At 38.0% G+C, this 144,179-nt stretch overlaps 1 protein-coding gene across 1 annotated transcript; it reads left to right on the forward strand.

The window, feature by feature from the left end:
- The first annotated feature begins 20,017 nt into the window (after positions 1 to 20,017).
- Positions 20,018 to 97,119, forward strand: TECTA (tectorin alpha). Its single transcript, XM_031960170.1, has 23 exons — positions 20,018 to 20,081; positions 23,832 to 23,965; positions 26,759 to 27,046; positions 31,398 to 31,535; positions 31,902 to 32,067; positions 37,297 to 37,709; positions 42,598 to 43,168; positions 45,901 to 46,493; positions 48,046 to 48,619; positions 53,966 to 54,567; positions 62,526 to 63,087; positions 71,602 to 71,801; positions 75,774 to 76,157; positions 78,610 to 78,896; positions 81,293 to 81,573; positions 85,257 to 85,367; positions 87,289 to 87,491; positions 88,501 to 88,664; positions 88,879 to 89,127; positions 93,894 to 94,056; positions 95,587 to 95,674; positions 95,995 to 96,111; positions 96,999 to 97,119. Exons 1-23 carry the CDS (start codon positions 20,018 to 20,020, stop codon positions 97,097 to 97,099), a joined length of 6,453 nt encoding a protein of 2,150 aa, XP_031816030.1. The 3' UTR covers positions 97,100 to 97,119.
- The last annotated feature ends 47,060 nt before the right edge of the window (positions 97,120 to 144,179 follow it).

The raw sequence follows: 144,179 nt of genomic DNA on the forward strand, positions 1-144,179 counted from the left end.
ATAATGTTACACTTTATGAATTTTAGCAAAAGTTCAGTCTTGCTTACTTCAAAAAGCTTATTTTGCTCTTGAGATATTCAGCATCCTTTCTTTGGATAAATTTGAAAGTTTCATCTTTTTGCATTTCTCATGCAAGATTTGTTACACCATTTCTTTGAGATAATGTTACCTGTAACATACTACATTCTAGGGCCTAATACAGGGCCCTAGAAGTAGTTTTGAGCTAAGTAAATGTACCAATAACTTACTGTATCACTTGTTCATTTAGTATCTAAACTTTATATCATGAAAAAAAGGAACTATCAAGATCCCAGAGTTTTGTTTGGCATTTACTAAAACTGGAATTTAAGTAAAATTTATGACTTTAACACCATTCATTCCCTTTGACTTTTTGGAATGGAAAGATAAAATTATGTATCCAGTTCTTGTGTAAATTGAAGATTGCTTCCTGTTCAGTTTTCCATACCATAATTCTAACACTGTTTATCTTGATCCCAATACTTGCTAGGCAAACATGCATTAAGACACCCAGTACTCAAATCTGTAGTAAGAAAGTTGTGATATATGGTGAGTAGCCCAAAGCTTGCCATTAAAGTGAAGGAGAGAACAAGTTAAGGCATGATATTCTTTCCCATTCTTCTCTGGCTAGAACTTTTTTTATATATTCACCAGCTCCTAACTCTTAAGGTTTATTAGTCATGTCTCATTTATATGGCACTTGAATAAAAATAAGCATTTTTAATGTGTTAGGACAAAATGTAAGCTCCAACTTGATTTTTACTAAGCCATTGAGGACCATCTCCAGTCCTCCTGATCTTTTATCCTGCTACTGGGCTCCAGAGGAGAAAGGGGGTCTGGTGATACCAAACAGCCCTCCCTCATCTCAACTCACTTGCTTGTCACAATATCACCTCCCTGACGCCAAGATCCTCTTTGAGAATGGAGAAACAGCAGCAAATAAACCAGTAGTGAAAGGATACCTTTCGTGAGTTGATTAATGAGAGGCTAAGACCCAATAAGTATTGTTTAAAATAATTCTGTTGTCATACCTTTAAAGAGTAAAATTAGAATCTTGGCCTTAAAAATCGGGGAGGACTTGGAGGAGCATAGCTAAGGTGACAGAGTTAAGACTCAGCTTAGCCCTCCCAACATTCTCTTCCACTTTAAAATTACACTTCAGATCAAATTCTGGAGTGGCAGAGCTGACAAGAGGAAAGAGGGAGATGGTCTTCCAGCCCAGGACAACACAGATCAGAACGATCTATAAGAAGGGGGAGGAGGGTGTGCAGAGCTCTCCTGGAAGAAACCAGGATTAGGTAGTGGTGCAGAAGCAGCAGCAGCAGGAGCTGTCAGGCCAGAGACAGGTGAGGGATCTGATGACTGTGCTAGCACCGGATGCAAAACCAGGCTGACTATCCACTTCTGGAGCAGTTGTGGTCAAGAAGGAGAGAGAAGCCAGAGGGGCAGTTGTTTTGACAACTTAATTGCCTTTACCCACTGCTGAATCATAGGTCAAGGGCAGGGAAGAGCACTTTCAGTCAAAGAGTGAAAGACCTGAGAGACACCATCACTTCTAGCCTTAAGGAAACAGGCCCTGAGGAGCAATATCAATCTTTATGGGTAAAGACCAAAGTGCAGAGGAGGAGAGACAGGATCAATTACACCTCTCCCCAGATCACAGCAACTGGGAGGCACCAAAACTTCCAACTCCCCAGAGCTAACTGAAGACAGCAGGGCAGGAAAAATCCTAAGCTTGAAAGTGTCCATCCCCCCGCCCCATGCTGACTGCAGACCAACATTAACATATAAAATTCCAAATCAAGAAATAGGGTGGGGAAAAGACACAAACAAGAAAAAGAAAGACAATTGTAAAAAGCAACTGTGGTGATGGAAAAGACCAGGATACAAACTCAAAAAAAGACAATGACGTTAAAACAGCTATCAGTCTTGGAGAGAAGAAAACTGCGAACTGGACACAGTCCAACAAGAATTCCTGGAAGATTTAAATTCATTTCAAAATCAGAGTGGTGGAGGAAAAAATGGATAAAGAAATAAGAGCAAAGGAGCAGTTAGATAGAGTTCAGTGGATAGAGCAACGGCCTGGAAGTCAGGAAGACCTGAGTTCAAATCTAACCTCAGATACTTGCCACTTACTAGCTGTGTGTCTCTGAGCAAGTCACTTAATTCCAGTTTGCCTCATCAAAAAAGAAGGAAAGAAAATGAAAGCACAGGAAGAAAACTATGAAAATACAATTAACAACTTGGTTAAAAGAGTTATACACACACAAAAAAAATGAATTTACTTTAAAATCCAGAATTGATCAAAAGGAGAGAAAAAAGTTTAAGAGCTCACTGAAGGAAAATAATTCCTTAAAAATTAGAATTGAGCAAATGGAAACTAATGATTCCATGAGATATCAATAATAATAAAACAAAGTTTAAAAATGAAAAAGTAGCAGAAAATGTTGAATATCTCATTGGAAAAACAATTCACCTGAAAAACAGATCAAGTAGAGATAATTTAAGAATTAATGGATTACTTGAACATCAGTATTAAACAAAGAGCCTAGATGCCATATTTCAAGAATTTGTCAAGAAAAACTGTCCCAATATCCTTGAAACACGTTAAAAAATAGAAATTAAAAAAATGAAAATTCCAAGGAATATTATAGCCAAATACCAGAGCTTCTAAGTCAAAGACAAAATACTTGAAGCATCCTGAAAGAAACTCTTCAAATCACACAAGATTTAGCAGGTTGGCACATTAAAAGAGTGGAGAGCCTATAGGAAGGTATTCCAGATGGCAAAAGAACTAGGTTTACAACCAGGAATAACCTATCCAGTAAAATGAACATAATCATTCAAGGAGGAAAATGGATATTTAATGAAATAAAAGACTTAAAAGCATTCTTGATGCAAAGACCAGAGCTGAATAGAAAATTTGACTTTGAAATACAAGACTTAAAGAAACACAAAAAAAACATGAAAGACAAATCATAAGAGACAATATAAAACTGTTTTCCTATAGAAAGATGAGGCATGTATCTTCAAAGAATTTATCATTATTAGGGCAGTTTGAAGGATTTCATATAGAGAGGGCAGGAGTCAATTATGTTGAAATAATGTTAAAAAGAAAATGGAAAGACTAGAAAGAGGGATGCCATAGGAGAAAGGAAAAGGAAGAGGAAAATGAGAAAATTATTTCATAAAAGAAATGTGCAAAGAAGAGCTTTTATGATGGAGGCGGGGAGCAACTAGGGGGTGAGAAAGGGAGGAGAGTTGGACAACACTTGAACCTCATTCACATTTAAAGTGGTTCAAAGATGGAAAAGATAGGGAGAAAGAGATGCATACTTAATTCATAATCCAAACATATCTTACCCAACAAGGAAGTAGAAGGGAAAGGAGATAAGAGAAAAGGGAAGGAGTGATAAAGGAAGAGGCAGGTAAGGCAGTGTTCAGAACCAAAATACACTACAGAAAGGACTGGAAAAAAAGAGAGAAAGATAAATAGAGGAAAACCAAATGGAGGAAAGTACACAGTAATTATAACTGTGAAAGTGAATGAATTGAACTCACCCATAAAATGGAAGCCGATAACAGGATGGATTAGAAACCAGAATCCAACAGTATGTTGTTTCAAAGAAATACATTTGCAACAGAGAGGATGTACACAAAATAAGGCCTATAGCAGAATTTATTATGCATCAGCTGAAGTAAAAAGAGCAGGGGTAGCATTTATTATCTCAGAAAAAGCAAGAACTTTGGATAAGTAAAGGATAAGCAAAAAACTTATATTTTGCTAAAAGGAACCATAAACAATGAAGTGATATCAAAACGTGCATCAAATATCATAGCATCTAAATTCTTCAAAGGAAAATGGATTACAGGAGGAAGTAATAAAATTATATAGTGGGGTACCTCAAACTTCCCCTATTAGAACTAGAAAAATGTAACCATAAAAATAAAGAATTCAAGAAAATTAATAAAAGTTTTTAAAAGTTAGATATGATAAATCTCTGGAGAAAACTGAATTGGAATAGAAATGCATGTTTTTCTCAGCTGTGCATAGCACCTTCACAAAAAATGACCATGTATTACAGCATGTAAGCCTCACAACCAAATACAGGACTATTAAATATACTTTTCAGATCATAATACATTAAAAATTACATTTTATAAAGGGCCTTGGAGACAGTTATTAAAATTAAATGAAAACTAAATAATCTAATCCTAAAGAATGAACGATAAAAAACAAATCATAAAAACAATGACTTCATTAAAGAGAATGACAAAAATTAACATTCTAAAATTTGTAGGATGCAGACAGAGATATAAAATTCTCTAAATGTGTACATTAATAAAAGAGAGAAAAACAGATCAGTGGATTGGGATGAAACAAACAAAAAGCTGCAAAAAGAAATTAAAAACTGCAATTAAACACCAAAATGAAAATCTTGAAGATTAAAATAAACACTAATAAAATTGAAAGTTAAAAAATTAGCTAATAAAACCAGGATCTGGCTTATTAAGGGGGGGGGGGGGGGGGGGGGAGGGAGAGACAAAAATAGATAAACCATTAGTTAATTTGATTTTTTTTAAAAGAAGGAAACAGATTATTACTGTCAAAACTGAAGAAACTGGTTGTGCCACCAATAAAGATGAAATTAAATATTTAGAGTTATTTTGCCCAATTACATGTCAGTAAAACTGATAATGTAAATGAAATTGATGCATAGTTAAATATATATGACTCAAATAGAAGAGGAATAGGCTACCTAAATAATTCTATTTTAGAAAATAAATCATCTATGAGCTGCCTAGGAAAAAGTCCCCAAGAGCAGATGAATTTTCTTTTTTTTTTTTTTTTTTTTTTTAAATTTAATAGCCTTTTATTTACAGGATATATACATGGATACATGGGTAACTTTACAGCATTAACAATTGCCAAACCTCTTGTTCCAATTTTTCACCTCTTACCCCCCCCACCCCCTCCCCTAAATGGCAGGATGACCAGTAGATGTTAAATATATTAAAATATAACTTAGATACACAATAAGTATACATGACCAAAACATTATTTTGCTGTACAAAAAGAATCAGACTCTGAATTATTGTACAATTAGCTTGTGAAGGAAATCAAAAATGCAGGTGTGCATGAATATAGGGATTGGGAATTCAATGTAATGGTTTTTAGTCATCTCCCAGAGTTCTTTTTCTGGGTATAGCTAGTTCAGTTCATTACTGCTCCATTAGAAATGATTTGGTTGATCTCGTTGCTGAGGATGGCCAGGACCATCAGAACTGGTCATCATCTAGTATTGTTGTTGAAGTATATAATGATCTCCTGGTCCTGCTCATTTCACTCAGCATCAGTTCGTGTAAGTCTCTCCAGGCCTTTCGAGCAGATGAATTTTCTACCCAACATTTAAGGAAAACTTAATCCAATACTATATAAGCTCTTTGAAAAAATAGCTGAAGAACAAATCCTACCAAATTCTTTTATGATGTATACTTTGGTACCTAAATAAGGGAGATAAAAAAACAAAAAACCATAAACCAATTTTCTTAATGAAAAAAAAAACTTTTGGAAGTTTCTAACAAGGATGTTACAGTAATATATCGCAAAGATCATACATTCTGACCAAATGGAATTTATATCAGGAATGCAGAGTTGGTTTAATATTGGGGAAAATATCAACATAACTTACCATATTAATAGCAAAAACAAAAATCCTCTAATATCAATAGGTGCAGGAAAAGTCTTTGAGAAAACATAACAGCCATCCCTATTAAAATCACTAAAAAATATAGGGGTCAACTAATGGGACATTTCTTAAAATGATAAATGTTTTCTATTTAAAACCAAAAGCAAATAGAACACCAGCTTTAGAGTCAGGAGTTCAAATGTGCCCTTAGACACCAGCTGTACAACTTAATCCTGATAATTTCCAAAGCAAAACCAAAACAAAAGCAAGAATTATCTCTAATGGGAATAAATTTGGTTTCCCAATAATATCAGGGATGAAGCCAGGATCTCCATTGATCACTCATATTTATATTGTGATATTAAAAATAGTAATAAAATTCATTTGGAAAAACTAAAGATATCAAAGGAATCAATGAAAATAAAAATGTGAAGGTAACCTAACCATACCAAATCTCAAACTATATTACAAAGCAGTAATCATCAAAATGATCTGGTACTAAGAAACAAAATGGTGGATTGATGGACAGATTAGGTACACAATACACAGTAGTAAATGACTGTAATAATCAAGCTTTTGGGGTAAAAATTCAAAATTTGACAGAAGCTTCTAGGAGAATTGGAAAGAAGTTTAGCAGAAACTAAAAATAGATCAACATCTCACGTTTGTGTAGCAAGATAAGGTCAAAATGAATAAATGATTTAGACATAAGGGGTGATATTATAAGTAAATTAGAGGAACTTGGGGAAATGTACTTGTCAGATCAATGGATAAGGGAAGAGAGTTTGTGACCAAATAAGAGATAGAGAGGATTACAAGAAGTAAAAGAGATAATTTTAACTACATGAAATTAAAATATATTTTCTACAAACAAAACCAATACAGCCAAAATTATAAGGAAAACAGGAAAATGGGAGATGGGATTTTGATTTACAGCCAGTTGTTTTTTTTTTGATAAAGGCTTCATTTCTCAAATATAGAGGGACCTGAACCAAATTTATAAAAAATAAGAACCATTCCCCAGTTCATTAGTGGAAAGGATATGAATAGTTAGTTTTCAGAAGAAGAAATCAAAACTAACAATAGTCACATTTTTTAAAAGCTCAATCATTATTGATTAGAGAAAGGCAAATTAAAGCCACTCTGAGATACACTTCACATTTATAAGATTGGCTAACATAGCAGAAGAAAATGACAAAAGCTGGAGGGGATGTGAAAAAATTCGGACATTGATGCATAATCATTGTGAAAAACAATTTGGAACTATGCCCAAAGGACTATAAAATTGTGCATATAAAAATTTGATTCAGCAATACCAGTACTAATATCACTGTTAATACTTTGCTGCCTAAGGGGTTCAACTTTTACAACTTGAATTAAGCTTCTTGAAAACTATATGACTTGTTTTTCAAATTATTCATAAAATAGCATTTCATCCCTCTATACTCCCAATCACTATTACTACTTCCCTCTTTACTTCTCTCACTAGGTTTGTATCCAAAAGAGATCAAAGAAAAAGGAAAAGAATCAATTTAAACAAAAATATTTATAACAGCTCTTTGTGACAGCACAAAATTGGAAATTGAAGAGCTGCACATCAATTGAAGGATAGCTGAATAAGATTTAGTATATGATTGTGAAAGAATACTATTATACTGTAAGATATGAGAAATCAGAATGGTTTCAGATGGTTCTTCAGATAGGAAGACTTATGTGAATTCATGCAAAGTAAGAACTAGGAAAACATTATGCAAAGTAACTGCAATATTATAAAGATAATCAATTGTAAAAGATTTAACTATTCTGATCAAGACAATGATCCAAGAGAATTTCAAAGGACTTGTGATAAAAAATGCTATCCACCTCCAAAGAGAAAATTGATGAATTCAGAATTCAAATTGAAGTATACTTTTAAAAACTTTTTAATTTTTATTGTTTTATCTTGCTTGTGTTTTCTTTTGCATTATAGCTAATCAGAAAATATGTTTTGCATGACTTCACACGTGTAATTGATAACAAACAAATATTTTGCCTTCTCACATATAAGAGAAGGAAGAAGATAATTTGCAATTCAAAGAAATTTTAAACAATTGTTAACATTTTTACATGTAATTGGGAAATATTTAATAAAATAAATACAAATAATTTAAAAAAATAAAAAAAATCTACATGGAATTTCCCTTCAAGCACTAGGGTTGTTAACATGAACTCCATATTTGTGAGGAAGATGGTATGTCCTAGGTTCCTACCTTATTCTGAGTCTTTTCACATACCCCCAACTGTACATACAATATTGATATTCTATCAATCATTTTTTATGAAGTTTAATCAGCTGAGTCAAGTAGAGATCTTGACCCTTAAGCATTATTACAGCATATTTAGAAACAGCCAAAATTACTTATCCAGAGTAATTACCCTAAAAGGTAGGACAAATTTATGTATCCTTGTGTCTTTTTGTCCATGGTATAATTCATTTATTGTAATAATTGTTGCTTTTATTTTTTTTCAGGCCAGCAATGCCAGCGGTATAGAAGATAGAGAAGTTTTTTTGAAGTTTTTTTGGGTGGAGTTCCTACTCTTTTCTGATTCATCTTCTTAATACAAAAATACTTCTTTTTTTTTTTTTTTAGTATAAAGAACATTCTGATTGAAATCTGATCTAATTTGTATCTAAAAATAACTTGACTCTCTAAGCTCTGTAAATGCAAGATGAGCCTAGATTTAAAGAAAATGACTATAATATCAAGGCAAGGAAAATGCAAATGCATAGAAATGTTTGAGATTTTGCTTTGGTTTAAGACATTTAAAGAGCAGAACTTAAATTCTTTAACATCTTAAAAATCTATTTTATAGTTTCTCTAATTAAGAAGATCTCTATCAAAATAATTATTATTTAGTTAGAATAAGCAAAATTGGCGAGGTTATTTGCTTGATTGTGAGTGAAATTCTTAATTTTCAGACTGCTCTTGGTTGCTTACTCTCCCACACATTGTAACACTCCTGTCATAATTAACAATCTATAATTGAAATACTAGAATAATTTTCTGATTGACAATAAACCAAATTTATTCCTTGTATGGAAAAAAAAGCACCTGGCATGAGTAATGGCTTTGAATCAAATAATGAGTAAGCTGAATTCATTTCCCAAAGTGGTTAGCATTCCTCCCCTGTGCCAGTTCCACAAGTTTGAAAATGGGTAGTTCACCTGTTTATTTCTCTTTTCCTATTGGTTTTCTGTAATGGCCAAATATCAGATGCAGTTTGCTACATACAACTAAAAACCCATGAGCTAATACCATAAACCTAATATCAGCATGTTTTATTTTTAACTGATGGACGCTGATGTTCCAAGCCTTCCAGAAAAACTTGTTTCCAATAGGTAGTCAAGAAAAGCATAAGAATTTCCTCAATTCCCACTTAGTTGTTGTTGTTATCACAGGTACACCAATAGTCCGATTGAATTTGTAGAGAGGAGAAATAAGTTTATAATCCAATGCATTTTCCATCAGAGGGGGAAAAGATGAGGCTGTCATTGCTCTTGTTCCTTTTAAAATTCAACAAAGAACTTTGTGGAGAATATAAATATTGTTCACAAAACAAAGGAGACAGGCTATCTATTATGGACTATAAGATCTAAATCTGCCAAAAAATTACAATGCAATTTCAGTTTTTTGAGTCTTTTATATACACTGCATCCCTGAATGCTTTGGTATTGCCATAAGTAATACAATTATGGCATTAAATATTAAATAACAGGATAAGCAGAGGAAGATGCTAATGAATACAGACTCAGGAGCAGCTATTTCCAGGAATACACTGTAATGGATGTATTTTGAATGGAAATCTGTATACTTTGCTGCCTAAGGGGTTCAACTTTTACAACTTGAATTAAGCTTCTTGAAAACTATGACTTGTTTTTCAAATTGTTCATAAAATAGCATTTTATCCCTCTATCCTCTCAATCACTATTATCACTTCCCTATTTACTTCTCACCTATTTCGGAAAGTAGAAGAAGGCAGATGAGAATAATTTGTTCCAGAGACCAAGAAGGCAGCTGAAGTAGGCTTTGTGGAGCACCTAGATTGGTCAGATATTGAAAATACCAAATTTTTTACTGCATTCCAGGTCATTGCCAGTTCCTGAGTTTTGTCATGCACCTGACTTTGAAGACTGTGAAAGAAAAAGTGTGGCTAACAATTTTGTGCAGCTCTGCCTCACTTGAATTCAATTCACCCATGAGTTAAAACATTACCCTATGATGTCCTCTTCAGAAACAAAGGAAAACAATAAAAACTGTAAAGTAAGGAGCTTAGAGATCTTTGATATGAAATATTCCTCTTTTTGTAAAGTTATGTTCTTTCCCACTTAAGTATATGTACAAATCTACATACTCATCTGATTCAAAGTATAGGTTTGGTAAGTCAAGCACGATTATATTTTATGAAGCATCTTGCTTACCTCCATTATCTGTAATATTTAACCATCAGTCAATGAAATTTCACCTCTGCAGAAGAAGGCATATTCAACAATATACAAACTCTTGTTTCAACTAAATACCCTTGAAAAGTGATGGATTGATGATCCTGAAACCACTGTTTATTGTCTGGAGAAAATTTTAATCTTAGCTGACTCCTGCCTATGTATGAAGCTTCTTCTTGAGAAACTACTTGGAAGTATGTAGACCCCAATTCATTTGGAGTTTTACTAGCAACATTTTTTGACTAGGATGTTAGAATTTTTGTCTAGAATGTTAGATGTGGGCTGATTGTGAATCATTTGTATGTCTCTTCCCATAGAAATGTCCAATCTAAACTCCTTGGCTTAGTAACTTTCCAGTCAATAGCTTTCAAAAAATACTGCCTTTGAAATCTTAAATCACATTTTAGAGATGAAATCATTTTCTTGTTATTGATCTACTAGAGTTATTCAGTCTCCTGTGTTGATTAATAAGCACTTACATGGCATTTAATGTTCTTTTCAAGGAAGTACTTGATAATTTTTCTTAGACTTCATCCATATAGCACCAGTCCACAACTCTGAATCAAAAAATAAAGTGTTGTCAATAATGCAAAAGAAATCTGAATAATAAGCAGATAATTTTACTTAATGAAAATATATGTATCTTGTAACTTTAGTTTTAAAGTTCCAGCTATTGGTGATTGCCTGCCCCACCCTACCTACCAGTGCCTCCCTCAAATTACCTTGTATAATCTCATATATGTACATAGAAGCATAGATTATAAAACTGAAAGGGACCTCAGATGTCATCTAAAGTCCTAATTTTGCAGATGAAAAAACTGGGTCCATGGAGTTGAGACTTCCCCAAAGCTTCAGAGGTACTAAACAGTAGAAGAATTGAACCCAGATTCTCTGACTTTTAAGTTAGTGCTTGTCCTATTGTGCTATGATGTCCCTCTACCCTCTTGTCTTCTCTTTCTATTTCCCCATCCCCCAAAACATAAGCTCTTTAAAGAACTTAGATTGCAACACTGACCTGCTTGCAAGTTCTTTGAACATGACCCTTCATCTCCACTCTCCATGCCTAAATTGCTCTGGCATCTCACCGCTGCTTCTTCAGCTCCTTCAGAAATTCAGCTCAAGTTATACCAATCCAAGAGTCCTTTCTTAGTTCCTCCCCCTGCCTCCAGCTGTTCCACTCAGAGTACTTTCCATCAACCTTGAAGGGGGTGTTCAGGAGGACTAGGACCACTGATGGGGGGGGCTCGCTAAGCCCTCTTCAGGGATGCTTAACTATCTGTGGTGTTCACCTTCCCCCACCCCTTACCTGTGACTCCAAGAAGTGGTAGCCTATGCAGCAGTCACAGCCCAGTAAGCTGTCTTAGCAGGTGGGCTAAAGCAAGTTAAAGGTAACCAACAAGCCTCAAAATTGTTGGTGAGTTGGGTGGAAGTTTTCTACCCTAATCACGGGCAGACTTCCTTCCATGTAATGATGGATGAGAACAGTGTGTTCCAATGACCATGGCAGCTGAAGAAGACACCATGGAGCACTTAAAGCTTGGTCAGACACTAAAGACTCCAAGGTCATCCACTGCACTCCGGGGCATCACCAGCCATCCTGACTTTTGTCCTGACACTGGACTTGATGACTCTGGAAGAAAGAGTAAGGCTGGTGCCTTTGTACAATTCTGCCTCACTTTAAATCCAATTCACCCACAGGTCAATCCTCATAATAGCATTGGTCCTTTATAAAAATGAAGGATAAACCACAACATACACCTAATTGTTTACATGTCATCTCCCCAAGTGGATGGCAAGCTTCTTGATGGCCAGAGTCAGCTATTTAAAAAAAACAAACTTTCTTTTTATCCTCAGCACCTAGCACAGAGTAAATGCTTTTGGCCTTGATTGATTAGCAACATGTGTAGCTCATCTGAAAACTCAAATTTGAGTTAATAAATACCTACTATGTGCAAGACACTTTGCTAGGTATTAATGAGACAAAAATTTAAAATAACATGCAATAACTTCCTTAAAAGTATTGTAGGTTGACCTTTTCCTTCTTTTGACCAATTTGCAAGTCTACAGAACTTGAAAGCCAAGGCTGTTTTTATGCCCACTTTTCAGATGAGCATTAAGGCATAAATTCTCCAGGTTATAGGGTAGGTATGAATTAGGAGCCCATGGGAATCTTTTTTCTCATCTATCTCATCTACTGGCATCTCTGTTCTGATTCTGCTATCTCTCAGCATGTTTCATGGGTCACTTCCCAGTCCAGTTAGGTGCCACAGTGGAAAGAGGCCTGGCCTTAGAGTTGGGAAGGCTCATCTTCATGAGTTCAAATCTGTCCTCAGACATATTAGCTGTGTGGCCCTGGGAGAGTCACTTACCCTTGTTTCCTCATCTGTAAAATGAGATGGAACAGGAAATGGCAAATCACTTCAATATCTTTGCCAAAAAAAATCCCAAATGGGGTCATGAAGAGCTGAACACAACTGAAAGATGACTGAAAAGCAACATCAAAGAGTAAAGTTTATTGTTCTTTAGTCATTTTAGGTATGTCCAGGGCCACCCAGCTAGTAAGTGTCTGAGGCTAGATTTGAACTCATGAAGCTGAGTCCTCCTGACTCCAGGCCCAGCCCTCTGTGCTCTAGGGTGCCACTAGCTGCCCAAATAGTAGAGTAGTATCATACTTTTCTTTAGGAAATGTGTAAAATAAATCTAACTTGATTATTTTCAAGTTCCATTCACTTATTTCCAGTGTGATTTCAGGAAAGTCATTTGCCATCTCTGAATTTCAGTTTACTTATTTGTAAAATGAGTTGAACTAAATAATCTGATCTCTAGGATCCTGAGATTTGGGCAATGATTCAGTGGATAAAAGGCAAAAATTACTACATCATTAAAAATATTTGGATTGGCATTATAGGTTACACAATAAAACAAATTAATGGATGTCAGAGGTGGAGCATGGAGTTATATGGGAGAAGCAAACTGTGGTTTAGAGGAAGGGTTTAGAAAATAGCTAGTCTTCATTTTACAGGTAATTAAACAGGTACATCCAGAGAACAGGAACAATCACACAGCTAGTGACATGTGGAGCTGGGGTTCAATGCTGGGTTTTTCCTGACATCAAACGCAAGCTGCTTTCCTCCACACTGAGCTAGTAAATTTCTCCTAAGACATTCTTTGTTTTGGGTAGTTTCATACATAGCATTTGTAATCACCTCTTTTACTAGATTTGGTGTTTTGGTATACAACTTTAGCAGAGGTATGTAAAATTAAGAAACCCAAATATGGGAGGGTGTTCACTTTTAGCATTTACTCCATTTCCATTTAGAAAATTTTGTTGTCTTCCTAAGAAACAGAAGCAGCCTTTCCCATCCATATGCAGCACTAATCAATCAATGAATAAGCGTTTACTAAGCCTTACTATGTGGTAAGTACTGGGGCTAATTAAAAGCCAAAAATAGTCCCTGTTCTCAAAGAGGTCAGGTTACATTCTAATCTTGGAAGACAACATACAAATAAATAGGTACATACAAGATACAGAATGGATAGAATCAGGATGGGACAGAGGGAGGAAAGGAAGGAGGGAGGGGGAAAAACCAATAAAACCATCCTGTAGAAGCTGGCATTTGAGTTGACTCAAAGAAAGCCCAGAATTCTAAGAGGCAGAAATAATAATAGCATCAAGAGAGCGATTTAAAATTTGCAAATCACTTTACGTAAGTTGTCTAATTTATTCCTCACAACAACCTTGTGAGATAGTGTTGTGAAGGAGATGCTATTACTATCCATTTTTTACAGATGAACAAACTGAGGCTGAGAGGTTAAGTCACTTGTCCCTGATCTCATAACTATTATGTGCCTGAAATAAATAGAATTCAAACTTAGTTCCTTCTCACACCAAACCACAGCCCTAAATATAGCTGTCTCCAGCCAGGTAAAATGAAAGAACATTCCAGGCAAGGTGTTTGCCAGTAGAAAGCCATGAAGATGGGATCTTGAATGTAAGAAACAGCAAATAAGTCAATATAACTTAACTGCAAAGATAACTGCAGAAGTGAGTAATGTGTAAGAATATTGGAAAGATAGAAAGGAACCAGGTTGTGAAGAGCTTTAAAAGCCAAACAAAACAGTTTATTTGATTCCGCAGGGAGTAGGGAGCCACAGCAGTTTTTTGAGAGGAGGGTGTGGGGCACTGGTAAGTCCTTAGCTTTAGGAAAATAATTTCACACAGTGGAGGTACGGATTGGAGTGGGGAGAGATTTGAGGCAGGGACTACTTAAAGAATTATTAACAATAGTCCAGGTAAGATTGGACCTGATGAGGGCCTGAACTAGAGTAGGGGCTATGAATAGAGAGAAAGGGAAATATCTAAGATATGGAAATTAGTGTGAGGAGATTTGGCAATTGATTAGATATATAGATAGTGTGGAATGAAGGATGACACAAAGGATGTGATTTCCATAGCCATGGGGATGTTCTAGAGAAGGGTGGGTTGAAGGTAAAAATAATGAGGACACCTTAAGACAAGTTGAGTTTAAGTTGCCTAGAGGATATTCAGGTTGAAATGTCTGCTATTTACCTAGTGGTATGAGACTGGAGCTCAGGAGAGAGATTAGCTTTACTCCTGTGTTTCTGCCACTTTTTCCCCCTTGTAAATGCTACCAGAAATCTTTGCATACCTTACATCCCCACCATTCAAATAAGATGAGAGATTTTATCACTTGACCTGGACACAGATGGTTTTATCTGAACCAGGATAATTATGAGATGTTTTTCAGTCAACAAATATAGCAACCTAGTCTTTGACAAACCCAAAGATCCCAGCTTTTGGGATAAGAACTTACTGTTTGATAAAAATTGCTGGGAAAATTGGAAACTAATATGGCAGAAACTAGACATTGATCCATACTTAACGCCGTACACCAAGATAAGGTCAAAATGGGTTCATGACCTAGGCATAAAGAATGAAATTATTAATAAATTAGAGGAACATAGGATAGTTTACCTCTCAGACCTGTGGAAGGGGAAGGTCTTTATGACCAAAGCAGAACTAGAGATCATTACTGATCACAAAATAGAAAATTTCAATTATACCAAACTGAAAAGTTTTTGTACAAACAAAACTAATGCAGACAAGATTAGAAGGGAAGCAATAAACTGGGAAAATATTTTTACAGTCAAAGGTTCTGATAAAGGCCTCATTTCCAAAATATATAGAGAATTAACTCTAATTTATAAAAAATCAAGCCATTCTCCAATTGAAAAATGGTCAAAGGATATGAACAGACAATTCTCAGATGAAGAAATTGAAACAATTTCTAGTCATATGAAAAGATGCTCCAAGTCATTATTAATCAGAGAAATGCAAATTAAGACAACTCTAAGATACCACTACACACCTGTCAGATTGGCTAAGATGACAGGAAAAAATAATGATGATTGTTGGAGGGGATGCGGGAAAACTGGGACATTGATGCATTGTTGGTGGAGTTGTGAACGAATCCAACCATTTTGGAGAATAGTTTGGAACTATGCTCAAAAAGTTATCAAGCTGTGCATACCCTTTGATCCAGCAGTGTTACTACTGGGATTATATCCCAAAGAGATTATAAAGAAGGGAAAGGGACCTGTATGTGCACGAATGTTTGTGGCAGCCCTTTTGTAGTGGCTAAAACTGGAAACTGAATGGATGTCCATCAGTTGGAGAATGGTTGAATAAATTGTGTTATATGAAAATTATGGAATATTACTGTTCTGTAAGAAATGACCAACAGGATAATTTCAGAAAGGCCTGGAGAGACTTACATGAAGTGATGCTGAGTGAAATGAGCAGGACCAGGAGATCATTATATACTTCAACAACAATACTATATGATGACCAGTTCTGATGGATCAGGCCATCCTCAGCAACAAGATCAACCAAATCATTTCTAATGGAGCAGTAATGAACTGAACTAGCTATGCCCAGAAAAAGAACTCTGGGAGATGACTAAAAACCATTACATTGAATTCCCAATCCCTATATTTATGCACACCTGCATTTTTGATTTCCTTCACAAGCTAATTGTACAATATTTCAGAGTCCGATTCTTTTTCTACAGCAAAATAACGTTTTGGTCAGGTATACTTATTGTGTATCTAATTTATATTTTAATATATTTAACATCTACTGGTCATCCTGCCATCTAGGGGAGGGGGTGTGGGGGGGTAAGAGGTGAAAAATTGGAACAAGAGGTTTGGCAGTTGTTAATGCTGTAAAGTTACCCATGTATATATCCTGTAAATAAAAGGCTATTAAATAAAATAAAATAAAAAAATAAAAAAAAAACCAACTGAACAACAATTGTTCATAGAAAGGGTTAAAAAAAAGACTGAGAAATAAACAATGAGAAGACAGTCCATAAAGAAAAAAAAAATTATGAGATGTTTTTGAAAAGTCATTTACAAGATGTATACAATTTTTCATTTTGCGGATGTGTGTGTGTGTTTTTTTCCCCTTTTGATCTGTCTTTCACAACATGACTAAAGCAAAAATGTGTTTTGCCTGATTGCACATGTATAACCTATATCAAATTGCATACCATCTCAAGGGGGATGCAGGGAGAAAATTTGGAACTCAAAAAAATTTTAAATGAATGTTAAAAACTAGTCTTTACATGTTTTGGGGGAAAATAAAATATTATTTAAAATTTAAGAAAAAAGTTAAATAAAGTCTAGGACATGATAAGTTAGATCAGTCTCTTTTCAAACTCACTGCTCATATTGATCCCCAAAGAAATTCTGATTTGTGATTTCCATCTAATTTATTTCTCTTAATGATGATGACATATCTCCATGATTCATAAACCAACTCAATCGTTTAAAATTTTTTTTAAGGTTTTAGAAAGCATTTCCCTCACAACTCTAAGAGATAGATAGTATTATACCTATTGTATTTATGAAGAAATTGAGGCTCAGAAATTTGTTGACTTGTCTCTGGTCTTAAGATTAGTAAGTGACAATACCAAATTTAAAGCTCATATCTCTTAGATATGATTGCATGCTGTTGTGTCCACATGATATTTAGCTTAGTAGCAGTGGCATAGCATACAAAGTGCTGGTCTGGAGTTAGGAAGACTTCCCTTAATGATTTCAAATTTGACCTCAGATAACTTTTTACTTGTATGATGCTGGACAGGTCATTTCTCCTTTTTTCTCAGTTTCCAAATCTGTAAAATGAGCTAGAGAAGGAAATGACAAACCATTCCAGTATATTTGCCAAGAAAGCCCCAAATGTGGTCACAAAGAGTCAGATACAGCTGAAAAGACTGAATGACCATAAGTTGAGTTTCCTAAAAGTCAAGACTTTAATCTACTCTGGAAAAATAAAACTATAGCAATAACTAGGCTACTCGGTGCTGCTGATGTTGTTTTTAATGGAACCAATTATTTTGTAGCAAGATGCTTCTGTTAACTACAAGCCTGAAAGTTAAAGGTGAAATATGAATAAATCTAATATAAATAAAACCCTAGATGCCTAGTGAATGAACCACTTTTCAAATCTGAATTTATACATTGTCAGAAATGCCCACACTCACATTTGCTAATTTTAAACATGATTCTTTCATTCCAATAATCATTCATTAAGCACCTACTATGTGGCTAGAATGTAAACCCTTTGTCATGTGTCTCCAATTAGTTAATAGCAAAAAGAACCCAGTACACTTTTTGGATGTGAAAACTGCAGTCAATGGCTGCTCTATCTTTGCCTTGCTTGTAAACTATTGTTCTCTCTTACCAGAGCTGGTGGATCAGGGAAAAGGTAAGAAATCAAACCTAGAAAAGTTTGGTAAAGAACCATATTGATTTCTTTAACTACTTTATATATACCTGTGGAAAACAGCATAATCTTTACATGGCAATTGTTCAGAGAAACAGAAAAAAAAAAGACTCAAAAATAAACTTCTTTTAAATTTTGGGGGCAGCAACTAAGTTTTGTGTTTTCCTCCCATGCTCATTGATGCTAATTCTGTAACTCTATCTAGTTGCCTTTTTTTTGGGTACAAAGGTCTAGGGGCTGGGGAAGGAGGGGGTCCTTTGTGTTTTCCAGTGCAAAGTGATTCTGATCAAAAAAGGCCAAGGTTTCAGCTCCAAGTACCTGACATTTCCATCTGAATCTACTTAAAAAAAAAAAAGGTTTAGTTTTTCAGGAAAAGAACCCCTTTACGCAATCCTGAAACTGATCTTTAGATTTACTTTTCCTTAATCAATAGAAAAAAACGTGATTGCAATTCAACACTTATCTGCCTCTAGCACAAGACAAACTGAATTTTTGGTTTCGTGAGCAAGTCAGAGATTCAGACATCATTTCAGTAATCAGAAATAATTGGCATCAAGTAGGGGAGAGCTGACATGAATTCCTGTTTTACCTAATTTTTTCCTGGTTTACCAAGATTTGGTTTAATATTTCTGACTCAATTCCTCCAGCCTCTTCAGAACAGGTCAGTGCCACTTTTTCCGTCTTGTTAACAATTTTACTCAGAAATGTGAATATGAACATGAATCGTGATTGATATTCTCTAAGTCTATGCCTCATCTCCCTTTGTTTCGGGCTTGTGTGTGCTGTCTGTTCAAGTCCTGGTACCAGTACCAGCCAAAGTGACTGTCTAAGATATGCTTGCATTAGGAATGTGTATGCTTGGTAGCTTTGGAAAATAGACCACAGAAACTTTTCTCATAGATTGAACCCATTTTTCTCATATATCAGACCCACTGCTTGCCTATGAAAATTAGGCTTGACCAGCACTATGAACTGCATGCTATAATGCATCCAAATCATAGTTTTCTTGGAAGGTTGTTTTGAACAGATTCCACTACATATGCATGTACTTTAATTCTTCAAAATATGTATACATACAACTAAGGGTGGGCATCTGTGCTAGCACCACGATGTAATGCTAACTCCCATAAGCTCATTTCACTATAACATAAAGAAAATTTCTTGGCATTAAATGAATGGGAGCAAAAGCAAAAACAAATGGGTTTGTTTTTCATTGATCATCCTTGGATTCATTTAGTAGTATTACATATATTACAATAAAATATAATTTAGACCACACTCCACTTTTTCTTATAAGTATTAAGACAAAGTCCTGATGTTCCCTGCACATATGTCTCACCCCCATGCATACACACACACACACACACACACACACACACACACACACTATCACAATATAACATTGATTTTTCAATAGAAGAGAAATAGACACAGATGTGTACTGCCTTTGTACCTGGACAAAAATTCTAAATGAAGTTTTGCTGCAGAGGAATTGAATGATAAACATTACAGTCTTTCAAATCAAAGAAATCCATCTCATTTTGATTGTCTTTTAGTCTATCACAATGGAAAACCATTCATCTAAAAACTGTGACTCACAGGGGATCAGTAGAAAGTTTTTATTTTTGGGATTAAAGAAGGAGCTCCCTCATCAGATGCTATTTATTAATAATGTATTTGCATTGAAGATTCTTTTTCTGCCTTTCTTGGAGTGTTCGTTGATTCCATAATCTACTTGACAATTTACACTTAGGACTAGAATGTTCTTATTACACTTTCAAATTAGCTTCTTGTCATTGGGGGAAGGGGGAGTTCTAATTCATTAGTAAAGTGTTGAACTTACAGGGACCTGCCACCTTTCCTGAAATTTTAACCTGATTCAAAATGGTAGCTGTGGTTATGTGAAGCTTTTACATGGTGGTTTTGATGTGCCTAGGGATTTGCCACTAAAGCGCATCTGGTACTCTATTTACTGGGGCCCGATGGGTATTTTTTTCTTTTTCTTTTTAAAATTCCAGGATGAATTATTCATCATTACTTAGAATTTGGGTCTCTTTCATCTTCACACTTGTACGGCACCAAGGTGAGTACTCCTGACTTTCTTAGCACTCTTGATTTACATTTGCTTAGACTCATAATAATAATGAAGCTCTTGAAGGAACCATATGTTTAAAGGCAGGAATATTTTCATGTGCTTACAGATATAACGAGGATACATTGACGTTCATTCTAAAAAAATATATCATGGTATAAATTCTTTTTAGTATATCTAGCACCTAGTATTGTGCCTGGTACTTAGTAGGTGTTTAATAAATGCTTGTTGATTGGTTGGTTGATAAGTGAATTAATTATAACTTATTAACTTTTCCACTTTAAAAAAAAAGCCAACATAATATATATTACTAGCTCAGGTTTCCCTAAGGCATATCATAGAGTACACATTTGACATAGTTCAAAGGGAAATAGTAGGTCCCCCTTCACTAGAAGTCTTTGAACTATGATTAGATGACTGTTCATTGAAATTGCTATAGAAGGGATTCTGCTTTAGATAGATTTTGGACTAGATGATTGTTTTAGTATTTTGATCTCTGAGATTCAATACTTTGTTTTTCTAAGTACAGAGTAACTATGTGTGTTGTTACAAAGTAGCATATAATACTACAGATATTCAACTTCTTTCATTGGATTTCTGGCATAAAAAATTTGAAGGTTATCCTTCAAAGTACTTTGCAAGTTTCATAAATTCCTATGTTATAGACCACAGATAGGAAATTCCAGGAGGAAGAGAAAAGTTTTGCATTTTAATGATCCCCATCTTTTCTCTTCTGAAACTGTCCATTAGATGGAAAGTCATATCTATTTTTCCCTTTTGCTATATGCTCCATGACATTTCTTTAAATTTTTAGTTGAAATCAAGAAAAAAAAACTCTACAGAAATTAACAGATCAATCTTATGTCTTTTTTCTGATCCCTTATCTATAAAACATCTTTATAGTAAATCTGAGTGTTTAAGAAGTCCGGACACATATATAATCCCATCATTTTTCCTGTTTAAAAAAATTCAAACAATATCGATGTTGTGACCAAAAAAAGTGAAATGATATTCAAATGTAGGCTTTCTCCCTGCCTTTCTATAGCTTTTTCTTTGGGAAGGCAGGCCCCTAGGAAATGTAATTTTTGCAGTGAAATATTCAGTCTTAATTTCAGAGACCTGATGGTAGCCCAGAGAATTCTCATGCTGGTTCTTCCATTAACTTCAGTGTCACTGATTTGCAGTGCTGCAAATTCCATTTTTTTTCATAACCTGAAGAAAAGACAGAGTTAATTTCACATCTCTGAAGTGGCAATGATTGTGTTTTAAGCCTGACCCATTTTGGAGCACTATTAATTCAACAAGTGCCCAGATCATGGCTAACTTTTCCAGATGTTCTTGTTAATATTGCCATTAGATTTGACATTGACTGATTGTCCAATCACATGGAATATTTCTCTTGTCCTTATGGCAGAAAGCCTCATTTTGAGTGGTTAGAACCAAAAGATCTTTCCATGTATGAAGGAAAATTGTTAGCAGGCTTTAGAGATAGATATAAATATTGGGAATGGAGATGTAGAAAATCTCCATGGTCACAGTCTGTTATTTTTTTTTTCAAGCAGAGATTAGGAACACGATGGGGGATAACATCCATCCCCACCCCCACCCTCATATAATGTCTGAGCACTTTGTACTGTCTGAGGCAGTGATCTCCTACCTGACTATCAAAGTACTCATTTTCCATGTTAACTGAGCATGGGAACTTACTGGGGACTTAGTTCCCAAGGAATTTACCTGAAAGGATAAATTTGCAAAATGGTTCTAAAGATTTGTTTTGAAGAGCTCCTTTATCATTGGAAGAATTTTCCCTTCTATAAAACAGAGACAACAATGCTGGTTGTGTTTACTTCACAGAGTTGTTATGAGGAAAGTGTTTTGTAAGTTGTAAAACACTATATAAATGTAATTTGTTACTTGTTACACTTTTGGTGGGTATATTGGGCACTATGGATAGATTGAACCCTGTTCTTCAGGAGATTTAGGGAATTACTTCACCTAATCATTTAGCCTCTTAAACACGTTTTAAAAAAAAAAAAACCTTAGAGGAACTCAATTATTTCCCAAACAGTAGAAGTTGGAAAATCTTCCTATATTAAAGTACTCCTATATTTGAATATTAGATTGAGTCCCCCAAAGTTTACAATTCTAATTAACTTCCCAGAAATACCTAGGGTGAGAGAAAAGGTAGGTCTTGCTTTCTCTCCCTGTCTAACCACTATTGGTCCATTCAAAGAGATTAGCCAACTATCTAGTCAGTTCCAGAATCGGAGAAAACAGAGTTTCCAAGAAGCAGACCATTTAATTTCTGGCCTTTCTACTAGGCTCTATTATATGAGCTGTTGTTCTTCTCAGCTTTAAGGTTCCCAGAGGAGCCAAGATAGTTCTGGCCAAATGTGACCGAACCTATCAGCTCCATCCAGTGTGGAGCCAGGGACCTTTCTCAAAAAGAGGGAAACAGCATAAGAACAGGTTGCCAGCCTCAACAGCATAGCCAGGAAATGTCTCAAGATTAGTGGCTAAAAGCTTAAAATAGATTTGCGCCCTAAAATGAATAAGATAACTTTTTTTTGGTTACAATTTAAGAGAAATAAGGAGGAAGGCTAAAGCAGGCAGAAGTTTAGGGAGGTGACTTCAAAGGAACATATTGTTCAGGCTTGGTGCTGTTAATTCATCAGTATTCCCTCAGGGGAATTGTTCTCATTTCCCAAGGTAAATAAGGCCACACCTGACTAGGATTTAGATGGGAGGCTTCCAAGAGAGATGCCAGATTGTCATAAAAGGTGCCATTACGTTTCAGGAGAGGTGACTTTTTTGTAATGACTCTCACCTCTTGGCCAGAGGGACGAGCAGAGGCTGGGTGCCACAGCCTGTTTTCCAGTGAGCTCTAAAGTAAGTGACCAGCATCCTTTGACCTCTGCAGGATTCGATGTCTGCTTGTTGAAAGAGATGGGCAGAGAGCCCTCTTTTAGGATTAATTCTCAATCAGGGTCATTCACATTTCAAGTCCTTTTTATAAACTCTCCATTTCTTTACTATTTCTGCTTAGATTCCAGCTGACATTTATTTCTTGCTTTAATCTGCTCCGGGATTTTTTTATGAAGGAGGTGGAAGTCTTCTCTCTAAAATATGTACATAATCATACATATTCTTGGTTTAAAAGTGTCTCCCAGACCTAGAGGTCATGGGATCCAGTCCCCAGCCCCCAGACTGCTAGCTCCTAAACCATCTTATACTGACAATTCCATTCAATTCCCACAAACATTTGTGCCAGGCACTGTCCTATGTACTGGGGAAACAACATCTATCCAAAAGGACACATTCTTTACTGAAGGAAAAAAATCATATATACAAATAAATATGTACAAAACATATTTGGAGTAAATCCAAAATAATATTGAAGCCAGAAAAAAGAGAACTGACTTTCTTATCTTCAAGATTTCTAAAAAGACATAATTTCATAATGATCTAACAGTTAACATCTGTATTCTCAAATCATACTGACCATCTAAGAAACATATATCTTTCCCCTTAGAAGCTGACATCCCAAGGTGAAAAGATCCCTTTCACTCTCCATTTCTCAAAATTAAGAGAGAGAGAGATGGATTACTTTTACTAGGATGGTTAGGAAAATCGGTCTGATTTCTGTTGAGTAAACAAGACTTCCTGAAAGAAGCTGACTTTGGCATATGGGAGGGGTGTAGTCTGCCAGAACCATTATCTAACTACTTCCTTTTTTGACAGTACAACCCAGGGAGCTCATGTACCCATTTTGGCAGAATGACACCAAGACCCCCAAAGTAGATGATGGAAGCTCATCAGAGATTAAGTTGGCCATTCCAGTTTTCTTCTTTGGAGTTCCTTATCGGACTGTCTATGTAAGTGAAAAAACAGCTTAGCTATTATACTGTTCCTCTTCTCTATCACACTGACATTAAAGAGAGTAGTTTAAACATACTCTTCTGGAGCATCTTCTGATGGTCCAGAGAACCAAAGGATTTATTAACAGCCAGATGACAACTTCTGAAATTTCATGAGCTGATAGGTTTTATGATTAAGAAAGTCAAAGGTATATTTAATGGCTAATGTTCATAGTGGAGGAGTATACAGGGCAATAAATTGCTTTTGTGGGTGATTAAACACAGAAGGAAAGAAGCATCCCCAATCCAGTGAACAATATTTCTGCTACATGACAAAGAGGGAAAAGAAACAGTGAACCACAACAGGAGTAATATCACTTTTCCTCTTCTTCTGGGTGTGAGAAAACTCTGGACAGCTGTTATTCTCGAACAATTTCAGAGAGACACTGCTATTGTGAGATTTGTAACTACTGAATAGAAGGGGCTGCTCTGGTATACTTACAAAGAAGCTCCAAACCTAGATGTTTGCACAGGCAAATGATGCCATTTATTGTCAAGGGACCACTGGACACCCTTTTTTCAGGCTATTTGCTTAGTATGAAAACTTTTGTTTTCTTGCAGCCAGGATGGTGTGGTATATGGTGAGGTGAGTACAGGTCAAAGCAATCCTTTTTCTGTATGTTCCCAGATGAATGGTTTTAGCCTTTGTGGCTTTGGGATAGAGGATATGCAAAATCATATTGTACCTTTTTAACTTTTCCTGCCTACTACCTCTCAAGGAAAATGGAGTCATCTGAAGGGGAGAAACAACTTAGAATTAAAATATGTCCTCAGACTTTTACCTAGATATGTAACCCTGAATAAATCACTTAATCTTTGTTTCCATTTCCTCAGTGGTACAATGAGGATAATAATAGCTCCTCCCTCCCAGTGTTTTTAGGAAAAATACTATTTGTAAAGGATTTAGCATATTGCCTGGTACTTGGTAGTCACTTAATAAAATGACTTAAAAATCATCAAGGATTCCAAAGAGTTTTTGTTTATGTTAATTATTGCTATTAATATTCACCATGTTAGAAATTAAAACCAGTAAAGTTTTAAAATATTTAATTCATTTAAAGATGATAATAATACACCTAATATAAGTTAAAATGAATCAATTTTAATAAAAAAAAACTATATTTTCCAAAACAAAAGTATTAGAGAAGAGTGACAATGTCTTTAATATTTTTGCAAATCTTTTTAATGTCTGGCTTAATAGAAGACAGCTAGATTTTCATATCTATTTCTATATTTGTTGTTTTGGTTGGTGTCTATGAAGAAAATCCAGCCTCACACAGATATGAAAAAGGAAAGGATATTTTAACATCTTAGAACTATTATGAAAATAGTTTTGACCTCTTTACTCTTGAAAGGATCTTGGACATCCCTATAGATCAAAGGACTACAATTATGAAAATTACTGGATTAGATGATTTCTAGATTCTAAATCTTGGATCCTGTGATTTCTAGATCTCATTTTCATTGTCTGCAAAGTAAAGGCATTTACCTAGAAAAGGTCCATTACAGCTTCAAATTTATGAGTCTTGTTTTAAGTAGTCAGTGACTTTTCCTTAAGAAGATATGTACTTTACTTCCCCTTCAAATGAGTTTAGCACATACTTGGCCTAGCTCTTTAGTAATTGCCATTAGAATCTTTCTGGGGTGTTCATGCCAATATGATAATGGATAAGAATCATTCAGTAAATCAATATGTGATTATTAAGTGCCTACTATGTGCCAAGTACTGTGTTAAGCACTAAGGAAACAAGGACAAAGAATTAACAGCAAACCTTATCCATAAGGAACTCCAATAATATTGATTGATTCATAATAAGGGAGTGAGAAGGCTAATAATTATATGCTCTCATGTGAGGGATCTCTCCAAGTTCCTAGAACAGGAAATTTCTCTAAGTAAAATTATACAAGCCACATGGTAACCATAAGGCTTTCCCCCCATAAACATTTATATTAGCAAATGCCCGAAAAGATTGAGTTATTTATGGCTTCTATGTAAAATGAATTTACTTATTGTCTTGAGTATTTGTAGCAAGATTTGATAATGTAATAAATTGCCTATTTGCAAATCATGAAGAAATCAATGTAGATAGTCATTTACATAAACTGTTCATGGCTCAATGTTCTTGTTGTGACTGTAGAAAGGAGGCATCAGACCAAAAGAACAATTCTAGAATCAGGCACCTGTGGATTTCAACTTTGCCCTCAGTATGAATACAGAACTCATTTTTGACATCAATAGGAGATGCCTCAATGGCTCATTTACAATGGCTCATTCTGCGGGGTGAGGATTTGAGGAAAGCTGACATCTCTGATTTATTTTTGACTGACAGTCCTCTCGTAGCAGAATGAGAATCCAGTCTTATAGAGAGCTTCTCACTTTTCCCTCTCATTTTCCCCTTCACTTTGCTTCTCTGTTTTTGTCTCTGTCTGTCTCTCTCTCTCTCTCTCTTATGCACATACACAAGCTCAGTGATGTATGACGGGTTTAAACAAAGATGGGAAAGGGAACATAAAAATGAAACTGATTATTAATGAGAAATGAAATTGACTATAAATTGAAAGTGAAATGGAGCCTTTGGAATTGCCTGAAAGTAAACACACTGCCTGATGTGAATGGTGGGAATTGGTGTTTTAGGGTGCCAAGTCTGTGATTTGAAAGCTACCTTTCATTCAGTGACTAAGAAGATGTCTATCATAATGAGTGACTGCAATTTTAGTTCCCTCATAGGAAATTCTTCTTCTATTTTGTAGGTCAATAATAATGGGGTTGTTTCCTTCAATGTGCTGGTGAGCCAGTTTACTCCAGAATCCTTTCCTCTAACAGATGGTCGGGCCTTCATCGCCCCGTTTTGGGCAGATGTTCACAATGGAATTCGAGGAGAAATCTATTACAGAGAGACCATGGACCCTGTGATCTTGAGAAGAGCCACCAAAGATATCAGAAAATACTTCAAAGACATGGCCACCTTCTCTGCCATTTGGGTGTTCATTGTGACATGGGAGGAGGTTACATTTTATGGAGGGAGCAGCACCACACCTGTAATAATCCAAATTCTCTTTTTTTGTTTTTTATTCATGTTCTAATAGCCAATTCATGCCCATTTTTAACAACAATCAAAAGGAGTTTTATTGTTGGAACATAGAAATTCAGTAAGGGCCTTAGATTACATGTGTAATAAGCATTATGTTGCTAACTACCCCTTTTTTGGAGCAGAGAAGGAAATAGCATGCTTAGTCAGTCCATCTTACTGAGATATGTAAGATGTGTTATCCCAAACCTAAAATATTATGTAAGTCTAGATTAAGGTTTTCAGTTGTCTTCTTCTCTTAGAAGAAAAATTCCTTTTTGCAGAATTATAAACTGAGGCCCAGAGAACTAGCCTGGATCATATATTGATTAGTAACCAACCCAGGAACTTCAGAATCTCTTTCTTTCATAGCTAAATTATAAGTGCTTTTTTCTAATGCTAAAACTAATCTATTTAATTTTCATCTTTCGCAAGACTTAATAGGAGGCAGAGAAGAGACTGCTAGATATGGAACACAAATAACCTAACTCATTTTCTGTCCTGCCTTTTTACTTTTTATTGTGACCCAGACAGAAATTACTCCTATTTGATGTTAATTTGAGTGGGCAGGTAGAGTGTTTCAAGAATAAGGGCTGAACATCTGCTCCAAAATCCCAAATGAGCAGTTAGATAAAAGTTTAAATAAAATAGATTATCTCCAGCATTATCCCAGAGATAATCAACTTTACCCATAAAGAAATGATGAAGCATAGTTTGTCAGGGGGATCTGATACTTATTTGGTTGTCTTGGATATGGGTATGTTTGAAGGACTGGAAGAACCTTTAACTTTGCAATAAATCATCTAGTGAGCAAAGGCACTCAAGAACCTGGCCCTTGCTTTCCTAGGAATATTTCCAATTCCATCTGTGTTCCAGTTCCCTTAGTATTGCATTCAGTTGTTTGGGGGTGAGGAATGGTAAGCAGTGAGTTCGATTCAGGGTGAGAAACTGCTGGGCTTGCAAGTCACACCCACAACACAGTAAGCACACAATACATTTTAGCACCTTCCCTTTTGAGTATCAAGAAGCTCTTTATTGCTAAGAGGTTCTGTAGAACAGAAAGACACAAGTTTAAGAGTGGGATGCATTGGCTAGAAATAACCTCTAAAGAAGTATACATTTCCCTTTGTCAGGTTATAGATTGCTAATGATTCTGTGGGTGATGTTTTATGTCTTTTATGCCTTATACCTTACAGCGTTAGACTCTAGGATGCCAGCAATCGATAAATTTTAGTGTCAGAGGCAGGGAAAAAAAAGGAAAAAATGCCCATCAAATGCTGACCACTGTTCTTTAAAAAAAAATTCCTTCAGCAATAAAAAATGGCAATATAATTTAGATCCTTTCTATTTTGTGCTTTGGAGTAAATTTCCTGACTAGGAAAGGACCCTTTCTAAAAGGATGAATGAAGTAATATTCTAAGTGTTTTAAGCTCATTGGAGAAAAGGCTAGTTAAATCTTCAATTCTGCCAAAAAAAAATTCATCAATACCAAAAACCTTTAAGCCAGTTTCACCCAAATTAACTGCTAATTCCTTTACTTTTCCTACTGAGAGGGTTTTCCTCCTATAGTACCTCTCTATATCTTTAAGGAAACAGAACCAAGTCCTTTGCTCAAGACATAAAAACTCAGAGCTCTGCAAAGAGAATTTCATGGAGAAATAATAAAAAGTTAAAGAGAAGAGTATTCAGAGTTTTCTGAATCTTCTAGGCTTTGGATATAAATATATATAATATATGTGTATATATATAATATATATACACACACACACAGACAGACCTGCTATATACATACAGACAGACAGACCTGCTTTCCCCAAGTGTGATTGGAACTCTCTTGAAGTATAAAGAAGCTCATTTGAACTCAATTCCCTTTCCTTCACCAGACTTAGAAGGTCCAGGGGGAGAGGAGGATTATCCCTCTCACACGTTGGGAGGAGTAAGTTTGTGCATTATTATCTTTGAGTCATTTCAGTCATGTCCAACTTTTCATGGCCCCACGTAGGGTTTTCTTGGCAAGGATATTTGAGTGGGTTTGCCATTTCCTTCGCACCTTATTCTATAGATGAAGAAATAGGGTCATATAACTAGTAAGTGTATGAGGCTGAATTTGAACTCAGGTATTCTTGATTCCAGGCCCAGTGCTTTACCTACTGTACCACTTAGCTGCCCTACATTTGTATAATTGTGATTATCTATTGAACTAAATATTCCTTTTATAAAAAGTCCAGAGTTACAAAAATGAAATTGAATTTTAAAAAATTGGGACTTAGAGGATCTAAAAATCATAGTTTTAAGGAATATAACCAAGCTAATGTGAACATCCCTCCCTTTTCCTACTCCCCTAGTCAGTGTGAAGCTAGTTTCATCTCTCTTTTCCTGAGTTCAGAAAAATTAAATTAAAAGGTCTGTTGATCACCCTCAGGAGCATTGCTGATAAATTAGTCCAAGCAGGTTGGTTTTGAGCTGTCTCCTGTGATCAACAATGAATCATTCTTGCAGTCTAGTTTGGTAAAAATATTTTAGATTTGATTTCAAAGAAAGAAATTTGTTTCTTGGTAGGGAATCCTAGCACAGGTGGTGAGAGGGCAGCTTATTGAGACTTTGTGTGGCCTTAATTGAGAAATCAATCTTGAGTCTAATGCTTAGTTCACCCCACTCCTGGACCGCAGTGTAATCTGGAGCGGATGATGCCCCTCCTCTGTGTTCCGCTTTTCCCACTGGTTGAACAGGGGCAATGAAGGAAGACAGATGGATATCGTGTGGCGTTATCAGGAATGGCAAGGACAGGTCTTTTGGAGAAGAGTTCTTTCCCTTCACTCATATGACGATTCCTTCCTTCCAGGCCTTCCTGAGTGGCCAAGATGAAACTGACAGTTTCAATATTTTCTATCGGTTCCATGGGAGATAGATTTGGATTTCTCAATAGTTATAGCAGAATGGTGACCTGGAAAATACAAGTGTTACTGTGAAAAGAGTTTATGAGCATGGAAGGGGCTAAAAAGATATACATGCTACATCTCCTTTCAACATGGTTTTTAATTGATTTTTTTGAAAATTTGTCTGGAAAGTAGAGGTATGAGAAGTGGTCATGACTAAGCCGAAAGTCATTTGAAAGGAACATTGGCCTTCCTGCAGTGTTCCTTTTCCCAGGAGTTTGAAATTGAGACAAAGGGTCTACAAAGATGGCCCTAGAGGTGAACTGAAATCATGTCCTATCCCTTGCCAGTGGAGCACGAGGGAAGAACTCTCAGAAAGTTTTTGGCCTTCCCTCTGCCTCCCCCCACCCCTTTCTTTCTTCTAATTCTCTGGGTTATTCTGAAGATCACAGGAGATTAAAAAATTGTAAAATGCTTTACAAATTTCAAAGGATTAGATATTGTGTCCCAAAAGTCTTGGTGCAATTTGAAGCTATTAATTTAAGTCATTAAAATTTAAAAATTATCAATTATTGTTGATGTTGTTGCTGTTGTTACCTAGGAGGTAGGCCTGGCCAGGGTAGCTCCCCTTTCACAGCTGGTTTGAGAAACATGAGTATAAAGAACTGAGCAAATATATATAGTGATGCTCAATAACAGTAGCAATCTTCTCCTACAAAGTGCTTTTTAAGCATCACTTTCCAAATTCCATTTTAAGGAGGCAAGAAATCTAAAGATTAGCTCCCTGTTCCTGAAAGGGAAAAGGCAAACCCTACATCATTATCCCTTTAGTCGTGATGAATTTATTTTTAAGAATAATTTTTTTTTTGGTCAAATTGCAGCTATGGGGAAACAAGGTACTGTTCATTTAGGTTCCCCATTGGGCAATTGTTTCTTATACATTATTCTCATGGTGCCATCTATAGGTGGTCTGACATATCACAAGCTGAGTTCCTGCTTAGGCCTTTTCTGTCTTGTAGAATTCAGACATATAAGATGGGCACTGAGTCAGCCCCTGGGTAATGCTCAGTCATATTCCCTTTCAGACAGAAAGGCATAGATCATTCCTAGTCCCTTTTGGAGTCAGTTAATTCAGAGAAGTGGAAGAGAGAGCCTCCTAGAAAAAAAGGCTATTCAAACAACTGAGTAACTAGTGAGATAAAGGACAGAATATAAAAGGGACATAGAATTCATAGTCGTTTTATATTTAAAGTTAGAAGGAACTTTAGAGGCCAGATAGTCTAATCCCCTCATTTTACAGATAAGAAAACGGGCTTATACAATTGAAGTAGCTGGTCCAGAGTCACACAGCTTGTTAAGTCAGAGAGCATTTAGAACTGGGTCTTCCTGATGCTATATATGTACTGTATTGTCTCCTGGGTCATGGATGTGCATTCCCTTCTCTAGGTAAATACCTTCCAGGCTGTGCTGATCTCTGATGGTGCATCCACATTTACCCTCTTCAATTATCATGAAATTAACTGGACCACTGGAACAGCAAGTGGAGGGGACCCCCTGACAGGTCTTGGAGGAGTGATGGCCCAGGTAGGTTTCCTGCCTCCATTTGTGGCCCTCTTAAATCTCCTTACATCATTGGAGTTACACTGCTCAGGTCCTTTTCAAGTATCCCCCAGGCTTCTAACTGCCAAGTAAAGGACCAGCTTTTACTGCTCTCATAGGAGCATAGGTATTCTCGTCCCCTACTTTGTTTTTCTTTGACTCTGTTCCTGGGATGGACTAGGACAAGGACTGTTCAGGTCCTGGACCTTTTTACCTGGAACACTGATAATCTGTAAAGGGACATATCTTAATAGTAGATATAGCTTGTCCTCAAATTTAGATTTCTGAATATGTTGGCTAAAGTTGTGTGGTCTACATGCTCATTGAATATCTTGTGCTTCTGTTTTCTAGGCAGGATTTAATGGGGGAAACCTCACCAACTTCTTCAGCCTCCCAGGTTCAAGAACCCCTGATATTGTGAACATCCAGGAAACCACAAATGTGAATGTACCAGGTCGCTGGGCCTTTAAAGTCGATGGGAAGGAGATTGACCCAGCAAATGGTTGCACCTCCAGAGGTAAAAAGACTTTTCCCTTCTCTGGAAAAGCGAGTCTGTTTAGTCTAGAGTGACAGCCAGGCTTTTAGGCTGTGGGGGAGGACTTGTTCCTGATGCTTTGCTCTTTTGACATATCTCAGCTGGGTAAAAGAGATCAAGGTAATTTTAGCATGCACAAGTCATCATGCAGGGAGCTGAAACCCTGTACTTGCTGCTCTGAGTTGCTAAGTCTTAGCCTGGACCTCAACCAGGTGCCTTCCTCTGCATGGCTTCCCAGAGAAAACCAATTTCCTGAAGGATTTCTCGAACAGAGGGACAGAAAGCAGTGTTCCTCCTCATCCACATCATTTCTGTATTTTTGACCATTTATCCTTTTAAAAACTTGTTCCTTAATCCTTAATTACTCCTCCTGCTCTGCCATCTGCTTTTTGTGGTTTAGTATCCCCAGACAAGTTTGAAATGTTGCCAGGACCTATTGAAGGTAAATTAGGCTCCTCAGTACAACTAGAAAAAGAAATCAGTATCACAGTCTTTGGGATTACTTTCCTCCTAAATCCTCCTAGCAGCAACTTGAACATCCAGGAATTTGGAGAAAATCAAAGCCAGCTTCAGAGCTTGCTGAATGAGCCAGAGAACAAATCTCAGTGGGTCTCCTTCAGGCCAGCATCAGAAGTTTGGATCCTTCTCTGAACTATGAGAGAACTCTTTGGATGTGCAAAAAAGCCCAGGACATTCAAACAAGCATTCAAGACCTTGCTTCTGGTCTGTCTAGTCATGCTTGGGAAACAGAATTCTCTGTGTCCTGCTTACAAGCTAAAAGAGGATTGCTGAAGCTATTGGGAAGTGGTCCCATCATCTCCAAGTTGCCTACTTTGCGGGAGGAATAAAGGCTTCATGTTCTTTTCCTAGATCCAGCCTCCTCTGGTCTCCCTGTGTTCCAGGTAGCCTGAGAGGGCCCCCCTTTTCTCTCTTTAGCCCTCAATTATGCCATCTATCACATATACAGAAAAGTCAAATTCAGATGGTCTAAGGGAGAGGGGTCAAACATGCAGCCCACGGGCCATGACACTCCCAAAGTGCTGTTTGAACCAGATATAAATGTAGTTCCTTCCTGATTTCAATGTGGTGATACATTAATTTTAAAAAGAGAAATATATAAATGTGTGGCTTCTCAAATCAATATATAACCCACAGGAATTTTACATATAATTTTGGGGTCCCCATTTCTATTTAATTTTACATAACTGATATAAGAGACCCATGCTATGATGCCTTGCTTTCCCACCTCCCTCCCTCTAATATCTTACCACAGCTTTTATGTTTTCAAATGGGTTTCTAATAGTTCACAGGAAGCTCCAAACTTCTGAAGCTGGCCTAAAAGAAACCTATTGAGGTTTGTTCTCCTGCTTGTTCAGCAAGGTTTAAAGCTAGCTTTGATTTTCTCCAAATCCTGGTTACTCGAGCTGCCACTGGAGGGATTCAGGCTGAGACCATTTCCTGGCCCTGAGAGAGAAGGGCTCTCTGGTGGCATCCTTTATGGACTCTGTAAACAGCAAGGTGTTAAGAATAGCAAATATGTATTTTGGAGGCAGGCCAGAATTAAGCTAGATTGAAAAGAATTTAGTCCCAAAGCTCACCAGGATTTCAAAGACTGTTGGCTCCATCCAGTGTAGTTCTCACATCACTTGCGATCATCCATGGATGGAAGGTACCAACCAATGCCAAGTCATTCTTCCCTTTTGTTGACTAAAATAGTGTCAAACGCAAATAGAAATATAGGCCACTTAACTGTACATAAGCATCCCTGTAGACCACATATTGATCTAGAAAACCATGTATTAACATTATCTATGTTCTACTGTATATTTAAATATTTCCCAATAACATCTTAACTTGGTAAAGGCAGTGTTTGAAACCTCCAGCCTAGACTAAGTACCTACTAAATTGCAGAATTTTAACCTAGCCATCCCTCCCCACTTTCTCTAAGAGTTACAGAAACAATAGAAAGTAAAAACCCAGTATTAAATCTCTGATCTTTGGACATTAAGACTGAAATGCTATAATAATAGAAATCAGGAGCCTGCAGAGCAGTAGACTGGACAGACCCCATTAGTGTGCAAAGCTCCAACTCTGACTTCATTCCCCAACTCCTGAATTATGGATTTGAGTTTTATATACAGGACAAATTCAATATCCCCATACAAATGGCTACACATTCTTTTGTTGTCACCGGGTGTAAATCAGCCTAATGGGATTGGGATTGGATCTGGGTAATGCACAGGGAATGCTGCTGCATAGAATCAGCTTATTATGTTATCATTTTACAAATCAGAATATCTTGAAATCCTACCTTTGAGTCCAGAACTCTGGCCAAACAAAGAGAGTTTTCTCTCTTTTATTGAAAACTTGAAAAATCATAGACTTGAAATTATCCCAAGTTGAACCCTTGGTAATATATTTAGCATTGGACCAGTGCCAGAAATTGACAGGGAACAGAGAGACCAGTTTTGAGGTCGATCTTTTATGAGCCACTAGGGATTAGATTAAATCTCTTATCCCATTTTGAGGTCTCTCTACTTGAAAGGCAAGGAACATAATTGCTAATTTGCATTTTTTTTCCCTATAGGACAGGTATAGAAAGGAGTTAGAGAGGTAATCCCGCCTGCTGAGTATATCTGGCCAACCTATTCCCTTTCCACTATTTCCAAAAAAAAAAAAAAATTAAGGCTTTTAGAACTTCAACAAACCTTACCTTGAAACTTGAAATTACTCTCCACAGAAAGCACTGCTACTTTATTATGCTGACATTAATAAATTTCATTTACTTGTAAGGCCACAAACCTTGTAGCAGAGATCCTCTCATGGAAGAAGAATACAGATCTACCCTGGAATTTCTCCTCACTCTCTTGGATCTAGACCTCAAGCAGGAAACTTGGGAAGATGAATGCCCAATCCTCTCTCCACGCCCCCCCTCAACACACACACCAATTCAATTGGCTGATTCCCTACTTGTAGACAGACTAACCTGAAATTACAGAATCAAATTGTATTGAGAGGGAACCACAAAAATCCCTATTAAGCTATACTTGGATCCAAAGATCCATATAAATTCCCAGGGTCACTTACAATATTTACTATGTCAAGTGTCTTAGCAGAAATAGCAAAAGTCTTTTCTGAGACCATGATTTCTTATTAGAATTATAAAATTTAGGGATTTGAAGGAACCCCAGTGACCAGTTATAACTTATATATAGCTCTAATTGTTAGGGAGTTATCATGGACGTGAAACCTAAATATGACTCTCTTGAAATTTTTCATCTATTGAGCTAAATAAATGCAGCCCCTCCTACATGCTATCACCTCCTTACTCCCACCTTCCTAGTCTCTTTTCCAGGCTAAATGTGCTCACTTCCTTCAACTAACCATCATCTGCCATGGATTCAAAACGGTTGTTTATTCTTTTACTCCATTCCATTTCTTTCTCCTTCACTCTCTTTCACTCTTCCTTTCATCCATCCCCCCTCCTCTCCTTCATTTTTCCCTTCCCCTCTCTTTTTCTTCATTGCTTCATAGCACACAACTCTATCATTTTTAGGAAATACTCTGTGAAGCTCTTCTGGCCTTCAATGACTTCTAATTCAAGATGAGGGCAACAAAACCCCCAGTTTTTTTCCTTTTCTCCTGACTTCTTTTGATCCTCTCACACCGCCAATTTCTCTTCTCACCTCCCTTCTATTCTTGCTCCTATGTTATCAGTCTCACCCATCACTGTCATAGGTCCATAAATTGGAAAATTTAATTTTTCCAAAATAGAAAATTAAGAGAAAAGGGGAAAGTATCGTAGGACTGACTCAGTACTTATTACCTTTATCTTTAATATGCTTTCATCCCTATTGCAATAATCCAGTTAATAGACAATGAGAGTATATATCAGGACATCCTGTAAGGTGAATAGGAAGAGGAGAATTAGGAAAGGACCACTGAGAAAAAGGCATCATGTTATAGTGGAAAGAACACTGGATCCTGAGGACATGAGTTCAAATCTTCACTCTGGTCCTTAATACCTGCTTGACATCAGGCAAATCATTTCAATTTTCTCCTCTATAAAATTAATAAGTGGTACTGGACATTTTCTGAGAGCTCTTCTAGCTCTAAACTTGATGCTCTGATCTCATTTAACCTTCTCAACATACTTGTTCCCCAAGGGATAGGAAAGGGCAAATCTAGTGTGTATATCTTTTTTATATAAATAAAAGGAAAGTAAGCCCCAAGGCATTCTCAGGCCTTCTTCAGAACAAAGTAAATCAAAGTCAGATGTGGGAACTCACCTCAGAGCTCTTGATTTCTAGTCCAGTATTTTTAAGCACTGGGTCACGTTCCCCAGGTACATTGCCACTTAATGAGGTTACTTAGAGCCATTAAGCTCTATTAGTATTTTTAAAGATTTTGAAGAAAGGAAATTTTATTTATGAACTTGTACATTGGAAAGAAATAGCACATCCTTCATGAAAACTATAGTTCCTGTGTTCACCTACATTTGTATAGATTTTATTCCCAATGGATTAAGAAGAAATGAGTAATCTTTAAGGATTGACTATCTTTTGGTCTATGTAAAGCTATTTCATAAGAAACTAATGCAGTCCTTAGGGGTTTTATAAAAGGAGGAAGCTTCTAGTCTATAACAAGAAAATAATATTTGAAGCATTTATTTGATGACAAATACAGAAACTTTACAACATTTTGATTGTGGGCCTAGATCAGAGGATTTTAACCTTTTCCTGAGTCTTGCAGACCTTGAGCAGTCTAGTGAAGTCTATGGGACCCTTCTCAGAAGAATGTTTTTAAATACATAAAATAAATTAAGATTACAAAGGAGAGCAATTATGGAAATAAAAATTTCCTATTTCTCATCCAAGTCTATGGATACTTTGAAATTAAGACTACAACGGAGACCAATTATTGAAATAAAGATTTCATATTTTTCATCCAAGTCTATAGACACCTTGAAATTTATCTATGGATACCTTGGGCCCTGGTTCCACAGTTAAGAATCCCTGACCTAGAGAATAAACTCATACCACTAACTCTTATATTTCATTTTGTTAACCTGATTAGGTCATTTCATTGGTCTATATTTCATCTTTTCCCTGCTGATTAAATGGAGACAATGACCCTTCCAATGACTGCCTCCTGACAGATGAAGAAAAGATACATTTCAACTAATGGGGTATGGACTTTTTTTTTTTTCAGGGCAATTCCTTCGACGAGGAGAGGTCTTCTGGGATGATATGAACTGTACCATCAAATGCCGCTGCCTCGACTTTAACAATGAGATTTTCTGCCAGGATGCCTCTTGCAGCCCCTACGAGGTGTGTGAGCCCAAAGGCAAATTCTTCCATTGTAACCCACTGGAGAGCAGCACTTGTGTAGTATTTGGGGAGCCTCACTACCATACCTTCGATGGCTTCCTTTTCCACTTCCAAGGATCCTGTGCTTATCTGCTGGCTCGACAATGCTTACATGTGTCCAGCCTCCCCTTTTTCAGTGTGGAGGCCAAGAATGAACACCGAGGGGGCTCAGCTGTCTCATGGGTGAAGGAACTATCTGTGGAAGTATATGGCCACAAAATTCTCATCCCCAAAGGAAGCTATGGACGGGTCAAGGTGAGATTCTTTTTTTTATAATAACTGTAGACTTAAAGAACCTTAGGAGTAGAAGTTATCTCTGCAAACCATCTAGTCTAGTCTCTGGTCTTTGAGGAAGACAGAATCTAAGCCAGGCCAAAGGACTAAGTTCAGTTTAGTCATGCATATGTATGTATGTATGTTTGTAGTCACTTGGTTTGTTGACATTTAAAAAATTATTAATTAAGCTCTTCTCCCTCCCCCCCTCCCCAAATTTAAAGGGGGAAAAACACTTTGGAAAAATATATGGAGTCGGTAAAACAAATTCTTACATTATTCATGTCTAAATGTCATTAGACAAATCTCATTTCACTATCAGTTCTCTGGAAACACTGTTGCCTATTACATTGATTAGTTATTAAGTATTTCAAGGTTTGTTTGTTTTTTTTTTTTGTCTTTACTATGCTGTCATTATTGAATAAATTGTTCTGTTGACTTCATTCTACATAATTTTATACAAGTCTCCCCAGATTTCCCTTTAGCCATTTCTTACAGTACAATAGTGTTCCATTACATTGATATAATTTATTTGGGCATTCCCCAATTGATGGGCACTTCTTCCCTCCCTCTTTCAGTTCTTTATTTTCAAGAGTTTTCAATTCTTTATTACTATAAAAAAAATTTGCTGAAATATTTCTGGTCCTTCTCTTTTCATACCTTTGGAATATGGGCCTAGTAGAAGTATTGCAGGGTCAAAAAGTGTATAGTGACTTTAAGGACAAAAGTATATACCAAAAATTATCAGGCTATGAATATTATATTGACTCATAAAGTTTGCTTTGGGTATCTATACCCACCCTATCTTTTACATCCTCAGTTTACACCCTCCATTTCCTTAACACCACCAACAACTAACTCCTTCTTTCACTAGACTAAGAGGACATTTATTTCCCCATGAAGTCATATACTGAGCTCTATCAAAACATAGATTCCTGCAAAAATAAAAGCAGAGAGAAATGAAGAAAAAGAAAGGAGAGGAAGAGGGGAGACAGACAGACAGAAGAGAGACAGGGAAAGAGAGAAGAGAGGAGAAGAGAAGAGAAGGGAAAGAAAGGCAGAATGGGGAGGGGAAAGGAGAGAGAGGGAATTGAAAGGAAAAGCAAAAAATCTTACATTTTTCTTACACGTGTTTGATAGTTTTTCAGCATATAGATGTATGTAGTAGTCAATAAAATCACAAAGTACAAACCATAAATTAGATCCTATCTCCTTCTTCCTGTTTGGTATAGTTACAAAGCAACCTCCTTGCACTGAACTATCTCCTGCTTTTATACCGAAAACTATTGCCTTATTTTAAGAAAAATCTTCAGTGATTCATAATTCATGCCTTTCAAGATGCAACTTTGTAAGTCTTTACTTACTTACTCTTTACCGAGGTTGGCAATAGACTTTTGATACTTTTGCCTAAACATTCCTGAATTGGTGTTGCCCATAAAGGTCTATAAAGAATGAGAAATTCTGAAATCTGAAGGGCCTGCTTAGCATAAGCAAATTATTCCAGTTGCTGTCCAACTTAGTTTTGAGTGGGAGCACCAACAAAGGAAAGAAAGCTAAGAGCCATTCACAATTAGTGAATTCACAGGAGTACCAATTTTCATAATGTTAATGCAGATCTTGTCACAACCAGGTATTTATTCCGGCAATAATAACAGAGACCATGAAAGGTTGATTGCCTGAACTCAGCTCAAACATTAATCCCCAAACACAGAGGTCATTACAGTGATTACAAACCCAAAATGAAGCTGAAGGGAGGGTTTCCTTCTGTTGTTGGTTGTTGGGGTTTTTTCCCTTTAACATGCATTGTAGTTTTAATTGGTATAAAATGTCCAGAAACAAGAAAGGGCTGTGGAGCAATTTAATTTCTTAATTTCTTCAGCTCCTTGAGCCACTGTGCTCAGATGGTTTCTTAGTTTCAAAAGCAGGGAAAGGAGTCACTGTTTGTTCCTGCTACTTGGTACATCTATCCAATCAAAGCCAAGAATTAAGGTACAGAAGTTCTGAGCTTTTCTTTCTTCTGGAGTTTACAAAACCCTTTTTTAGTACTGCACTTATCTCATCCTTCCAGATAGATGCAAAACTTTCAAGCCAGAAAAAGATTCACCCGCCTTTCCAATACTTACCAGTGTGTTGAGAGGGTGATGCATTTCATAGCTACAGTCTGGAGAAGGAAGCAGAGTTCTTTTAGTTCTATTTTTGGTTTTTATAAACATTCTTTTTCTCATAGTCTATTTTTTTTTTCTTGGCAGTCCAAGATTTGGGAGGGGGGGATGGATGGGGTGGACAGGGGGCAGGAAAGGAAAGGGAGAATGTTGCAACCTCATTTCTTTCAGGTCCAGTGTCTATGCTAATTTTGCATGGCTCTGATCCATTATAGGCCGCAAGGGGCAAATCCACAATTTTCCACAGAGACTGTGATATGTGGATGTGAATGTAAATGTTATGGGAAAAGAATGTTATAGGAATCTACCCCCAACCTAACAAAGTTCCCCTTTTTGCTTTGGGCAAGTGGTTTCCCATGTAACTAGGTGCACCTGCTGGGGAGTTTGGCAGGATGGTGGTGGGGTAAAAACCTAGGGTAAAACAGGGTCACAACAATGGGTGGGGTGATTGAACTGGGAAACAGAAAGGAGATGGGAATTCTTGCTAGGCTAGACTTCTAGACACACTTTCTGCTGCTAGCATTGGAACAGCTGTGGTGATTTGCTCTCCAAAAGCTGCTTCAGTTAGCTGCCCTGTCTCCAGTCAAGGGGTTGGAGATAGGCAAAGGCTTAGAAAGCCTGAGTTCTGTGTGTGTGTATGTGTGTGTGTGTGTGTGTGTGTGTGTGTATGAAAGCCCAAATAACTGAAATCAATAGATGCTCCAAATCTCATTTTAGCCCAATAATTTCATCCTTCTCCACCAGACCCTTTGCCACAGATATGGAAAACAGAAAGCCACAGATAAAAATCCAGACTGAGATTCATTTCACTTCCTCTCTGGACAGATGTTAAGGAATATGGCAGTAACCAGAAGCATGGAAACAGAGGAAAAACAGAGGCTTGGATCATTCACAAAGTGGCTTTTCCAACCTTGAGTAATGAATTGTATTAATAAAGGGCTGAGAAAGAATGTTGCAGAAAAGATATGATGAGTTAGGAGTACTTTGGGGGAGCTCCTTACTATCTATTTGAATATCTTTTTGTTTATATGTAGAGAAACTAATATTTTTCAGCCTATCAACTCATCCATGTTTCATATATAACCCTTGCCCACTTATTGATCCTAAAGGAGAAAATAGAGAACTTTATACTCTGTAAGTAAAGATTCTATTGCTTAAGGAAGTTGCTGTACTTGGCATGTGGGGGGAAAAGTTGGGGTTTTTTTTTTTTTGGTTAAATCTTAAAAGGTTGATGTTCACCATAATATGTATTTACTTTCTAGGATTTATGCTTTTGCTTGAGATAAGCTTCTCCCCTAGCAGCTCCTGCCTCCTTCACCTATTTGCCTGTAGTGAAGAGGGCAAATGAATCAACTCCTTGCCTTTTTTCTTGTTCTAACTTTTCTATGATATGACCCTTTTTTCTGCTATCTCTTCCATGCACACCTCTGTGAAGGTACACATCTGAAGCTGTGATCTGCCCAGACCTCATTATTAGGAAAACACCTGGATTCAAGCAATGGGAGGGTGGTTTGTGATGGGGTGAGGATCAGATCTGTGCTTTTGGAAAATTACTTTGATAGCTGAGTGAAGGACGGATCAGAGTGAGAAGAAATTCAAGACAGAAATCTATTAGAAGGCTATTGCCATAGTCTAGGCAAGAGAGCCTATGCAAAGATAGCAGAAGAGTGAATAGAGAAAAAGGCATATATATGAAAGATAATATACACTAGGTACTCCCTCAATCCACTCTGAATACATGCCTCATATCATGTTAGTAGCATTTCCTATAGAACACTGCCATAGCCTGCAAGAAACTTGCTGCCTATTTGGGGAAATTAGAATGAGAAGCAAGAAAAAACATCAAAGCCCAATATATAAAGAAATGTGCTTTAAAATTGTGTTAAATTGTGCAGTGTAAACTGGAAGTGATGTAAAAGGCAAAGTATTAGGGGAGGGAGGGAGGGAGAGAGAGAGAGAGAGAGAGAGAGAGAGAGAGAGAGAGAGAAGGAAAGAAAGAATAAAGTAGAGGGAGGAAGGAGAGAGAAAAAAGGAAGAGAAAGAAAAAAGGAGTAGGGAAATCAGGTGAAGTAAACAGGGAGGATGGTTTGCTGGAGATGGGTGAAATTCAAATAACTTATTTGACTTTTCTGGTCTCAGTTTCTTCATTTGTAAAATGAAGGTTACATTAGGTAACTCCATACATAGTCCATTCTAAGAATCTATTCTGAGCTGACTTGTAAAGAAAAGGTAGAATTTCAATAAGTGAAAGAAAGAATAAATTCTAGGTGAAAAGAAAAACAGAAGGAAGATTTTTGAATATAGTTCCAAGGTTTGACGCAGGTGATCTGAAGCAAGCCCGGGGTGTCCTCTAGGCCAGGAAGAATTCTACCCCAGTCTAATCAAGCAAAGCCAAGGCTATGTCAAAACAAAACGAAAGCACCACAGTTTGAACCCTGGAATATTTTTGTTGGATATCAATCAAATTAGGCTTTTTTGCCTCTGGTAGCAGACAGGACATTGGACCTGGATTCGAAAGGACTTGGATTCACATGCTGTCTTGGATATGTACTAGTATCACTTAATAGTTCTGTGCCTTGGTTTACTCATCTGTAAAGGGAGGGAGATAGACTTAATGGCGCAGAAGTTCCTTCTAGCTCCTCCTTTGATTGCAAACACTGTCCCTGGCTCCTGTTGACCTGCCTCTAATTGTTGATGTCCTTCGGCAGGTTAATGACCTGGTGGCTTCTTTGCCTGTCAGCATAGACTTGGGGGCTGTGAAAATCTACCAGAGTGGTATGTCAACTGCCGTTGAAACTGATTTTGGGCTCTTAGTGACGTTTGATGGCCAGCACTATGCCTCCATTTCCGTCCCAGGCTCTTACATAAACTCTACCTGTGGGCTGTGTGGAAACTACAACAAAAATCCCCTGGACGACTTTCTCCGGCCAGACGGGAAGCCAGCCACGTCAGTTCTGGATCTGGGAGAAAGTTGGCGCGTGTACCATCCCGACTGGAAATGTACCTCTGGTTGCATAGACAACTGTACCCAGTGCGACGCCGTCACAGAAGCCCTCTACTTTGGGACTGACTACTGCGGTTTCCTCAATAAGTCAGATGGCCCCCTCTGGGAGTGTGGGGCTATTGTGGACCCCACGGTTTTTATCCACAGCTGTGTCTATGACCTGTGCAGTGTCCGGGACAATGGCACCCTCCTCTGCCAAGCTATCCAGGCCTATGCCCTCGTGTGCCAAGCCCTTGGCATTCCAATCGGGGACTGGCGAACCCAGACCGGTTGTGGTAAGCTGGCATCCCTATCCAAGTGAAAGAATGCCCTTGTCTAGGTGGGGAAGTACAGGGATAGAGTTTCAGGGCCCTTCAAGAACATTTTTGTTGAGGACAAATTGCCCAGGAATGAGGCTGGGATTGAAGTATTCCACATGATAAAGGCCAGTCTGTAAGCGGATCCTTCCAGTCTTTCCCCCAATCTGGCCTCCTAACCTGAGAACAAGGGAATGCTTGATCAAATTAAGCAGCTTGAAACATAGAGTAAAGGGAAGGAGCTGCACAAAAAACATTGAGTTGGGGGACCATAGCGGTCATGGAGCTTGTGTGACATTGATAGAGTTTTCAGAGAGAAAATAGCTAACTCCCCTGACTGGTGTGTATCTCTAGAATAGACCTAAAGTGAATGAACACTTGCGAATGGGAGCTAATTTCTCAGTGAAAATTTGAAGTATTTATTCCATTACTTTATTCCCCCCCCCCCACCATATCCTGTTATTTTAGAAAGTTTTTATTTTTTACTTTCATGTTAAAGAACATTAGATCTTGGCCACTGCTAGAGAAGGCAGAAGATTAGATGAGCCAGTTGGGGAGGGTAAATAAGGTACTTTGGTCTCTTAATCAGTATTTTGGGATCTGATTCCTCCCACTTATTTACTAAAATAGTGTTTAGTCAACAAAACTCATGAGAAACCCCATATTCTTTTCAGATATCCTTTAAGAACAGATGCATAGGCAGACAGATAGAGCATTTACTAAGTGTTTACTATGTGTGGAGGCCTGGTTCCAGCAAGATAAGGCAAAAGGTCAGCCAAGACCACAAATCTAAGGGTGGAGACCAAGGTTCTGATTTAGCACTTTGACTTCTCTACATCTTCTCCTTCTGCTCTGCCCTATAATTGCCTAGTCTTTCCTAGAGCTATGCACAATGTCAACAAAAGGTTTTGTCAAAACATTTCCTTCTCCAGGCCTTGGTATTCTCTGCTAAGCAATATTTACTATTAATGTTATGATGTTAAAAAGTCATTTTGAGCTCTTTTAGCAAAAGTATCTGGATGAATATTAAGCTTTGAGATTTTTCTTCCTTGTATTATTTTAGGTTATGGTTTCTAAAAGTGTCTTATTCGTTGAGGTTCAGATTTGTGTCAGCTCCTAGAATATCAGTCAAACCAACAAGGGACGATTTGTTTTTCCAGCTCTATTACTGTAGTTTCAATTTAGTTTCAATTCCATCTTAGACCTTTCCCAAGACATCAATTATCTTTGAGGGGAAGACTTGTTGGTTTGATCCAAGCTGGAATCTACTTAACTTCTTTAGTCTCACCCCCTCCCAAATGAGTGAAATTGTAATCAAGTTTCTAATCAAAATTTCCAACTAGTATTTCTCCTATTTGACAAGCTCAAGAAACTTTTATGTAACATCTATTATGGGTAAGGAAGTATGCTAGTCTCTGCAGAGTTCCTGACCTGAAGAAGTTTACATTCTGCTGGGAGATACTACATGAACTACATACTACACAGACAAATAAGCAAATGCAAAGAATGTACAAAATGATGCAAAGTAATTTCAAGAGGAAATAGTGCTAATGATGAGGAGATTTTTTAAAGCCTGTGTGTGGGAGGTGGTATCTGAACACTGCTTTGAAGAAAATTAGATGTTCAGTAAAACAGGGGTAAGGAAAAGAGTTCATTCCAGGGATGGGGGACCACATGTTCATTGAAGCAAAACATAGAATGTCATCTACAGGCAACAGACCAGTTTGACTAAAAGAGAGAATGATTGAAGATAAATAAGGTCCTCACCACTCTGCTTCTCACCATCTACTTTTCCAGATCATCAATTAACCCCTTCTCATTGTAAAGAGCTTTAGAGTATCTCTGAAATAACTTAGGCCTTCAAAGGATTCTGTTTATACTTCCAACCAAGAATATCTGAAATGTTCAATTGGAGATATCCAAAAATTAAAATCACAGATTCCTAAGTCTACAAAGGTCTTACAGATTCCACTTCACCTGTAGGTAGGATGAACACCCAAACCAGATACATAGAAATCTTTATTACTTTTAACATCTCCAGTGAAGTAGATTCGTGTCTTCCTTGGCCACCATTTCAGTGTATTAAGAATGTCCCCATTAGGAATTTCTTGCATTTCACCCAACGTCTGCTTCTATAGTTAAAATTTTCTTCCATCCTGGTTAATGGATTCAGCTCAATTCAACAAACATTTACTAAATCCTTTTGCCAGGCACTGAAGATGGGGTGGGGGAGTGGGGAATGAATTGATCCCAGTCTTCAAGTAGGTTAAAATCTACTAGAAGGAATTAATTTCCATCCAGATTTTAATTAAAGGCTTGATCATTGTGGATAATCATGGTGACTCTTGTCAGGGTTTATTTTAGACTTAGGCTCTCCATAACAATTGTTCACCAAGTAGTCAATTGACTTAATCAGTTAGTTCTGGTAGTAAATGGGCCCATTTTCTGAAGGTGATAAGATCAAAATGAGTTCAAAATCTAATCATTTGTTCAGCATTTGGTCTGCAAACAGTTGATTAAGTACCTATGGTATGATTTCAGGTTTATTTTCTCTAGGCAAGTAGCATTTGCTTTCTCTTTCCCTCAATGGACCTATATATACGTTACAGACATGACTTTTCCCCCCAAGTCTAATTCTCTGTTCAAACCTGGCTTTGGAACTGGGTCATATTCACGTGTTAACCTGGTGTCTTCCTTCTCTCCCCTATCAGTGTCGACCGTACAGTGCCCTAGCTTCAGTCATTACTCTGTGTGTACTAGTAGTTGCCCAGATACATGTTCTGACCTGACTGCCTCCCTTTCCTGCCTCACACCTTGCACGGAGGGCTGTGAATGTAACGAAGGCTTCGTCCTCAGCACGAGCCAGTGCGTCCCACTGCATAAGTGTGGCTGTGACTTTGACGGCCACTACTATACCATGGGGGAGTTCTTCTGGGCCACCGCCAACTGCACAGTGCAATGCTTGTGCGAGGAGGGCGGGGACATCTATTGCTTTAATAAGACCTGCCGTGAGGGGGAGGTCTGCTCCGTGGAGGATGGCTACCAGGGCTGCTTCCCCAAGAGGGAGACTGTGTGCCTTGTGAGTCAAAACCAGGTGCTACACACCTTTGATGGGGTTGCCTATGCCTTCCCCATGGAGTTCTCCTATACCCTCCTGAAGACATGCCCCGAGAGACCTGAGTACTTGGAAATTGACATCAATAAGAAGAAGCCAGATGCAGGTCCAACCTGGTTAAGAAGCATTCGGATCCAGGTAGCCGATCAGGAGATCAAGATTGGAGGGATTGGTGCATCTGAAATCAGGGTAAGACTCTTACCTCCGAGAGAGCTTAAATAGGCTTACTGTGGTGCCACCCGAGACAGAAGGGCTTGCCAGTCTCTGAAGGTTAATCCAGGGGCACAGAATGAGTGATGAAAAGAATCTGGGTTTGAATCTGGTTTTTTCTTAGTGGTGTGAACTTAGACAAATCAGAATTTTTTGACCCTCAGCTTTCCCATATGAAAAAAGGAGACATTTATATCATCCAAATTTCAAAGCATTATATAAATGAAAGATATTGTATTATATTATATAATGTTATTGTGATATTATATCATATCACATATGATATGATATGATATGATATTATGTTATTTAGTGGTTTCCTGTCTCTGACCATGATTGCCTACACAGGTACCTCCTAGGGAAAAAAAACTGCCCTTTTCAACTTCCAGCCCCTAGTAGACTGCTATCAGGCTGAACTTTCTCAGATGAGGCAGATGGAGGCTGGTCCAACAATAGACATAGGTGGAATTACCTATACCAAAAGATGTGACAACAACTAATAGACTCCACCAGCCTAAAAGTATCTTTTCCAGCAACTTGTCTTGGTATTTCCAGCTTCTTTCTTCTCCTACTTGGTCTGAATTCTCACCATTAAAAACAAGCTTTTGGGTGAACTAAAAGGACCAGAGAATAGCTCTAAGAGAAAACCAATACACTTTTGGCTTTGGACAAATTATATAGCCTCCCCGGGCCTCGGTTTCCTTATCCACAAAATGAGCAGATTAAATTTACTGGTTTCCAAGGATCTTTCTAGAATTAAGATTCTTGTACATAATATTCACAGCTGGTCAGAAGCACACATTACCTGGAAGGAGAGGACCAGGATGTAATTAATGCCTTCCTATGTTCCCTATGTTCCCTAATTGAATTATAGACAATTATCACATGGTAAGGAAGAGAGATCTATGAGGTAATGGAGGATTAGAAAGGTAAGTTTTGTTGAACAAAGTCAAAGCCAAGAAGATGGTGAAAGAAAATGAGGCCCCATCCAAAGGAATGCATCCTGCCTTTGATGGCCGGAAACACCCCCCTAAAGGACCCGAGCGTCTGAGAAGAGCTGGGGGGAAGGCATATGTCTGTTTATAGCTTTTCAGAGGCAGGCCCTTGGTCTAAGGAGGTGGATGATCCAATGCCCTTTCAAAACACCCCACACACCGGGGAAAGTTAGGGGAAGTAGATGTGGCCTCCCGAGAACGGCATCTCCTGGAAAAACAACAGGGTCAAGCTCCCTTCCCTTGAGTTAGCAGCCGGGTGTCTGGAGCAGCCCTAGCACTTAGTAGCCCTGTGACTATAAGTAAATAGCACTTAAGCCTTCTCGGAGCCTCCATTTCCTGCTACGAAAGGGAGATGCTTGCACTCCGTACCCCACGAAGTGGCGGGAGGATGCTCTGTAGAGGCCAAAGAGGCGAGCTCCGGCTGCGGCGCACGTGAGAGGAGGCGGCCGCCGTTTATTATGCGGTATATTGCTGGTATATTGCTTAGTGAATGTCTTTGCGGTGACAGGGATACTTTGTTTCGTTTTTGTTTTCAGTTGAATGGCCAGGAAGTAGAATTACCTTTTTACCATTCTTCGGGGAAGCTGGAGATTTTCCGGAACAAGAACAGCACCACGGTGGAGTCCAAGGGCGTCGTCACCGTCCAGTACTCGGATGTGGGCATGCTGCACATCCGGCTGTCCACCATCTACTTCAACTGCACGGGGGGCCTGTGCGGCTTCTACAACGCCAACGCCACCGACGAGCTCTGCTTCCCCAACGGCAAGTGCACGGACAACGTGGCCGTGTTCCTGGAGAGCTGGACCACCTTCGAGGAGATCTGCAACGGCGAGTGCGGGGACCTGCTCAAGGCCTGCAACAACGACTCGGAGCTGCTGAAATTCTACCGCAGCCGCGCCCGCTGCGGCATCATCAACGACCCGTCCAACAGCTCCTTCCTGGAGTGCCACGGCGTGGTCAACGTCACCGCCTACTACCGGACCTGCCTTTTCCGCCTGTGCCAGAGTGGGGGCAACGAGTCCGAGCTCTGCGACGCGGTGGCCCGCTACGCCGGCGCCTGTAAGAACGCCGAGGTGGAGGTGGGCCCCTGGCGGACCTACGACTTCTGCCGTAAGTCTGGGGAGGGCTGGGAGAGCGTGAGGAGGCAGACAGCAGCCCGGCTGCTCGGCGCTCGCCTCCGCGGAGCCCTCGGCCCTCAGCGGCAGCCTGGTGCTCTGCAGAATAATGTAATGCCATTGGTATTTTTCAATTTACAAAAGCCCCGTGCTCGCATCCTTGGGAGTTATAGATAGGGCAAACATGGTTATTCCTATTTTACAGATGAAACCACTGAGTTCAGAAAAATAATTAAAAACTTTACTGGTTACTTAGCTGGTAGGAACGGAAACCTAGATACATAGATGGATGGAGAGAGGGAGATAGATGGAATTATAGCTAGAAATATGAATATGTCTATAGCTTGTTGTTCAGTTCATGTCTAACTCTTTGTGACCACATTTGGAGTTTTCTTGGCTGAGAGAATGGATTATCTTTGCCATTTCCTTTGCCAGCTCATTTTACAGATGAGGAAACTGAGGCAAAGAGGATTAAGGGACTTGCCCAAGACCACACAGCTAGGATGTGTTGGAGGCCAGGGTGTTCTTGACTTCAGGCTCAGCCCTTTTAATCACCTAGCTGCCATATGTGTAGGTATCTATGTATATGTCACACATGTGTGTATAAATACACATAGACACACACTCAAGAAGTTCCCTCTTGTAGTTTCCCTAAGTCACAGTCTCTCACCCTCTCCATTCACTTGAACATCTCACCTGTTGGGGATCAAGAGAGAGGTGAGATTCTGCAGAGTTGAGAATAGCAAAGGATGTTCACCACAGCTCTAGTGGCCCTGAACCCATTGAGGAAATGAATATGAATCTTCGTTCTAGCTTAGAAGATGTCTCCACTCCTGACAAACACAGAACAAACAAGTCTCCTTTGTTTTACTAGGTGGTGACCAGTCAAGGTGCATCCTGCTTCAGAAAGATAGTGTTGGTCCCCAGGGCAAACAGGAGAGTCGTCATTAAGAGAGCTGTGATTTTTGGCGGGGTTTTTGGTCCCTTGGCTCCTCTTTCCAAAGCTACAGTTGTACCAACAGTAATCAGAGTAAATGTTTAGAAGACAACACCCCAGATTATCTGTAAGGCTGCAGGGAGGAGCAAGGTCCAGAGGGAAGCAAACAGTAGCTGAAGTGCTAATGTACCTAAGCAGGGCCAAGAGGGCAGCAGGAGAGCATGCTATCTGGGCTTTGGCATAATTTGGAATTACTTTTCTTCTCCAAGAGGAGTGTCTCTAAGAGAATGTGGGAGAGAAAGGAAGAGGGAGAGAGAGAAAGAGAAGGAAAGGGAGGGAGGGAGGGAGGGAAAAGGAGGGGGGAGAGAGAAAAAGAGAGTGAGAGAGACAGAAAGAGAGAAACAGTCACAGAGACAAATAGGGGGAGGCTGAAAGGAGGGAAAGAGATTTTTACAGAGCAAATGATAGTTAACTTGGGTCTTGAAAGAAGCCAGGACCTTCAATAGATGAAGAATGGATTAATCGTACTTGCAAAGACAGAAAATCAGGGCAAAACAATAAAAATGAGAGCATAGAAGGAAATTCCATTTGGCCAGGCCACAGGCCATATGTGGTAAAACAATATGAAATGAGACCAGAAAGATAGGGTAGAGGCAAAATGTAGACAGCCTTGAATTCCACAATTAAGAGTTACACTTTGTTAGACAATTGGGAACTACTGAAAAGTTTTGAGTGGAGGAGTGACATCCAAACAGCATGCTATAAAAATGTGTCAAGTAGTAGTATGAAGAATGGATTGGAGAGAATATAAACTAGACACAAGATGACTGCTTAGGAGTCTGTTATATTAACTTAATTGGCTTTGGCAAGGGGAGGGAAAGAATGCTGTAGAAGTTCAGAGGAGGTAAAGGACAGTTAAATGGCTCAATATATAAATGGCTCAGACTTAGAGTCAGGACTACTTGAGTTTGGCTTCAGACTGTGTGACTCCATTTTCCTCAGTTTCCTCATCTGTAAAAAAAAGTAACTCAGAGAAGGAAATGGCAGACCACTCCAATATCTTTGCCAAGTAAACCTCAAATGGGATTATGAAGAATCAGACTTAACTAATCAAACAAAACAACAGAAAAATTGCTTAAGACTTGGCAATTGTTTGAATGTAGGGGATTGCAAGAAAAGGAAAAGTCAAAAGAGACTCTATAGTTATGAGTTTCTGAGATAATTCTTTTAGCAGTTTCTATAGGAAAAGACAACCCAACCCACTTTGACCAGAGTTTCCCTTGTCTCATGTCACTGTCCCAAGTTCCCTTCTACTTACCCTCTAGAATTCTCTTTTGTACCATAGCCCATTGAATTTAGTTCTCATATATTCTATCCACTCCTACATTTCCAACTTTACTTCATTATCTGAATCCAGTTGCCTAATTTCCATGACACATTGAGCCATTCCATTGCATTATTTGTCCTTTGCTTGTTCAATTGTTAGCTCCTAGTGAATGGAGAATGTTTATGACATTGCATGGTACCAAGCAGAGGACTACATATTTTTGCATGTTCTATAAATACTAAACATTACTGACAATTTCCTATTTCTCTCTGTGGTATAGATGCCAAGAATAGCTTTTTACCATCTTGCTTCTATGCAATTTGTAGCAGGATATGGATAGAAACAAACACATTGAACGTGATTCCCTTGGAAGGAAGCTTCAAATTGAGACTATGTTGTGAGGTGTTTAATCTATTCCATGTATATATAGGCAGCCTAGAAAGTACACCAGGATCCAAGGAGTTAATTCCAATCCACTCCTGGAGAGCAAGGATCTAAGAGATTCAGAATGGGCAGCAGCTGCGTATCAGCAACCTAATCGTGTTTGATGATAGAGAGACACAACCATTGTCTTTGTGTTTAGATATTTTTAACCATCGCCGTTGCTGGCACAGACAGGCTGCCCAATTAAGTAATTTCAAAGAGGCATTTTGGGAGCTAGGGGAAGTTTTATTACCCCACGTCTGTGTGTTCCAGACTTGCAGACGGATTCAGACAACACAATAAGTCATAAACTGAGAGTCATTTAAATAAGTCATGTTATTTGCTATCACCATAAACCTGCAGTTGATGTTATAACATTCATAATTCAGACAAATGTGAAAATCCCTCTGTACAGATGTACTTAATCAGCACTGAACTAGCCTTCAACTCAAAAGCCACATGCTATTGGAAGTCAATGGAGGGAAAGCAATGAAGTAGAGATACTCTTCCAGCTAGTAGAAAGGGAACTGCTTCCAGTTCACGGTACAAAGCTATGGCATTGGGACTTGTGGACAAAACTATTATTGCTGTAAAATTTATATCTCTGTAGTGTCCTTCATGTCCTTGGGTTGTAAAACACTTTTAAAAAGAGGCAATAACTATAAGAGTTCAGGAAGGCTTTTTAAAAACATGATCTCACCACCTCTGAAGCAGGGAGGAAACAAGTGTAGAGTCTCAGAGTACAGAGCCACCATGACTTGTAATTCCAGATTTACTCTTGGTGCAACAAGCACTAAGCACATTGGGATAAACAACTAAAAATTCTGCTCAAAATCCACATGAGAGGGAAAGGAAATTCTTTATTATAGTGAGTTCTAGGAAAACAGCTTGGTATAATGGTGGTCAGAGTTCTAGACTTGGAATCAGAATCATGAAGAATTGAATTTGAAATCTACCTGAGACACTTCCTAGAAGTATGATCCCAGGCAAATCATTTAACCACTGCCTGCCTCAGTTTCCACAGTTGTAAAGTGGAGATGATAATAATAGTACCTTTTTTCTAGGATTGTTGTGAAGGTATTTTTTTTTTTGCTTTGCAAACTTTGAAAAGTTATGTAAATGTTAGTTGTTATTATTATTATTAGGCTGAATTTTTGTGCCTTTTAAAATTTGGTATCCTTGTGAAAAAGTCAGATTATTCCATCTAAGATGTAGTCCTTAGTGACAGAAAAAGAGAGAGAGCAACTAATTATAGATAGATGAGTGATTGGTAGATGGAGAAATGTATAATTGATGGATGGAAGAAAGAAAGAGAAAAAAAGAGAAAAGGAAGAAAGGAAGGAAGGAAAGAAGGGAGGAAGGAAGGGAGGGAGGAAGGGAGGAAGGAAGGAAGGGAAGAAGGAAGGAACGAAGGAAGGAAAGAAGGGAGGGAGGGAGGGAGGAAGGAAGGGAGGGAGGGAGGAAGGAAGGAAGGAAGGAAGGAAGGAAGGAAGGAAGGAAGGATTACTAGGTTACTCTGGGGTGAGTCCTTGTTGTGATTACAAGAACTAGAAAAGTCAAAACTTATTTTTTATGACATACTATTCTAGTCTTTGTAAAATCATTTAGACAAATAGGATTCCTGTACTGTAGTATACAGACTAAGATAAAAAATACTTTTATTGATAAAAATATAAAAGGCAAATAACCAATCACTAAGTATATAGTAAGTGCTTGCTTTTTTCTTAGCACTATGCTAGGCACTGAAAACCCCCCAAAGAATCATACCAAAGGGTTTTTGTACCCAGACTGAAACCTAAAAGTTAGAATCTAATTAAGGGAAAAGACAAATACCATCCCAAAAAAGAACAAACAATCCCAGAGAGTACACAATTAAATACAGTAGTATATTGATCATAGGACCATAGACTTAGAGCTGGAAGGGACCTTAAAGCTTATCTAGTCCAACAATCTCATTTTGCAGATGAGCAAACAAAAGGCTCAAAGAGTTCAAATAACTTGCCCACAGTCACCTAAGGGCTAAATGTCAGAGACAGAATATAAGTTCTGAGTTGCTTGCTCTCTGTCACTATATTATGCTGCTGCTCAAGGACTCAAAGGCTTTAAGAAAGCAAAGAGATATCTCTGTTGGGGCTGGAATACATAGAAAGTCTTCATAGAAAAGATCAGATGGGAAAGGGGCATCTGGAATATCAAGCTGAGTGAAGGAATAGAAAAAAATGAATATTAGAAGGTAAGAGCATATGAGCATGGATCCAGTACATCAGAGGGAGTGGTGGGGAGTAAGGGAAGATTAAAATTGTCCATGTATGTGGGGCCAGATTGTGGGGAGAGCGGAGAAATTCCAGGAATTTTAACTTGATATAGTAGACAATAGGGAGTTACTACAGATTCTTGAACATGGGAATGATAGATATGATGAAAGAGATGTAGAAGATGACATGAAAAGATGTTGCACAAATGTCTATAGTGAAATCTTTAAAAAAAAAAAAAAAAAAAAAAAAAAGGAAGAAAAAGCATTCACAATAGGTCCCTTCCCCGATGACTGATTGAGCACTCATATGTTTATTTTGCTATACAAATCAGGCTTTAAAAAAACATGTTTCTGATCCCTGTTCTTTTCTTGAGTCTTCCTTCTCCTTGGTTGCCTTCAGCTCTCGACTGCCCTGAGAACAGCCACTTTGAGGAGTGCATGACATGTACTGAGACCTGTGAGACCCTGGCCATCGGCCCCATTTGTGTGGACAGCTGTGTTGAGGGGTGCCAGTGTGATGAGGGCTATGCCTTTGGGGGTACCCAGTGTGTTCCCCGGAGTGAATGTGGCTGTAACTTTGAGGGGCACCAGCTCTCCACGAATGAGACCTTCTGGGTAGACCTGGACTGTCAGCTCTTCTGCTATTGTAATGGCACAGACAACAGTGTCCACTGTGAGAGCATCCCCTGCAAAGATGATGAATACTGCATGGAGGAGAGTGGCCTCTACTATTGCCAGGCTCGCACAGATGCCTCCTGCATTGTTTCAGGATATGGGCACTATCTGACCTTTGATGGCTACCCCTTTGACTTCCAGAGCAGCTGCCCACTCATCTTGTGCACCACCATAAGTAGACAAAGCACGGACCTGTTTCCTAAATTCACAGTCACAGCCAAGAATGAAGATCGGGACCCATCACTAGCCTTGTGGGTCAAACAGGTGGATGTGACTGTTTTGGGCTACAGTATTGTGATTCACCGGGCCTACAAGCATACAGTGCTGGTAAGTTGATGGTAAGCTAGACCCAAGGAGAGGAGACACAGGAATAAGGGAAGGCTCAACAAACCTGGGAATTATCTTGTCCAATCACCTAATTTTACAAATGACCAAATTGAGGCTTAGGTCTGAGTGAATCAGAAAAAAAGAAAAGAAAAAGTGTATATTGGAGACTGATGAAGAAGTGAGTTAGTTGGATATGAAGGATGGACTATATCATAGTGTCTCTAACACTTGGCAAAAGAATTTGGATTTGATATACTAAGCAATAAAAGGCCAGGGATGGCCTCATTTTGTTGAATTGAATTGAGAAAAATTGAGTAACCTGCCTATTGTACAGTTAGCTAGGGACAAAACGGAATCTGGAACCCAGACTTTCTGAATCATTCCATTACAATATACTGCCGTTGGGGCTGAACTCTACTCAGGCTTGTATGTGTTAAGAATCATTGAATTTCAGAGTTAGATATCTCCGAACATCACTAGTACGACATGTACTGAATAGAAATATCCCTCCTACAGCATTTCTGACAAATGATCAAGTCTAAAAACTTTAAAGAACTTCTATGAAGGGTAACCCATGACTTTCTAAGGCAGCCCATCTGACTTGGAAATAGCTCTGGATGTTAGGATTTTTTCCCCTTGCATTTACAACTGAACACTTACATCTATTTCTTCTCCTCTGGGATAAGAAAGAAATCTAATCCCTTTTCTACACAGCAGTTTAGCAAGTATTTGAAAGCATTGTTTGGGCTCCCTGGAAGCCTTCTCTTATAGTTAAATGTCTTAAAGCATCACACTAGTTCAATTCTAATCCATGTTCTGTTTTATTATTTCCATCCTCTTGTGCTTTCCTCTCCTCCTCCTAGCCAGTCCCCCTCTGCAGATGGGTCATTTTTGCTTCCTCAGCCCCCACAGCATCTTATTCCTTAATTCACTCATTTACCTCCAGTTCATGTGGATTCATTCAGGTGGATAAAAGCTAGTTGTTATTTGTGGCTTAATAGTACAGTATCTCAGAATGTATAATACTCATTAATAAGTAACATGGTATTAATGATGACAGTGAATCTCATCTTCTCTGATGGGAACAGTTTGCTTCTTTAATAGGAACTTCAGTAACTGTATTCATGAAGGTTATATAAGGAAATCACTCATTATCTCTCTTAAAACCTTATTATTTTTATTTAAATATATATTTAGGAAGGTAAAGGAATAAGACATAGCCTCTTTAAATCTAATTTGTAAGCCACAGAGAAGTCTGAGAAGTAGTAGTAGTAGTAGTAGCAGCAGCAGCAGTAGTAGTAGTAATAGTGATAGTAGTACTAGTAATAAGTAATAATAGTGGTAATAGCAATGGGTGTGATGATAATGGTAGTGGTAGTAACCTGGTTTGGTCCACACCTTTGGTTTCACTGGTGTTGGTAGCCACTTGTGAATAGACTCCTTCTGCCTTTTGCAAGTCAGCAACAATCTACAATGTGTAGACTTGAGGAATCTCATAAAGCACTAAAAGGGGGTAAGTGACCCAGACAGTGAGTCAGAGGTAGGACTCAGACTTTCCCGGCTCTCAGGCCAGCCATCTGCCACACCACACTGTTTATTGATGCTGTTGCTGATAGTCACAGATGCTACTATCCAAAGCATATTACATTCATGACCTCACTTAGGAGCATTATACTTCTGAGAAATGCAAACAAGAAGGAATATAATGTTGTGTCTAGAGAGCTAGCTTCAGGATAAGGAAAACCTCGATTCACGGCTAGCCTGGGACACCTACTAAGTGTGTAATTCTGAACGAGTCCAGGAAGAACTTCCCTGGATGTTTCCTACTTCAATAAAACCATGGTTCTGGGGCAAACGAATACAGACCATGAATTGTATATTAATGCAAAAGCTGACTTCAGAAACCCAAACATCCAGGCAGGAGTATTTCCTCATTAGGGTAAGTGTACAGTAGGTATAAAAAGGGCTTTCTCTCACATGGAATAAAAGTCTTTCTCTCTTGAGCAAAGAAATTAAGCCCTGGGTAATTAGACAGAGAGCACCTAGCACCGCCTAACCAAAAGCAGAAATCTGTTGTTGCCCAGTTGTATCTGACTTCTCATGACCCCATTTGGCATTTTATTGGAAAAGATACCAGTGGTCAGCTATTTCCTTCCCCAGCTCATTTGACAAATGAGAAAACTGAGACAAACTGGGTTAAGGGATTTGCCCAGGGTCACACAGCTAGTAAGTGACTGAGACTCAATGTGAATTCAGGTTTTCCTAACTCTAAGCCCAGCAGTCTATCCAAGGTGCTGTCTAGTTTCCCAGAAAGGTCAAGATTAAATAAGATAAGATTATAGAAAAGACCATTGGTTTTTAGCAATTGAGAGATCTTAATAACTTTGGAAAAAGCAGGATCATTCGAGTGATAAAGTTAGGAGCCAGATTGTAAGGAGTTGAGAAGTGCATGAAAAGAAAGAAAATGGAGAAAATTATTATAGACAGGTTTTTTTCATTTTCCAATTGAAAATTATTTATATTTTGTTCCTTTCACTTCTTCCAATTAAACAACAACAAAAGAAACCCCTCAAAACAGGTTATGTGCAAAAAAATGTGTGTCTCATCCTGCATTTTATGCCTATCTTCTGTCTGGAAGAAATGGGTCACCTGACTGATTTTTGGTCCTCTAAAAGTATGACTGATCCTTAAATGTATTAGAGTTCTAAATTTATTCAAATATAATAAACAAATTAGGAAAACATGGAAAAAATTACCTATCAGATATATGGATTATAGAAAAAGAGTTCATATCCAAACCAAAGAAAAAGAGGATCACAGTAGGTAAAAATGGATAATTTTGACTACATAAAATTAAGTTTTTGCACAGACAAAATGAATGCAACAAAATTAAAAGGAAAACAGGAAACTTAAGCGGTGGGGGAGGAATTTTTATACAATTTTCTCCAATAAAAGTCTCACTTTTCAGATTATAGGGGATTGAGAAGGAAAAAAAAAGATTCAGGGACAACCAGGTGGTGCCATGGATAGAGCACCAGCCCTTAAGTCAGGAAGACCTGAGTAACCCCAATTGCCTCAGCAAAAAAAAAAAAAAAAAAAAAAAAAATCCATTCCATAATTGATAAATGGTCAAAGTATAAACTAGTAGTTACATAAAAATGCTACGTCACAAATAGAGAATTACAAATTAAACCAACTCTGAGGTGCTGCCTCATAATCATCAAATTGACTAACATGATAGAAAAAGAAATGGCAAATGTTAGAGGGAATGTGGAAAAATAGGGGCACTAATGTATTCTCAGTAGAACTGTGGATTAGTCTAATCATTCTCTAGAACAATTTGAAACTATGTCCAAAGGTTTATAAAATTTAACCCAGCAATACCAGTACTAGCCCAAAGAGATAAAAGAAAAAGGAAAAGGACTTAAGTCTAGGAAAATATAGTAACTCTTTTTGTGGTGGCAAAGAATTGGAAACTAAGGGGATATGCATCAATTAGGGAATGGTTGAACAAATTCTAGTATATTGTAAAGGGATACTGTACTATTGTGTTGTAAGAAATTACAATGGGTATGATTTCAGGAAAACTGGGGAAGACTTATATAAACTTATAGAAAGTGAAACGAACAGAACTAGGAGAACATTGGAGATGTAACAGCAATATGGTAACTATAATCAAATGTGAAAGACATTCTGATCAATACAATGATCCATGATAATTCCAAAGCACTCATAATGAGTCCTCTACCTCCTCTCTCATCAGAGAGAAATGATGAACTCTGAGCACAGATTGAAGCATGTTTTTTCACTTTCTTTTCATTTTCTTGCTTTTTTGTCACATGGCTAATATGAAAATAGTCTTCACATTTCAGGCGGCTGTTCTTCACTATGTTGTCATTGCATAAATTGTTTTCCTGGTTTTGCTCACTTCAGTCATTCTCAGTACATAGAGATATTCTCAGTTTCTTTTGAAACTTGGCTATTTTTCCTAAGAGTTTGTCTGTAAAAGGAAAGAGAGAGACATGAAGGTCAAGTCAGGGTTTTTTTTGGTCTGGGGTTTGTTTTTTTTAAGGACAGGGACACCTAGTTAAGTTTGCAGGCAACAAAAAAAAGAATCAATAGGTAAGTAAGATTAAATATTAAAAAGATGGTGGGGGTTGTTGGGGGGGTGGAGAAAGGAGAATTCTATGGAAGGAGAAAAAGGGGCTAAAATCAAGGGCATAAATTAGTTGATTTTGGCAAAAAGAGCCATATCTTCATCATACATTACAGTAAGAGAAAAGATATTGGGGGGGTGTCTAAAGTTTTAAGATGTAGAATGGCAAAGAAGAGAATAATAGGGTCATTTATTCATTAACAGAGTATTTATTAAATACATATGACACCAGCAACATAAGTACAAAGTTAGAAATAATTTTTACTAGTAAGGAGCTGACATTCATAGTCAATGGTTTCTATTTTTTCATAAAAGATGAACCAGAAGTTTTGGGCTAAGAGGAAAATGAGAGAATTACTTTGTAGTGTTTAAGGAGAGACAGTTTAGAATATTTGCTGATAGGATGAAATAGAAAATCAATTAGGGAGGAGGGAAAGTATTGCCTTGGAGGTAGTACAAGCCCCAGGGAGATCAAATTGAATGAATTTGTAGTGAAGCCCATCAGTGCTGGGCAGCTTCCTACCATGTTCAGCACTAAGGGTGTAAGAATGCAAAAAGGAAGCATGTGTAGCTTTCTTTTTGTCTGGGATTCTTTTTGTCTATTTCTCTTCCTACCTCATTTTCCTAGCTCCTATTCCTTTCTCCTTTCAGATTCCTCTCTTCTCCACCCCCTTAGCCCTCCATACTTTCTCCTCTACTCTTTACTGAAATGAAATAGCATAGTGAAGGCAGAAGCATGGATTCATGGGACTTGGGAATGAGTCAAATCAAACAGAATCTGAGTTTCCCAGAGTTAAAGTAGTATCCTGCTCCAAGATTCACCATAGAAACGACAGAAAAGATAAAAGCAAACCCCAAACCAACCAGCTCATTAGTTGCCTAGTTTCATCCAACCATATTGAATCCCCAAAGAACCCCTCTCTTCCATCCCTGTTTCTCCAGGCTCAATAGCCAACAGAGGCTGGAAAGTTGGGGAGGATAGCAAAGCTGTGCTCTTGGAGAAACTGGCTTTGGGTTTCCATAATAATGTAAGGGAGAAACAAGGTCACAAGTTTTATTCAATTCCCTTTAGACTTTGATATGTTAAGGCTCCTCCCCAACCTGTTCCTTCACTTAATAACACGTGTGTGTGCTTATTAAAATGTCCATCTCATCTGGTGTTCATTTCTTTGATTTTTTTTTAAACTGTCCTCTGATTTCATTTCCTAATCTGATTCATGGTCAAATAGGAAAATAATTTTATCTACTTGATCATTTTTGTTTTGTTTTCTGGATGATTCTGTCCAGTCCTGGGTTCTCTCTTTTTCAGAGAATTTTATTCAAGTTCTTCCGGCTTAACCTATAGTCACTTTCTCTCTTCTGCATCTCTTGAATACTAATGTGATGTCAGGAATGGAGGCAGGGAGATAGCCCTCACCCTGTCCCATGCCTGTCTGGATTCTGCCATCTTTTTGAGGAGGTTGGTGCATGGCCACCCCTTTGTACCATCTCTAGGCTTTCCTTAAAATCTATGCTCTCCAGCTCTGACATAATGCTGCACCAGGGCTACTCTGAGAAAGTGTCCTTATTTTTCATACTCTACCCAAAGCTTTTTAATCCTTTAAAATTTATTTGTTTCTATATCTCATTCTACATTTAATCCTTTAAAACTTATTTGTTCTACATCTCATTCTACTCACAGAGCTAGGCTTTCTGTGTCATCTAAAATAATGAATTAATCTGACCAACAAATTAATCTGTACTAGTATGAAAAGGCTAGAAGAGTAGGCCCCATCCGAGTTTTCCCTCCCTTTGTCTTCCACATGCATTTAAATAGCGACTTTGTCTTTATCTTTGTTGTCTGACCTAGAGAAGTGACTGCAATGAGTATTTGGGGCTGAGGAGGAGAGAGGAGGGGTCTTAGTGGGCAAGTGAAGAAGGTATTTCTTATCAAGTGGTATCCAGCCACCTACTTCATCTAGATTAGAAGGCTGTTTCTGTTCCCAAGCCCCATGCCTTTGAAAGCTGGGGCCATATTGCCTACCAGGGATGTTTGGTGCTTTATAAGCTTTGAGCTCCCTAACATTATGCCTACATTCAAAGATTAGCAGACTGTTCTTCAGAAAGTTTTTGTTTTAGTGAACTGTGGTTTTATTTTGAGAAGAAAATTAGCCTTTTAATCTGGCTCACCTATATGGAGGTCATTAGAATGAAAAATCCAGAGGTATGAAAAACGGAAGCAGACAACTAAGAAGATCAAAACCCTTATGTGACATATCAATAAGAAGCAGCTGACTTTTGTGTCAGACAAACCAGGCAAATATAGGCCTGCTGGCAACCCTAATCCCTACTCCTTATGAGAAGCAAATGTTGTCTGTTCAGGCCAACTGGCAGGATATCTATCATCTGTCCGAAAGCCATGGCCCATGTAGCAAGCCTTAGTAGATAGCAAACAAGCCTCAGAGTCACAAAGTCCTGGACTCAGATCCAATCCCTGACATAGACTAGCTATGTGGCGCTAGGCAAATTATTTTACTCTATCAGTATCACAGTGAAAGTCTTCAGGTTGTAAACTGCAGAGCAGTTCTGCATCAGGAGATGAAATTTCTACAGGGAAGTCCTGTAGAGATAAAGGTTCATATCAAGCCAAACCAATAAATAACAACAAAAACAAAATATTAAAACAGAAAAAAGGAAAGAAACCAAAACCTAACTCAATCCTTTGACAGAAGAGTCTTACAATAAAATTGCTGTCTTGAATGGGGTCTTAGATGTTATCCTTGGACTGAACTATAACTTTTCAAAAAAGATCCCCAAAGCACTTAACCAGTGAATTTCATTACACAGGTGAGGAATTTGTGACCTGCTATTTACCAAAAGTAAATTCAAATTAAGAATGGCATTAAACAACCTCACTTCTTGGTTCTGACTCTCAACATTCAGGAATCCATAAAATATAACCTTCCTTACAGTCACCAAGGAACAATTTATACATTTAGGGAATAGGTGCTATATAAATCTAAAGAGTTATTAATGTACTCATAGTGATTTAAATCCGTGACAAATTATAATTATTAAATATAATATATTGTACATATTATGCACATATGTATTATAATTATTTATTGTGATATATTATATAAATTATTATAATTATAATCAAATATCATAGAAAATTCAAAAAGAAATACAGTGAATAAAAGAACGAATGACAGAGCATTGTGCTATGTGCTGGGAATAAAAACAGCAAGATAGAAATAACTTCTATTCTGCGGGCCCTCACATTCTTCTGGGGAAAACATCCCATTTAGAAGGTTTCAGCAGCAAGTGAGATGGAAGATCCCAAATCCTTAGGACACAATGACAAAGCAGATAACATTTCTTCCGTAGAATGTCTGGGGGCTAGGCTGGAAGCAGAACTGGTGGTCTAGGAGTTTCTATGATTCCTGGGGCCCTTGGGTTCACCTTCTAGTTGGTGGCAACAGCATTTGATGTTGATGATGGCAAGGATGATGGGCCCCTTCTCCATAGTAATTGCTCCTGTCAATTATGGCTACAAAGCCAGGGTTGGAAGCAGTGAGTGGTCTGGAGGGCACAAGTTTCTTGGATTGAGGGCTCAGGAGGTTCTTTCCTCTGGGCCCTGGGGCAGGTGAGATGGTAACAAGGTCTTGATTTACTTGGAATGTGCCATCTCCTGTCTCTCCTTTAGTTTGTTTCATTGAAAACTTGCATAAGGCCTTTTAGTAAGTGACCACTAGGATAGCATATGGGACATCCTAGGGGAAAATGAATCTCTCTACCTCAACACTTTTCCTTCTTGCAGGTCAATAATGAGCGTCTGTATCTACCCCTGAAGCTGAGCCAAGGAAAAATTAACATCTTTTCCTTTGGCTTCCATGTGGTTGTGGAAACTGACTTTGGGCTCAAGGTTGTATATGACTGGAAAACCTTCCTGTCAGTCACTGTGCCTCGGAAAATGCAGAATGGTACATTTGGCTTGTGTGGCCGCTACAATGGGAATCCTGATGATGACCTGGAGATGCCCATGGGCCTGATGGCCTCAAGTGTCAATGAGTTTGGGCAGAGCTGGGTAAAGAGGGACACTTTTTGCCAGGTGGGCTGTGGGGACCGCTGCCCTTCCTGTGCCAAGGTGGAAGGTTTCTCCAAAGTCCAGCAGCTCTGCAGCCTGATCCCTAATCAGAATGCAGGTTTTGCCAAGTGTCACAGCAAAGTCAATCCTAGTTTCTTCTACAAGAACTGCCTCTTTGATTCCTGTATTGATGGGGGAGCTGTGCAGACAGCATGCAGCTGGTTGCAGAACTATGCTAGCACCTGCCAAACTCAAGGAATTGCTGTGACTGGCTGGAGGAACTACACATCTTGCTGTAAGCCCACTCTCTTTCCATTTCCACCTATTCTTCTCTCTTGTTGGGATTGTATTTTGTGGGGCCAGAAGCTATCTCTTTAAGAGTTGAGAGTAAAAACTCTGAAGTGAGAGTATTGGTTCTAACACAGAAAAGCCATAGGAACACAAATTCATAATTCTAAAACCTCCTGGGCCTAGTCATACACAAATAATTTAAGGATAAATTGTGTAACTCCCATCAATTTACATGGGCTAAAGTTATTCTTAAAAAGAGTGGTAAGAGTCTGGGAAGTAGGAGGCTAAGCCTGGCTCAGCCCATTTATTTACTGTGTGATATCAGCAATTAAGCCAGACTAAACCTTAGTTTTCTCATCTATAAAATTTATAATATTTGGATTACCTTTTTCTGCTCTGAAGAATTATAGGCGTTAATGAAGGCACCACAGGCTCAAAACTGGGGAAATGCTATCCTGATTTTCAAAAAGGAGAAGGCAGATAATTACAACTATGAACTACTGATTTTGTCAACTCCTGATAAAATTCCAGAAGGCACTGAAAAAAGAGACAGAAAAGAAATAGAGATTCACCAGGAACAAGTCATTAGGGTAATATTTAAGGTGAATATAGTGGATATCCTCATATCTAAGTCAAATTCTATAGATAGTAATAACTATATCTATAGATAACTATAGCTATCTGTAAGTCAATATAGATACCTATATCTATATCAATAGAGAGAGAGATACTAATAGACAGATATAGATTTATCTACATATATACATATATATGTGGGTATGTATGTGTGTTTGTGTATTTCAGGAATGTATTTGACAAAACTTCAATTCACAACTAGCTAATCATTTGGACCCAGTAAGTGTTGATTAATGAGAGAGGTCCCTACTGAATCTTGGATTCTATTTTTCAGTGACTTGAGAAAAAAATTGTATATTATTTATAATCTGCATTTCACAAACCTTGTTAGGGGACTGGGCTTAAGGTCTGACCATGGACAAGCCACTTAAACCTTCATAAACCTCAATTTCTTCATCAATAATGGGAATAATGTTTATATGATCCACTCACAAAGTTTCTTTGAAGAAGAGTGTTTTGTAAATTTTAAAATTATGCAAAGCATTATGAAAGTCTTGGTGCCATTTAACTAATAAAACTTTGAGCACTAAGAAATTAAAAGCTTAAAATTGCTAAAACTTTTGAGACACTGTATATGAATGAATTATTACTACTGGTGTAGTGGATCAAGGGGCCAGACTATTGGAAACGGGAAAACCCAAGTAGAAGTCCCACCTTTGAAGTTTTGACTAAGCAACTTAGTCTCTCATTGGTCCAGCAAACTGTCTAAAGTTATAATTTACAGGAAAAGATGCCTATATGTATCAGAAAAGAATGTTTCCACATTATGAGTTCCATACCAAATTATTATGGTTATAAAGGTATGAGAAGTCACGATTATTAAATATGGAATTGCCTAGAAGCTAAAAGGATAATTAACTACTCTGGAAGACAAAATTAGCTTCCAGAAGTATCTAATTAAGCAGCAACAGTTGACTCAATCTAGTAAGATGATATTTAATAGAGATAAATGTAAAATCCTATACTTTGTGTTAAAAAAAATCAACTGCACAAGTATAGGATCAGGAAAATGTAATTAGAAGTCAGTTAATTTAAATAAAAAATTAGAATAGTTTTAGTAGTTCAGTAAACTCACAAGCTCAGTATGATAGAAATGTAGCTTCTAGTGTAAGAGAAATAATATTCTGCTGGACTCTGCCTTAGTTAAAATATATCTAAGTATTATGTCCTCTTCTGGCTGCCATATTTAGGAGACCTCTTGACAAACTGGAACTTGTTCAGAGAAGCCACTATGGTGAGGGGATGTAAAACCATGCCATAGGAAGAGCCATCATGGGAACTAGGGATGATTATAGCCTGAAGAGTAGATGTCATAGGTGGGGCAAGATATTGGAAAGGTTGTCATGTTAACTTGTTTACATGACTCCATAGAATGGAACAAAAGTGGTCTATAAACTTCAAAACGCTTTTGAAATGCAAGCTGTTAGTATCAACACTGTCATAAAATGGCCTGATCTGCTTCAGGAAGCGGCCAGTTCTATATAATTAGAGATCTTTGAGCAGAAGAAGCTGGATGATCACTTGGTTGATAGATATATTGTAGCAAGGACTTCTATTCATGGATTTGATGAGGGCCTCTCTCAGAGTTAAAAAAGCCTGAGTTCAAAAGTAGTCTCTGACACATCTTATTCAATCTTCCCCTCAACCCCAAAACACTTTGCAGGATTGTTGGAAATTAAATAACTTACATAGAAGTATTCTGGGGAAAAAAAGCACTACCTAAACAAGATAGTATTATCTACCAGAGTAATTTAGTTATATCTAATGAGGCAAAATGTAAAGAAAGAAATCTTATAACTCCCTCAGTACCTAGCACAATGCATGTATCAGAAATGAACAAGTTTATTTCTAGAAGTTCTAACATATTAAAAAGTTATCTGCTTATACTCATGGGGCCTATCACAGCACTTTTTTTGACACGTTCAAAACCTTATATCACTCCAAACAACATGGTACCCTCCTTATGATCTCACTGTTGTAAGTCAATATCCAGACCCCAATATTACCAGCTTTATCCCTTATGAGAGGCAGACAATTGATTTGTTTGATAGAAACAAACTCAGGAAATATAACAGGTCACCTTTATAACCCAGATTCCTTTGTTATCATCTTACTAAATAAGTTTTCTTTCCCCCAATTGGACACTCTTTATTAACCACCACCAACAGGAACAGCCTCTTAACATATTAAAAGGTTATAGATTGATACTCAATGCATGCAGATGAAAGTACATGATTTAAAAGAGTCCCCAAAGGAATGGGGAAGGGAAAGAAGAGGAAGAGAAGCCAATAAAGCTTTTTTTTGTCATTAATGACCTTGTCTATCTATAGAGGTCCTGTTGTGCAGATCATCTAGAATTTACCTATTATTAGTATATCTTCAAAGCAATTGGGCTCTTCTCATTTAATTTTAATTGAATTAACATTTTTGAAGTACTTATTGTGTAGAGGAAAGATTTGGAGTCAAAGGGCCTTAGTTCGAAGGAAATCAATTCTTTTTTGAATACAATCAATTTTTAAAAATAAATTAAGGTGACAGACTCTTGGTTAAGAACCAGAGATGCTAGATGAAATAACAGTATGGAAATTCAGAGGTCCTGCCCTTGTGGACTTATAGTCTATCACGGGGATAAAATACAGGCAAAGAAAATTGTAATATTACATGAGAAGCACTATTGGAGAGATGCATAACACATATTCTGTGAGGTTCAAAAGGGGAAATTGTTTCCAACTGGGAAAAATGAGGAAGACTTTTTTGAGATGGGTTTAAAGAGCAGTGAAGAAAAGATAGGAAGAACATTCATTCTAAGCAGAGTGCAAGACCATGGAGATAGGAAAGTACTGGGTTTATTCTTCTGTTAGTGTAGTCCAGTTTAATTGACTAAGATTTTAAAAGGCAAAGCAATACCAGATTATGGAAGAGCTTCAATGCCAACTGAAGGTATTTGAATTTTACTGGATCAGTTTTGGAGAACCATTGAAGATCTGAGAGCAGAGATGTGGTATAGTTAGGTCTACACATAACAATCAATGGTATGAAGGATAGCTGGGTAGCAAACGGGAAAGCAGCTAAGGAAAGTCTTTATTTTTCTGAGACTCCATTTCTTCATCTATAAAATGAGAGGTTGAACTAGATGATGTCTATACTTGAATTTGACAAGGTGAGGGATGTTTTGGAAGGAAACAGATGATAGAGATTATGGAGGTGTGATACATAGTATCACTTATACTTAGTAACTGACTCTCCCCTCTTCCATATCTCTCAACCAAAGGTTTCAAATAAGGGAGATGTCGAAATAGATACACCTTTGGTTAATTTGATTAGAAAAGAGAAATAAGAAAACTAAATTACCAGTATCAAAAATGAAAAGAGCAAATTTACCACCAGTGAAGAGGAAATTAAAGGAGCTATTTTATCCAAATGTATGTCAAATATGGGAGCTGGAATGAATGGTGGCAGCAGTAAAAAAAATACTAAGACCAAGAGAATGAGCATGTTTCTGGAAAAGGTAAATGATCACTATCTATGGGGATATTTAGTGCATCCCAGACCAATGAGGTTGGCAAAGTCTGCTAGGGAACATTGATATCATCTAATTCACCCTTCATTTTATAAATGGAGAAACAGAGACTCAGAAAACTTAAAAGATATATCCTAGCTGATTTCCTCTTTGAGGACTTCTCAGTCACAGGAATGAGGTTTCTCCCCTCTGTTTGCAACTTTGTACAATAAATGAATAGAAGAAAGGTGGAATTCTATCCATAGCCTAGGATTCCCTGGTATGAATGTAAGTCCTAGACTCCATGCTGATTCCTTCCCAGTTACAATGCCATTTCTAAGTCCCTCCCCTTTGCTATTGAACCCTTGTCACTTTTTCCGTTCTCTGTCACCTGGCTGACATACATAGGTTTTCATAAGACCTAGAGTTAGAAGGACCATAAAGGCCATCTTATTTTACAGATGAGGAAACTGAAGACCAGGATGATAAAAGATGTTGCCCAAAGTGATATAAGTAGTTAAGTGTCAGTGGTGACATTGGAACCCAGATCTCTACTGAGTCCAAAGTAGTATAATTTCCACCACAATACATTGACAATAAAGAGTCCTTTCAGCCAGCAGCATCTGTTCTAGCTTTGGCTATTCCCCAAATATTTGAAGAAAGTGGGAAGTGGAGGAGGTATGAAACAGAGGCTTTTCCCTGTCCTTTATGTGGCCCAAGAAAGATTCTGACCTGATGTGCTCTGTTCTCTCTTTGAATCCACCAACTAGTGATATGAGCTTGGACCAAAAAATCCTTTCATTTTTCTGAGCCCATTTTATTATCTGTAAAGTGAGTAAACTGAAGCCACTCAATTATATAGTCCCCAGATATTTCAGACACCTTTAGATCCATCCATTGACCTTTTCCTACTGGAAAGTAATCGAAGTGTATTTGAGTCTTAGTTCTTTCATCTTTCATCCAGGATGTCCTTTCAGGTTCTTATCAGATACAAACTTTATAAAATTCAGGCACCATGTATTGGAGAAGACCAAAAACATAAAATATCTCAAGGGCACTAATACAAGCTCACTTTGATTTGGCCAAGATCAATAATGATAGCATAACTCTACAGCTAGCCCTGTGAGGACTTCCAAAGGAAGTTCCTTCTGGGAACCTTTAGTAATTCAGTTTGGGTATAGAAGTTAATAACCAGTGCATTTTAATAATAATAGTTTGTATAACTTTTCACGTTTTTGCAAAGCAGTTTCTCCTATCTAATTTTATTTGGTCATCCCAACTACCTTTAGAGACAGGTGAGATAGGTATTATCCATTTCACAGCTGAGAAAGGTGAGATTAAGAAAGGGTAACTGAATTGTCCACAATCATAAAACTAGTTAATAGAAGAGTTGGGCCAAAAATTAAGGTTTCCTGTTTCCTAGTTCATTATTTTTTTTTCACTATTCAGAGTTGATCTTGCTTCAAAAAGAGAGTTAAAATACTAGCAGGGCATTCAGGATTTGAATTCCAATTACACCAATTACTTAATCAATAAGTATTTATGAACCATTATTGTGCTGGGCACTCTTGAGGAATAGGGGAGGGTTGAATAAAGAAAATGAATAGTGTGGTCCCTATCCTGAAGGAACTTAGACCCTACTTGATGCTCTGAAAAAAATTTAGTTTTGAGTCCAAAAATGGGAACAAAAAGGGCTCTTATTTTCATAGCTCTGGCTTGTGTTCAGGTCATTTTCTCCCAGGTGAGAAGGTCTGTCTTTATGTAGCTAAGGATCTGATGAAGCCAAATTTCAAGGTCTAACTTAGAGTTAGAGCAGCTAAGTGTGTCATGGAACATTTGCACTCAGTATCAAAATTATTGAATCAAGTAAGTCCTGAAAGTACTTATAGTTGACTCAAAGCTATCATTTAATGGTAGGGCTAATAAAAGATACTGAGGGGATGGAAAATAATGCCAAAAAGTAAAGAATTGGCCCAAAGGAAAATGTGAGGTGTGGCCAGAGACATCCCTCTATCAATACTTATTTCAGAAACAAGAGAAAGCAGAGAGAGAAAAAGAGAGATTCAAGACAGATGGGGACGGGGAGGGAGAGAGAGAGAGGGAGGAAGAGAGAGAGAGAGAGAGAGAGAGAGAGAGAGAGAGAGAGAGAGAGAGAGAGAGAAAGGGAGACAGAGAGACAGAGAAAGAGACAGAGAGACAGAGGCACAGAGATAGAGAGAGACAAAGAATATGCCTTTATTACTATTTCACTGTATGTGACTAAAGAAAATGGGAAGATTGCATTGTCTTCCAAAAAACAAGAATAGAAATATTTCCTGAATCTCTTTGTGCTAAAAAGCATTCAACATTCCCTTCTTGACAAATGGTGGAATACTGAGAAAGAGAGCTTAAGTAAGAATCCTCCATTACACTTGAGCCTTATTGGTAGCAAGGGAGAAATACTAGTGTTTTCCAATGATTTCAGCTCTTCTTGTCAATAAGAAAACAATTTATTATCCAATTACCTTTCTCCTCTCTAAAAACCTTTTCAGGTCAGGGGAGAGCAAACCGTGTTTGCCAAGCTAAGGAGGGGAAATTCTTTGAATCACTGACCACTTTTAAGATTGTCACACAGGTCCATTGCTTTTTCTGTCCCATAAATGGAGGGGGGGTCATGGGTTGGAGAGGGATTTAATTTAGTCTTAAAAGGTAGCCAGAGACTTATGGAGAGATTGAGAGTGTGCATATTAGGGAGCTTTGATTTCTACCCCTCAATCCCACCTAAGTGCTTATTGCAGGACTTGTTCCAAGGTCAAGTTCTTTGGAGAATTCTCACTAGCCCTTTTTCTTTCTGGGGAAAGACTTTGCCACTTTAAAACTCTGGGCCTGAATGAATATATGAAAGGCATTTTATTAAACTCTTCATGTGTAAAGCACTTTATTAAATTTTAGGATCCAAATACAAAAAGCAAGACAGTTTCTGCCCCAAAGGAATTTATATTCTAATACTGGAAGACCACACTCATCAGAAAGTGATGACTCAGGGAGGGATGTTTTGGCCTTGGGAGTCATAGGGGTGGTGAATGGAGCAGCAATCGGGTCATTATTTAACATATCCTTTCCAGAAATGATAGTAGTGATTGATTACTGTTCCCAGATTGTGGATTCCACTTGAATTCCTTTTTTGCCCATCCCTTACCCAACAATTTAGGGCAATCAGTTCATCAACAGGCAGTGATTAAGTGACTATTATATACTAGAGACTATGCTAAATATAGCTAAGCAGCTAGGTGGCTCAGGAGGCAGATTGGTGGTTCAATACATAGAGTGCTGGGTCTAGGGTCAATGAAGTCCAGAGTTCAAATTTGACCTTAGATACTAACTGTGTGACACTAGATAAATGATTTAAATTACATTTGCCCTAATCCTCTGGAGAAGAAAAGACAAGTTCCCTCTAGTATATAACCAAGAAAGATCTTACATAACAGAATGACTGAAAACCACAACTATGCTAATACTAAAGTCCCTGCCCTCAAAAAGCTTAGAGTCTAATATGATATATCCAGGAATGTGCTAGTAAATATTTGACAGCTGGATCTCAAAAAACAATGTATGCCCAATACACTTTTAAGTTAATCAGCATTATTTACATTCTCTCTATCACTTTAAGTCTAGACAATAGATAATATTATAAATCATTCCTGATTTGTAGAATTTGCCAATTTCCAAGATATAAATGCTCACAGAAAATAATCATCTCTGTGTACAAGTTGGCTCCAGTACACCCCTGGCATATATTATTTGGTAGTATATTAGGGTGTTTTAGGTGTTCAAAGTACACAGAGTCAATAGTAGTCAAAGAAGCCTTTCTGGAGGAGATGGAAATTGAAATATGCCTTCAAACTGGGAAGCATTTGGAGAGGGTACTGACAGAGAAAAAAAACTGAATGAAGACATAAAAGTGTGAATGAGCATGGTTATATAGCAAAGAGTGAAGAGACCTTCCTAAATGGAGTAGAAAGTGATTGTTGATGAGGAGTAGAATGTGATTGTTGATGAGGAGTAGAATGTGATTGTTGATGAGTAATGGGATATAATGTGGTAGGGCCTGGATGAGGACAAATTACAGAGCAACTCAAAAGCCAGGGAGAGAAGGGAATTACATGTATGAAAATGAATCACCAATTTACTTTCCTTTATCTGTCCTTTGATTTAAATCCTCCTAGGTCTGTGAAGTCTTCTCCTTGGTAGAGAGGGACCCAATTAATTGACAGACAGGACAATACTGGCCCCATCCATTCCTGTATGTCTCCCTCATATAGTCCCCAAACAAGTGAAAAACATGACTTCTTTCCTGGCCCACCTTTCCTTGAGCAAGACCACTTTTCTTAAAAATTCTTTCAGCTGTCACCTGCCCTCCAAACAGCCATTACGAGAGTTGTGTGAGTGTCTGTCAGCCCCGATGTGCTGCTATCCGCCTGAAAAGTGACTGTAATCATTACTGCGTGGAGGGCTGTCAATGCGATGCTGGGTACGTCCTAAATGGAAAGAGCTGCATCCTGCCTCACAGCTGTGGCTGTTACTCAGACGGCAAATACTATGAGGTATGGGAGATGGGTCCTTTGTTTTCCTCTTTCCTTATTCGTATTTCATTCTATCTGCAAAGAGGTTGGTCAATATTTGCTAATCTCTTGTTACTGCTTTACTTTTGCATGGAGGAGAATTTGAAACAGAAAGGGTCAGTGACTTCTTGAGGGCCAGATTTACAAGTATTTTGGTTTCCATTTTCCTTTGGACTCCAGGAGACCCTGCTACTACCCTATCCTCCACAATCTTATTCTTTGGCTGCTTGGCTTCTCTCTGAATCCTGATTTCCTTTCAACCATGAATCTTCATTGAAAACTCCTGACATGAGTATGGATTGAAAATATGGTGACCATGAATCTGTCATTTACAGCTCTTTTATCTGTGTATATTTCTAACCTGAAAATATAGAGCCTTGAGTTGCGTGGAGGGATAGGGAGAAGGATTGTCTTTTTCTTAATCAGTATAGAGTTCATGTGAGAATGAACAGAGACTAGGAGTTCTGCCTTATATTCTTCCAGTTTGGGGTTTCCTTTTTCCTGTCTGGAGAACCCTGGACTTTTGGGTACCATGAAGAATCTTGCCATTAGTTCTCTTTGAGAATAAAGGGTCAACAACAACGCGTATGTACACGTACACACACACACATATCTCCAAGCTTCCGATAATTGTAAATTGTTGACAAGTACTGGAGATTGTACTAAGAACAAAATAAAGGGAGAGATTCAAGAGTGTGCTAGAGCTCAAACCAGCTCTAGAAAACAAATTGTTAAATTCTCATTGTGATCATTTACAACTCAGAAACCAAAAAAACTATCAAACAAGATTTGAGTTATTGTTTTGATTGTCTTGACTAAATAAAGTGATGGGAAAATATTGATAATGTAGATTAAACTTTTTAAAAAAATGTATTGTGGGAACATCTTTAAGAGAGCCAATTATTAAACATTTACCAGCATATGACTGAGGAAAGGAATAATTTTAAAACATGGTTTCTTTCCCTCCAGTACTTGTAGTCTACTTATGGGACAGGGAAAATACAATTAAAGTGATAGAACAGTTACCAAAAAGCCTTTTACCAAATGCAAAATAATACATTGCAGAGCCTCAGGTGGATAGGATTGATCCAAGGAGGCCTTTTGGGAAAGGAGATTTTTATCTATTTCTTGAAAGAGTTGATGTATGTGCATTGTCAAAAGGGTGAGAATAATAACATATTTAATTTTCAAACAACCTGATGAATAGATCACTGGGCTAGGAATGGAGATTACAGTCTTCTAAAAGAAGTTTTGCCACATAAGATCACTTATCCTCTCTCTGCTTCAATTTTGTTGTTGTTGTTCAATCATGTCTGACTCTTTATGATGCCATTTGGGATTTTTCTAGCAAAGATACTAGAATGATTTGCCATTTCCTTCTCTCAGATAATTTTTTACAGATAAAGAAACTGAGGCAAGCTGGGTTAAGAGACTTGCCCAGAGACACAAAGGTAGTAAGTGTCCGAAACTGTTTTTAAACTTAGGTTCTCCTGACTCTAAAGCCTGACACTCTAACCACTGTACTACTTCATTGCCCTGCGCTTCAATTAATACAGCTTTAAATGGAGATAACTTATTTGCCTCTTTCTATCTCACAGGGATATTCTTTATTTCCTCTATAAGATCCTAAAAATATAATTAAATAATCTGATGAATATCAATCAGTCAAAAGACATTCATTAAGACTTACTATGTGCCAGGCACTGTGTTAACTGCTGGGGCTCCTAAGAAAGTCAAAGCATGCTCTCTGACATTCCAGTGACATGCAAACAATTATGCATATCCGCGATAGGTGCATAGAGTGGAAGTGGGAGGCAATCTCAGAGGAAAGGCACTAGCATTAAGTGGGGTTAGGAAAGGGCCTCAAGGTATTAATAAAGCATTATATAATTACCACTAAGTATTAGACAATAAGAAACATATTAATGTAATAACCAATATTAATATACTTTATTTCATTCCCATGCTCAACTTCAATAACCTAAATAATCCATGTCTATTTTCATAATCCAAACTGCAAGGGAAGTAGTTTACAAACTACATATGTGCATGCAAGCACACATGTTCACACATATACATACACAGGCTAAAAACATTTCAGGCCATTAGCTCTTAGTGTAATCTCCTGGCTGTCCTTGTCATGTGCAATTAGGGCAAAAAGAGCTATATCAGGGCCAATCACTTTACTATGAGGCTAGTTTTATGATCAAGCTCTCCTGCAGGATGAGTTATTTACCCTTGATCCTATCCACCCAAGTGAGGTAATTTTTCTCCTTCCACCAATGTAATGTCTAACTTCTTATCAGAGAGAAGCCAGACCATCCACTCAATTATTCCATAAATCTGATAAGAGAAATGAAGTCGATTTGTGAGGTTGCCAGCACCCAGAATATTTTATAGCACTGGAGACAGAAAAGAGGTGGTTCCGGGAACCATTCTCTTTTTCTGGATAAAATGATCAACATGGAGTGTCTTGAGCTGTGAACAATTCCCTAAAAGATCTTTTCAGTCATCTATCTCTTTATTTAAGCAGTAGCAGTCTCCTCGTATCCAGGGCTTTGAAAAGGCCACTGGTTTAAGCAGAGAATTGCAAAATGGCCAAGGAGGGAAATCTTCTTAGCCTACAGCCATCTCTCCTTGGTGGAACTGCTTTGGGGTCAATTTGATTTAATATTTATTGAGTGCCTGCTGAGTTATAGAGCATCACATGAGATGAGATTTTCTGCTTACCTATTCTACGCTAAGGCAGAGATAAGTAATTTTCAGCATCCCTCATGAACTCTTGGATCCTATATAAAAGTGCAAGTGTTGGTTGATTATCGAATTATAAATTTAAATTTCCACATCATGGTTTGTAAGACGATTTTGGAGAGGGTGTGTGAATTGCTTTGAGTTTCTCTCCTTAAAGGAAGTGAAGGGTTATTCTTTAGATGAGTGAAACTAGAAGTTCTAAGTCCATAGAGTATGAGAGGATAAATCAGTTTTCTTTGAAGATGGAGGTACTTCATCTGGACCCAAGAAAGAACTTCCAGTTTTCTTGGGAGTCAAAATAATGGTATTGCTTTCTTTGGCATCTTTAATAATAGAACAGACACCCATCTGTCTGGGACAAATTTGGGTTTAGTCCTGGGAGAGAGACCAGATGTTATCAGAAGCTGTTCTTTGCAAAAGGTCTCAGTACAAATGTTTGTCCTGTTCAGTCAGTCGGCTCTTGTGACAATTCTGTATTTAAGTTGATTGTAATGCTGGACACATTCCACCTTCCAGTTTTCTGCCTTTTTGTTGGCTGTCCCTCATGCTTGGAATGCTCTCTCACCACCTCTATTCCATGGCTTCCCTGAATTCTCTCAGACTTAGCTCAGATTCCACCTTTTTCAAGGGGACTTTTCAAGTCTCTTCCCATTTTCAATAACCTTTCCCTCACCACCAAGGCCTTTCTCTTGAGATCACTTCCAAGGCCTTTCTCTTGAGATCACTTCCCACTAATACTATATATATCTTGTATGTACATTTCTGTTCATTATGTCCCCATTCGAATGTGAGCTCCTTGGGGGAAGCACTTTGTGGTTTTGCTTTTTATTATTATTAATATTATGGTCATTGGGCATTCCTAATTCTTGGCACAGTACTTGGCACATAGTAAGCATTTTTTAAAAATGCTTCTGGAAAAACTGACAAATAGGGAAGAAGTTCTGAATTCTTGGCTTAAAAAAAAAGGCATGTTCAACCTCAGCAACGTGGCCCTCAATCTGTTTACAATTCACATAATAAATGACTTCCAAGAAGTCACCCTTTGCTTCTTTGTCACAACCCTCCTTTTCCCCTAATGTTCCAAGCCTCCTTTTTGTTAAAATAGGCTGACTCAGGCTGGCAAAATGACCGTTGGGGGAGGATCTCAGTGCTCCAGATGCCAGCCAGCTCATGCCCTGGCTTATCCTTTCCCCTCTCTTCCAGCCCAAGCAGCTGTTCTGGAATAGCGATTGCACCCGCAGATGCCGCTGTTTCCGGCGCAACCTCATTCAATGCGACCCTCGGCAGTGCAAGTCGGACGAAGAATGTGCCCTCCGGAACGGAGTCCGGGGGTGCTTCAGCACCAAGACTTCCTACTGCATTGCAGCGGGCGGTGGCGTCTTTCGCACCTTTGATGGCGCTTTCCTCCGCTTCCCTGCCAACTGTGCCTTTGTCCTCTCTACCATCTGCCAGAAACTACCTGATATCTCATTTCAGCTCATCATCAACTTTGACAAGTGGTCCTCCCCCAACCTTACCATCATTTCTCCTGTCTACTTCTACATCAATGAAGAACAGATCCTGATCAATGACCGGAATACTGTCAAGGTACCACCACACTGAATGCTAGAACTTTTATTTGTAAGGTCTGTTTGCCCAACAATCATATGTGATAAGTAGACACATTTTATTTAACAGTACATTTTATCTGGCATGGAATATTCTGATTAAACTGATGGTTAAATTGAAAAAGCATGGCTACATAGAGCAGTGGGTGTCAAATCTTGATTTCACTGATGTAGGGAAATGGAGATACAAAGATAGTAGTCTAAGGGGGTGACTAGATATACATGTATCAAAGGCAGTACTTGAACCAAGACCACAAGACCAGCCCTCCAGAGCACCTGTTTCAATTGACTAACTGCCTGTATGCTTGTTAGACTTTTGAATTGGATGTCATATAGATATCCCCAAGTCAGCATGTACAAAACAGCCATAGGTTCTTTTCCCCTAAATCATTCTTCTCCCAAGATTCTCTCTTACTGTCAAAGGCTTCATCACTGTCCCACTCACACAGATTCACAACCTTTGTGTCATCCTTGCCTCAACCCTCACACTTTCTCCATCTATCCAATTTGCTATAGTTGTATTATTTTTATATCTTCACAACATTTCTCATATATGTCTCCTCTCCACTCATTCAGATGGTGCCTTTATGCCTGCCTCATCATCTCACTTCTGGGTGGTTTCCCTTCCTCAAGTCTCACCCCACTCCATTACATCCTCTACTCAGCCACCAGAATGCTTTTCCTAAATTGCAAGCCTGATCACCTCAGTGATCCCTTGAATCTCTAGGGTCATGTGTAAAATCTGTTTGGCATTTCTCAATCTTTTCTCTTACTATTTTACTAGTCTTCTTTGTTCCTTTTTCTTATATTGCAATGGACATAGCTGAATTTATCTTTGCTGTCTCAGAGGACACTTAAGGAGCTTATCGTACTTCCAGGTAATCCTTATGGCCATTACTTATTTTATTGTAGATGTGCCAGGTACTGGTTGGTTAATAAAAGGTTCTAGTTTATTGAAGAGTTGACAATTCAATTAATACAATAAATTTATTTCACACAATTTCCTAATCTGAGAACATTTTTATGAGTCTTGAAAATTAGCATTGGTATGGACCATGTGTCCCATTACCTTCCCTTCCTTTTTTTTCTGCCCCTAAGCAAGAGGATCCCCTCAGAGAAAGCATATGTCTAAACATTAAAACAAAAAGCGAAGCAAAAAATTTACAAAAAACAAAACTGATCCATTACCAGGGACCTCCATAAAAATCAAATCAAATGAACCGGCAGAAGAAGCAAACCAATGTAGATTTCTTAGACCTGCTGCCTGAATTCATTAAAGCCTTGGTTTATGCATGTAAACAAATTTTGATCCTCTAAAATAAACTGCTTTAGAACTTTAGACTCCCACCAGGTCCAAATCTCAATTAGCTTCAACTGGATGATCCATTTTGTTGAATTATCCTCAGAAACCCAGAGCTTTCCTCAGTCAAATCTTGATAGTCAAGCTGAGCTGGTGGAGGGAGGAAGCTGAGCAGAGAAGATTAGAGTGTGTTTGTATGTTCCCTGGTCTATATTTCAAAGCCAAACATAAATGATTTGGGAATTATAGGTTATTATGCATGGCTGCTTTCCTCTATTGGCACAGATAGTCAGGCGTTGAATGTATCTTGATTTTAAGAATGATCAAATAGCTCACAATCAAACATAAGGCTTTACACTGTCAGTGTTTTGCAAAAGCCTGATAGGAACAGTCAGAATTTCAGTGTTCGTTTTTAATTTTATTGCAAGTTACAGAGCTTTCTGACAGTCCCACTTCTTTCTATTCTCTGATCGATGTCAACATAAACACAGTCCAGTGTGCAAAAACTAGAGAGGAAAACTGATTATCTAAGACAGCAAAACTGACAATGCTGGTTAAATCACATAGTGTTGAATGGAACACCCCAAGCCAACCAAAACTGCAACAACAAAAAAAATCATAGTTTAAAAAAATGTTTTTGTTGTTAAGGCTCTGTAGTGTTACTAACAACCCAGAAAAACAATTTATTTTGTAAGTACAGTAAAACCTTGTTATGCTATTTCCCAAGGGCTAAGGAAAAAAGAATATTATAAGCAGAAGAATGACTAGTGTAGGAAATACTATGTGGCTCTCTGATCTCTGGGGGCAATTTCAGTTTGAACATTATACGCAAGAAAACAATAAACATAGCAATGATACCCAGTTTCATTTTAGTTGTGTTTGGCTCTCCCTTAATGGAGAATTGGGATTTCGTTTTTTAGTAATTGGCTTTTGCTGGTGAAACTAACACAAAATCCAGTTGTTCATTGTGTTTTTCCCCACATTATTTTCTCTCTTTCTCTCCTCTACTATCTACTGCCACATTCCCTGCCATCATCAGGTAACTAGAAACAACAGGAGCCAAAAGAGTAACTCCCTTCTTTGCCCTCCCCCAGTTCTTAATTTTTTTCTTCTTTTTTTCCTCCCCAATTAGGTGAATGGGACCCAGGTTAATGTGCCATTTATAACAGGATTGGCAACCAAAATTTACAGCAGTGAGGGCTTCTTGGTGATTGACACTAGCCCAGACATCCAAATTTATTATAATGGTTTCAATGTCATCAAGATCAGCATCAGTGAAAGGCTGCAAAACAAAGTATGTGGCCTCTGTGGCAACTTCAACGGGGACTTGACGGATGACTATGTGACCCTGAGGGGAAAGCCGGTGGTGAGCAGTGTGGTATTGGCCCAAAGCTGGAAAACCAATGGTATGCAGAAGAGGTGAGGGCAACCTGGAAGGATCCCACATCCAAACAATTACAGCCTGATCCTGTCTGTGAATAAGGGATGTTTTAGCCAAGATCATTCAGTACATTGGACAGTTCAATAATAAGACCTAGAAAAGGGGACCTTCCATTCAATCCAACATTAATATAGGACCTAGGTGTTCATGACACTGTGCAGTTAGGCAGCTCAGTGGGTAGAACCTGAGGACTGGTCCTGGAGTCAGGAAGTTCTGAATTCAAAGTCAGCCTCAGACACTTTAGTACTCTATGAATCTGGGTAAGTCCCTTAACTTCTGTCTGCCTCAGTTTCCTCATCTATAAAATGGAGATAATAATAGCACCTACCTCCCAAAGTTATCATGAGAGTCAAGTAAGATAATGGTTTTAAAGCATTAGTCCCTGGCACATAGTAAGCCTACATAAATGTTACCCACTATCATTATTTTTAGCTAGGCCCTGAAAACACAAAGAGAACAAATGAAACACCTTAACCTCAAGGAGCTACTTCCAAAGTGTATTTATTAGGCTCCCACTAAAAACTGATCCAGTTTGTTCTAGTTTTTTTGTTTGTTTGTTTGTTTCTTTTAATGAGGTAACGACAAAATAGAACATTGGATTTTTAAGTGAGAAAGATCTGGATTCAGATCCTGCCTCTGACATTTACTGTGACCTTCCCCAAAGCTTATTTTCTCTCTAAGCTTCAGCTTCTACATCTGGACATGGAAAATAGTGTTGCTTGTGATACTTTGCTTAAAGTTGTGAGCAGATAAGATCATGCATATAAACTGTTCTGAAAACCTAAAAGTGCTATAGAAATGTCAGTTATAACAAATATTGTTTTTGATGTCTGGATGGGCAAGGCAGAGGCTCCTGGAATTTGGTGGGCCCACGTGAGGGAGGAGCTGGCAGGCACCCAATAAAGGTTGGTTGAATTAAGTTGGTATCATTGTGTTCTGTAGCACCAGGCCAAAAAAGAGGGCATTTTCAGGTAGGGGGCAATTCTGGCTCTGGTTGAATAGAAAATGAGCATGATGTCTATTACTGCAGAGAAGCTTTTCAGTCCAGAAGCCCGCCAGACAGCTACAATCACAATCTTTTTTTGCATTTCAACAGCTAATCTTTCTTAATATTTATTTAGCCTTATGGCTGTATCTTGAGCCTCTAAATCATCTTTCCTTATCCTCTAATATGCCAATAATCAGTTTTGTACCCAAGTAGAATGGACATTGAATCTCTCTGGGCCTCCCATATCCCTAGAATGAACCAAATATGTAGAATAGACTTTCTCATGAATCACAAATCCATATGAGTTAAAGAAGGATCTTTGAGATCACCTAGTACGACTGCCTCAGTTTACCAATGAGTAATCTAAGGGTCAAAGAAGTTATGTGACTTGACCAGAGCCATACTAGTAGCCTAGCTATTGGAGAGACAGCAAGCTGTTGCGAAGAGTCCTGGGTTCTAGTTCCCTCTTTACTACTTATACCTATGTGACACTGGTTAAATGACTTAACTGCCCCTCTGCCCATTTCCCCATCTGTAAACTGAGGCAAATTAATATTTTTCCTACTTACCATTCAGGGTTACAGTGAATATCAAATGGAATGATGTGTATAAGACTACTTTGTGAATAGAAAAACACTATAGAAATGTAAGTGGTGGGGAGATGGAGCTGAAGTGGGCTTGGACTTGTTTTAGATGCTCTGATTCCATCAGTGGGAAGGTAGATGGCATGGTGCAGTGGACAGTATTCTGCATCTGGGATTAGAGGATCCAAGTTCAAGTCCACTTCTCCACTTACTTTCAAGTTAGTTGACACTAAATTTCACCTTCTTCAATTGTGTTCCTTCTAGCCAGAATCTATGATATTTGGTGTCTTCTAATAACAATATCTTATACATTGTATGTTCTTTTCCAACTCAAAATCTATGATACTTAGTGTCTCCTAATGACAATACCTTTCCTTAATATGACACTTATTTTTAACTGTCATTTCACCTTCATCTCAGAATATTCCAGTGAGAAGGGAAGGAATAAAAAGTATCACATCTTAATAATGGAAACAAACAAAACACAGGGAGGTTGTGATTTGAGCAAGAATACCCAGCTAGTTTGGGGGGAACATGACCCATCTGCACTAATTGCCTAACAGTGACAAACAGATCTCCTTTTTGTAGCCTTTGTCTTTCATTGTTTAAGACTCATTAATTAGAGGAATTTGAAGAAGCTTGGGGGAAAGGCTGGGCAAGTTCCTGCCTGTACTCCACCATCTTAGCTCTGCCTCTGGCCTTTGTCTTTCATCAAAAGGACTGAATTTAAATCAATGATTTCTCAGCATCCCTAGAATTTTCTTCTGTATCAATTAAACTGACAAGTCTCTTTGCCTCCCAGCTGTAATGAGCTCCAGTACTCCCAGTATGCATCCACCTGTGACAACGTGCATATCCAGAAGATGCAAGGTGATGGCTACTGCTTAAAACTCACGGACATGAAGGGTTTCTTCCAGCCCTGCTATGGGCTGCTGGACCCCCTTCCCTTCTATGAGTCGTGCTTCTTGGATGGCTGTTATAACCACAAGAAGTTCCAGCTGTGTGGCTCCCTGGCTGCCTATGGAGAAGCCTGCCGCTCTTTTGGCATCCTCAGCACTGAATGGATTGAGAAGGAGAATTGCTGTAAGAGTCCTTTTTATCTCTGTCTACCACGGCTTCCTGAGTTAAATGAATGGGCTTCAAGAATATATAGCATGACCTAGGGATGGACAGTGCCCTCCCTCTGGGGTAACCAACCTTGCTTATAGGGTTACTTGGCCATGAATGGCCACAGAAACTTGAGTGGAAAAGCATTAGTGAAATTTCACTCACCCATAGCTTGAGCCCAGAGAAAGTAATTGGAAAGCAACCTTTGAAAGGTAATGTTTTCCAGCTCCGAATAGACAATTTGGCAGCCGATAAAATTGAAAAGCCCAGGGTAACAATGTTGATGGATTTCAGCTGCAGACCTGAGTTGTGGATGCCCTCTCTATTGGGAAGAGCTTCTGGGCAGAGATCAGAAGGGAAAGTGGATATGGAATGTGACAGGCAGATCACTCAAAGGCAGATCACTCAAAGACATAGCTAGACATGTCCTGCCTGAGGAGCTGACAGGAGACATGAGTTTATAAGAGCCTGTTATGTTATATTTGGATTTAGGAAAGTAAATTAGGACACGTGGACACAGAGAAACACAAAACAGAGACGGATAGAGAGACAAAGACAGAAACGAGAGAGAGAGATGAATGTAGATACATAGAGTACTGTGTTATGTATAGTAATATATCAAAAATTACAAGAACGTATTGATTCTATGTGGGCATTTGGTCATATTTTCACTTTGTATAGGTCAAATATAAGGATGAGTGTATATATGAATATATATGTGTGTATGTTTGCATGTACATGCATGTAGAAAAACCTGACCATATATTATATATATAATATATATATATATATACATATTATATATATATACATGTATGTACTCAAGTGTAAATTTGACTCAGAACACCACAGAGACCATGTTTACAATGTGGCCCATGTGAGGAATAATAAATCTGAAAATTAGCAATTGGTTCACATGCAGGAAAAACTATGATTTGAGACTTAGAAAACAATGAAGTTAATGAAGAATGTGCTGTCATTGAGTTCAAAAACACTCTATAAATAAGTTAATAAACAAAGTTCTCTCTGTTGTTGGAATTTAGTGAAGCATTTAGTTTCTTAGCCTCAACTTTTGTGACTCTTGTTAAGTCAATAGAAGCAGCATTTAAAAATTTACCTTGTTTTATACTCAATTAACTTGTATTGTATGTTTGCATTTTTTAAAATAAATCTTGTTGCTTTTTAAATCCAAGTCAAGCTTCTCTCTGCACATGGGCAGGTAATGTCTGCCAACTGGCAAATGAACCAACTCATTTCTAAATAGGCTGTTTTTGTATGTGCGCTACTGAGTATATACTTTATATCTATTATGCCATTTGATTGGTCATTCTCACACTATATAAATCAGTCAACCCATATTTACTAAATGCCTGTTCTGTGCCCAGCATTTGCCAGTGTGCTGCCCTCATTGGACTTATGTATAAAAGACACATACACACATCTATAAAAAAGATCAAAGGAAAAGATTAAATGATTTGTCTGGGCCTAGACTGAATAAATTAAGTATATAATCATAAGTCCAGGTCCCTCTTATACACTAAGGTTCTCTAGTCTATCTTCTTAAAGAGATGATCCCTCTCCTATAAAAATGCTCTCCCAATTTCCAGGAAGAGACTCTCTGTGATAAAACAATGACATGTTAACTGGGTGCTTATTTGGCCAAAGACCTAGAGAAAAAGAGAGAAGTCACAACTTTCAGTGTTTGTTGCTTGTAAATCCATTTTTCATAAGAAATTTGCAATTATTCTTTGACTATCTCCCTACTAATATGTGTGTGGAAATTTAACCTATTGCCCCTTAAATCTGGTTTTAATGGTAAACTTTGTCTACTTCCTGGACCTCTTAGGGCCATTTTATTCCCTGTACCTCTTTGGTCCTGTGATCAATAGTGGAAATAGTATTCTGGACCCTTTCCTGACCAAACTCATTATCTTTTCTTCCCAAGAGAAAAAAAAATAGAGGAAAATGAGTTTGAGGGATGGGGTAAGGTTAAGAGAAGAATGGTTAGTATAGAACTATGACAGTGTAACGAATGTTATAGATGTCAACAGAGGCAAGGTTGACCCCCCCCCAAAAAAAAGGAGTTATCTATGGTGTCAGATACCACTAAAAAGTCATGAACTATAGGGTCAAATGAAGGAATTTTATTTATGCTAAACTGTAAATGTTTCTAATAGGTTTCATTTTTCTTGCTTTCTCATGGTTCTGGGGAGGAAGGAATGGGGGAGGTAGAAACATTGAACCTGAAAAATAAAGTAAAATTGAATTAAAAACAAAACAAAAAACAACCATAGGACTTAGAGGGGAAGTTGTTGAATTTGGCACTAAGAAGATCATTAGTGATTTTGGAGAAAATCGTTTTAGTAGAGCAGTTGAGATAGATGTCAGTCTCTAAGGAGTTGAAGAGAATATGTTGATTTCATTTGTAGACTACTACTACTCTTTCTAGAAGTTTGGTAATGGAAGTAATAAAGAAAAGATAGCAAATTGAGGGAGTAGCAACATCATGAAAAAGTTGTTTTTATTATAAGGGAGGATGAGATTTTCTTAGTTCTCTGTAATCAAGATCTTACAATTGGCACATGAGTGACTGGCAGCAGTTATAGGATCTGTGACTATGACAAAGGAAGTTTCCCCTCTGCAGTGCGTTTATATTGGGATTGTAGCCTTTTTATAAGCAGTCTCTAATCATCATATACTATCACATATTTGTAGATCATAGAATCACAGATTATCAGCACAAAATGTTAGTGCCAGCTGCTATATGTTGGGAAAGGATATTACCATGAGCCATTGTGGAAAGCCCTCTCTGGAGGTTTTTGAATATGTTCTTATCAACTGAGTGTGTAGCTCCATTTGGAAATAAAGAGCTAATTTAATTCAGGAAATGCTCCAAGGGGGTTGTAGGATAGTCCCTTGAAGTAATAATGTTTACAGTGTGATGATGTCTATGATTTGGATTCTTGCATAGATTGATGATTTACTGACAGCCACTGTCAAGTCAGTAGGCATTTATTAAGCACCTACCATGTACCAGCTACTATGCTAAGTTTTGGAGCTACAAAGAAAGGCAAAAGATATTCCCTGCTCTTGACAAGCTCACAGTCTAATAGTCTTATTAACAAAATAGTATCTTTGGTTTAATGAATTTGAATCTGAGTTTTTATTTATTTGGTTTCTTTTTTCTTTTCTTTCTTTTTTTGCTGAGGCAATCGAGGTTAAGTGACTTGCCCAGGGTCACACAGCTAGGAAGTGTTAAGTGTCTGAGGTCAAATTTGAACTCAGGTCCTCCTGACTTCAGGACTAGTGCTCTATCCACTGCGCCACCCAGCTGCCCTGGTTTCATTTGTTTTAATGGAAAGAATTTGAGGAGGAGGGCTATAAAGCTTGATAATTGTTCTCAAAATGTTTCCATCATCCCTGTGGTTCTAACTGTCCCTGAGGAGATCGATGATCCCACCATGATGGGAGTAACCAAGCAGTTGATATCCTCAATTGCTACTAGAGTCAGTTAGTTTGCTATTATTATCTTAGAACCTTCTCCTTTCCAAAAAGCACAGACACAGTAAATGCAAAGACCATCTTTTGGTGGTCAAAAGTAATTGTTATTGGGTGTGAAAATAAAGTTATGTGTGTTCTTGTTTGGTTTTCCCTTTTAGCAGGAGTGGTTGAAGATCCCTGTGTGGGGGCTGACTGTCCCAATCGTAGCTGTGAACTGGATAATGGTGGAGAACTGTGTGGTTGCATTGAACCTCCACCATATGGAAACAGTGAGTGATTAATTCAATCTCATTCTATCCAGAGAAGCACAACATGAAAAAAATAATAATAATAACAATGTGAGGAAACAAATCTTCAAGAAGCAGGATAGTTTAGGGGACAGAGGGCTGGACCTGGAGTCAGGAAGTCTTGGATTCAAATCCCTACTTTGATACTTCATGCTTTGTTTTCAGAGATGTCACCCTCTCTGAACCTCACTTTTACTCATCTGCAGCATGTGGATTAAAAATAACAATAATACCTACAGCACTTACCTCAGGGAATTATTATGAAGGTCAAATGAGATTTGCAAAACTTAAAGTACTATAGACATGCCAGTTACTATAGATAAGATTCTTTAGTTAAAAGCCAAATTACTGAGGCATTGCTGCCGTTTAGGAAGAGCATGGAGGGTGTCAAACCACTTTAGAAGAGGTTCACATTCATCTCCACATATCTAAATCCTTCTATTGGGTAAATTATAACTGTTTAGATAAATCCATGAATGCAGAAAATGAACTAATTCCATCGAGGGCTATTTTTTCTTTCTTTTTTCTTAAATAACAAGACAGACTTTTATTTAAAACCACACCCCTGAATCAAAGCATCCTCCTCAGAGAATAATACTGTAAATACTGTACACCGTTGAAAACAGAGTCACAGAATTGGATGAAATCTCAAAGGCTCTCTAATCCAGTAGGACTGTTTTCAACATGAGAGAAATCAGAATCGATCTACGATTTTGCTTCACAGGGAAGTAAAGATGTTTCCAACCTAACAGACAAAAAGAAGCTAGTAATCAGGAGTTTCCAGTGCATTCATTAGATCTGTTTGAGCTTAGAGATTTTTATCTCCCATTCTGAGCTTTGCAGCCCTGAAGACCCAACAGAAATTTCTGAAATCAAAAACAAATATCTGAGGCTATATAGCTATGTCCATACTTATATCTCCCTTAAGGGAGAAAAGAAATGATTTTCTGCCTGAACTCTCACAGGCAATCATAGACTTGTGGTAGGCTCTCTTTACTTCTATTTTCCATTGCTTCCCAATACCACAAACTTTTCTTCAGGGTTTTCCCTGCAGAAAATACCCTATTGTGGTATAAAGCTAGATACAATGATCTGCAAGCTGACCTTTGTTTTCTGATTGAACTAAAAAACAATGTGCCAAATTTAATAACCTTAAAGGATGAAAGCTTAATTAACTCAAAAGCACCATGGGAAGGGATAATAGAGGCAGTTCAGGAGCTAGGTCTTTGTTGACAGAAGCCTCTCTTTTTCTACGATGCCCATTAATACAGGTTTGTGTACTGGGATAAAATGTTATTTGATACTACGAGGTATCTGTATCAACAACTCAGAAAACAAGTGAAATTTTTCACACACACACACACACACACACACACGGTAATCCAAAGTTTGTTTTTTGGGTTTGTCTGTTTTAATTTGAGGGGTTAAGTGGTGGGACAGGGTATGGGGGGATTCTGCCAAACAGGCTGTTCTCAACCTGGAAGTTTGAAGGAGCTCCTGTTACCACTGCCAACAAAGCAACTAGTTGGTGTTGGGAAGTCACTGTAAGCAGGTGTGTGATACACAGTACCCACAAGGGAAACCTACCCTAAGGAAGATTTTTTTTATCAGAAAGAGACAAATAGGAAAATGGCCAGTTTTTCATTTCTTAAAAGCATTGACATTTGTTCCCTCAAGACATAGGTGCTTGTGCAGTTTAACATTTATTTTCAAATAAATTAGAGAGTGCATTTAGACCAAAGAATGCTGGAGATGCATGAGACTTTGAATGGACACCTTCAGCCTCTGAAACGTCCGAGTTCCCAGCTGTCCCCTTTACCTTTCTCTCCTCATCACCCTCTGTCCCCACATAGCAGAACTCATTCCCAGTGACTTTTCCTTCAAAAACTCTTGTCTCCCACAGACTCACATGATATCATTGATGCTGAGGTCACTTGCAAGGCTGCTCAGATGGAGGTTTCCATCTCTAAATGCAAACTCTTTCAGCTTGGCTTTGAGAGAGAGGGGGTAAGGATCAATGATCGGCATTGCTCTGGCATCGAGGGGGAAGATTTCATCTCTTTTCAGATCAACAACACAAAAGGGAACTGTGGCAACATTGTGCAGGTGAGAAGATGGGACAGGAAGAATAGCATGTGGGGATAGGGAAAGTCCTGGTGATGGTGGGAGCCAGGGTGCTTCCAAAGCTAACTTGAGTTCTGGCTACTCCTGCAAAATGTCCTTAGAAAACATCAAGGCAGGAAACAAAGACACAAGGAATGAAAAGCAGGAAAGGAAACAGTCATTTCAGTGTTAAGGAGTTTGTAGGCACTGAAATGGCACAGAAATTGACTCATGTTTCTTTTCTTGATTTGTTTTGTCTGCCTTGCATTCTCTGTGGACCCGTTTTTCTGTCTCTCGGTTTCAGCCTTTTCTCCAACTTGCCTAAAGGCAGCTTTAAACTTGGGCTTTGGGGGCTGAGCATTTCTCAAATGTCCTGGCCTAGTTCCAGCTCAGCTCTGTTACAGTTTCTGGATTCCCATTGCTCCTTCAAACAGACACAGAATTCATCTTCCCTTTTTGTCCCAAACCAGGTTGCCATTAAAAAGGGTTCTGCTGATTAAGGATAGCCAACTGGTAGCTCCCCAGGCTTTAATGGCCTACTTTATGGATTGGTACAACTCATGTTGAACACCTTTGGGTCTCTTCTGCTCCTTAGCAGGGAAGAGAGGAGGGGAAACTCCAAGTAGTTTCAGCTGGTGCTTAATAACAGCTCTGATGGAAAATTTGATAGAAGGTGAACATTTTGGCTGAGATTCTTTCTTGATTTTAATTACCCCTGTTTCCTCTTCTTGGGAGCATGTCCCAGTTGAGAATTAATCACAGTTGCTATTTAGTGACAGATGAAAGGACTTCCCTACCTGTCCAAGGTTAGGAGAATGAAGGGTGGTCTCCAAATCTATTGTGATATTTTTTCCAGGAAACACTTGGCATCATTCTGAGACTTGCTCCAGACTGATTTATAAAGGCCTCTGAGTTACAGATGGAATGAAGCCATTCTGCCACTTTCAGGGCTACAGACCTGAATAACTAACTCTAGGGATTAATGATTCTTTGACCTTCTTCTGCTCCACAGTCAAATGGTACCCATATCATGTATAAAAACACAGTCTGGATTGAGAGTGCCAATAACACCGGCAACATCATCACCAGAGATCGCACAATCAATGTGGAATTCTCTTGTGCTTATGAACTGGACATCAAGATCTCCTTGGATTCTGTTGTCAGACCAATGCTGAGGTAAAGGCTTTTGGGGCCCATGCTCCTTCCATCAGGAAGAAACTATTTCAGTGCTCTCTTTAAGTCTATGAGATCAAAAACATCCTCATTGCAAGTTCCCTAGACATTCACTGTCCCATTGCTTCCTTTGTTTTCACCTTGAAAAATGGTTAAAAACTAGAAAAAAAATAGCATTTCTGGTGTCTTCCTTTCTCATGAATCGCTTACCTTATAGTGTGATTAACCTGACCGTCCCAACCCAAGAAGGCAGCTTCACCACCAAGATGGCACTGTACAAGAATGCCTCCTACAAGCATCCCTACCGGCAGGGAGAGGTGGTGCTGACCACTCGAGACGTGCTGTACGTGGGAGTCTTCGTGGTCGGGGCAGACTCCACACACCTGATCCTGACACTGAACAAATGTTATGCAACCCCGTCCCGGGACAGCAATGATAAACTCAGATACTTCATCATTGAAGGAGGGTGCGTAGCCTTCTTGGGATTCAGGGGGGCTCTTTGAGTCCTCACTGTGTTATTTATCAAGGTCATTTCCTAAGTGAGCAAAATAGAGATCCTCAGCTGGCTAACAGAACAATAGTACTAGTTATAGCAGTAGCAGTAATAGTTGGAGTAGGAGTAGTAATAGTAGTGGTGGTGGTGATAATAGAGAACAATTAGAATTTATTTAGCTCTTCAAGGTTTACAAAGTATTTGATAAATATTATTGCACCTTATCTCACAACGAAATAGGTATTATTGTAACCCCATTTTACAAATGAGGAAACTACCACTAACAAAAGATGAGAACCATCTCTAGATAGTCTAGAAGATAACTGACTAAAAAACTAGAAAGAACACTAGAAAAAAAGACATATATAAAAGTGGAAGCAATTTAAGATTAACCATCTTGGAAAGGACTGATCTGGGCAAGCAGAAATTAATTACATCAAGGTGGGATGCAGGCTAGATCACAGGGAAAATTCTTCATAGCAGACTGACACCCACTGGCATGGGTAACTGAACAAGATATAGGAACTTTTTTCTAGAGATCTTTCAGAAGGGTAGAGAGATATTATTTTTTCCTAGGTTAGAAAGATGTATCCATCTTTCCTGGATACATGAGAGTGGCTTCTGATTCATTTCTCTTTTACAGCCCCAGATTTTTGTGACTTTCAAGGTAGTTGTGCTTCTTCCTCTCGGGTCAGCTAAAAATGCATTTCTCAGTCCCTTCTTCTTTTCCTTTCTCAAAATATAAGGGCTACAAATGCATCTCGTGTTTATGCATGAACCTAGATGACATTATCTCTGTGCTTTTTTTTTTTTTGAAGGAAATTGTGGTATTTTGCATTTTGTACTAAAGTTGAATTTTTTTAAAAAAAGTTCTTCTGCATCTTATTTCAGGGCTTGAATAAAGTTCTCCAGGTTACATCGCTTTATGGGATTTATTGCAGAAAATGAGGGGACTAATTCACATACTTATATATTTATTTTGATTTCTTCAGCATGGGTATTCCTTCTACCTATTCTGAGCATTTATACGCAAGTCTTGCAATAACAGAAATGATCACTGACCTACCAGCTGAATTCACTTCTTTATCCTCTCCATACGTAGCTGGGGCAGGCTTCAAATGATGGAGATAGTGCCATGAGGCTTATGCTCAAAATCTTTCCAGCCAGGGTAGAGACCTAGGTTTGTCCTCTGAAGGCGAGAGGCTTTGGAGTAGGATTTTCATGTGAGTTCCTATGCAAACATCAATTCATCGGCCCTGAGGCACAAGTTAGCTGTGGTCAGGTCACACTTGACAAGCACAAAGTGAAGTGGTAGCAGCCTGGGACTCACCCCATTAATTCAAGTCTGCAGCTCTCTAACACCCCAGTTAGACTTCAAAATCTGTAATAGGATATAACTTCCACAGAGGCACTTCCTTGAGGGCTCAAAAGTCAGCGGACAAGTGGTTCCTCTTCCTTCCTTTGTATCTGGAGCTAACTAGTGCCAAGATAAATGATCGTGGCTGGAATGTGTGGGTGTCTCTGTGCCAGGTAGAAAACAATGTCCCTGGGCGGCTCTCTTTGCTTACTCTGAGGCAGATATACACAGAGCCTTTGTGTGCAGAAAATAAGATGATGGGGAAATCTCCCCATGTCCACTTTCAGATCACCCCCTCTAAATAGGGGGCTTACTTCTCCTGTTCTTGCTAGGAACCAACAACCATCACCTTCTCTTCTAAGGCCCGGCAAACGTTGCCTCCTCACTCCTTGGGATCCTCCTCTGCCCACAGCTGCTATTCCAGGCGCTCTTCTGCTATTCTGGGTGCTGAGTTAATTAAAAGCAAATGCTTTCATTCAGTTTAGCAAGTAATTATTAAGTACTGAAGCCTTAGGGTCAGGAAGATCTTAATTCAAAACCTTCCTCAGACACATTCCAGACCCTCTTAATTCCAGTGTCTTCTCTCTGTTAATCATCTCCCATTTATCCTGCATATAGCTTTTTTTGCATTAGATTATGATCTCCTTGAGGGAGGGGGTCTGTCTTTTGTCTGCCTGGTGTGTAGTTGGTACTTAATAAATGTATGTTTGTTGATTGTGTGACCTGGTCAAATCACTTAACTTTCCTAAGTATCAATTTCTTCATCTGTAATATGGAAATAATAGCACCTTTTAGGGTTGCTGTGAGGATCAAATGAGATAACACATATATAACTCTTTTGACCTTAAAGTATTATATAAATACTAGGTATCATCATTTTTTTTATCATTATCATATACAAGTTATTCTGCTAGGCAACTGGAATAGAAAGACAAATGAAAAAGCAATCCCCTCCCTCTAGGAGTTTATATTCTCCTGGGAGGAGAAAGCATAAGCACAGGTCTAAGAGAATTTGGGAAGAGAATAGAGCATTGACCAATGGGAGAATGGGGATTCAGTGGGGAAGCTTATGGGAAGGTAAAGTCCAAATGAATGTCAGGGAAAGAAAAAGTCAGGCTTCCAGTGGTTAGTTTCCTTATGTTTTCTAGGTTGTTTTTTGTTTTTTTTTTTTACTTTTCTTTCATTGTGATGAATTTAACAACCATTCACAAAATGAATATTTCAATACAGAAAGAATAAGAAAGTTATATACATTTTAAGTATGCATTACATTTAACAAGGTAGTAACGAAAATTGTCCCATTTGTATACTGTTCTCAACTTTCTTTTTTCTCCTATATATTAAAAAAATTAATTGACAATTCTTTCCTTTTCTTTCTTTTGGAATTCTATTGCTAACACCCTCCCCCACACAAGTAATAGCCCTCCCTGGTATAAGTCAGTATAGCAAATGTATTTTCACATGGCCATTTTCCTAAAAGGCAAGTTTGATTTTTCCTAATATGGTTAGAATACTAATCTGGGAATTAGAGAACCCGTTCTAGCATTGACTTTGTTGTATGAACTTGAACAAGTAACAACCTCTATGGATGTCTGTTTCCCCATTTGTCAAATATGAGGATTAAACAAGGTGATTTCTTCAACTCTAGCACTTCTGGCTCCTAATTATAAAAACAAATAAGTACAAGAGACTATGAAGATAACTTCAGTTCTAATTATCTCTGAACCATAGAATGAGATGGGGGGATATAGGGAAGAGAAAATAACTATCTTCAGTTGATTGCATATCAGGCTTTCACAACTCAGAACTTCCCTAATGCTGTAGCTCCCCACTCAGTGTGATGATTGATTGTCTTAAGGGATGCAAATGCCAAGCTTAAGAAATGCTCATTGAAGCAATGCCAGAAATATAGGATGTAGTTGGTAGAGCCTATGTCACATCATTTAAGAGATCACCCTTTGATATTCCCACTCTACCCCACTCCCACCTTGATCTAGAAAGAATTTAGTAATCTCTTAGGTCCCTTCCAGTTCTCCATCATCCCATGATTCCTGAATCTCTATACCAGTAACCCTATAACATATGGTAAACCTTCACATAGATCTCAAAGGTTTTTCCATGGCATAATCTTCTGATTTAGATGGATCTGAGATTGAATCAAAATGGACACTCTTTCCTCAGAAACAAATTACAGTCTAACTGGTTTTACTAATCTAGTGTGACGCATGACCTTATCCTTCCATAGAGGATGCACTCAAAGCTCTGGTGAACTGCTTGTAATATTCTGGGAGTGCAGGAATTAATTAAGCTGTTGAGCTATTCACCTTCATTCTTCTTTCATGATTGATCCAGCTCCTTTTCCAATAATATAACGTGTCACTGAATTATAGATCTGGAGTTGGAAGGGATTGCAGAAGCCATCTTGTGCAACCCGCTCAGAGATGATGAAACTGAGTCCCAGAGAATAAATTAAGTAACTTACCCCCACCATACAGATGGTACACATCAGAGCCAGGAAGGATCTGAATCCAGGTCCTCTAACTTGCCTCACCACTGCTCCTTATCATGTCCTTAGTGACACCATTGGTCCCATTCCCACTATATACATGCTACATTTTTGGCAAGATGCTGCAAGCTACCAGCACCCACCAAGTGTGTTTTTCCATTGCTATTTGGGCCACCTCCAATGGGGATTCATCAGAGTTCATGGATTTCTGTGATTGAACTCTATTGCTAACACCTCCCCACATAAGTAATAGCCATCATCCCATGACTCAAGGTGACTTGGGCAACCTGATATTATAGAAGAGCAATTAAGCTCCAGGAGTTGATGGAAAGTTATCTGTCTTGAGAGTAAAAAAGAACTAGGTTCAAGTCCTACCTTGGACACACTAGCTATGTGACTTTGGGCAAATCTAATAGTTTCTCTGTGTTCCAGGGTACTCTAAGCATACATATTGCAGATCTCTATCAATCTTCCAGGGCTTCCTGACTGGGAAATTTCTATACCAATGACATGACAGGTATAAACCTCCAAAAATTTTAACTGAAGAAATGTATTAAGTAGAGAATCATCTTCTGTTGATTAAAAATCTATCAGCAAAACAGCAAAAGCAGAGATGAAATCAAAGTAGAAGGTTTTCTCTTTAATCTTTATTGGCAGTTATGGTGCTAATTAACCTATGATAATATATAACAAGGACAATGACTCCTAAACCCTAATATTCAAGAAAGTATCTGTTCAGTTACAAAGACATTTTTATAAGGTCATTCCTGGTAGTCTTTTGGAAAGGATGCAGTTTTGAAGTGATTATAGAAGGAACAACGTATCAGAGTAGAAAACGTGCCAGAAGCAAAGATCGCACTTTTTTTGTCTGAGCAGGTGTCAGAATATTAAAGATAACACCATTGGCATTGAGGAGAATGGCGTGTCTCTCACCTGTCGCTTCCACGTCACAGTCTTCAAGTTCATCGGGGACTATGATGAAGTTCATCTTCACTGTGCGGTGTCACTCTGTGATTCAGAAAAATATTCCTGCAAAATTGTAAGTGAACAGCAGAGAAATGAAATCTTCATCTTTTCTCTCCCTCGTGAGCTTTTCCCAGATGGTAGGATGCAAGGACCAAAAATGTGTGGTCTAAAGAGCTCTCTATGGCACTTGGCAAAGGCTTCAGTGTGAATGCTCTCCACACCTTCAGGGGAGTGGTGATGAAGAGTCAACATAAGTGGGATAAGAGAGAAGAGAATGGTGAAATGATGGTGAATTATCCCACTTCCCTGTCCCTCAAAGGCTTGTTTTTACTGTGCCAACGCCCAGGCTATGTGGGGACATACGATTACAAACTGCCATTCTTGGTCTAAGCCTGAAGTTCTGTCTGTCCCAAGCACTCTCCTGAGCTAAGCCTGAACTCCTGCTATTAACCATCTGTGAGACTTTGGACAATTTAGTTTAATTCAAAAGTATTTAAGTGTCTACTGTGTGGCAGGCTCTAGACAATAACAGCTGACATTTACCCTCACTTAGCCTCCCAACTTATCACAACTTGCCCTCACAACAGCCTTGTGAAGCAGATGCTGTAAGTATCCCATTATCGGAAAATGAGATTCAGGAAAATTAAGTGATGTGCCCTTGATCACACAGCTAGTGTCAGAGGCAAAATATAAAGCCAAATTTCCACTGATTCAAAGTCTGACTCTCTCTCTCTCCAAATCACTTCACCTCTCTGGGACTCACTTTCCTCATCTGTAAAAATGAGGGAATTAGAGTGTCTCATTTAGCCACCTTGGTGACAGGCTGGATAAAATTCTGGACTTAAATGGTCTGAATTCAAATCTTGCCTCAAATAGTTAACTGGGTGATCCAGGCATGTCACTATACTGTCTCTAAGACCCCATTTCCTCATCTATATTGATTAGCACCTACCTCCCAAGGTGGTTATGAGGATCAAATGTGATAATATACATAAAATGCCTCACAAACCTTAAAGCACAATGTAAATGCTGGCTATGATGATAATGATAACTATCTTTCACATCTCTCTGAATTCTAACAAGCTATGAAACCAACGGGATGAAGTTTCTTTGCCATCCCTTTGTGTACTCCTACTTGTACCTTGGGGATAGTAGACTTGGAGGCATTTTTCTCTCCGGTGCCAGGTAGTTACTTCACCACCATGCTTGTTAGTTTTGACAAAATTTTCATCTGGTACCTCACCTTCTACGATTCATCATCACATTTGTCATGCATCTATATTCTAAGAAGGGATTGATGGGAACCACACTGCCCTCCAATTCTGCCTACATTAGTGTATAATGAGATAAACCAGCCCTCATCACCAGACAGGCAGCCCTCTATAATCTGACCCTGGCGCAGAAAATATCTCCAATTCTGTTTAATACAGAGCATTCATGTCCCCAGTGGGTTCAATGATCAAGATGCATTGGTTCTAATTAATCTAAGCAGCAGTCATGCTTCAGGCTGAAGCCATAGACTCTTTTGGGGGTGGGGATGTTGGAAAGAATAAATGATCAGCCTGAAAGAATGAGATGGGCCCTCTGGTGTTTTGTCTTTCAGAATTGCCCACAGAATTCCAGGATTGCCACAGATTACACAAAAGAACCCAAAGAACAGATCATTTCAGTGGGACCTATTAGGAGAAAAAGTATGTACTTTCCCCAAATACCATTAATTATTAAAGCAGCACACTTTGAAGACCCAAGTTAACTTTAGGGTGTGTGCTATGTTATGAATCCAGTCAATGAATGCTTTCCTAAAAAGTAATATTGTGTGGGTTGGGTACCACAAGATGAGGGCATCTTCCTCGGAAGAATTAGTAACTTCCCCTCAAGTAACTACTTTTGTTGAATTGTATTAAATCACAAAAGAACTTGCTTTTTCTTTTTTATCTGCTCCTTTTAAATCATTAAATTCCGATGTAATTCTTTGTGAGCAGTCCACCTCATTGGCGTACATTCTTTTCAGGACTAGACTGGTGTGAAGACAATGGTGGCTGTGAACAGATCTGCACAAGCAGAGTGGATGGACCTCTGTGCAGCTGTGTGACAGGGACCCTGCAGGAAGATGGCAAGAGTTGCAGAGGTGATTCCCAAACTCCTTCCCCAAGATCCTTTCCAGACCTTTTACCCAAAAGGAGTCAACCCATTAATCTTCCTGACAGTCACTTTAGGGAAAGGAATGAAAAGTTAAATAAGTGATTTTACCTTTGCTAAAAGTAGTTCCTATTTGAAGTTCAACCAAATCAGTAACGTGACTATAGAACTCACGTATTCCAGAGATGATTGAAGCAATATGAAGACTTTTTTTCCTTAGGCCCATTTCTGACTCAGGGTTCCCAATTATTTTTCTGTAAGATTCAGTTCAGTTATTTTCTGCAGCTCCCACTATGTACCAGGTACTGAGTGAGGCACTGAAAATACAGAGACACAGGGAAATATAAAGTGCCTTCAAAGAGCTTATATTCTACAGCATCAGGAAGTAGAAAGCAACAGGTACCCCCAGTTGTAAATGTAATCATACATTCAACTTAAATACAAGAAAGTAGGAATAGGGTGGTAAACCCTAATACTTGGGGGTGAGGCTTTATAACTACTTTGGGGATACTTACATGCCTGATGCTGAGAGGTAAAATCCAATAACCAAACATCCTTACACTTATGCCAATAAACTGCCCCAGGACCTTAGGAGTTAGAATAGGATGGGGACAACCTCACTCCTACAAATAGTTGTCCTGGCCAACCTTCAGAAAACCACGAGACTCTCTAGCCATTACCTGAACTAGTCAGGATTGTCAGAGAGGCGGTCCTTAATTTCTGGGTGGCTGAGTCTTCCCTACCTTGGAGCGGTTCCTGCTGTGAATCTTTCTGATATTTAACAGATAGCAATTCCTGAGCCACGGGATGCCCTCCAGACAACATTGTCCATCCTGATACTGTATTTTATGTTAACAATTCTCTCTTTCTTCACAGCCTCTAATTCCTCTGTTGAACTCCAAGTTTGGATCGCCCTCCTCATCCTGACCCAGATTTCACTATGGCATTTGGTGTACAAATCAGGCACAATCTCATAATAAACTCAAGGTTTCTATTTAAAGTACTGTAATTTACTTACTTCAATTCCTTGTAGGATTAAAAGTGTGTGCCTCTAAGTCCAAACCCATCCAAAAGTATTCAGCCTCTCAAGGCTGAAAATGGAGCAAAACGGACTGTCTGAAGCTAGGGAAATTCCAGGCTATGTGCATGAGTGAGCACATCCTGGTGCTACTAGAAGCCAATCATGGACAGCATCCATTTTGCCTAAAATTTCAACTTCTCCACCTCCAAAAAATTTGGCTCTCCCCGAAATAAAAAGCATTGGGGATGGTGGGGGGAAGGAAAGAAGCCAACAAAAATAGCATCCCTGTTTTTAGAGAAGGACAGAAACCCATGGAATTGTCCAGGTCACAGCTTTAACAGTGAGAGAAATTTCCAAAACAAAATCAGGAGGAAACAACTGGAGAGTTTGCATGGCTCTAAAGATCTAAAATGTTTAGAAGTGGCCTATCTGGGTACCATCAAAGGAAGATCATGATCTCCTCCTCTTGAGCTCCTTCTTCCCCTGGCCAGGGCAGTTTTGACCACTGGGTTTCTCTTTTGCAGACCTAAGGATTCCTCCTCCACCCCACCCCATACCCACTCTGTCCCCTTTTACAAAGCAACCAAATAATTTAATGTGTTTTATGCTTCAATAAACTTTTGTGTTCAAGTATTCTCACTTCATAGTGACTGGACTTTTTCTTACTCACTGATTTTCTTTCATTCCTTTCAACAGCATTAAGTATCTCCTATAGGCTAGGTGCAGTGAACAAGACAGATCCGGCCCTCAAGGAATTTTAGCACAAAAAACAGCATAAACATATTTAAAGAGATATTTCTCACATACACACACATATATGTTAAGGAATTTGGAGTGGGGGAGGGCTTAACATCCAGGAGCATCGGGGTAGACCTCATGGAGGAAGTGGCATTTGAGCTGAACCTTGAAAGAGGCAGACAGAGAAAAGGATGGAGATTTTCATTCCAGGCCTGGGGGACAGACTATGCCTGACCCCAAGACAGGAGAGGGACTGTCACATTCAGCAATAGAGTATGGGAAGGAGGGAAACATAAAGGGCTTCTACTGCCAAAAAGAGGCATTTGTATTTTATTCTAGAGAGGCGATAAGAAATCACCCAAGCTTCTTGAGCTGGAGAGCCAGCACTCAGCTCTGTACTTGGCACATAGTAAGTACTTAACAAACTTTGATCAATTGCCTGATTGATTTTCGGAGCATCAATTTGGCAGCATAAGGTGGATTGGAAAGGGAGAGACTAGAGGTAACAAAACCAATCAGGTCATTTTAATAGACCAAGCAAGAGATGGTGAGAGCCTGAACAAGGATGGTGAATGTGAGGGAAGAGGAGGGAAGAGGAACGATGTAAAAGTCATTGATGAGCTAAAGCTAACAAGATTTGGCAAGGGATAGAGTAAGGAAAAGAAATGTTAAGGATGACTTGGAGATTGCAAACCCAGGGGGAGTGGAAGACTGGGGATGCCCTCAAAAGACAGAGAGAAGCTGATCCTACTCTAGCATGGCATTCACAGCTACATACCTACTATATATAAAGGCAATATGCAATCCAAAGAGGAACTAATTCCCTGCCCTTAAGGAGCTTCTGTTCTAGTAAAAATGGAGAAAGGATAATAAGCAGATATACAAATAAGTCAGCAAAATATATTTCATCAGAAAAGGAAAGTGTAAACAGAAGAGGCAGGTGATAGTTGATCCAAGTTTTCACATGCTTTTAATGCCAGGAAATGGCCCAGCTTTGAGGACACTCCCCAACCTGCAGTGACTCCCTCTAGCCTTTCCTCTGTTTGACATTTGAAGCCCTTATAGTTTACTTAGCCCTAAAGGGAAGAAGTCAGAATTATGATGGAAGTTGTAAAGAGGTCAGTTTAGTTCTGATGTCAGGAAAAACTTTCTTTTAATCAGAGCTGTCCCAGAGTAAGATGGAGGGCTGGATTCACCTCCAATCGTAGTCTCACCCTCAAATGAGCTCTTTCAGTCAAAGAGGAGTAAGAACCTGGCAGATAATGATGCAACAGCGATTCTTGTAGAGATTGGACTCCGACTGTTATTAGTAGTTGTAGATCCTCATGCATTAGCCCTTCATTGATGCGGTACAATTCGCCAGCCTTCCCCCCTCCCCAGTAAATAGCTTTTGTACACATTGCTGTAGCTGGCAGCCACGTGTGGACTCTGTTCAACGCATCCATACAGGGGTCTCTCCTTTCAAGGGTAAAGCCAAGTCAAACTAGCCCCAAGGAAAGCTTTGAAGTTATATCTTCTGCCTTTAAGCTTCTTGGTGCTTTTATGCGTAGCTAAGAGTGCTGAGAAGCTAAGCACTGCTAAGTTGGGGGTAGGTGTGACCAATAGGACCTCTCCCACATGTGAAAATCACTAGTCTCACAGCTCAAAGAACACGTTGAGCTGAAAATCTATGTTGTGGCACTGCAGTGAGCAGCAATTGCTCTCCCTGGGTTCTCACCCATTCAACTTTTTAAAAAAACTACTGTATTTAGGCAGAGGGCTTTGCTGATAACTACAAAGGCACTGAACAAGAAAATGATGAGGAAAGACTCTTACTTTCATTTGGACATTGAGAATCTCAGAGGTATATCCTGGGAGTTGAAGAAACAATCTTACAGCAGAGGAGGAATAGATTAGGTGGGAGACAACACACACTCCTTCCTGATTTTGAAGAAAACAGTTCCTGTAGAACTAGGTACTACAGAAAGAATGACAGATTTAGAGAACCAGCTCCAAAGATGACTTCCTTCAATGACTATTCACTTTCTAACACCATCCAAGGAGATAGTTGGGAAAACTAGATTGAAAACAGGAAGTGGATTCCAACTGTCCCCTCCAGAACATGATCTCTTTGAAACCTCAGACAGGATCCCTTACCCTCTGAATGCCCCAGGAGGCCAGGGCTTTTTTCAGAGAGTCACTTATATAAGGATTGGTACAACTCCTTAGTAGAAGCAATCCCTCTTTCCTGAAATACAAGTCCAGACACTAATACATTGTTGGTGGACTTGTGAACAAATCCAGCCATTCTGGAGAGCAATTTGGAACTATGCCCAAAGGGCTATCAAACTGTGCATACCCTTTGACCCAGCAGTGTTCCTATTGGGCTTATATCCCAAAGAGATCTTAAAGGAAGGAAAGGGACCCACAAGTGCAAAAATGTTCACGGCAGCCCTTTTTGTAGTGGCAGAAACTGGAAACTGAGTGGATGCCCATCAATTGGAGAATAAATTATATAATAATATAATAAGTTATGGAATATGAATGTTACGGAATATTATTGTTCTATAAGAAACGATCAGCAGGATGATTTCAGAGAGGTCTGGAGAGACTTACATAAACTGATGCTGAGTGAAATGAGCAACACTGGGAGATCATTGTACATGGAAACAGCAAGATTATATGATTATCAATTCTGATGGACGTGACTTTTTCCAACAATGAAATGATTGAGGCCAGTTCCAATAATCTTGCGATGAAGAAGCCATCTACACCCAGAGAAAAGACTGTGGGAACTGAGGGTGGATCACAACATAGCATTTTCATTGTTTTTATTATGATTTACTTGAATTCTATTTTCTTTCTCTCTTTTTTTTTTTTTTTTTTACTATTTAATCTGGTTTTTCTTGTGCAGCAAGATAATTGTATAAATATGCATGTCTATATTGGATTTAACATATTTTGCCATATTTAACATATATTGGATTACATGCCATCTAGAGGAGGGGATGGGGAGAAGGACAGAGAAGTTGGAACACAAAGTTTTTCAAAGGTCAGTGTTGAAAAATTATCCTTCTTTATGTTTTGAAAATTAAAAACTTCAATAAAAGATAATTTAAAAAAAAAGAAAATACAAGTACAGATCAAGAACTGGAGCAGATTGGCATCTTACTCCCCGGACCTCAGTTGCTTCATAAGTATAAGAAAAAATTGGATAGGATAATCCCTTCTCTAGCTCAAGATCTAAGACTGTGATCTAAACTGATTTTTTATTTAAAATGATTGCTAGACTTCCAGGATTCCACTCTACCCCCATCCCTACTCCCAGTCATTATAAACCTCAGCTTATTATTCTTAGTAGCTTGAAATGTTCTCACCACATTTCTTTTACTTTGATTTTAACCTGGATGGGGGTCAGATCCTTAAATTTGAATTAATTACTCCAACCTATAGGAACAATAGCTCTGTTGGCTTCCTCCCTCTCAAGATAAATAGAAGTTAAGAGAACAGTGCAGTTATTCTGAAATCCTCTACAGACTCATTATTCAGAGGAGAAATCATTTGCTATATCTCTATCTCTATTTCCTCAACCACAATAGAGGAATAACAAGCTATCTTTTCCAGTTAGACACTGGACAGTGTAAGTTGATCTCTGTCTGAAGATTAAGTGTAAGGAAGAAAAAAAAGTGACTGCTATGTCAGATATTAAAAGAGAAATCTAATTGGAAGCCTTGTCAACCCTGGATCTAAGTCCCAATAAAGAAATCAGTCAGTCTCTCCAGGCTAGGTGTTTCTTCCAAGAGGGAATTCTACCTATCCTTGATTCTCAGCTCAGTGGTTGGGGAGGGCTATAGTCAAAGTGTTGGAAAATGCTAATACAAAAACTCAAGAGCACTAATTGTTTTACATTGCTTAATTTCTCAGCTATTTTAAGACTCATTTGACATTTCGAAAAAGCTTGGAATCCAATCAATTTTCTTCCAGTCAAAGGAATTAAAAAATTATTACAATGACAATCGTCAAAGCCCATAGTAATAGAAAATGACTTTTTTTTAATAATTCAGAATTTTTCAAAACACCTACCTCATTCTGAACCTGGAGTGGAGGGGAGAGAGAGTGGCAGAGAAGGTAAAGTCCTCACACCCTATTTTTAATTTTCATTTGGTCGAGGTTAAAAGAATCCGCTGATACTTGGCAATAGTCAGTTGCATTATGATGTTAAAAAGCAAATCAGACAGCTCCCTCTAGTGCCCTATTTCTGTTTTCCAGTGAAACCTCAATATGCATTGAAACAAACAAATCAAACCGGCATCTTTTTCCCTTTCTCTGAAACCCTAGATGCGGGATGCTGCTTAGAGAGTACACCAAATGCCAAGGACATTTTCTGGAGAGCAGTGCGAGATTTATTTTTATGCGAGTAGTGAGCAGCCTTCCAGGAAAATACCAGCTCTTGGCGCACCCCATGCAAATTTTGCCCTTAAAAATCTCTTCCCCCAGCGTGTTGACAAAAATAGCTGCTGAGAAAAATTAAGTATCTTTTTAAAATGCCGAGAAATAAACAATCTGATGGAAAAAACTACATGCAATATTTAGCGGTCCTTTTTCAAAACAATGTGAAATGCTTTCTGTGTTCCTAAGGCACTGCTAGAATCACTCCGTTCTATTAGATGTCTCTGCTTTGGAGAGTATAATTCAGCTCCTGAAATATGGCTATCATTTAAGATCCTATCATCATCATAAAGGAACACAGGCAGGAAGAAAACCCCAAAGACTCTCCGTTCCTTGATAAACTTGGAAGCTCAAAAATATTTGAGAGTTTGGGCTCTATGGTTTCCTATTAAACTCTTTGACATCTTAGGAGAGCCATGTTAGTGAGGGTTTTAGCTTTTAAGCACAAAACAAAGATTGTAAAATAGTTGGGGAGCTATGATTTTTTTTCTTCTGGTAGATGAAATAATAATACCTTATGCTAATAGCACACCTTTCATATCAAATGCCTTACAACCTGCATTTAAAAATGTTCAACCCTGAATCATGCTGCTTTTTGACAGAGAAATTAGAAGAGAAGTATTCAAATTTTTATCATGTATGGTACAAATTATTCCCTACCAAAATCTACAAATCCACCCCTAAGGATATCTTTTTTTTTCAGCTCTAATTTTTTTTAAAGTGATTATTATTAAGCACTGCTTTGAAACAACACATTGGTGTGGATGTGGTCTGATATTTGGAAAAAAGAATTTGTGAATCAGAGCTCTAGTTTGTCTCCTAACTCTGGGATTACTTTGCTAAACAAACAAACAAACAACAACAACAACAACAAAACCCAGGCTCCCCTATTTACTCTACCAAATTGTAAGGGAAAGGTAATGTAGCATTGCTCATTGAGGGATGCTTAGGAAAGCCAGGAAGTCCTGGGTTTGAATCTTCCCTCTGAGCCATCATATTGGCCATGAGTGAGTCATTTGATATCTCAATGTCCATGACAACTTTTTAATACTAAGTTACGGAAGAATTGCCTACTTCCCTGGGTAGCCAGAATTCTCCAACACTGATGAAATCACAAATTTGAGTTGATAATAAATAAATAAAAGAGGCCTAAAATGTCTTTTACAAATATACAAATATATATTTACTTGAAATAATCTTTGATTCTTACCTGTTAAAAGGAATCATTAGGATAGGGTTTACTTCTTGATGTTAAAGCCTTCATTTACAGAGAATTGCTACTGAATTAAATCAAGACATCTAATACTTACTGGCAGTTTGACAATGGATATTGCCCAGAGTCTGTTTCTTTCTCTGTAAAGGGAGATAAAATATCCATAGTACCTATTTTCCTGAGTTGCTATGAGAATCAAAAGAGGCAGTATGTTTAAATCACTTTGCAAACCATAAAGCACTCTAAAAATATTGGCTATTATTACAACTAAAAAGCAGTAGCATCCTTGTAATTCCAGGATATTCCTTCCCTTTCCCCATTTTTCTAAATTTGGTTGCTAAACACATCCCTAATGCCACAGTCCTTACTGTTCCACAGATGTCATTTACATAACTACCTGAAACATTCAGATCAGAGTTACTGACTATATATTCAATCATACTTTCCATAAGTCATATTTCATGACAGCAAAATGTTACTGGAAATATCTGCATGCATGCAGAAAAGGAGGGGTTCTATGCTATTGAGGAGCAACATGCAGAAAGCAATTTAGCAAACTAATTTGACACAGAGAAAGCAATTTAACATATAATGTAAAAGCTTCTCTGTGTCATATCAGAACATTCAAGGCATTGAGTGGGAAGAACAGTGGAGAGCTCTGAATAATTTCTACCCTAAAAGAACCCCAACTCAAAGTGCTGATTTTGTAGACCCAAGTTAGAAGAAGAGTAGGCGTATTCTACATATTCATTCAAAATGAACCGAAATTGGGGTAGGGGAGACAGTCTTTGAGACCTCTGCTGCCATGTCATAGACTATAACCAAGAAATCTCCCCTCTTTTTTTCTGTTTTTTAAAAATGTTTTCTCATAAACAATACTGAACAGCAATACAGTTAGTTAATATTATTTTGCAACTGTTTACAACTTAATGAAATTAATTGCATCAAGTGTCATAATAATATTATTTTACCCCTTTTCCATCACCAACAAGATCTTTGTCTATTCATCTCCATCCATTTTTTTCCTTTTAAATGATCAGTGTATATTATGTTCTTCTGACTTTGCTTTTTTTACTCTGCATTATTTAATAGTTTTCCCCTTCATATTTCCTTAGATTCCTCATGCTCACCTATCTTAATTACATTATAACATTCTATTACATTAATGTGCCACAATTTGTTTATTCATTCTCCTACTGTTGGACATTTAGGTAACTAGTTTTTTGCAGTAACAAATTGCTATTATGAATGTCTTTGAAGAAATAGCTTATGTATACACACATATCTATATATATCTATATCTATATCTATATCTATATCTATATCTATATATATATATACACCCACACATATAGAACAATTTCAGGTTAAAATGTTCCTTGTCTTTTTTTCTAAAAGAACTTTTAGACCAAGTTAATTTTCATAAGAAAAAGACTGCCATTAAATAATGTTAAATGGCTTTCTACAACTAAACTTGGGGAGGAAGGGAGGGAGGGAAGGAAGAAAAGCATTGCCTGATAAGTCTTGAGCTTCCACTCTTACTGCCCAAACCAGGGAAAGGAAGCACATTGAATACATTGTAAAAGCATGGGACAAGTTTGAGCACTCACACATTTAGGCAAGTTGTTCTGAAATAAGATAGTTAAAATTTACTTAACCAACATTGCATTACTGTAAACATTCTAGAAATCATTATTTGCAACTGATAGGACACAAGACGATTTTCTGGGATACAGAGTGAGCAGTGGCCAAGCACATATGTAATAGAAATTGTTTTTACTGACATGCTATCAAATGACTTCTCCCTCACACACAAAAGGACACTGAAGAGGATAGGATTTAGAATTGTAAAGAAATGCAGAGGCCATCTATTCTGATCCCCTCATATTATATATGAGACAGCAGAGACCCAGAGAAGGCCATATGAGTAATATATGGCAGAGCTGAGATCTGAACACAATGCTTCTGGCTCCAAATTCAGGGCTTATCCTACTATCCCAGACTCGATTCCTCAACTTCATTTTTCTCACCCTACTTTTAAGTGGAATTTTCCAGTATTTTGTTTAGCTGATAAATCCACAGCCCTGCAAAAATTACAAGTATGTCTTTGAACATAACTAACAAAAGCTCTAAAAGGGCCTCTCCTTGGATGCTCCTGTCTTTTTATGAAAACAATGATTCTTTCTTACATAACTTTGTAAATGTGATTTTTAAAAGTCACCAATCAAAACCAGAACTGGTACTTCATCACCTCTAAGTTTTCTTGATCCTTGGAGGGGCTGCTCCTAGGTCTATCTTAGTTACAGATGGAGCAGGGAACATACCAAAGATCCCACCTTCTCTCACATGTCCTGAAGGACTTAGATTTTGGGATGACACAGTAATGATTTATTGGTTCCCTTGTCACTATAAAGAAATGAGAGGAGGGTTGAAGAGGTTGTGATAGGCCCTAGAAGGGAAGGAATGGTCTAAGAGTGACTCTTGTTCTCCCTCAATCATGTTAGAATTCTCTCTTAAATTTCTAATACTGGGGAAAGGGTATCTTTCTGCCCTCCCTCTCCAACAAAAATACAAACTACTAGCACATGGCAACAAGAATGGATTTTTTTGCCTAGGTGAAACTAGATTTTAGGGACCTACTTACTTCTGTTTTGTCTTGTCTTCCATGAGTACAAATGATCACCAGAGTACTGAGATCAGGAGTTTCTGAATATGTGTGCTGGTTGCCCAGTAGGAAGTGATCTTTGCAATAACTTTTTGAAGAAAAATACGACAACTTCCTACATATGAAAACCTAAAAATGCTTAAAACTGGGTACAACTTACCAAGAAATTTGAAATTGTGAGCTATGAGGACAGAGCAGGACAGTGGAGAAAGTGAAATAGATTTTCATCAAGATCAAAAGCTTCTGGGAAAATATAATAGAATGATGGAGTTACTATTTCATGCTCTGAGCATTTTGTCAAAATGCACTTTATATATTTTAAATATTTCTTTTGTGTTGGAAAAAAATAACTGTCCTATATCTGATACTACTTTTTATATTGAGTAACTTTTTAGAAGAGACTGTGTTGATCCCTTTTGAGAACCTAAAATGAACCATCCCTAAATATTGTTTAGACATTTTCCCCAGAAGTCTACTCTGAAGTAGGGGGCATAATGAGTGAATGGGATAAACTGAGTGAAGACCTTTCATAAGGATATAGTTTCAATCTATGCCTAAATGTGACTTGAGACTTTTCAATAGCAAGTTGAGCTATAATTAAAAGCTGCAAGTGTTCAATTATCTTAGATAAACAAACATTTCCCTCTTGTCCCCCCCACCCCTTTCCATTAACATTTAAATACCTAATATTGTAAAGTGGGTTCTGGGGTCTATATTTAGTCTCTGGATAAATTGGAATCTCCAGCCAATGGGAGAAAAGATCAGAAGGGGACATGGGGGCTTCTGGTTAGGGTCTATATAATCCTGGGTTTGCAGTTTGCACTTTGCATTCCTTTACTGACTCCTTGCCTATTAGGTGTTGCCTTTGTTAGGAAATCATAATAAACCCCTTTTTACTTTTCTTACTCTGAGAGAATCGGATTTTAATTTAGGTTCACTGTCCCATACGTGAGCTAGGAGAATAAGAAAAGCTAGGTCCAGCTCTTTTAGAAGTCAGGCTTTCCCAGGACTTAGCCAGATTCACCTAGACTCCTCTCCAGCCCTGATTCTGCAACTAGGCTACCAGTCTGGCACAAAGATCATTAAAGATTTAAGTTATAATCCCCACATTAATCACTCTTCCATCCTGGTCCTATTGTTTCTGTGTCTTGCCCTATCTACCCCTAAACAAATAGAAGAGGTAGGAGCAAAAGAACTAGGAAAGGAGAAAAGGTTGGAATTTTTAGCTCTATTGAGTCAAGATAGGAGTTCTTTCCTGGAAACCTATAGATGAGGTGAGAAAAGGGCTAAGAAAGATATTTATTGAAAGGAAAAGGGAAGCACACTTCTTCTGAAGTTCCCAAGAAAGTGTTAAAAGGATAGAACTGCTGATCTAAATATGTGTTGAAGAATGTTAGAAAGTACAGTGAAAACAGGAATGTGCTGCTGAATGTTTAACAACCAGCTCTCCAAAGGAAAAAACACTTTTAAATTTAATCTCCTTGTTAATATTTTCTCCAGGTGTTTCTTTTTTTTCTTTCTTTTTCTTTTCTTTTTTTGCTGAGGTAATTGGAGTTAAGTAACTTACCCAAAATCACACGGCTAGGAAGTGTTATATGTCTGAGTCCATATTTGAACTCAGGTCCTCCTGACTTGAGGGTTGGTGCTCTATTCACTACACCAACTAGATCCTCCTCCAACTGTTTTTATTAAGAAACAGTGGTTTTAATAAACCAGTGGTATCAAATTCAAATAGAAATAGATCTCTGCAGGCTAACTTAGAAAACCACAAATTAACATTATTTATACTGTATAATATTTTTATTTATTTTGTTAGATTTTCCCCAACTACATTTTAATCTTGTTTTGGCCCCACTGTGAAGTTTTGAGGACTGCTTTGGAGTCAGAGGACCATAAATTTGATATCTCTGGTCTAGACAATCAGAAAAACAAGAAATCTAAACCCTAATATTGTAATATTTCCTCATTTCCAAGGTCCAAAAGCTCTCACTAAAAATTTAACTGTCCATCTCTCCAATCAGTATATGCTACTTAGAGAACAAGAGGATGATTTTACCATTCAGAAACTAATGAATTTAAGTCACCTAGAATCAGGAACTCAGGAATGAAGCATGACAAGAAGATAACAGAAGGAAAGAGCTTCAACTGCAAGATAGAATTCCTTGAGGAAACCAAACTAAAACAAAGTAGAAAAATCTAAGGGCCTCAGCTGATGCCATCAGATTTTTTTTTATTCATTTCATTGGAAGAGCTTCCTTCAATGAGGTTACAGTCTGTAAGACACCATCTTCTATATTAGATCTTTCCTGATCCTCTCCCCCAGCCACATTCTCACACCTAGTTCAAAAAAAATTACTTACATTTTGAATATATTCATGCATTCCCCAATAGAATATAAGATCTTGGAGGGCAGAGATGATTCCTTTTTATCATTGTTCACCCACTAACTGGCATGTGATTGGCACATAAGAAGTGCTTGCTGATTTATTACAGTTTTAAATGAGTTGACTGGGGCTCTTGAAGTTTGTTAAATGACTTACCCACATTTGTACAGTAAGTTCTGGGTTTCAACCCAGTTCTTCCTGACTCTAAAGCCAGTTCTCCACCCTTTCTGCCATTCTGTATCTCCTCTTATCTGTTATGCTCCATATCTTTATGTTAATGTTATTTTGTACAGACACATACCATTTCCTTTATGGAAAAAAAAATGGTCTGATCATCTTTAACACTAATAGATAAACATTAAAGTCAAACACTAGAAGTGGAAATAATTTTATTTAGCCTACTATTTCCTACTAGTTCCCCAATAACTCTCAGATGGGAACATTTATGTTTCTATACTTTTCTGGAGTTTTAATCCCTGGCAGCTAAATGCTGATTCCATTTTGTTGGCTGTGGGCATAGACATTGGACAAGTAGGGGGCCTCAGTGTAAGCTGAAACAGAGCAATCTTATTTGGATGAAGCTTGAAAGCTATAACAGATGAGGCTGCTCGCTGCTTTCCTTTTCCAAAGCAGGACTTGTTGAGGGAAGCTTGTTTTAATTTCCTTCTAAGTTAGAAGCGATGGCCTGCCCCAAAATGTCCTGCACAAAATTCATCCATCTACATTTATTAGCCCTTCCTAGTTTCAAAGACCTTCCACATCTTCCTTTGCAAACTTATCTGCTTCTGTCAAGATAACATCTAAAGCTTGAGATTCCAAATTTCATATGAAAGAAATATAGCCCCCAAAAACTGATCTAGAAGAAAAATGGGGCCCCAGACTTTCATTAAAATCCATGAAATAGAACACTTGGCAAAGACTCCTGGATAACAAAGCCCTTTGAGGCAAAAAAAAAAAAAAGAAGAAGAAGAAATTCATATCCCTGAAAATCAGTGTTTGTTTTTTCCTTTTTTGTTCCAGGCAGAATCAATGAAATGAATCAAACTTCTCTTAAAAACTAATTTTAAAAGGAGCATGAACACTCTTCCAGCACAGAGACGTGCTTCAGAGATGCAAACCAACCTAGTAAGCAGCCCCAAAGAGGGATTCTAAAATCATCAACAAGAACAATTTCAGGTTAGACTCTCATGCACTGGACCTTGGTGCCTTTTCAAGGATCTCTGTGGTCCCAAAGGCCCCATTTGCAAACCCAGTCCTCCTGCTGGCTTTCCTCCCCCTCCCTGCAAGTGCTTCCACCCTGTGCATCCTGCCAGCATATGGGGATGGTGGAAGGATTCCAAAAAGAAGCAGCTAGTACCAGACAGACTTTGAATCAAGTAATCGATAGGGATATTAGTTAAAAGAATCTTTGTAAAGGTTCTTTCCTGAAACATTTTAGTTCCCCAAAGTAGCCAATTCAGACAATGGGCTCTCATGGGCACTGAAGGTGAAGTGGGGAAACTCTGGCTAATCAAATATTCCATTCATAGAGTTTTATTATCCTAAAGATCACTAGTTTTCAAAAAATAGAAATATTTTTAAAATACTTAACACAAAAAGCCCTACTCAAAATACTTTTATTTTTCTGGTTGAAATGCTTTTTTTCCTTCAAAATTTCGCTCAAGTAATATTTCTCTGAAAACTTCCTCAGCGCAATTCAAGAACAATTTCCCAAAGTGCCTACTGGGTGCCAGACACTATACTAAAGACTGAGGATACAAACTCAGTTCTTGATTCAGTAATTTATCCAGTGATAATCTAGTCCGGGATTATATCCCGGGATATAATATGTACAAAAAAATATGCAAAATAAACCCAAAGCAATAGGAGAAGCAGTCTAGAGCAGCGATAGATGGAGAAGCCAATGCCTGTGAGTCAGGAAGACTCAGTTTAGGGCCTTCTTTTGCTGAAAACTTACAATGTGATCTGGGAGGATAAGTTAATTTCTCAGTGCTTCAGACAACTTTCTAAATTACATAAGAAGTGATTTCGATTCCCAGTCTGTGAAGATCCTCAGTGGAAGCTTCCTTACTGGATGAAATTAGAACAAAACACACAAAAACTTTGTGATGGGAAAGAGATATGGGGGAGGGGAGGGTGTGTCAGGAAAGGCCTTGAGAAGAAGGTGCTATCTGAACCAACCCTGGGATGCAGCTATGGATGCCAAAAGGCAAAAGTAAAAGGCAGAGCATCATAGGCATGGGGGAAGACCCATACAAAATCATGGAAGCATAAGACAGAACGTCATGAACTGGGAGTTGCAAATAAGCTGGTTTGGTTGGAATATAAGGTGTCACAGGGAGAGTAATGGGAAAAAAAATTCTAGAAAATTGATTGGAAGCAGAAAGTGAATGGTTTTATCTGCCAGCTGAGGAGTTTGGATCTTTTTGCAAAAGCAAGGGAGCTCCTTACTAAAGTTTATTAAGCTGGGAGTGACATTTCATTAATTTTGTTGCTGAGAGGAGGATAGATTAGAGAGAGTCAGAGTAAGTAATCAGGAGCCTATTGCAACAGTATGGACAGGCTAAGGAGACTATGTACCACAATATGGAGAGTAGGTAAGGGTCTGAATTGAGGAGTGGTCATGGGAGTGGAAAAGATGTTGTGGAAATAGAATAGAGTTGGTATGAGATTGGTGATGGGAAGGGAATGAGGGAATGGGAAGAATTAATCATAACTGAGTTTAGGAACCTAGATGACTAGAGAAGTTAGGAACAGTGAGTATGTTTTAGGGGGAAAGAGAATGATTTCTGTTTTGAACATGCTCAGTTCATGAACTGAACATGGTTCATCCAAGTAGAAATGTCTGCAGAAAGTGATCACTTCTTCAGTTTTCCCAGAAAACTTGATCTGTATCTCATTTTTGCCTCTATGGCACTCTTCCTTGTCCTTACTCCTGTTTTTAGGATGTAAGTTTTTTTTTTTTTTTACTTTTAGAATGTAAGCCCCCGGAAGGCAAGGATTGCCATTTCTCCTCTTTGTATTCCCAAGGCCTAGCATGCAGTAAATGTTTAATAAACAGGATTATAGACTGAGCTGAAAAGAAACATAGAGGTTATTGAATGCATGACCCTATTTTTCAGATGAGAAGACTGAAGCCCAGGATAAATAGATTTTTTTTCTGGATTATCTCTGAACAAGAGATATCTCTGACTATTATAACAGCCTTCTGACTGGTCTCCCTAACTCTCAACTATCTCTTCACTTCAGTAAATCCTCCACTCAGCTACTGCTGTCAAGATGATTTTCTAAAGTATATGTCTGACAGCTTTGGGAAGAGCCCTGCTCAAGGTCCTACAATGGATCCCTAGTATCTCCTGAACTAAATATGAAATCTTCCACTTGACGTTTAAAGTTCCCTTTACCTTGGTCCCTTCTTCCTTCTCCAGGCTTCTTATCCTTTAACTCCCCTTGTTAGACTCTCTGATCCAACTCTAGTGGCTTAATTGCTGTTCTCATGTTTCTCTTTCTGCACTTTTGTACTGGATATCTATACTATACTTGCCTGGAATGCATAGCTCCTCAACTCTGACTCAGTTTCCTTGCCTTCTTTCAAGACTAAGCTTAAAGCTTACCTTCTGCAGGAGGCTTTCCCCAACCAACCCCCCAACTACTAATGCCTACCACTATGAGGTTCTCTTATCTATTCTATCTATCCATATACCTATCTATCTATCCACCTTTTATATATACCTAATTATTTATGTGTTGTCTCTGCCATTAGAATATAAGCTTCTAAAAGAAGATGGTTTTTGCCTTTATATTGCCAATGCTTAGTGCAATGCCTGACATAATAAGCATTTGATAAACGTTTGTTGATGGATTCTTAAGTCCTAAATGGCAGGATTTGAATCCAGGTGCTCAATCTCCAAATATAACACTCAAACTATAGTGGTTATGTTTTTTTTGTTATATTTATTAATTGAATTGAATGTTTGCTTAATTGAAAACAGACATTTCAGGATCTTACAGTACCCAGAGGTTATTATCATGTTGACCATTAGTTTTCATCGTATTGTAAACTTACAGAAGATATGGGTAACAGAAGTGTCAAATGAGTGAGATTTTTAAAAACAACCAACCGTCTCTCTGCTTATTATTATTTCAAATCATTCAAAGGAAATAACACTGATTTAATTCACATAGAAAACCATAACTTCTCCGGATCAGTGGGAGGGCACACCATTAATTATCATTGACTAGCACTTTGAGCCCTGTTTTACTCATTCTTCATTCTTAATACTATTTTGCTGGCAGGTGAGGTGTATAGGTTTTTCTTTCATCAATCCTTCCTTCTGCTGCCTGGGGAGGTACCAAATCAGAAAAAATATTAATGTCTTAAAAATACAAGACCACTTACCAAGTCTATAAAAGCTTTCCAATGAAAATCTCCAATGGAAACTTTCTCCAAAGAAGCTTGTAAGAGTTTCTGAGTTCTGACAGACTGTTTGAAAAGACTATCAAGCCTGCAGTCTGGGGGAAAAAATAAACAGAAATGAAAAGCTATTTAAGAAACCAGTGAAGTAATGCTGAAAAGAAAATTAGGAGCTTTCACTTACTAAATATTGTGTAAACACACTCATTTAGAGTCCATTATTAACATACTTGGTTCTTTTTGCTCAAAGCAATCAGCATGCAGAAGGAGAAGATTCAAAATGATTCTCAGCTGCCACTCAGGAGTGCAGCCCTCTTTAGAAAGGTTAATCTTGACAAACACCCTTGTATTTCATGCACTTTTGTGGAGCACCTGAAAGCTGGCAAAGCATCGGCTGGAGAGACAACATTGATTTTACAGATAAGAAAAAGTGAAGCAGTAAGGACACTACTGGGCCAAGAGCCCCAAGGGGAGCTGCAGCAGAAATCATTCTCAGGAATTCTGAACTTCACTAAGGAGCTCTAACAATTAAGACATAGCTCCCCATCAGCCTCCAGAATGAACACTTGGGAGTTTCCCTAATTAATTGCAAACTTGTATCTTAAAGTCTCTTTTTTACTACCACGCTAGTAATTAGTATACAGAGGATAAAATAGAAACCACTTTCCAAAGCAAAAGCCACATCTAATTCTCCATAAAAGACTTTATTAATCTTATAGTATTTGTCTAGTGAATGTAGAAAATCTCAGAAATTCTCAGTCAAAGACTTATCCACAAAAGACAATTAAAAGACTTCAGTATCCAGCTGACAATTAGAATCAATCAAGCATTTATTTATTAAGTGCTTCCTAAGGACCAGCCCTATACTAGGCACTAGGGATAAAAATATAAAGGATGAAACACTCCTTACTCTCCAGGAGTTTATATTCTAAAAGAAGAGACAGCATGGACACACAGAATAATATAAAGGGAATAAATACAAGGAAATTACTCACAGTAATTGGGTAGATTTTGCTTTTCTTGCTTTTTCAATAGGTGGCAAAAGGGCCATGCAAGAAAGAATTTGCAACTGAAGATAAAATAAAATAGAATTTTGAAAAACTAGGCAGGGGAAGATTTGACCTTATAGATGTTACCAGATTTGGTGGAATGAAACCCATGACTGCACCAGGGCTCTGGGTGGGCTCTTCTGAGCCAAAAGAAATAGAATAGATCAGGTTGTACTATATTAAGAAGTCATGAGTATATTCAAGAGCCAAAGGGAAGGAGATAAAGTATGATAGAAAGTATTTGGATGAAGGTCAATGGAGGGCAAACAGAAATGATTTTGTTGAGGGTGTCTCACCCTCAGTGCTTGGGGTCCCCAACTTGGTGTCAAAGGTTTTGAAAAGAATTCACAGACCCAGTATCCACTTTGGGTTTTGCAAAAGGTTTTTATTTCCACTGAGCAGTTGTCAGTGAGCTTGATCCTGATTAGGAAAGTAGTGAAGTTTTGGGAGACTGAGTTCAATTTTATTTAGCCTTCTGCGGCCCAAGCCTAAGGAGCAATCTCTGGATGAATTAAGTGAGTAATCTCCAGGTCAATTATGGTGGTGATTATTTTAGGAGTTTTCCTGAGGGGAGAAACTAAAGAGTGATCTCCAATTGAATTGAGGAATGGGAATTATTTTAGGAGTTTCCTGAGGCCAGGTGAAAAGGGAGGAGTTGTGAGCCAGAACCAGGAGATTCAGAGTTTTCCGACTCAGGTCCCCCATAAAGATCAGGGGACCACAGAGTCCTATTACATCAATTTTGTCACAGAATGTCCTACAAATCACCCGACCAGACAGAGGAATTAAATGAGGCTTTGAGGAATATATTGTAATGCCGGAGAAATTGAGGCAAGATAGGGATTAGAGAGTTTTTTTTTATATTTTATTTGGATTTCTAAAAGGGAGAGATTGTCCTGGGGGCGTGATGCCCACAGGGCTGATGTCCAAAGCATTCAGCAGCCAATATGAGTTCTCAGTGACATATATGTCCTTGGCTCCAAACTCGGGACTGTAACACAAAGGAGAGCGGAGTCCAAACTCTGGTGATGGGGACTCTCCAGGCAGGGACCATCAATCCGGTTCTGACAGGTTTGGGGGTAAGACCATAAATTCTTGATGACTTAGGAGGAGTTAGGAGCCAGGAAGTCTGAACTCCCCTTTATCTTGAGTTTATACATTTACAATTTATAACTTTAGAGTAACTAGCCCTGAGTTATATCAGTCCTAATGAACTGGGGGGGGAGGGTGTTGCAACTAATGGGATTGAGGCCGAGCAATTAAGGGAAACTGAGGCAGAACAATTTAGGGAAATTGAGGCAGGACAACTAGGGAAACTGAGGCAGGACAATAAAAGAAAACTGTGGCACAACAACATAAGGGCATGATATTATGATGATTGAGGTGGGGGTGCAATTACCCAGACAACTGCTGTAAACCTTCCCACTCTGTGAAAAACAGAGTAATTCATGACATCTTAAATTACCTTAAGTGATAATTTCATCCTTCAAAAAGTAGAGGAACCAAGAAGGGAAAATCTATCCTGGGTCTCACTAACAGGGAAGAGGTTGTGGAGGAAAAAATGATGGTAACTCCAGTAAAGAATGAGCAGCTCTTACTATATTTTGTTATAAAAAACAGGAAATCTGGACTAAGGCTGTATCCTAGACTTTGGAAGAGCAGATTCTCAAAGGTTCACATAAGTGAGATCACATGCTGCAGGGAGCTCAGCCTGGAAGAAGGAAGAGAAACTGTGGAGTCACAAAGGGAAATCAGAGCATGTTGCCCCCACGGCTAATCTCTCAAAGTATCCATCAACCAATGTGAGGTTCCCATGAAATATATATATATATATAGCTCATAAGCTATCTGGGTAGACTGAGGCAGGTACAGAGTGTGAGCACTGAGAGCAGGAATGGACCATCAATCCTGTTCTGACAGGATGGGGGGATAGGACCATAAATTCTGCTAAATTAGGATTAAGAAGAACAATAACAGAATGTGGGTAGGAACCAGACATTCTGATAAATTGGGAAGGTCTGGAGTCATGATGTCTAATTTAGAAGGTCTTTCTCTTTATCTGGATTAAATTTAGGAGGGAGGGATGATGTTGCAACCAGGGAGACTGAGGCATAACAGTTCAGGGAAACTGAGGCAGAACAGTTCAGGGAAACTGAGGCAGGACAATAAAAGGGAACTGCGGTACAACAGTATCTCTGAAGAAAGAGCTACTGATCTACCAGAATCCCCTCAGTGAGGAATTGTTCAGAAGATAGAAGCAAGACTAGGTAATAGAAGTCTGTGAAAATGGAATACTAAAGCTCAGGGCATCTGGAGGCTGAGGGCAGCTGACTAATATGATTGGGGAGAGCAATTGGCACCAAATGCTAGATTGATGAAGGCACCCCAAAAGATGAGGGTTAGTAGCAATTCACATGTGAAGAATTCACAATGGTCTTCCTCTTGCCAAAAGGTACATTTATTTTTGAGAAGAGATTACAGATAAAATGAACAGGTAAAACAGGCACCAGGAGTAGTAAATATGAAATAGATTTGGGAGAGCATATAGTTAGTGAAGAAAAGGGTTTTAACAATTAACAAGGGAAAAGACGAGTTTCCTGGTGGAACTCACAAAAAAAAAGAAAGATGGGATGGGATGGGAGGTAGGTAAGGGAGAGATGGAAAAGATGCTAAACACTATTTTGCTTCTAAGTTTTGTTTGTACCCCAAGAAGAATAACATTTGCACTAGGAATAAAAGAACTAAAATGTGTAGCAAGGAATTAATTTAAACTCAAGTAGAGGAATGGTTAAACAATAAACATTTATTAAGAATCTATTATGTGCACTGAGGATACAACCAAATAAAAACAAATCCCCCCTGCCCTCAAGGAATTTATAATCTAATAGGGAAAAATAAAACACAAAAGGAAGCTGAAAAGTAGTTAAGAGCAGAGAGGGAGGAGAATAGAAGGGGTGGAAATGGGTGGAAGGCAGAAGGAAGGAAGGTATGAGGGGAAGAGTGGTGAAGTCCTCAAAACCCCAGAACATTGGAGAATTCCAGAGAAGTCCAAATGCAGAAAAATTGTGCCAAGCCCCATTTCAAAATAGAAGCCATAAAGACCATGGCCCTGACCTCTAATTATAGAGTCCACTGAGAAGGGCAAAGAGTATTGATGAGATGTAAGCATCAGGCAGATTCAGTCTTATAGCACAATGAAATTTGCCACTGATGAGTTTTCTAGGGAAGAAAGTCACAGTAGAGGGTATCTAATAATAGATATTATCTAATAATAATAAGAGAGCATCTAATTACCTTTGAATTTAAATCACCTGACAATCTAGCTACACAAATATATATTATACTCATGTGATTATGGAGCCACAGTTAAAGATACTTGAAAGATCATGAGAAATGGGAAAAGAACCACATGATTAAAGACCAAGTGTCCTAGTTTTTAAGAACTGGAGGAGAACAGAATCAGAAAAGTGTGGACTTTGACCTTGCTTGTAGGTGCCCTCTGCTCTGCCTCCTCCAGACTTTCATTACTTCTTGTTGGGACTATGGCGATAGCTTCCTAATTGGTCTCCCTCTCTTTAGCTCCTTCCTTCTCCAACCCCTACTTTACACAGCTTCAAATTGGTATCCCTAAATTCTGGTTCTGACCACATAACTCACTCTTTCCCTATTCATGCTCTTCGGTACATCAGCATGCACACACACTTAAAAATGTTATTCCTAAAATAGTCTCTAGCCTGAAATTCAAAGCATAATAACCTCTCCACAACCTAATTTTCATCTGCCTTACCAGTGTTATTTCACTGTACTCCTTTTCATGTGCTCTTTTCCTATCAAACTTAACTGATAGGTGTTTCACATAATCTTATTTACTACCTCCCTGCCTTTGAAAAGTCTCCCACATTGAGAATATTCTTCCTCCTTACCTCTCTACCATAAGAACAGCTATGATGCTCCTCCCTATCTGAAACTTTTTCATATCTTCCTCACTCTGTGAGTCAAATCCTTTAATATTTGAAATTCATTTTACTTTTTTAAATACAGTACTTTACATGTTCTTACATAAACATGCTGCATCCCCCAGGAAAGAGGGCAAGTATTCTTTCTAGTTTTTGTCTTCTATTTCCAGTACTTAGAATACTACATCCCTGGGAAAACTGGGACTCTAATGCATTGTTGGTAGAATTGTAAAATAATCCAACCATTCTGGAGAGCAATCTGGAATTATGCCCAAAGGGCTATAAAACTGTGCATACCCTTTGACCCAGCAGTGCCATTACTGGGTCTGTATCCCAAGGAAATCTTAAAGGAGGGAAAAGGAGCCACATGTGCAAAAATGTTTATAGCAGCAATTTTGGTGGTAGCTGCTGAATTGAATTGAGGATTAGTATCAATGATGCTATAACACAGTATTGTCAAACCCACATAGAACTAAGGCCACTGAGCAGTATGTAAGGATCCCTGCAGTCATATATTGACTTAATTCATGATTTCTGTGTTTTGTTTTTATTTTTATTTTATTAAATATTTCTCAATTGTATTTGAATCTTATGAGGGCTCCTCCCTTCAAACTGATAGTGATGTGGGGAACCCTGAAACTCTCTCTTTGACTTTGGGGGGAATGCTTGAGAAACTCCTTGAACCCTCAGAGAAGTTCTCCCCTGAGAGACCCACCCAAGGGAATCAAGATAAAGTGGTTTCATTCTTTTATCTCGGTGGGACTAGTTGAGTCCAAGATCACTCCTACTGGAGATCTAGATTTCCATGGACCTCTATTGAGCTGAAAATTGGCTTAACCACTCCCAGTAAGCTATCCCACTCTACAGGAAATCTAGGTGTGGGAGCAGTAACCTCATTCAATTGAAACCTATTCAATTTAAAGATTTCGGTCCAATTTCAACTCAAACTGCACCCAGCCCCTAACCACATTTCAAATTCTTTATAAAAAGGGACAATTTGGGCACTTCTTTGCAAAGGCCAAAGCAGCATTCATGCCAGGGGACCTCTCTCTCTCCTTGGCAGAGTTGCCTGCGAGGACCCTCTGCCCACTGAGAGGACATTCTCTTTTCAACGTTACTCCCTCTTTATCTCTCTCACCTATTTCCCTAACAGGACCACACCCCTGTTTACCTCTCTGTCCAAATTTCTCTGCTAGGAACTTTCTCTCTCTCTGCCAGGACTCCTCTACTAGACTTTTACTTGGCCCAAAGAAGTCAGTCTTCCTAGCAAAGGCCAACTTCTCAGTGCCAATAAACTTTTTGCCATCTAACTTTTCAGGTTTTTAAATTCTTTTATGAAGGACCTGCGCCGACAAGAAGGAGTTCCCACAACTGTCTGTGCTGTGCAGAACTCAACCATACCTTTGCTACTACTGAGTAGGGTGTTAGACTAGATGATCTCTAAGGTCCTTTCCATAGCTAAAATTCTTTGATAGCTATATTGGGAATAAGCTAGCTGGTAGGTGCATATATGTATGTATTGATATCCATGAAACATGTGTTTCAGATAGGATAGATAGCAGGTCCTCCCATCCCCACAATTCCCTCAAGCACAGATCTCAGCAAGCTCAGTCTCATAAAGTCTTTTCTCATCCCTCCAATTACTATTCTTTTTCTCTCTCTTTTTCCCCCCAAAAACTGAAGATTTTATCCAGTTTCTAAATTTCTGGCCTAAGTTTCCGATCTAGAGTAAATTTGCTCAGGTCTTTCCCGGCCTTCTTATTCCCAAGTTTAGGAGGAAAACCAATAGTTTTGTTTGAGTCATGCTAACTTTAAAGAGTCAGCATGACATACAGATGGAAATGCTCTTTGGGCAATGACAGATGTGAAGCTGCAGCTCAGAAAAGAGATCAGACCTGGCTGTGCTGGCTTAGAAATCATCTGCCAGATAGGGCAATGAAAACCTTAGAATAAATGAGATTGTCAAGAGAAAGATGGTTGAAGAAGAAGAGGACCAAGTGTAAACCCTTACAAAACCCCAGTGCTAAGAGATTGGGAGTGATAAGGACCCAGAGGAGGAAACAAAAGAGTAGTTAGAGAAGAAGGAGAAACAAAGGATGATAATATCCCTGAAGCCTTGAGAGGAGAAAGTAGCAAGAGTGTCAGAAAAGTTGAGAGTTGGATGAGGAAGTTCTGAGTGAAAAGAGCCTTGACTCTCCAGTCAGAGGCCTAAATCCTATATCTGATGCTTGCTACTATGTCACCTTGGATAAATTGAATTCCTTAGACCTATTTCCTCAATTGTAATTTAAAGTGGTTGAAAAATATAAGGTTTGGGATTTCTTATAAGTCTGTGATTTAAGAGGTAAAACATGACTCTTCATAATCTTGTGAGCCATAGTATCCTGGGGTTTTTCTCAACAAAGCTCTTGGTTTGCCATTTCCTTCTTCAGTGGGTTAAGGCAAACCCAGGATTATACAGTAATTAAGTGTCTGAGGCCATATTTGAACTCAGGCCTTTCTGACTCCAGGCTAAGAACCTGCAGCTACCTAATTATACCTTAAAAGGGCTTAGATTTGGCAACTAGATGGTCATCTGTGAATTGAGAAGGGTCAGTTTCAATGGAATGATAGATTAAAATAGTCCAAAAAATTGCATGGAATTGGGTTGAAAAGAGAGTGGGTAATGGAAAAAATAGAAATCAGACAACTTTTTTTTTTAACAATGAAAACAGTTTTTATTTGGTCAAGGAAAGATGAAAAAAATATTAGTATTTATTTTAATAATTCATTTGTGTAAGTATAACTCTTACAAATATTTACCTGACATATAAAAAGAGAAATTTATGTAGATAATCATTACATATACAATGCAATCTGGTAGGAGTCTAGCAGTTTTCATTTCTCCCTATAGGAGGATAATCACTCACTATGTGGCACTGACAACTTTTTTTTTTTCAAGAAGTTTAGCTAGAAAGGGGGAGGAAGGAGATGGAATATGAGTTAGATGGAAATGCTCACACATTTTATTCCAGAAAACACTGGCTCATACATTTTAATTACTCCTATCAACTGTTCCAGAAGAAACATAGGAGTTGTTTACTAGCAAATGTTATAACCTGAAAGATAGACTAGTCATTCTAATTATGTTTCAAAAGAAATATAAATGGAAACCATTCTTTGGATACTTCTCCCATGGCTGTTCTTTCTACTCAAGCATAAAACCAAGAACTCCCCTTTCCGGATCTAAACACATCTGCCTATAAAAAGAATCATGCTTCTATAGCTTGCCAGAAATGTATTTCTATGAGCTGGATTGTAGGGTTTTGTTTGGTTTTTTTTAAGAAAATGTAAATATCTGCTTCCTATTTTAAAAGTTAACATGTACTCATAGGGCAACTACATCGACAGAAGATGACTAGTATGTTATTTGCATTCATCAGAGCCCTAGACCTTCTGGTGGCTTCTGAAAAGCCCAGTTATTAGAACAGAGGAGAAAGCCTAAAATAAACAACTCATATTCAGCACTTAAAATGCCCCACTAGCAACTACCATCCAAACAGGAAATCAGGCATTAATGATATAGGCAGTACTCTAGAAGCATAAATGCATGGAAATAGAAACAAATTGATTTCTAATAGTTTGGGGAAATAGAAATGCACATTGTAAATTATGCTATTTCTGCAGAATGTTGGTTGATTGTTGTCCTTCATTCTTGAAGAGGACCAAAACAACATCACTATGTTAGAATCGAGTTACAGTGGGTCCGACTGTGGCTGACTGGACCAATATGAGCTTGGAAGGCTCTGCCACAGGTTAGACACAAATAGTCCAGATGAACATTTGGGGTTTTGAATATTTCTAATTTTACACATTTCATATTTCCTTTGGTCTAATTCAATTCTGCTTTGTTCATAGAGCATAGCACCTTCTCTAATGAGGGCACATCATGGGGCACCCATGTTGGCCAATCCTGTGCCAGTGTCTCCCATGCCATGCAATTGATTCTAGAGTTCTAAAGATATATCTTGAGAGTATCGTTTTATCACTTTTTCTGACCACCTTGTGAGGGCTTACCCTGTGTGAGTTCTCCATAAAATAATTTTTTTGGCGAGCATACATTGGAGTCCAAAGGTTAGGCTGGATATGAGATGTGTCACTGGACTCTAAGACTTCTAAAGGAAATTATCTCAGAGATGCCTTGAATATTCTTGGTGTAGGCAGATTATTGACCAATTAACCAATAGCACTAGAAATCACATATCCAGAAAGTCTTTCATCCATTCTGCAAATAATTATGGAATGCCTACTGTGAATCAAGGTTTTTACTAAGCACTGGGAGTTTTGTAAAGTTTAGATAAGACACAGTCCTTGAGTTCTCACAGAATCTGCAGTCTACCATTGTTACATTTAGGATCATTCATAAAACAAAGCAAAAAATGGAGAACCCTCTAACAGAGGTAGAGACATTCAGAAAACTAAGGATCTTAACAAGAATAAAAGACTAATACATTTATCCCTTTCACATTGAGTGGGTTTGGGGCACAGTACCCCATAAATCCAAGCAAAATCCAAACAAATTTTTTGACCATCTTTGTACCAGAGAAGGAGTCTGAATGTTTATGCTATTAAAAGATAAAAGATGTTTGTAATATGAATTTCTGAATTTCTAGAGTTTTTTTTCTGTGTGTGTACAGGTCTTCCACAAAATTCCCTCCCAAAAACATTTCCATTTAAATTCTTATGCCAACCCACAATATATTGAAACCACTATGGGGAAAGTTGTGATGTGGAGGAAACAACTGTTTACAATTTGGTTTGCTGTGAGAGTAATCTTAGAAAGATCCTAATTTAAAGCTTAGAAGTCATTTACTTCAACCATCTATTTTTATAGATAGGGAAACTGAGTCTAAAGTGTCTTTTCCAAGGCCATATCAGTGAGTATTTGAATTCAGGTCTATGCTCTAAATCCAGCTTTCTATCACACCAAGTTTTGGGGTAAATAGGGATGGAAGTAATTTAAGAGGAAACTTAATGTGTCTTGTAATTTGATACTTCAAGGTTAGTTTTCTGACAGAATTCCCCAACCATCCCATACAGAGACATCTAGGCTACCCTTATTCATTTATTATTCATATCCTTACACAAAATGAGATGCTTTTCTTTTTTAATCTTGGAGAGAAACAGGGATATTTCTCCCTACTTATATTGCATAAACAAATCTCTCCCTGACCTGATGTTTATATAAGGTATCTTGCAATTCAGATCACTCTCACACACCTAGTACAATTCATACTCATCTTTCAAATCCCTTCATTACTTTACCTTACACCTATCTATTACTGTGGGCCACAATTCATGGCCACAATCAAATATTTATTATCTATCAGAACTTCCACATTTATCTGAATAGACAAGCCTAGAATTTTTGAAACTAGAAGGGAGGTTAGAGAACATCAGGCCCAATCTCCTCATTTTACAGATGAGGAAACTGAGAATTTAAACAATTTGCCAAAGTCACGTGGCTAGTTAAGGGCAGAGCCTAGTCTGGATTATGCCTCCTGAGTCCTAGTAGTCTATACCCTATGTAGGTAGCCTCCCTTTCTCTTAGCATGTAGCTTAGAGAAAGCAAATAGATGCATTTTCAGTTTAATCTCAGATGTGAGGATAATTCATTGCCAAATTATTAGCTGGATTGATTTACCCAAACATGCCAGACATAAAATTCACAGAAAGCTGGTATCATGACATCAGAAGTGCTGCCCTTTGAGACACATACAAAAAGGAGACTTTAGTAAAGTTCTTTACATAGATTAATTTGTTTGATCCTCTCAGCAACTCTATCAGAGGTTTTACACAGGAGGAAATTGAGGCTTGAATAGAGTTACACAACTAGTAAGTGAGGCAGATTTAAATCCACCTTCCTAATTTCAAGTCTAGCACTTTTAGCACACTGCCTCCAAGGTAAAAGATATTAAGCCCATGCACCCATCCACCTACCAGCACCATATTGAAATCTCTTAGTAGGTCTCAAAGCTTTACCTAACTGATCTCCTTACAGTTGCTGACATATTCCAATCTGCAACCCTTCCTCCGTGATTTGCTGGCAGCTCCTACCTGTTTAAGGAATTTTACTGTCTATCACATTCTCTCCTTATCTATACTGAAGGACTTTACCTGCATCTTTTTTTCCCACCCTGCCTACCAATAGTTTTCAGAAATACAAAAAGTAGGTTCTTATCATGAAAAAGTTGGGAATCTATATTAGGTGAGCTGCAATTACTGAACTGATTTACCTGTCAACTTTGAAGGAAGTCTATCCTACGGATCTGTCCTTGGGCCTATTGTATCTACATTTTTGTCATTGCCTTGAATAAAAACATATAGAAACCAATGAAAATTCTATTGTAATAGTTTAGGTGAGCAATGATGAGGGTTTGAACTAAGGTGATAGTCAAATGAATGAAGAGATGGCAGTGCATGTGAGATATGTTATAGAGACAGAATTGGCAATATTTGGCAAGCAAATGGATATGGGACAGGAAAGGTGGGGACTGAGGGAAAATGGCAAATCAGGATTGATTTACAAATTACAGATGTAGGTAACTGAGGATGATGGTGTCTTTGACAAAAATATACTGGAGTAGAGGATGGATTTAGTGGAAAAGGAGTCCATTATGCACATGTTGAGTTTGATTGAATGCCATCCAAAAATGTTTGCATTATATCCTAAAGGTAATACAGAGCTATTGAAGCTTGTTGCCTATAGGAGTGACATGGTCAGTCAGATCTGTTCCTTAGGAAGATTGATTTGGCAACTGTGTGAAGGATGGATTAGAAAGAGGGGTGCCTGGAAATGTTTTGCCTGCAAGAGAAAAGTCTTAGGAGAAATATAATTACTGTTTTTAATTATTGGAAGAGCTGCCTCAAGGAAGAGGGCTTAGAATTGTTCTTGGCACTAAAAGAATAGAACCAGGAGCAATAGGTAGAAGATGAAGAGATGCAAATTAAATCTCAATGCAGGAAAAGACTTTCTAACAATGAATACTATTTAATGGATTGGACTGCTTATTTGTGAAAATCCAGGATTCTTTTCTCTGTTATATTCTGAGCACTCATTTTAGGAACAGTACTAGTAATTTGGGGGCAGCTAAGTGGTGCAGTGGATAAAGCATCAGCCCTGAAGTCAGGAGGACCTAAGTTTAAGTCTGGTCTCAGAAGCTTAACACTTCCTAATTATGTGACCCTGGGCAAGTCACTTAACCCCAATTGCCTCAGGAAAAAAAAAAAGAGTACTAGTAAGTTGGAGAGAATCTAAAGCAGGGGTCCTGAAACTTTTAAAATAGGGAGTCAATTCACTGTCCCTCAGACTGTTGGAGGGTCAGACTAAAGTAAAAACAAAAACTTTGTTTTGTGGGCCTTTAAATAAAGAAACTTCTTAGCCTTGGGTGAGAGGGATAAATATCCTCAGCTGCTGCATCTGGCCCAGGCTGTAGTTTGAGGACCCCTGATCTAAAGGATCACCATGACTGTGAAGGGCTTCAAGGTCATGATGTATGAGGGTCAATTGAAGGAACTGGAAACATTGAGTTTGGAGAAGAAAAGACCTAGTGAGCATATGGGATCTATATTTAAGTGTTTGAAGAGACATTGTGGGAATAAGAATCATAGTAATTTAACATTTCTATAGTGGCTGAAAGTTTGCACAGCTTAATACATGTAATGGGGACCTGATTAATGGAGCTCCATTCTCAGAGAATGGGCAGTGTGTTCTATCTGCTGCCAGCCCACATGAAAGAGATCAGGGAACTCATTTCCAGGAAGGGATGATGTAACCAAAAGATGCTCCTCCCTGACTGGGACAAGTACAGACATTCTGTAACTGATTCTTGAGAGAGACTTTTGATTGACTATTGAACCAGATTTGGGATGCTCTAACTTGATGAGTTGTGATGTAGCTCCAATAATGGAACTGCCTTGGGTCCTCTCTTCCCTAGAGTTCACATCAAACTGAGAGGGCATGGACCTACTGCTGCCTCTGCTTCTGGCATTTCCATTCTTTCCTGAATGTAAGTGGAGTACTGGAGATAGCAATTTGTGTGCTTCAAAAGGTCAGGAAAGCAAGTCACCAGAATTCCAAAAGCTGTGACAGATACAGAGGCTGAAACCCTGAAAAGTGACCAACTCGACACAACCTAATGGAAATGGAGATATATATATATATATATATATATATATATATATATATATCCATCCTTATGCTGAATTTGAAATAAACTGTATGGGAGTTGATATTCTGTAACAGCCAGTTAAGTTTGAACTCACTCTGCCCAGAGACCAAGGGAGTATAAGAAATGTACCCATATTGGGGGGGAAATGTTTATGTTTCTGTCCCTAATATATCTTAATGAATATCCTTTTGGAGAAGCTAATTCACGTCAATTCATTAAATGAAACTGGGGCACTAATCACTAAAATTTTGGATAACTCATTAGAATGGAGACTTAGTAGTAGTAGAGGAAGATAGTCCACCTCCTCGGGAGGTACTCTTAGAGACTGATGTAGCCAACCTCATTCTAAGAGAGAGTGGCCAATGTTTTGTTACATGTATGTTATCTCGTCTAATCATTACATCTATCACTACAACCCTAAGACAGGTATGAGGTATATTAATATCTTCACTTTATAGCTAAGGAAATGGAGGTTTGGAAAGGTCAAATTATTCTATTTATTGTACAGCATCATGCTATTTTTCCCAAAGGGATTAGAATTTATTCTGGAAGAGGGATCAGATGTGTTATGTTTGTTGTGAGGGTCAGAATTAGGAGCAATGGGTAGAAGCTTCAGAGAAGCAGCTTTAGACTTGATGTAAGAAAAACTCACTAATAACTAAGAGTGTCCCCAAAATGCAGTGGACATCTCAAGTGGGAGACCTCAGTGGGGGCTCTGGGGCCAAGGTTGAATGTCTCCTTGCTGAGGATCTTATAGAGATTCTTAGTCAAGTACAGGTTCTGAGAACCTTGCCAATTCTGGTATTCTGTGGTTAATACCTAATTATCCAACTTCTTTATCACTTCATCATCAGATTCATTGAACAAGGAGAGACTTGCAACTTCTGACTTCCTGAATAAACTCTGTGAATACTTAATCAAGTGGCAGTTGATCTTGCTTTCCTTCTTGAAACTTTATGCGCGCGCGCACACACACACACACACACACACATACACACACACACAGTAGTGTTCTACTTGCTTCATCTCTTCTATAACAATGCAAGGAAACAGTGACTCAAGTATCATTCAATACAAATTATAATTTATGTCAGTGAACATCTCTCTGGGGGCTCACAAGAGGTGCCAAGTTATTCCAACACACACATTCTCCACAATGACCAGGAAAGAGCACTTTCTAGATAGATACAATTGAGGATTGCATGGATAAAACATAGCTTACAGCTTGGATATATTTTCCCCAAGGCAAACTCAGAGGGCAAAGGGCAGTTGCTCCCAATCTATATCTCAAGGAACAGAATAAACAGAATCTTTGCTTTGGTTCACAGCATTCCATAACTAATGCTCTTTCCTCATCTCTACCTGTTGAGATTCTAACCTTATTTCAAGGCCTACATTTCTCTGGTGCCTCAATAAAAATTAAAGTGAATAAATAAATTAAAAAATTTAAAACCTCACATTTTTATAGTCAAAGTGCTAATATGCATTGCTAGAGAGAGGTTCCTCACCATCATCATGTAATATTACATCAATAATATCACAATTTCCTTATCACTATTGAAAGACAAGAAAAGAGAGAGGGAGACAAAGGAAAAGGGAAGAGGAAAAGGCAGAAGCAGATAAATATACAAATATACACAGATATACATATATACACATATATGTATAGGTTTATATGTGTAGAAGGAGGATAGATGGTCAAATAGAGCATTTATTAAGCACTTCCTATGGGATGAGCTCAGAGAAATACTGTAATGCTGGAGAAACTGAGGCAAGATAGAGATTAGAGAATTTTAATATTTTATTTGAAAGGGAGAGATTGTGCTAGGGACATGTTGCCCCAGGGCTGATGTCCAAAGCATCCAGCAGCTAATGTGTGCTTCCCATGAAATATATGTGCACATGGCTCCAAGCTACCAGGAGGTAGACTGAGGCAGGGGCAGAGTCAGAGCACTGAGATCAGGAACAGACCATCAATCCAGTTCTGACAGGGTGAGGGGAGGCACCGGACATTCTGAAAATCTGGGATAAAGAAGAACAATGACACAATGGGGGGAGGACTGGGATCATGATGTCTAAAATAGAAGATCTTTCTCCTTATCTGGATTATGATGATTAGGAGGGAGGGGTGGTGTTGCAGGATTGAGCAGAACAATTAGGAACTGAGGCAGAACAATTCAGGGAAACTGAGGAAGAACAATTTAGGGAAACTGAGTCAGGACAATTAGGGAAACCGAGTCAGGACAATAAAAGGTAACTGTGGCACAACAATATAAGCAAACAAAACAAGGCAAGGATATAAAGAATTATAAAAAGTGCATGTTTGGAGCCCCTCTTAAAATGGTTGTGCAAACTATAAATATGTATTTATTTACATGGCACTTCCTTCACAACAATCCTGTAAAGCAGACAGTGTAAACATTATGACCTCCATTTCACAGAGGAAGAAAAGGAGACTGATGATAAGAGACGCACTCATGATCATACACCCAAAGCCAGATTACCACTCCGATCTTCTGCTACTGAGGCTTGTTTTATTCATAATGCCACAGAGATCACTCCACTATAAAGTCTCAGAACACTTTGCCTTATTATGCTCTACATTGTATTATATTTATCCACACATCTTATCTTCCCTACTAGATTCTCAGCAGGAAATAGGCCATCAGTTTTTTTTTTATTCATCCTCAGGGCCTACCACAATGGTCTGCAAATAAAAGGGGTTCAACAAATGCTTTTTGAATGAATAAACACAAACTAGTTAGGTTTCTAACCTCAGCCCATTGCTAATGATGCAAGTTGCTCCCAAAGTTATTTTTTTCCTCTTTTAGTACCTGTTTCAATGGAATTCCTACCTTCCAACTTCTTAGTACCATGGTGAGGGTGAATGAGTTAATGGACCAAAATGCTTTGATCATTTAGGCTAAGAGTCTGGCTGACTCTAATGTAAAGCAGGGAAACTATTGATACTCCCTCCCTCTAGGATACTAAGCCAACTTTTTTATTTTATAGATAAATTTGCTCACAGGACAGGCCAAATAGCTACAGCCAAGGCAGTTAGCCAGGCTTATTTGCATCAGGATTCACGGCAGGACGCAGTGAAAATGCTGCCTTGCAGATCCTGAAGCATTGATTGTAAACTACAGATGGTCACGTACCCCCCCCAAGCCACTGGCAAGGCAAAATGCTATTATAATGTGTCTTTACCAGAAGTATGGGTGAAATGGTCTTGTCTATGTTATAGACATAATAATAATTACACATTTATATAGTGCTTATTCTGTGTCAGGCACTTTCATAAATACTATCTTATTTTATTCTCACAATCACCATGCGGCATAGGTGCTATTATCACCCCCATTTTACAGGTGAGGAAACTGAGGCAGAAATGAAGTAATTTGCCCAGGGTTACATAGTTAGAAAATATCTGAAACCAGATTTTAATTCCAGTTTTCCTGACAGCCCAATGCTCTATCCCCACTGTCACCAGATACCTAGCTGTATGTTGTTTTGGCTTAATATACAGAGAGATTAGTCTTCTGTTAGCAATATTATCTTAAAATATATAAGCAAAAATCAGCTCTTTTTGTGGTGGCAAGGAATTGGAAATTGAGTAGATGTCCATCAGTTGGGGAATGATTGAATAAGTTATGATATATGAATGCAATGGGATATTATTGTTTTATAAAAAATGATAAGCAGGCTGATATCAGAAAAATATGGAAAGATTTACATGAACTGATTCTGAATGAAATGAGCAGAACCAGGAGAACATTTTACACAATAACAAATGATAATAAACTATGAAAGACTTAATTCTTCCCAGTGTGGTGATAATCCAAGATAATTACAATAGATTTGGGATGGAAAATGCCATCTGCATCCAGAAAGAAAATGTGGATTGAAGCATAGAATTTTCACCTTTTTGTTTATTTATTTGCATGCTTTTTCTTTCTTATGGTTTTTTTCACTTTTGGTCTGATTTTCCTAACATAACATGGCAAATATGGCAATATGTTTATAAGGATTGTATATATACAACCTATATCACATTATTTACTGTCTTGGGGCGGGGGGAGGTAAAGAAGGGAAGGGAAACATTGGAATGAAAATTTTTACAAAAATGAATGTTGAGAACTATATGTGTATTTTGAAAAATAAAATACTGTTGAAGAAAAAAAAAGAAAAGATGAGCTGGATGACTGTAGAAAAGCTAGAAAGATTTACATGAATTGATGCTAAGTGAAGTAAGCAGAACCAGGAAACCACTGTACCACAAAGATTGTGTGATGATCAACTATGATAGACTTAGCTCCTCTCAGCAATCCAAGATATCCAAGATAATTCCAATAAAATTGGGATGAAAAATGCATCCAGAGAGAACACTTTGGAGAGTGAATGCAGATTGAAACATTATTTTCAGCTTTTTAGTTTGCTTTTTATTTCTCATGTTTTTTTTCTTTTGTCCTGGTTTTTCCTTCACAGCATGACTAGTATGGAAATATCTTTGAAATGATGGTACATGTGTAGCCTATATCAGATTGCTTGCTATCTTGGGAAGGAGCAGGTAAAGGATATAGGAAGAAAAAAATTGGACCTCAAAATCTTACAAAAATGTATCTTGAAAACTGCCTTTACATGTAATTGAAAAAAAAAATACTATTGAGAAAAAATATTAACTGAAGAGATATAATGAAGATTTGTTTAAATTTGAAATTTTTTATTTTAATTTGGATTATGCAAGGGTTGGTTCTAGGTGTGCAAATGATCTCTACCAAGGAAACTAATGCATATTGATATAGAACAACAACTGTCTTAGAGAATTACCTGAGGAACTTGGAAGGTAACTGATTTGCCTATCATTGTTAGACAGCCAATGCCCTCAAGCTCTGGGGCTACATATGCCCATTTTACAGTTGAGGAGCCTAGAGTAGAGGAGCCTAGAGTAGATGAAGGTTAAGTGATTTGCGTAGGTTCACACTACTATTAATGTGTCAGGCTGGATTTGAACTCAGGTCTTTCTGACTCACACACCATTTGTTTCATCTTTCCACGCACTGAGATTATTCTGAAAAATCACTAAATATAACTCAGATCTAGATACTCACATATTTGAGTTAAAGAAGTTCTTGACTTTTTTACAAGCACAGAAAGTAATATATGAGCCTTTATCTCACCTCACAGAAAATTCAGAAGTTACAAAAAATAGAAAATCTGCATTTTCTGTGGGGTAAGATAAAGGCAGAACAAATGCAGAAAATTTCCCTAAGGATTTAAAAGCAATCAGTACAATTCTCTTCCCTCTCTGTTGGGTCTCAACTTTTCATGGGGTCCTATATACTCTCCCCAGTCCCTACTCATAATGCCACCCTATGATTTAAATTCCTGAAGGAAGGAAACATACTATGAAACTATTAAACAAGCAATCTTGCCCTCTAAGATCTGCAGTGTTCACTATTAGACAAGCAATTCTCTCTCCTAAGATCTGCAATATTCAAATTACTCATGGTAGTAGTGAAGAGCTTTCAATTCTATTCTTTTGGGTCTCCCGGTTGAAGCTTTAATCCCTTGCTATTCCTCCAACTGGAGAGCTGAGGTGGAGAAGCATGGGAAATCTCCTTTCTCTAAGAGGCATGCTGCTCAGGAAATTCCCCTTCTTTGCAAAGAAAGTCACATTTCTAATCTGTAAAATTCTGATTCTTACAAGGCAACTCCAGAGTCTGATGCCATACAACTTTTTTTTCTGTATAGAAGGTTAGATTTTAGAATCATGATATCTATGGAATCTATTTCACTCAAAAGAATATCAATTTCCAAAACTCTTGAAATAGAAGTTTCTTACAAGGCAATCCTAAAGTGAGCATTGTCCAGAAACTACCCTAAATCTCTAAAAGTCAATCTGCAGCTCCTAAAACATCACCCCCTTCATGCTGATCCAGAAGTCACAGAATTCTCATGGTCTCTCTAGGAAGGAAAAAGGTGAAAATTTCAAAAAGCTATCCCAAGTCCTCAATGATGAGGGGTCATCCTCCCAAAAATCTAAACCAACTAATTCATCCTGGGGTAAGCCCCTATCAGTGAAGACCATCCTTTAAGATGTGCCAAAAGGTGACTTTAAAATAACCAATTTGACTGGGGTATAAACCCAAATCAGGACATCTTTAATTCTCTAAAAAAAAGTGCCAATGGGAATGTCCATCTATCCTTTATAGGGAGAAGCAAGCAAAAATATTTCTCTATTTTTTGGCAGGCTCTTCTGGTTCCCATAAAAGTTGTACTTTGTTGTGAATCCATTAAGTCCTGGGGGATCTGAAGGGAGAAGCACTTCTCTGACTGGCTGCCTGAATTCAGAGGTAACTCTGAGACACAGGTGTTCCTAATTCCAAGACTGACCACAAGACATTATACCATGCTGCCTCTTAGCTACAGAAATGGAACTAAATAAATCTTTCCTCATACAAAATAACTATTAATTTAATTCAAATTAGACTTAATCTTTTTTGATCTAGTACTCCTGATCTGTTCATTGAACTCTGATTTTGGAGAAGAACAGATTTAAATCAGTACAAGTATCTTCAACAAATTAGAAAACCCCATCTCTCATTTTGCCTTCTAGCAAACTCGGCCATAAAATTCTTTCCTTATATAAGTATCTTCGATTATCCTTTCACTGATTTCTTCCTTGCTGCTTTCAAACTAATATTCTTCATCTTGGGAAAAAAACATCAACCTAGCAACTTGACCCTGATTCCCCTTTAACCTACTATTTGATTCCTCTATTTTTCTACCAAGATTTCCAAATGAATATTTGGAATATTCCAAATGTCCATTGTTTCACCATACATTTTGTTCCTTAACTCAACAAACATATATTAAACTCTTCTCAGCTACCACTTATTAATCACTCCATCTGAATGTACTCCAGCCATCATTCTCATCCCCCATTCACAATCCAGAACTTTGGACAGCTCCTGTGATGCTTGGTCCTGATTAGTAAACTTTCATTTAATCTAGCCTAGAACAAGGACTTCATGGCCCTTCTAGTCAATATTTCTAAACCATGTAGCCCCATGCACTGTCCCCCTCTTCTGTCTTCCCTCTAAAATATAAGCTTTTTGTAGACAGGGACAAGTTTGCTTATATCTGTATCTTCCTCTCTCTATAAAATACATATATCCATTTGGATTGTCTACAGGCATTTCATGGATAGCTAAAATAAATATCTCTGTAATCTGGTTCACACTTCTACAAAGGAGACTATGATTTCTGCCTTAGGGAGGAGGAGAAGAAGAGTTGTGACTATCTGCCCCATACTCCAAATATCTCTGATCTTTGAGTACAAATCTGATTCAGAACAAAAACTTCTTTCTTGACACTCTTGAGGGAGAGGGTAGCATTGAGCTGATACCTGATCGCTTGACCTGTTGTCACCAAACACTGGTTACATACATACACACATCACCAATGAAGAATGGCACAAAATATAGAACTGAGGAACCTCTCGTTCAAAGGTTCATAGATAGGAGATGGATGACATATACAGTGAACAACTAAAAGACCAGTTTTATTATTCCAGTTAATTCTAGAGAATGCTTAAAAGAGAACAACATGAAATAAGATTGCAAAGATAATCCCTGACTTGTATACCAAGCTGAAAATAGAATACTTTATCCTAAGGGCAATGAGAAGTCACTAAAGATTTTTTAGTATAATTAGTGACTTATTCATCATGGTGCTTTAGGAATATCAATGTGACATCTCTGTGAAGAGTGTATTTGAATGGGGCAATATTGGAAGCAAGTCTAATTTAGAAGAAAGAGAGAGAGGAGAAAGGATGAAAGGAAGGAAGGGAGAAAGAAAAAGAGGGGGGAAAGAAAGAAAAAAGAAAAGAGAAAGAGAGTGAAAGAAATAAAGAGAGGAAAAGAGAGAGGGGGAAAGAAAGAGAGAAAGAAGAAAGATAGAAAAAGAGAGAGGGAAAGAAAAAAGAGGGAGAAAGGGAGGAAGGAAGGAAGGGAAGGAGGGAGGGAGAAAAAGAGGGAGGAAGGAAAGGAGAGAGGGAGGAAGGAAGGAAGGAAGGAAGGAAGGAAGGAAGGAAGGAAGGAAGGGAGGGAGGGAGGGAGGAAAGACAGTTCCCTGTCCTCAGGGACCTTACGTTCCATAGTAGGGCAGAGGATGAAGGAGAAAACAAGTGTGCAATAAAGACCAATCCTCTTATTCTGGCATTCAAGAACTTCAAAATCTTATTTTAAGCTTTCTTCTCAACTATTCCACCTTCTGTTCCCTAGATTAATTTATTGCTCTCATCTTCTGGTCAGATTAGCCTATTAGAATTGTCTTTTGAAAAGAGCAAATGCATGCTCCCCTTTATTGATACTATTCCCCAATCCTTGAAAGTTTTATTGTCTTCCTGCTTTCCTATTCAAAATCCTATCCTTCAAAGGCAGTTCAAAGTCCCACCTCTTTCATGAATACTTCTATGACTATTCCTACCCACAGTTGTCTCTGCCTCATCTAAATTACTAGGGATTACTACCTATATTGCCCCAATCTATATTACAATTAAATTAGACTACTAGCTGTTCCCTACACTTAAGATACCATCTCCCTGTTTGTGAGAAAGTCATCCCCTCATCGGTACCTCCTTTCCTCCAATCTCTACTTTTCAGAACTATCTTCAAAACACAGTTCAAATTCCTCTTTCTGCAGGAAGCCTTTGCTGATTCACCTCCCCCTCATTTCTCCTCATATTTCCCTAGACTACACTGCCTAGATTTGTTCTTTGCCTCTTTCACACTCTATCTTATATAGTACTTATCTATGTATGTGTTATGTCACTATCTGGTAATATATAAACTTGTTTTTCATTTTCATTTCCTTCTATGTATCCACAATGCCTACTATAGTGCCCCCACTTACATCAATATGTCAAGAAACTGCGATTTCATTCTTGTTCATAAAAGCTACTTAATCAGTGTTTGCTCAATTGAATAAAACACAACTCATTTGATACTTAATCATATCCTTCCCTGTGACAATTCTCCTACTGCTTTCTTGCTTCCCAAACTAGACTGTGAGCTCCCCAAAGCCACAGACTTCTGTACGTGTATGTTTCTCAGTTTATAGTAAAATACTTGGTCAAATGCTATGTTCCTAGTAGATATTCAGTTAAATATGAATTAATAAATACATAAATCATAATAAATACATAATACATAAATCACTAGACCAGATACTGCCTCACCAGTAGTTTGTTCATTTAGTTCTTAATGGAATGCTTTCTATGTACAAAGCTCTATGCGAGATATTACAAGAGTATAAGGATGAAGTAGATATAGTCCTTTGTTTAAGGACTTTATACTCAGCTCAATTTGGGCTATTATCTTTCAGGTGGGAAAATAAGAAAATAACTATAATTTAAGGGAAAAAGTAAAAAGTTCAAAAATAGAGGCACAAATAAAATTCTGTACAATCCAAAGAAGGTGAGAACCCATTCAGCTGGGAGGAATTATGGGGAATAGTATGGAAGGCCCTTGAAGGAATATTATTTGAGCAGATGAGAGAGACATTCTAAGCAGGAGTAGTTTGAACAAAAGTACAAAAGTAGAAAATCACAAACTTCATTGTGCAATATTTTCAATTTTTATGCCTAAAGCCACATGAAAAGAACCCACAAGAGCCTAGCAAAAATAGCCCAAAAGAATCTGCTTCATACTCATATTCTGAAGATTTTCTGAATCTGAGAAAATAATTCAAAGAAATAAAGCTGGCAAAGTAAATTCAGATGTAAATAGTAGAATTCTTACTCTAATATTTGATCAACATTTCATTTAATCCTTTAAACTAAATTAAAACACAGAAAGGGGTTAAAAAAAAAAGTCAATTTATAACCAACATGAGGATATGGAAAGCCACCAGTCAAGCCACCACCAAGCATTTGTGAAATTTGAGTGACACCTGGTGGTTCAATCAGATATTGTGCTCTGAGCTAATTTAAACTTCCTTGCCTGGATAATTAACCCAGTGACAATTATTCCCCTGAACTGAAAAGGTAGGTGGCCCTGAGACAAGGTGTGACAGGAGTGAGAAACAGAAACTAGATAGGAAATTATCAAAAAAAAAATGAAGGTCATTGCTTAATTGCTGTATATGAAAATATTTTGCTAACTTCAATGATTATTTTTTTCATTAGAAAAAAATATTCATAAAATGATATATAATTTTGAAAAAAAACTTCATTTAACCTTTCACAGAGTATAAGAAACACTTTTCTGTGTTATTATTAATAGGTGTTCATCCACAATTCTTGATATCTTTATTTTCAAAATAACTTCATTTAGAGGAAAAGAAGAAATATAAGTATAGGGATGCTAAACACACTGAGTAAAGCAGGATTTACAGCAATTTAAGCTGATCAGTGGCAAAACACTGTTTTAAATCCAGAATTATTGAAGTCGTTTTATAATCTATTTTGTACTTCTCCAAACGCATCTCACATACACACACACACACACACACACACACACACACACACAAAACAACAACAACAAAACCCTTTACTTTTTAGTCAGAAGTGTGCTAATAAATATTTAACAACTGTCTGAAAACAACAACTTTAAGCTTAATTTGCATTATTAACATTTTCTCTATCACTTTCTTAATCCCAGTAAATAAAACAATAAATCAGTTTCTCATTTGTGGATTTGCCAATTTTCAAGGTATAAATTCTGACACTAAACTTCAGATCTGTTTGATCTGACTCTAAAGCACCTGCCTTTAAGTCATAAAATATACCACCATTACATATACCAAAACCAGGGTGGCTAGGTAGACAATGGATAGAATACTGGCTCTGAAGTCAGAAGGACCTGAGTTCAAATATGATCTCAGACACTTGACACTTACCAACTATGTGACCCTGGGTAGGTTACTTAACCCTGATTGCCTCAGCAAATATATATATATATATATATATATATATATATATATATATATTATACCCCAAACCAACTTGTTGGGTTTAACATTTTCTTAAAGACTTTCAGATAAAGTAATAAAACATCCATCACAAATTCATATCATCTTATAAGCAAGAATATCCCTTAAAGTTCATTCACTCAGATTTTTAAAAGGAAGTCATTGGATGGAAGTCTCATTTTACATACCCTTAATTCACTAAAGGAGCTGGACTCCAACAATAGTCTAAGCAAAAGGTGATAAGGACCTGAATTAGCTATGTGAGTGGAGAGAAGGAAACATTTGTGAGAGATATTGTAGAGGCAGAAATGACAAATCAGTCCTGATGGTAGTTTGGATATGTGGATTGAGTATGAATTGAGGAGTCACAAATGACACTGAAATTTCAAATCTAGGATAGTGACTGAAAGGATAGTGGTGACCTTAACAGTGATAAATTCAGGAAAGAGGTGGATTTGAGAGGTTGATGAGAAGTTCTCTTTTGATCATGTTAAGTTTGAGGTACTTACAGGTTACCCCAATTGAAATGTCCACTATGACATACATAAAAATACATCTAGAATTGGAAGAGACTCAGAGGTTCATCTGCAGATGAAGAAAAGAACCAAGAAAGTTAAGTAATTCAGTTACAGTAAGACAAGAAACAAGCATTGGTAGGTGTAAGAGGCAAAGAGGGCAAGAAACATACAGGATTTGAATCCATTTCTTCTGACTCCAACATTAGTACTTCTTCCACAATGGAAAGAGAAATTATATTGGATCCTGGGAATAATCTTAATAGAAATAATAACTGAACCCAGGGGAGAAAATGAAGTCATCAAGTGAAAGACTATAGAGAAAGAAAAGAGAAGAAAATTCAGAAGAGAACCTTGGAATACACTTGCAGTGAATGAAAAATAACATGAATTATGATACAACAAAGAAGACTTAAAAGAGCAGTTACATAGGAGAAAAACTGAAAAAAGTAGTGTCATGAAAACCTATTTTGGAGAGTACTCAAAAGGAAGGGGCAGGCAATAGCATTGAATACTGCAAAGGTCAAAGATGGATAAGGATTAACTACATTAAATTTGGCAATTAAGAGATTGTTTGGTAACTTTGAAGAGAATTTTTTTTTTGCTCAGGTAATTGGGGTTAAGTGATTTGCCTAGGGTCACATAGCCAGGAAGTATTAAGTGTCTGAGATCAAATTTGAACTCAAGTCCTCCAGACTTCAGGGTGAAGAGAATACTTTGAAATGAGTAATAATATATCATATGAGCTACAAAAGAAAATGAGAAAAGAAGAAGCACTAGATGTAAATTTTTTTCAAGGAATTTGACTGAGAAAAGGAAATATAACTATAGACTAATAACTAACAGAGATAGTATAGGATCAATTGAGGGTTTTTTTTTTTTTGAAGGATAGAAGAGACTTGGGCATATTGAAAAAGTTGGGGGGATAGTGATAGGGAGTAATTTGGGACAATAGTAGATGTCATCTTCTCGAAGAAGAATCAATATTATATGAAGGGGATGCCCTTACAAAAGGGCATCTCTTCATCAGAGATCAGAAAAAATTTCTGTAGAATAGAATGGAGAATTAATTAGGGAAGAATTTACTTTTGAGACCTTACTGCAATGAGGACTTAGTTGAGATAACAAATTTGTAATGATCCTAATCCACTTTCTTAAACTCTATTCAGCAATATATAAGTACAAGTGGAGGAGGAAAATAATAGAAGTAATACAAGACTGAGGCTTGACAAGACTTGAGCTGCCAACAGGACAAGGGACCAAAGGATTTGAAAATTTTAAGAGTAGTAGACAGTTTGAAGCTGAACTGGTCAACTACGAGATCAAAATTATAAAAGGAGGAGAGTGTAGAGAGAACAAGGGTGATGGTCTTTCAAAATAGTGTAGTAGAGATATATCAGGTCATGGTGAGAATACAGAATAAGTTTAGAAGAAGTAATACATAGGGATATGGAATGACAAAATACCTATGAATAAAAGTAAAATCGGGGATATGATCAGTCCGAAGAATCTCTGAGATTGAGTGATGGATCATGGGAATTGAATAGATTAATTAAGGGGAAGTTAGGGTACTAGAAGGATCTTCAACATGAATATGAAAGTCCCCTAATATGAAAGCAAAAACTGGGATGAAGAGACCCTAAGGCGGGAACTGAATTCATTGAGAAAGGAGTAAGATTGTCCTAAGGGTCAAGAAATAATGGCCATCTGGAATTTAATTAAATGATAAAAATCAGAGGTGACTGAGAGACTAGAGGAAGTTAGGAAGTAGCAATAGGAAACATGGAGTTTTTTTTTGTTTGTTTTACTGTACCAGTGAGTCAAGGAGATGAGAGAAGAAGTAGAAGGTAATAGAAAGGATAGTCAGGGACACAGTGTCATTTGGGAGGAGTGAGATTTAATGAGGACTAAGTGAGTGATCTGCCCTTGGCCAGCAGTCTTAATACTTAATACTGCAGATCGATCAAGACAACTAAATGATACAGAAAATAAAGCATAAAAGTTGAATCCTGCCACAGATATTTACTAGCTGTGTGAGAGGCAAGTCACTTGATCTCAGTCTCAATTTCTTCATCTGTAAAATGGTAAAATGTAAATATAAATATTAAAAATGTTAGCTCCCAGCATAATTGTGAGTATGATAATATGAATAAAGTACTTTGTAAACCTCTGAGTGCTATGTAGGTATTAGCTATTGTTATTTAACTCCTTGTCAGAGAAGAGTTAGGCAAAACAAGTATCCCAATACTTGCTACTTCTAGCATGCTCATCAGTGACAGAGTGAAGGAACCCCTCTTTGTCTTTGTCAATTCCATGGTTATTATAGAACATAGGTATCAGATGTGGCCCACAGCCATATATAGCCCACAAGATTCAAGTAATGACCTGAAATAAACCTGAATTAGCTATGTGAGTGGAGAGAAGGAAACATTTGTGAGAGATATTGTAGAGGCAGAAATGACAAATCAGTCCTGATGGTAGTTTGGATATGTGGATTGAGTATGAATTGAGGAGTCACAAATGTAGTTCCTGATTTTAATGCATTGATATATTAACTATATGTGTATATGTAAATATACATGTAACTATATTTTATACATATATACATACATAAATATAATATATATATATATATATATATATTATATAATACAAATAAATTAACATGTGGCCCACGGGATACTTTTTGTAATATTAGTGGTCCCCACTTTTATTTAGTTTAGATAACGGTGTTGCAGAAGATTCTCATTTAGGTCCAAGTTGAATTAGGTGGGTCTTGGGCTTCCTTCCAACTTTGAGATTCTGTGACAAAAGTTAAAATTTATTTAACCCTCTTTGGTTTACAAACAGTATCTCATTTTGTGACTTCATGGTTCTTTGAAAATGGCAATGCTCATTCTTCTCTGTATCAGTGTGACAGAAATTTGTGATTTTATACATTTAGGAGATCCCTGGTGGTGAGTCTCTCCATCTATCTAGCATCTTTTTAAAGAAGGGCCTGAGGCTTTCAGGAAGTAGCAGGGACAGGTTTTGAATACTGGTCTTCCTGATTTCCATTTCCACATCTTGATAGCTGGAAACTTCTAGTATCCTAACTGATAGGACAGGAGCCTAAGATGCCAAATGTGTGAATCTAATTAAACTTGCTTAATTGAGACTCTGCGCCTGTCTAAGAAACACCTCATCAGGTGCCCTAATGCCCAAGCAGTAAGGATAAATGCAACAGGTCCAGCCTTCTGCACCTGGAAAATGGCAAGATCTAAGTACAATAATTCTCCAGTTCCTAGAAGCAACCTCTTTCTTTCTTTCTTTCTTTTTAAAAAATTTTTATTATAGCTTTTTATTTACAAGATATATGCATGGGTAATTTTTCAGCATTGACAGTTGCAAAACCTTTTGTTCCAACTTTTCCCCTCCTTCCCCCCACCCTCTCCCCCAGATGGCAGATAGACCAATACATGTTAAATATGTTAAAAGTATATATTAAATGCAATATATGTATACATTTCCATTCAGTTATTTAAGCAACCTCTTTCAAGACCATCCTGGGCTCTCTCCTCCAGTCAGTGTGAAGAGCTCTCTGGACATCACAAAGGATTCTATCCCCCTCCTGCCTTTTGCTTCTTTCCTTTGTTGCCCCACTCTCCTTTCTCTGTTCTCCAGGTAAGTGGCTTCCCTTATGTGGGAGAAAATATGCCAAATGAAGGGTTCGGTACTGTAAGCATTGACAAGCTCATCTAACTCTTCTGAAAAGCCCTTTTAAGTGCTGGGGAGGGGGGTAGCCCAAATAAACAAAAAAACAATAAAGAGAGAAATCAATGTGATACCAGTAATTGCTGTGAGTTTAAATGTCACTCCTCAGATCCAAGGCCACCCAGATATCTTCAGTGAGTTGCTGTCACTAAGTGGCCAGTTTATGACTTTGGGTTGAAATTTACTGCCTGCTTTTTGCATCTGACCATGAAATGTTATGTGCCGGTGACTGAGTTATGTTCCTAGCTTCTCTACAGCCCCAGAGGGAACCCCTTCCAGAAATCATTTGTCCAGTTTCTCCATAAAACAAGATTGGGGGACTTCCATCATCTACCCTGGTGTGAAAGAAGTTAAAATGATATGCTGTTTCTGAATTCCAAAACCTATAACTCAGCTTCCAAATCCTGCTAGACATCTAGAATCATCACCATGTGCTTTTATCCCTTTATTTAAGTAAAAATTTTAAAGCTTCTAAAGGATGTTAAGGTATCAGCTATAAAATTAACATTTATAAAGCTTTCCTTAAATTAATAAGCAAGAAATCATTGACTGCTTTTGTTCTACTCTCAGATCAACAAATGCACTGGAAAGACTAAGAAAGATCAGTAGGGCAATTTGAATATTATCCAAGATGGGGGAAATATATAAATTAGGGTGTAAATAATATAAAACAAAGCAGCTAAGTGAAACAGTAGCTAGAGCACCAGGCCTAGAATCAGGAAGACCTAAATTCAAATGTAACTTCAAGCACTTACTAGCTGTGTGACCCTGGGCAAGTCACTTAACCCTATTTGCCTCAGTTTCCTCCTTTGTTAAAAAAAATAACGGAGAAAGAAAAGGCAAACCATTCTGGTGTCTTTGCCAAGAAAACCCTAAATGAGGTAATAGACAACTGAAATGATTAGACAGAGATAACATCTATATAGTACAACACACAGAACTCTGTAGAGTATATCCTTTCTCTAGGAAAGCCTAGTAAGAGCTCAGAAAGCATTATCAGCAGCCTTCTCTTTTCCCCATGCTTGTGATTTGTCCATAGTCATATAACTAGAAAGTATGAGAAGAAAGATTTGTACCCAAGTATTCTTTAATCCAAATCTGGTACTCTAACCACTAGGCAGCACTACCTCATATCATCTGACTCAGAATCTGAAAGTTACAATATATTTATATGAGTGCATGTCTAATAGCTCCCCCCCCCCAAAAAAAAAGTTAGCCTGAGTTCACATTTAGATTTCAGTCATTTTAATCTACTATATCACTAAGATGTAAGATACATCAATTAAAATTCTCTTTGTTTAACCTAATAGCCTCCTTAATGAACACAAGAGCAGAGAGGTGTTCAATTGATGGTTTTCTATAGCACACCACATCTTTATACTCAAATAAGCACATAAGAAGTTTAGAGAATGCAGTCCTGCTGTGTTTATTGTTTATTGATTTTAAGAAAGTATTTTTTGGTAGAACAAAATATAGCCTTGAAGATTTTCCTCAGACAAAATTATGTAGGTCATAAGACTCTGTGACATATATATTAATCAAAACATCTTTGTTCAACAGTATGTTGATCACTGACATCTAGTAAAGTGTTAAAGATATAATGTATGTGACACTCTCATAAAGGATATCCTGATCATAGTACAAAGGATTTTCTTTTTTTAAATAACTTTATACTTTCAGAGATAATATTCATCCTTGCAAAACCTTGTGTTCCAAATTTTTCTCTCTTCCTTCCCCCTCCCCTAGACAGCAAGTAATCCAATATATGTTTAAAAATTCTACTGTACATATTCCCATTTTTATCATGCTACACAAGAAAAATCAGATCAAAAAGAAAAAAATGAAAAAGAAAAAAGAAGTAATAAAAAACAGGAACAATGGTGAAAATATTATGTTGTGATCCACACTCAGTTTCCACAGTCCTCTCTCTGGTGCACATGGCTCTCTTCATCACAAGTCTATTGTAATTGGCCTGAATCATCTCATTGTTGAAAAAAACTACATCAATTAGAGTTTATCATCACATAATCTTGTTGCCATGTACAATGTTCTCTTGGTTCTATTCACTTCATTTAGCATCAGTTCATGTAGGTCTCTCCAGGCCTTTCTGAAGTCATCCTGCTGATCATTTAAAAGAAGGATTTTCTATCAAAGCTACTGTTCATAGACGACTTCTTGCTAATTGTATCCTCAAAATGCCCAAAAATGCAGCAAGCCTCTTCAGTTAAAATCATGGCAATATAAAAAATATCGTTTTAGTTATATACCCCAAAAAAACAAAGTGAATGAGAAAGTTTAACTTATGTCACAGACTTTAACAAACATCACATTAGTCATAGGATCATTATATCATAAATTATTTAGAGCTAGAAAATAATTTAAAGACCACTTGGTCCAACTCTCTAATTTTGGAGATGAGAACAATAATACACACAGAAGTTAAGGTTAACTCAAAACTTCCTGCCCATAACATCAGGGGAGGCAAGATTGGTGCTGTCTTTTCTGTATGTTTCACAGTAGTGATGTCAAACTGAAATAGAAAGGAGTACCACTAAAATGAATATAAGGTACATGTTGACTTAGAAAATCACAAATTAGCATGCTTTAGTTTAATATATATGTGTGTATATATATATATACACATATATTTAGTCTTATTAAATATTTTCAAATTATATTTTAATCTGGTTTAAGTAGCACTTGGGAACATCCTTCTGGAGGTAGCCAATTGACTTAA

This window comes from Sarcophilus harrisii, chromosome 3 (assembly GCF_902635505.1).
Source record: "Sarcophilus harrisii chromosome 3, mSarHar1.11, whole genome shotgun sequence".
NCBI lineage: Eukaryota > Metazoa > Chordata > Mammalia > Dasyuromorphia > Dasyuridae > Sarcophilus > Sarcophilus harrisii.

Coding starts and splice junctions, on each gene's coding strand:
- TECTA (XM_031960170.1), top strand. CDS start 20,018: ATGAATTATTCATCATTACTTAGAATTTGGGTCTCTTTCATCTTCACA. Junction 20,082..23,831: donor CACACTTGTACGGCACCAAG/GTGAGTACTCCT, acceptor CTTTTTTGACAG/TACAACCCAGGGAGCTCATG. Junction 46,494..48,045: donor TTGGTGCATCTGAAATCAGG/GTAAGACTCTTA, acceptor TTTTGTTTTCAG/TTGAATGGCCAGGAAGTAGA.